The 144,179-nt window shown below is 37.0% G+C and overlaps 6 protein-coding genes and 8 long non-coding RNA genes across 19 annotated transcripts; 7 read left to right on the top strand and 7 right to left on the bottom strand.

The window, feature by feature from the left end:
- Positions 1–48,207: 48,207 nt before the first annotated feature.
- On the top strand, positions 48,208–48,808 carry LOC129741859 (uncharacterized). The gene is made up of 2 exons (XR_008736491.1): positions 48,208–48,440; positions 48,503–48,808. It is a non-coding gene; the product is annotated as an uncharacterized LOC129741859 (long non-coding RNA).
- A 5,748-nt stretch (positions 48,809–54,556) lies between these two features.
- On the bottom strand, positions 54,557–55,457 carry LOC129748122 (uncharacterized). The gene is made up of 4 exons (XR_008737655.1): positions 55,167–55,457; positions 54,960–55,073; positions 54,791–54,866; positions 54,557–54,708 (listed from the first exon to the last, which is right to left on the bottom strand). It is a non-coding gene; the product is annotated as an uncharacterized LOC129748122 (long non-coding RNA).
- An 807-nt stretch (positions 55,458–56,264) lies between these two features.
- Positions 56,265–57,165, bottom strand: LOC129750166 (uncharacterized). Its single transcript, XR_008738318.1, has 3 exons — positions 56,902–57,165; positions 56,705–56,838; positions 56,265–56,646 (listed from the first exon to the last, which is right to left on the bottom strand). It is a non-coding gene; the product is annotated as an uncharacterized LOC129750166 (long non-coding RNA).
- A 177-nt stretch (positions 57,166–57,342) lies between these two features.
- LOC129745964 (NADH dehydrogenase [ubiquinone] 1 alpha subcomplex subunit 10, mitochondrial) lies at positions 57,343–59,004 on the top strand. Its single transcript, XM_055739368.1, has 3 exons — positions 57,343–57,520; positions 57,623–57,882; positions 57,944–59,004. The coding sequence occupies exons 2-3, from the start codon at positions 57,631–57,633 to the stop codon at positions 58,907–58,909; spliced, it is 1,218 nt and encodes a 405-aa protein (XP_055595343.1). The 5' UTR covers positions 57,343–57,520; positions 57,623–57,630; the 3' UTR covers positions 58,910–59,004.
- A 226-nt stretch (positions 59,005–59,230) lies between these two features.
- On the bottom strand, positions 59,231–60,755 carry LOC129746948 (nuclear speckle splicing regulatory protein 1). The gene is made up of 3 exons (XM_055740907.1): positions 60,632–60,755; positions 60,001–60,565; positions 59,231–59,892 (listed from the first exon to the last, which is right to left on the bottom strand). Exons 1-3 carry the CDS (start codon positions 60,640–60,642, stop codon positions 59,323–59,325), a joined length of 1,146 nt encoding a protein of 381 aa, XP_055596882.1. The 5' UTR covers positions 60,643–60,755; the 3' UTR covers positions 59,231–59,322.
- A 3,632-nt stretch (positions 60,756–64,387) lies between these two features.
- On the bottom strand, positions 64,388–67,874 carry LOC129748525 (uncharacterized). The gene is made up of 3 exons (XM_055743172.1): positions 67,423–67,874; positions 65,384–67,351; positions 64,388–65,322 (listed from the first exon to the last, which is right to left on the bottom strand). Exons 1-3 carry the CDS (start codon positions 67,697–67,699, stop codon positions 64,586–64,588), a joined length of 2,982 nt encoding a protein of 993 aa, XP_055599147.1. The 5' UTR covers positions 67,700–67,874; the 3' UTR covers positions 64,388–64,585.
- Positions 67,875–70,549: 2,675 nt separating this feature from the next.
- Positions 70,550–75,782, top strand: LOC129747491 (uncharacterized). Of its 2 annotated transcripts, XR_008737512.1 has the most exons (11): positions 70,550–71,237; positions 71,294–71,859; positions 71,924–72,304; positions 72,363–72,648; positions 73,344–73,640; positions 73,705–73,949; positions 74,114–74,248; positions 74,324–74,590; positions 74,648–74,766; positions 75,315–75,459; positions 75,519–75,782. It is a non-coding gene; the product is annotated as an uncharacterized LOC129747491 (long non-coding RNA). The 2 variants fall into 2 exon arrangements; XR_008737511.1 differs by having other exon boundaries at positions 73,705–74,248.
- Positions 75,783–77,091: 1,309 nt separating this feature from the next.
- Positions 77,092–81,742, bottom strand: LOC129747780 (uncharacterized). Of its 2 annotated transcripts, XR_008737578.1 has the most exons (11): positions 81,055–81,742; positions 80,433–80,998; positions 79,988–80,368; positions 79,644–79,929; positions 79,234–79,530; positions 78,925–79,169; positions 78,626–78,760; positions 78,284–78,550; positions 78,108–78,226; positions 77,415–77,559; positions 77,092–77,355 (listed from the first exon to the last, which is right to left on the bottom strand). It is a non-coding gene; the product is annotated as an uncharacterized LOC129747780 (long non-coding RNA). The 2 variants fall into 2 exon arrangements; XR_008737577.1 differs by having other exon boundaries at positions 78,626–79,169.
- A 2,058-nt stretch (positions 81,743–83,800) lies between these two features.
- On the top strand, positions 83,801–85,953 carry LOC129748409 (uncharacterized). 2 transcript variants are annotated; one of them, XR_008737722.1, is made up of 5 exons: positions 83,801–83,905; positions 83,965–84,228; positions 84,335–84,484; positions 85,668–85,763; positions 85,825–85,953. It is a non-coding gene; the product is annotated as an uncharacterized LOC129748409 (long non-coding RNA). The 2 variants fall into 2 exon arrangements; XR_008737723.1 differs by lacking the exon at positions 84,335–84,484.
- A 3,748-nt stretch (positions 85,954–89,701) lies between these two features.
- Positions 89,702–93,398, top strand: LOC129748303 (synaptosomal-associated protein 29). The gene is made up of 2 exons (XM_055742850.1): positions 89,702–90,768; positions 91,510–93,398. The coding sequence occupies exons 1-2, from the start codon at positions 89,884–89,886 to the stop codon at positions 91,828–91,830; spliced, it is 1,206 nt and encodes a 401-aa protein (XP_055598825.1). The 5' UTR covers positions 89,702–89,883; the 3' UTR covers positions 91,831–93,398.
- A 774-nt stretch (positions 93,399–94,172) lies between these two features.
- On the top strand, positions 94,173–94,849 carry LOC129740919 (uncharacterized). Of its 2 annotated transcripts, none has more exons than XR_008736389.1 (3): positions 94,173–94,261; positions 94,319–94,603; positions 94,670–94,849. It is a non-coding gene; the product is annotated as an uncharacterized LOC129740919 (long non-coding RNA). The 2 variants fall into 2 exon arrangements; XR_008736390.1 differs by having other exon boundaries at positions 94,205–94,261; positions 94,316–94,603.
- Positions 94,850–95,323: 474 nt separating this feature from the next.
- LOC129740968 (uncharacterized) lies at positions 95,324–95,998 on the bottom strand. Of its 2 annotated transcripts, none has more exons than XR_008736400.1 (3): positions 95,910–95,998; positions 95,568–95,852; positions 95,324–95,501 (listed from the first exon to the last, which is right to left on the bottom strand). It is a non-coding gene; the product is annotated as an uncharacterized LOC129740968 (long non-coding RNA). The 2 variants fall into 2 exon arrangements; XR_008736401.1 differs by having other exon boundaries at positions 95,568–95,855; positions 95,910–95,966.
- A 1,893-nt stretch (positions 95,999–97,891) lies between these two features.
- Positions 97,892–104,074, bottom strand: LOC129742541 (uncharacterized). Its single transcript, XM_055734450.1, has one exon. It carries the CDS (start codon positions 104,072–104,074, stop codon positions 97,892–97,894), a length of 6,183 nt encoding a protein of 2,060 aa, XP_055590425.1.
- Positions 104,075–117,917: 13,843 nt separating this feature from the next.
- On the top strand, positions 117,918–139,631 carry LOC129742540 (uncharacterized). Its single transcript, XM_055734448.1, has 9 exons — positions 117,918–118,248; positions 131,998–132,154; positions 132,357–132,464; positions 137,551–137,909; positions 137,972–138,115; positions 138,554–138,710; positions 138,771–138,878; positions 138,936–139,294; positions 139,359–139,631. Exons 1-9 carry the CDS (start codon positions 118,125–118,127, stop codon positions 139,511–139,513), a joined length of 1,671 nt encoding a protein of 556 aa, XP_055590423.1. The 5' UTR covers positions 117,918–118,124; the 3' UTR covers positions 139,514–139,631.
- Positions 139,632–144,179: the final 4,548 nt, after the last annotated feature.

The following is a 144,179-nucleotide window of genomic DNA, read 5'->3' as shown; positions in this document are numbered from 1 at the left end:
TACATGTCCTCGACTTTTTTTTCATTTTTTTGGCCTAATTTAGTACCTACTCTTAACCCATTCGAGACGGAGGCCTTTTCACGACATTCGAACTCATAGTACTTTACTCTTAGATAACTTTTACGTCGTTTGATTTTCATCAAAACCATTTCCTAATACATTTTGCCTAACATTTGCGGATTCCATTGGTATAAGAATTTTATTTTTCCGAACAATAGTTAACTCACAATGAAAGATTGTTCTGACAAAGGCACAAAAATTCCATTGCACACACGGTGTGCAATCGGTCTCGAACGGGTTAAATATATTCAATGTATTAAAAATGCAACTAGCAGTTTTAAAATCTGAAAAAAATATCTCGTTTCTTACACTAGTTAACAATAAAACAATCGAAAAAACAATTTTGTTTTTAGCATTAATTGCTAAGTCTAAAGCTATCCCCCTTGACTAAAAAAATCTCAACGGATTCATGGTTCATGCAGTAGAGGGTAAAATTCAAATTACATAAACAGGTTTGAAGATATTGTTTAAAGTTTAAAAAAAAGCTATTTCTGGAGAGAAAATTCAGGAAAGTCTATTGGTTTCAAAGAATTTTCAATGTTTCTTATGAATTTTTTTAAACATTACTGTAATATTTTGAGCGATAAAAAATATTCCATATTTTTATTTTTAAAAATTTTTCTTTCGTATGTCTACCATTTTGTTTGTTTTCTGCAACAGAATTTAAAATATTACCGCTATTTTGGAAGAGCGTGGTTGTATAAATACAATAATAGTTTCAAGAATTGAAAAAAAATCAAAACAAAAACCTTGTAACTATTGATTGCTTATAACATTCGACGGCTTAAAATGTACAGCACGAGATGTGTTCATTTAATATAAAAATAGTCTGAACTAGGGATACCATACGTACTCTTTAAAGAGTACATGTACTTTTTTTCGATTGAAAAATGGGCGTACTCTTCTTTTTGTGAAATTTCACCAAATGTACTCTTTTTTTGTTGAAAGACATTTTATCTGAAAAACCTATGTATTGCTTCCATTCTATGGGGTTGTTTCACATCTTATGCAAAAACTACGGAAAGAATACTGCTTACAACAAATTACTTTAACATCTTATTATCATTAACATGCATTTTTAGACGTGAGCGCGATAAGCGCCTTTGAGTATGCAAACAGTAATCGGTATGTGTCAGTATGTACACAATGTAGATAATATGCTTGAATGCGCGCACATCTTAAATAATGATTGAAAAGGATATATACGCGACTATAAAAAAGAAAATGGAAATGGATTGTTTTATAATATTTTTTTGTGGTTTCTCAGCATCAGCATCATCCAAATACTGCTATTTATCTCTTCGAAAATTCCAACTTTTGCATATCCTCAACGAATTAACAGTATTTGCTTGAACTGCAATATTTTGGTTTCCATTTACAATAGAATCCCGCTTATTCGAGGTAGCAGGGGCCTCCTCAGATAATACGAAACATGTACATCCATTTACTTCTGTTTTGCATACCATGCGGGCGCAAAGCTCGATAAATGAATGAATCTTGTATCAACCTGATGGCAGAGAGCTTGCAAAATCGGAGTTGTATCGTTCCTCCTGACTTTTTGGGTAAATGATCTCAATGTACTCTTTTTGGTGTTGCGGGATCTGGTAACCCTAGTCTAGACTAAGGTTGCCAGAATTTTTTCAGCACCTATCCGGGCCGGACAATTCGGGGCAATTTTATATAAAAACCGGGCAAAATCCGGGCATTGATTTTAAAATTGACGAACAAAAATCCGGGCGAATTTGGCCAAAACTCAGAAATTTATCAACAAAAATCAAGAAAAAAAAAACTGAAAAAATATTTTTTGTCAAAATCTATCGACAGGTTTTAATTCACATTTAAGGCTTCTAAAAACCGTTTCATAATTATTTTTATAAAACTTGCTCAAAAAATTTCGTTTTGGAGGCATACATAAAAAATTATGACAACACAATTTGTATGAGTATTGCCAAATAAAGTAAATAAATCCGGGCAATATCCGGGCATTTTTTTCTGGCAACCTTAGTCTAGACGCAATTTCCAGGATAGATACCGAACATGTGATTCCAATTCAGGCATACTTTCTAAACTATTTTGAGTTTGGACCAAAACCAAAATAATTTAGGCGATGGCCAGTCAATTTGTCCACTGAAGAGGAGCGAATGCCATAGTAGCTCGAAACGTATGGACAACTGGTAATTTGTTTTGATTATTTTTTAAAACTCACCAAAAAACGTCCATAACTTCGAAGTATAAACAATCGCGGTGATAAAACCAAAAATCCAATTCTTTCCATTCCTAAATATTCTTTCTCAAAGAATATAAACTTTCACCGATATAGCCGATAAAATAATTTCATAAAAACAAATTTACGGTGATTAACTCTTCATTTCGTTAAATTTATTTTTTAAATAAGGCGAATAGCTTTCTAATTAGTGTGTAATCCCACAATTCATTCGCTCATTTCCCTTTAAAATTTCGTCGCGAACAAAAAGGCCAATAGTTGTTTCGAGATAGAAAAAGGGCATTGAAGTTTTTGAAATATGTTTTCCAGGACGAGGAGATGCAAAAATCAGTATTTATTAGATCGTTGAATGTGCTAATGTTTTAATGTGATCATTTGAACCCGCTTTTAAGCCGAATATTGCTTCTTTAATGAGTGATCCAAAAGGCGAACGGTCATTCTGCAATTCAAAAGGGCGCTCCAATTTGGCGAATGAACAAAATGAAAGCACCAGTCTGTGGTAAAAGGGCCCACAGTTATATTTATTAATTTTTTGAAGTAATTAGTACGGAAAAGCTATATTTATCGATCGGGTGATGAAATTAAATCAATTTGAAAGCATTTTAGCGACTTATTTAGTGAAATGATTGTACCGGTGGTTTTCAAAGTGGTCCCTACCGCCCCCTCGGGGGCGTTGAGAGCTTTCAGGGGGGCGGTGAGTTTAATTTTGAAATTTGAGGGGCGTTGGAAGGGCTCAGGGGGGCGGTGAGATCATAATTCAACGTAGATTTGAAATAACGAGTATGTTCGATGCAAAACAATGAAATCACGTTTCAGAACTAAACATCAATTTCAAGACTAAAATTTCTATACCTTAACAGAGCTGCAAGCAAATTTTGTTCCAGTATCTCAAAAAAAAAATTCTTAAAATGTATCTAAAAGATATTTTTAAATTTTCACAGATTTTGTATACGCTCTACATGTTGATCGTGTTTTGTAAGATTATTTTGGGTTATACTAAAAAAAGATTAATTTTAGTTGGAAATGTTTAATAATCTTTAAAATGTACTGTTTCAAAAATCTGCTAAACCGGAGAAATATTCGAAAAAAATCTGTGAAAAAAGGCGTCATCTGTGATTAAGTGATAGATGTTTTGAAAAAAATATAAAAGGTTTTTAGGTAAGAGAATTTTTATGTTAAGTTCTTTTTTGTTCATCTTTATTTCAGTCGATTCAAAAAATCAATTGTGCCATTTGCATTGGATAAACTTTTAATCTATTCGGTTATCACTAACATTGTCGGAATTCAGTCATTAAAATCTAAGTTAAAGTTGCTGCATGATTTTAGAACAGAACTCAAATTCAGATACCAAGAAATAATACTATTTTTTACGTTATTTCATTGGCTATATAGAAATTAGTTTGTATTCAATAATGCAAATTAATGGTGGATATATAAATTTGTTAACCGAAATTTAAGTTATATGATTTTATATCAAAACAAACTAATCAATCAAATTAACCCTTCGTTTCATAAAGTAACATATTTGCAACATTTAATGTATGGAAAAAGTGAAAAATCGTATTTTATTTTAATTTTTTTTCTTAATTTCCTCATCATTTCTGACTGTTTTAAACTATTTTTAAGGAAAATAAAAAAATATCATGAAATGAAGGGTTTAATCATTGTCCAGGAAACTAATTAAGTGTTTACTGGAGGTTTGAAGCAATTTGAAGCACTTGGAGTTAAAAGGATATAAGTGCATAAATGCTAATTTCGAGAAAAACGCTTTTAAGTTGTTGTGTTTGGAAAATGATATATTTTTCGAAAATTTTCATTTTATTTTCGAACAAAATAGTACGTAAATAAAATTCTAAAATTCTGAAAAACCATGAAATATTGTTTAAAATACAAAGAATCGTCTATTATTAAATAAAAATCGAACATTTTTACACTTAAAATTCTCCCTACCTCTTTGGCTCTTAGGGGCTCATATGAATTTAAACGGATTTTGAGTTGAGTCTCACAACTTACTACCAACATAAAGCCAAAAGCCAATGGTTTTTTAACGATCCAGATTATCATTTTTTTAAGATTTTCTAAAGATTTGACCAGGGGGGCGTTGAACTTAAAAATTTTGAAAAAGGGGGCGGTGAGTAGAAAAAGTTTGAAAACCACTGGATTGTACGCAGCTAAATAGGAAATTGATTTTATTTTCTGAAACTTGGAATGCGTTTTTCTCAAAACAAATGTCTTGGCGCATTCGCCGTATTCAAAAATCGATACCGATTTATTCCATGAAGGTGTATGGGAAGTGATGGGTTTAAGAAAGCGCCATTCGAATCTTTCAATTGAAGAAGTGATAAAGAAGGTCATTCTTACTGTCTCATTCGCATAACAAACAAAAAAAAAGATCAAACATCGTGTCTTAATGATAAAAAGCTGTCCACCGATAAAATAAACAAAAAACGATGGTTAATTGTACGCAAAATTGTAGACTCTTTAGCGGGGTCAAATTTTTCAAAATTTCGTAAAGGAAATTAAAACGATCTTTATAGCGGGCACCTGGAGGATCTCTCATCAAAAAATTTTCGTTGAAAGGCTTGTATGAATTTTCTGAAGAAGAACGAGAAGACGAATTCAGAGAAAAATTATATCTAGTACTGAATTTGTATGACGATCTGTGGAAGATGCAAATCGGTAGGTGATACATAATGATTGGCACTATTAACGTTTAAAATAAAAAAATGATATGATCTGATAAACAAAACTTAGATTTTCGATATGAATGCCAACTTCCCAAGGCGGTCCAAAAGTGGTCCGTTATCTTACGAAACAAGCACAAATATAAATCCTCAAGCTTAACAATCCGCATTTAGTTGTTATGAGGATGTTTCAACAAAAAAATTAAATCCTGCAAGGTTCGTGATTATCGAAACATGATTTAAAATTCTGATCGATTCTTTTGACTCTATCAAAAATTTTCAGCTAGATCATTTATTTTTTTTCGGAATGGTTTGCTATATTCATACATATTGCAAAAAATACTCTTAAATCCATTGCGATTATTTTCCAACGCTTGCCATTTTTTAAAAGTTCTTTTCAAATGGTTTCACTCCATTCCATTTTTTGACGTAGCTCACGATTTGGGGAAGGTAGCTCTCACAAATCAGAATATGTGACAATTCAAACCCAAATTGATGCTTGCATTTTACTTTATCGTGACACAACACTGCGTTGTCGAAAAAGACTTGTTCCGGAAATTCACATCCGTTTCTTTCATTCGTGCGTTTTCTGCTGATCCGCTCGATGTTCGCTCAGAGGTAGCAATGGGTTCGAAGGAAATGGAACACCCTTACTCACTTGCTCTCCTACTTTGTGCAGCAGGGGAAGAAGTTTCGGCACCGCTTATAATCGAGCGAGAAAGAAGGAAAAAATACAACTTCCTGGTGAGGCGAAAACGAGGATCCATCCAACCGACCGCTCGACGTCCTATGAAAGCTGATGTGAACGCCTTTTGCATGTACCTTTTCCATCCGGAAGCATTTTATTCAAGAATGTTTTCACAAGTTAACACTTGAACTCCGAAATCCTCGTAATTCAATTCAAAACTGCTTCTGTTCGCTGTTGCAGTCAGCCTCTGATGAGGGTACTTGGTCGTTTTTAGCTTTTTCGGGCTGGGGAAATTAGTGTCCATTCGTCTGGATCCTAATAGGAACCTTCCGGTGGGAATTTATTTCGCCTTCGCCGTACTTACATATCATGAATTCTCGATTGCAAGCTGTAAACAATGAGTTCTACAATAATTGGAATTCCCTACTCTTGAGCTCGCATTAAACACATTTAAAAACTTGTAGTATTTTACAAAAAAGGCTTAAATGAAAAAAGTTCATAGTAACACCACAAACTATTAAAGCAGACTCACCAAATGTTAAATTTGTTTGATTCGACTTAAGAAAGCTTCTTCAAATGTGACCCAATTTTCATTATCGAACAGGTTTAAACTCGTGTTTTTCATAGTCCTTTCTCTTTTTATATGGCATATTAAGATGATCAAAACTCTTGAAAACAAAGGTTTTTTTTTGTTTTTTAAACGTCTTTGCCTCATTTAACGAAACTTCACAGAATCATCATCATATATAGTTCGTTTAGTAGGACAGAAAGTTTTGCACTAGAATGCTTCACTTTTTTTCATGTTACTTGGTTTTGAAACTCAACAATGATGCAAATAGTCATGGTCTCAACTTTGAACGAATGAAATTTTGTTAAATTATTGTACCTTCATTTGAGTAACACAAAACGTCTTTGATTTGCAACTTTAATTTTCTCATCAATATTTTTCTGCCTAATCTAAGGCGGCTAGGTATACGATTTTTGCTCGGTATAATTACTCTCAATGTTAGATATGGTACAGTGACCTGCTTTTCAAATTGGGAGGGGACATGCATTTTTATCTCTCTTTTTTTGGTGATAATGACAAGTAAACTACCTACTCGTGATATTTTTCCTAAGGAGTGTATTCGAAATAATTGCAAAACTTTGATTTATGAATAATTTTTGAATGTATGAATAAAAATTGATGTTATTTTCCGTGAAGACAACTAGTAATGTAATGTGTACCTGTGCAAAATTTATTGACAATATGTCATGTAGTTTTCGAGAGAGCGTCCTATAAAGAAACTTATTGACAAAATTTTTTGGGCAGGATCGAGCAGAAAATTCAAGAAAGTCCCAATGTGAAACCCAAAAATAACTGAAAATCAGCTATTCAACCAAAGTGCATATATTAAATCGTTTAAGGAGTCCTGATGATGATGATTGATTCCATTGAGTTAAGGAATGCGTGATGTTTTGTCAATCGAAATGCGAAAAGAACATTAGGGGAAACGATAAAAAACATAAATTTTTCTGACTGGTTCATCTATCGGTTTAATAAACAGTCCTAATTTCTTTTCTACGAGGTAAGAAAGCTGCCCCCGGATAAAATTAACAAAATACGGTGGTCAAATAGTGTGCAAAATATTAGGACCACTAGGCTAGCGGGGAGATATTTTGAAAAATTCCGTAACGAACAGCAAAACGAGCTCTCTAGCAGACACCTGGCAGGTTTCCAGCCAGTAACTTTCCATTGACAACACTCACCTGGACGTTCCGAATATAAACGAGGATTAAAAAAATTGAAAAAAAATCAGTCAGTGATTCATAACGATTGACACGTTCAATGGCTAAATGTACATACAAAGATGACTGCCTCCAAATGCGACTATAATCCTTGCATAGAACTACAATAGGTCTTAAAAAGTTGATTCTATATTTCGGTTGGATCTTTAATCGTCCTATTACGCGAAAACTGTGGTGGAGTAATAAAAATTCCCGCCGAAGGAGGACAATTTGGCTTAATTTGTCATAACTTCGACCAAATTTTAAATTTTGGGTAATCATGGAGGTCAAATTTTAGAAAATAGAAAACGTTATCGAAAGTAGCCTTGATTCGAAAAAAAATGTGGTTAATTGTATACATTATAGATGGCGTACATTGTGCTCAAAAATTAAAGTCGTAGCGTAGCTTCTTCATTGGACGTTATCTCAAAAACTACTAGGTAAAACGTCACCAATATTTGCACATATGACCAATAAGTTATCAGGCAGCTTCACTGAAAATTTCATCAATTTTCATCCATGAATGCAAAAGTTGTTCAGAAAACAAAGTGTTTTTTTGTGCTTTTTTTTTCAAATACACTCCTTATTTATCATTTTCTTTTAAAGATTGATTTCAACTGAAAAAATCAAGAGTTTTTCCTGCAGAAAAGAAAACATCGAGAAAATGAAATGCACAAAGGCTCGAGAAAATTCAAACGCAAACAAATGTTAAAAATGTTGGCCACCCATGATCTAGAATGTTCCAAACGTCTTTTTCGAAGATTCCAGAATGTCGCCGCTCAGTATATCGTGGTATACAGCTAATTAAACTTCGCATAGAGTTAGTTAGTTATTATAATTAGAACCTCCAGTGATTACAAGTTAAATTTTCATGACTTCAGATTGTAAGTGTCCATAAAATTTATATCCTACCTAAGTGAGAATAAAGAACTTCCAAATAGAAAAAGTGTGTGTTGCAAATCCAAGTAGAGAAAAACTGTACATTATTTCTTTAAGAAAAAGTAAAAAGTAAATAATTTGAAGTAGAATATTGAATTATTGCGACCTCCGAGGCCGCAGGCATCTGGATCAATTTAACAGTATTCAAGATTTTGAAGACTTGCCATTCTTCAATCCCATATATGATAAACACGAAGGAGGGCTTAAATTTACAAACTAAAGCTTGTTTAAAACTTCCTAATTTGAGAATGGTATGTTAATGTAGTTCAAAACAAATTTCCCCCATTTTTTCATTTCCCTTAGTTTGTTTGTACGCACTTGCCACCAAGATGTTCAAATCTCTGTATCTTTTTTTATATAAGAAATATCAACTAAAAATGTTCTGATAAATTTTTTTTATGATTTTTAATACATACACTAACGACTGGTGAAAAAATTGTCTAAAATTTCAATACGTTCTTCACACTTAGGCGTAGTTGTAGTCAAAGTCAGTTTTCACATGGACAAAATGAAGTACGCAATCTTAATTACCTTAACAAATCGCTTTTTCTCTGTTTAGAAAACTGTTCTGTATTTTTATAAGCCGAAACGGATTCAATTTCCTGCAAAAGCCGTCGATACTAAGGGTTTTATTATTTGTTAACAAATTGTTATTTTTGTTAAGGAGTATAGAATAATATAAAATTATAGTTTTTAGATAAATGGCTATCAATCGAGAAACTGTAAAAGAAGCAACTTTGAAACAGTCCATTATGGCACCTTCACTGTTAAGATTCGCCTCTCGAACTGTCTAGTTTTGTGCCTACCAAATACACCCGGCTCAAAAGTTTTCCAGCCGATGCTAATGATGTGGGAGCGTAAGGACCGAGAAATCTCTTGTTTCTGTTGTCGCCCCGTCAACTCCCCCTGTTGAATCGATCCTCACTTTTTTCTAACGACATAAGATTATGCTTAGTTTCAACAGGAATTGATGTGCTATTCACAACTTCCTGGTTTTTGTTCCGAAATCAGTGATAAGTTTTAACACTAAACATACCGACACTTTGTATATACCTATTCATACCGCGAGCGGTCAAATGACGGTTTTCACTGTTTTCGCTAAACCTTTCTTGTTTCTCAACCGATTTCTTTAAAATTTATAGTTTTGAAAAGCTTATAATGTGACTCAAATATGTTTCTCAGTTTTCAGCTACAAGCAATTATTTTAAAGTTATTTTAGGTCCAAAAATTTTTTTACGAAAAAACATGCTTCAGAAAAATTGCTATAAATCAGTTATTTAGAGCTCGAAAAAAATTTCACTTAGTGCCTGAGAAAGCTGAAGTTAGAAGCTATATTCTGTACATACGGCAATTTTTATCAAATTTTTTTTGAGATCATGCCCACAAAAAATGTAAAAAAGTTGTGTAAAACCCGTACTTTTCAATCAATCGACCGCCAAAGCTGTTCCTGTTACAGTAAAAAATTTCAAAAAATGAATTGGAAAGTTGACGTAATTTGTCACATTTTGGCATCTTTAGATTTTGTAACATACGAAATACATAATTTATGCCGAATTTTCAAAGGTAGCTGTTTTTCGAACATTTCATCAATTCGGATTTTTGATACAATTCCTACACCTAAATTCAGCTTTGCACTGGATTTTGAGTATGTTCTCGTAAGGTTTAGGCAAAAAAATTATATGCAAAAGAAAGAAAATTTCATACCGGTTCTAGTGACGTAACTACATTGGCGGTGCGATGCTTGTCAAAAATATAATAAATATATTACTGAAAGTAAAACCAGAAAATTTGACCGAATGTTCGTTTGTTTTTTCGTTTCCTTTCACCCGTCTTCGTGTGCAAAATAGCTTTGAGATATTACCACCCACTGCGCCCGTCTGCCAAGCAAGAATTTGTGCTGACTTCTCAAAATTCAGAAACTAGTTCACTGTTTTATTTATCATATTTTTGCTAAGCATTGCACCGCCATTACACCACTAGAACCGGTATGAAATTAGCTTTCTTTTGCATATTGTTTTATCGTCTAAACCTTACGTAAACATACTCAAAATCCAGTGCAAAGCTGAGCTTAGGTGTAGGAATTGTCTCAGAAAATCCAAATTGATAAAAAGTTCGAAAAACAGCTACCTTTGAAAATTCGTCATAAATTATGTATGTCATATTTCACAAAATCTAAAGATGCCAAAATGTGACAAATTACGTCAACTTTACAATTCATTTTTTGAAATTTTTCTACTGTAACAGGAACAGCTTTGGCGGTTGATTGATTGAAAAGTACGGGTTTTACACAACTTTTTTACATTTTTTGTGGGCATGATCTTAAAAACAATTTGATAAAAATTGCCGTATGTGCAGAATATAGCTTCTAACTTCAGCTTTCTCAGGCACTAAGTGAAATTTTTTTCGAGCACTAAATAACTGATTTATAGCAATTTTCCTGAAGCATGTTTTTTCGTAAAAAAATTTTTGGACCTAAAATAACTTTAAAATAATTGATTGCAGCTGAAAACTGTCTGAGAAACATATTTGAGTCACATTATAAGCTTTTCAAAACTATAAATTTTAAAGAAGTCGGTTGAGAAACAAGAAAGTTTTAGCGAAAACAGTGAAAACCGTCATTTGACCGCTCGCGGTATGAATAGGTATACCACATGCGTTATTCGAAAACCACAACACTCAGAAAAAATTTAAAAACGCAAAAATACTTGCATTTTGAAAATAAAAATAGTCCTGTCGTTAAATTGGCGAAAAAAATATTATATAAGGCGTAATCGTCCTTCAAAGTTTAAAAACCGTCATTTGACCGCCTCCGGTACGTTTAGTGTTAAACTCTTCTGAAAATAGGAAACCCGTTTTATCAAGTACCATCAAACGAGGCAACACTCGATCATAAGAAAAAAACAAAATTATTTCAAGATAAGATATTTTGATAATCAATTTTTTCGTATCAAAATCAGATATAATATAGTACTCGAAGGATGTTAAAATATCGCAAATTATAACAAAAAGTCCATGCAAGCATAACTAAATTGTATCACCCATTGATAGCATTATATCAAGATTATATCACAATCAAATAAGATTTAGACCACCAAAAATGCAAAAACAATGTTTGTTTTATACGCATTCACTTGTATGCAACGTTGGACTACCTCCTGACTTGTACTCAAACTTTCATACATTATTTACAACTTGAACAATTCATGAAAAGTTCGGGTACCGTAGTCCGGAGTAATATTGATCAGTTTTTTTTTCAATATTTTTGATTGATTTTTCTGTTGAGGGGTATGTGGCTCGTTTCATATTTTTAAAACCAGTACTGGACTCCTATGAACGTAAAACATGGTTGCAGAAATTTATTAGACTCCTTTAAATTTGATTTAAAAATCGATTTCGTCTGTGTTTTGAATCTGATGCTTTGGGGTAACATTAATCAGTCTATATTTTCGACGCTTTTAACGAATTTTCTTGATCTTTTATTTCATTTATTTCACACACCGTCTTCGATTCAAATATCCTACAGACTGATCTTAATATCTAAGGTTCTTAATCCTATGTTTAAACATCGTTTTGGACACAGTAAAATCAAACAAATTGTTCACAACATTAAAACACTGAAAACAGCTGGTCAGAGGATTATTCTGCCCGTAAGTAGTGCGGTGCATGCCTAGCGCTAAAAGTTGTCTTCCTCGTAGATGTGTGGATGGTGCAAGAAAGCATACTTCATTAAGTAGAGCTGCACAATCTACGTTGCCGGTAACCAGATCAAACACAAAAAGCCGTTTCAGTTTTACACGTCTGGAAGAGAGGGTTTCTAAATTGATCAACACGCACCGACTCTCATAATCCGGAAGATTGATGGGGTCGTTCCACGGAAGTGACCTGAGAGCGTAACGAATGAATGATCGCTGCACTCTTTCGAGTTGAAGACTCCAAGATGTATGGTAAGGAGCCCACACGCAAGCGGCGTGTTCCAATACACTTCTCAACAAGGAACAGTACACAGCTTCAAGAGTGTATACATCCTGAAAAGATTGTGAATTGCGCCTCACGAATCCAAGAACAGAGAAAGCCTTCGCTGTGATGGCACTGATATGGTCGCTGAACATTAGTTTTTTATCTACGATGACGCCCAGATCGTTCATGGAGCTGACTTGATCGTTGATACTGTACTCGAAGCAGACATTGGACTAACGGCGACTAAAAGTTATGGACTTGCATTTTTTTATGTTCAACTGCATCCCATTTTCCAAGCACCACAGGAGAAGCTCGTCGATGTCAGATTGAAGAGCGTGGCAATCTAGAACCGATGAGATTATTTTGTAGATCTTAAGATCATCAGCATATAGCAGCATACAGGATTTCAGACGGAAAGCCAGATCGTTCACAAAAAGAACAAATATCAAAGGGCCTAGAATACTGCCTTGCGGGACACCTGAGGTCAAATAAAAAATACGCGAACGTGATGTATTGATCTTGACAAACGCTCTTCGATCGGTTAAATACGATTGAAGCCATTCGTTCATCCAAGGGGGAAGACCCATGTGAACCAGCTTTTCAATGGCGAGTCTATGAGGAACTTTGTCGAAAGCCTTACTAAAGTCAAAGTAGACTGCATCCACTTTTTTTTTTTATTGTAGCGGCCCACCACACTCCCCCACACCAAGAGGCTCAATTGAGCCCCCTGGTAATGGACGCTACTGTTCTCAGCACGTCTGGCAGCAAAACAAAGAAATTTCAACGCGAACAAAATTTTAATCATGCTGAGAACACAAAAGTTTATTATTTACTGCGAGGAAATGTATGCTATAATTAAACAATATTACGATAAGGATCTCAATGGAAGAAAATTTCCTTTAAAGAGATCCATTTCTTTTTTTTTTAATAATGTTAACTAATCAAATATTATGCTACATTTACTTAAGTTTACTTATTAATAGTTAAAAGTACGACAAAAGAAAACTACGATGCTACAAAAACAAACAAAATTTGATTTAAAAAAACTGGTTGTTGATCGACTTTTTTAACGATTCAATTTTTCTTTTAATAACTGTACTACTTTGACTTTAAACATGGAACGGTTGTTGATGGTCTTTATTTCAGTAGGTAAAGCGTTGTATATTGTAGGTCCTATAAAAGAAATTCTTTTTTGCCCTAAAGATGTCATGGATCGGCATCGTTGCAAGTAATTATTTTGACGGGTATTGTGGGTTCTTAATCCCGTAGTAAAATTAAGGTTTTGGTTATTGCTACTCGAGTGTATATTATCATGAATACACTGCCGGCCAAAAGTTTGGGATCACCCACTAAAAAACATGCAAATTTTGATCGTTCATATCTCAGCCGTCTTAGGACATATTGAAAATCTTCTGATCTCATTTGAAAGATAATGAGCAATAGCTATCTCGGAGGTATTTTGCCCAAATATAATGTTTTAGTTTTGAACTTAAAACTTAACCTAAAGTTATAACATTTTCAAACAATCGCACTCAATATTCAAAGCCGATCATCTGGGGATAGGGTGGACCAAATCTCAAAATTTGAGTGGCATTAGAATTCCTGTTCTTTACTTCTCAAAACACAATCAAAAAAATTGAAAAAAAATTCAAGAATGTATTTTTAATTAATAAAGTAGACACTCGAGTTATCGTCCAAAAGTTTGGGATCACCTCTTTGTATGGTGAGTTTGGGATCATTCTTATAAAAACATGCAAATTTGTTTTATTCATATCTTTCTCATCTAACATCGTATTGCAGAGCTGAAGGGTTCATTTGGAAGCTTAGGAATTGTTGTTTTTTAATAAATTCATTCAAAAATTATATTTTAAGGTGAGAACTATAAAAAAAATCTGAGAACTTTAAAAAAAACAATTAATTTCAGGTGATTTTTTTATGGTTATCACTTCAAAATATAATTTTTGAATGAATTTACTAAAAACCACAATTCCTAAGCTTCCAAATGAACCCTTCAGCTCTGCAATACGATGTTAGATGAGAAAGATATGAATAAAACAAATTTGCATGTTTTTATAAGAATGATCCCAAACTCACCATACAAAGAGGTGATCCCAAACTTTTGGACGATAACTCAAGTGTCTATTTTATTAATTAAAAATACGTTCTTGAATTTTATCTCAAATTTTTTTGATTGTGTTTTGAGAAGTAAAGAACAGGAATTCTAATGCCACTCAAATTTTGAGATTTGGTCTACCCTATCCCGAGATGATCGGCTTTGAATATTGAGTGCGATTGTTTGAAAATGTTATAACTTTAGGTTAAGTTTTAAGTTCAAAACTAAAACATTATATTTGGGCAAAATACCTCCGAGATAGCTATTGCTCATTATCTTTCAAATGAGATCAGAAGATTTTCAATATGTCCTAAGACGGCTGAGATATGAACGATCAAAATTTGCATGTTTTTTAGTGGGTGATCCCAAACTTTTGGCCGGCAGTGTATATATAACGGTTTGCAAATTACAGAGTTCGGTTATTGGAAGAATGTTGTGCGTTCCCAGAGAGTATAGCTGTTGGGTAGGAAAAAGCAGGGGTAGTCTGAAGATGTTTTTCAAACATCTATTCTGTAGGGTCTGAAGTTTTTGAAGATGTGACAAGGAGGCTCTTCCCCATATCAAAATAAGATAGTTTAGATGAGACTGAATAAATGCATAGTAAAACTTTAAAAGAACATGTTGGGGTACTAAGTTTCTTAATTTCCACAAAACACCGCAAAGAGGAGAAATTTTTTTTACTAGGTTCTCTGTGTGACAACTCCAAGAAAGTGTTTCATCCAAGAAAATTCCTAGGTACTTGAAGTAATGAACTCTCTCAATAACAATTCCATCCATAATTGGGTCATTATTTGACAGTATTTTTTTATGTGAAGAACGAAACAACATATATTTGGTTTTTGTATAGTTTAGAGAAAGCAAGTTGCATTTAAAATATTTTGATAGTAACTTCAAATCATTTTCAATTTGTTGAGTTATAACATTCGTTGATGCAGCTGAATAAAAAATAGCTGTATCATCAGCAAATAATCGAGCTGTGCCTTTCAGTGGTAAATTACAAAGATCGTTTACATACAAAAGAAAAAGTAACGGACCAATGTTGCTTCCTTGGGGTACACCAATATCAATGTTTCTCAAATCGCTTCTAGTATTTTCGATCGCTACGAATTGTTTCCTTTCCGATAAATATCTGCGAAGGATGTTGTTAGCAGCACCTCTTATTCCGTATTCATTCAATTTGGACAATAATATGTCGTGGTTTAGTGTGTCAAAGGCTTTTTTAAGATCCAAGAACAAAGCACCAACGATATTCTTTGAATCAATTTTTGAAATAATAGAATCAACTAACTCTGTGATAGCAATTAGCGTACTCGATCCAGGTCTGAAACCGTACTGCAATTTGTACAGTATATTTTCCTGATTTAAAAAATTTTCAATTCTATTCATTAGAAGTTTTTCAAAAACTTTACTAAAAACACTTAAGGTTGAAATTGGACGGTAATTATTTACGTCATGTGGATCACCTGCCTTAAAAATGGGAATAACTTTTGCAACTTTAAGACAATCCGGATAAACTCCTGTCTCTAACATGTGATTAAAATATTGCATGAGTATACCAGAGAAAATTTCGTTGTTATTTTTTAACGCATCTACAGGAAATCCATCAGGTCCACGACTCTTTTTATTTTTAAGAGATAGAATTACTAGTCGAACCTCGTTGACACTAGCTGGACGTAAAAATATTGTATTTTGTACACTATTAATATGCGACAAAGGATCACTGCCGGGATCAGATGGGATTTCATTAGCTAGTTTTTTCCCAATCGTAGAAAAATGTTTGTTAAATTTTTCACAAATCTCAGAATTGTTTGTTGTTAAGCCTTCTTCATCAGAAAGATTTATTGGAGCGGTGATTTTATTTTTACCAAGGAGTGTATTTATGTTTCTCCAAAGCTTGGAATGTGGAGTGTTGTTTAACAATCGCTCGTAATATTGTTTTTTGCATTCTTGTTTTTTAAAGTTTAACTTTTTGTTTATATGATTCAACATTTCTTTGAGTTGGACATTATCGGGATGTCGTTTACAACGTTTCAAATGGTTATTTTTGATTCTAATCAGTGTCCAAAGGTCTAGAGACATCCATGGACAATAATTGCCTTTTAGTTTTACCTTTTTATTGAGTGTTTTAGTAGACATTGAGAGAAAACGGTTGTAAGTTGTTGTAATGTGCTGTAGGCCATCATTAACATTTTCTGGTAGTTGAATATTATTTAAATAATTTCGAAACAAATCGTTAAGTTTGGAATGATCAATAATTTCTTTCTTCAGAATTGTTTCCCTCTTATCACATAACAATTTTAGGGATGTAACAATTTGTAAATGGTCACTTACATCTGTAAAAATAGTATCGTTTTTAAGTCGGTCGATGTCAATCTGCTTCGAAATAACGTGGTCAAGGATATTTTTTGTTTTTGGTCTTGTTGGAAAAGTATTTGTGCAAGCATAACCGAAAGATTCTAAAATTGACTTATATTTCATCACAGTGTTTAAATTAACTAAATTCACGGGGATATTAAAGTCACCAACAATAAGACTCGAATGGTTAACAGGAACAGATGCTAATAAGGATTCAATTTCATCACAAAACAGGTTAAACGAGAACGCTGGTGGTCTATAAATACCATGAACACTGAAAATTTGACCACTCAGACATATTTCAACACTTATTCTGTGAAAACCCTCAACAACTTTGTTTTCAATTTCTTTAAATTTCAAATTCGTTTTAATATACATCACTAAGCCTCCATATGGTTGATCACGACATGAAAATATTGAGGTGTATCCTGGAATGTTATAAATATTACAATTATCTTTGACGAGCCAAGTTTCACAAATGACAATAACATCAATACAATTATTTAATTGATGAATAGTTTGTAGCACAGAATCAAATTTACATAAACTATTCATACTGCAAATATTCCACTGCAAAATTCTTAAATTACCCAAATCATTAGCACAAGTACTTAAATTAAATTCATCTATATTTTCATAGTATTTATTAATTAAACTATCCATTAAATTATCTTGTCGACGCTTCTCGATTTCGATTGATAGGAAGTTGGTGTAACACATCAAGTTTGACACTGTGGATCGCTGCCTAACGAATCCGTGTTGATAGTCAGAGATCAAGTGACGAGTGGCGTTATAGAGCACCGAGTGAACCATGCTCTCAAAGACTTTGGCTATGCAACACAGGATTGAAATTCCTCGGTAATTTTCCACGGAATTACGACAATCGGATTTATGTATCGGAGTTATCGAGGCGGTCTTCCATATCGTAGGAAACTTCCGTTCGTGAAGAGAACGATTGAAAAGCAGACAGATAGGCAGCTTCAATGATTCTGCGCATTCCCTCAAGAATACTGGTGGTAGTAGATCAGTTCCAGATGATGTTCAGCTTTTCCAGCTCGGATAGGACATCACGTTGCGTAAAGTTAAAGGATGGTAGCGTAATGTCATGCGTAGGAATACCCTGTCTACTAGCATCAGAAAGCTCAGGTGAATTGGGATTGTTCACGCTGCTGAAGAAGTCGGCAAACAGATTGACCGATTCCTTAATTGAATCTGCGGACAGTTCGTGGTACTTCATTTGCTCAGGTATACAGTTGCTTGACTTACGGTTCTTCACAAACGTCCAGAAACTAGATGGGTCGTCCTTCAAGTTTAATTCCATTCGGTCGATGTAGCTACGAAATGATGCGGCTTGGCACTCGTTGTATCGAGTTTCGAGTTGTCTTAGACTTTCTTTATCCTGTTGGGACTTGGAACGTAGAAAACGCTTTCGAGCCTTGCGTACAATATTTCGAAGATGACGAAGTTCAGAAGACCACCACGGAAGTTTGGTTGTGTTGAGACGTCTCCGCTTACGTGGGATGATCCTATTCATGACATCAAAAAGCTTTCCGTAAAACAGCACCGTTGCGTCATCCGTTGATTTGTCACCGAGTAACTCAAGCCAGTTGATCGAAGACAGACTATGATTCAACACAGTATAGTCACACCTTGCAAAGTCGAGCTCTAATTCACCGTAGTTTGTTGGAGAGTGTGCGTCACAGTTATTATTAATGGTAACGCAGAGCACGAAAGGCTTGTGGTGTGCATCTGGTCTCAAAAGACTTGAAGGGGGTTCAATCACTTCAATGTCACAAGTGTCACTAACGAAAGCGAGATCAAGAAAAGGATACAAAACACCTTCAAAATATTAACAAATGCTAGTTATAATTTTTACCTTGCTTTTTAAAGTTTTCTTTTAAGAACATTTATGATCGAAAATATTTTGGTGCATACATTAAGGGGCAAAAATTAAATCAATTGCTAAACAGCTTGAGCTACAAAATACAAATGAAATTTTACCTCCACACATTCCTGTAGGCCCTCCCACTATTTCCATTTTGATTTTTTCTTCAAAGTTAACCATTGGATATAGGGTTCCTATCCATTTGTCCAATACGGGCTTGCTCTTGGAAAATGTCCTTATTTTTTTAATTTAAAAATTTATCGATAAATGACTGTAAAAACAGCAATATAACTATACACATACAAAGAAAAAAATCAGTTCTCTCACTTTCAATAACCCGTTTGCTTCTAAATGCTTTTTGTTATCATCAGGAGAGCTGATTGTTTGGGGGCCTTGGAAAAACTAGATATTTTAGAATTTTGAAATTACATTTTACTAACAGAAAAAAAATTCAAATATAAACAAAATTTTTCCTATTTGATACTTAAAAAACAGGCTTTCAAATGTAGAAAACAGTTTCAAAAATACAAACTATAGACTGAGTTATTGATGATAATGTGCAAAAATTTATTGTTTGTCAAGGTTACCCAGATGATCAAAGTTACCTCGTTTTACGGTACCAGCCAGGAGATTCGAAACTCGACCTGCAGGATTGAGAGGCGCGCTCGCTACCACCGAACCATGCCTGGTTCATTAATTATGGAATGAGACCTTTAAACTTCCAATAAAAGTTGACGAAGTATTTTTTTGCCCGGCAGAAAATACAAATGATTGTATCAAGAGATATATCTACCTAATCATTTTTTTTTTCGAAGCGACCAAAACGAGATTTTGATATTAAGGGGGGAGTAGGGTCTAACGGGTAAAAAAACACCATTTTCACGAATTTTTTTAGAGCTATCGTTCGAACAAATGTATTCAAAATTTTTGCATGATACAAAGACCACTTAGTAATTTTTTCGTAGAAAAATATTGAAAAATAAGCCGGTGACGGAGCACTTCCGATGATGCTTTTTAAAAAAACAGAATTTGCGGTGGACACTGTATCTCAGCACAGAATCATCTGAAGTCAAAATCAGAGCAAAATATTTTTAATAGATGTTGTTCTGGACCCCAACGATTTTATTTAACTTTGTGAAATTTTTGTGGCTGTTTGCAGTAAAAACTACGATTTTTCACGAAAAAATCCGCCATTTTTTATCTGTAAAATCTCCCCAAAGTAAAAAAAAAAAGAAAATCGTTGGGTTTGGTATTTTATATGTAGAAAATATGTTCCAAATTTGAAAAGAATCGGTGAAGTAGTTTTCAAATGACGATGTCCTCTGACTTTAAAAATGTGCTTTCGAGAAAACCCCGTTTGAAGTTTCTGCTCTAGAATTCTTGCAGTATTAGATAAGAGGAGATAAAGGCCTATAATTTCTACAGTTTTGCTTCGATTGCCTTGAAAATTTGACACAACATTTTTGAAATGTTTTACAATAAGAAAATAAAAAAAAAATCAATTTTTTTTAAAGTGTTAGACCCTACTCCCCCCTTAAAGCTACCTGTATATCTGAATAAGTTAGTAATATCTTGTTGAGATGGGTTTGTGTAACAATTTTGATACGCTCTTCTGATCGGGCATGCAACAACAGGGTTAGCGTTAGATGCAACATTTGTATATACCACAGCACTTATTCAATTTGTATTTTTATATAATGTTATCGATTTATCGTTTAATGATAACATAATGATGAAGGTATAGTTCCTCACATTTTAAGCTAGTTTTTTTTATGTTTTTATTCTCATAGTAAATTTAAAAAACTAAAATAATGGATGGACAAATTTTAACATATTAAGATGCCGTTAAAAACTCTACCATGTATGATGGATTGGCTAAATGATATCACCTACAAACTTTATATTGAATTTTTATTCTATACCAACACAGATGGTTTTTACCTGTCTACGGTAAAATGCTAATCAAAGTAGGACCTAATATATCTATATATGCTGGAATTGTTTTACATAACGCGTTTGTTAACATCAAAATTCCATCCATCCAAACATTTTGTTTCATGATTTAATAGGTAGTAGCCTTTTACCCCTAAATGTATGCAGCACATTGTAACAGCTTCATTGACAGAAAAAAAATGTAGGTAAAATTTAGTTGGAACAAAACAAAAAAAAATACTGCACTACAATATAGTGTTATTTTGAGTTACTGCCTTTATGGCATTACAAATTTATCAAAACTCCAAATAATCATTCGTTTTGATTAGATTTTTCATTAGAAACAAAATTTGTTGCAAGTTACCCCTTTTTTAAGTAGGGTAAAAATCGAAAATGTTTTCAGAATAACGACTTTTTTAACTACGTCAATTTGATGTCTCATCAACCTTAAAACTTTTGATACATAATTAATGTTTATCATTGCGGAAAGACATTTCCCTGTTAAACAGCTAACACCTTTTTTGTTTAATAAAATACGAAGTTATGGTCTTCGACAAAGATGTTCAGCAGAAAATTTCCTTTCAAGAATTTATAAATTGGCACAGAAAACCATAAACAGGTTCGGTTTTACAGAAGAAACAAAAGTCATGTTGAATTTTCAGTACAAAATATTAAATTTTCCCATACAATCCTAAAAGTTCAAATTTACTCTTGAAAACGTTACCTAAAAAATCTGCAAAAAATCATAGATGAGTTTTGGACCAAGGCGTTACCCCCGTTGACGGTACTTATTCGGTGCCTAGGAGTGTGCGAAGGCTTCTAGCGTGCTCCAAAACTATCTATTTAAAAATAGAATTTGTTGAAATGTTAAGTTCCAGTGCAACCAAATGGTATTACACTAGGTCAAATCTAACGAGCGGTGCCAGGCGTGTAGAAATAATGTTTAGTTAAAAAAATTTAAAAAATTTTATTTTCATTACATGATTATCGAATATTCGTTAAACATCGGAATAAAATAAATTCCTCGGCCCCGTTTTGCAATAAAGATAACCTTTGATCAATTATCACAAACAACGCAAGCAGATTCAAACAATGCTACTTTATGTTGAATTTAATAGTAATCACAATTGAATCCATTATAATTCGTTGATTGAAGCTTTAAAAGCAAATTATGTATGCGTTCCTGAATGCCGAACATACTACAATCAATATCAAACCCGACCTGATTATCACATAGCATTGCACAGTGGGGATTTTCGAGCCAAAAAGGTACCCAATTCAGGTAAGAATGCCTTGCATGAAAAAACAACCATTCTTTATGTAAAAAAACACGAGGAATCGAATGGTCTACACCGCTTTCTGATAAAATGGCTCTTAACGTCTCATTTTGCCCGATTTCCCCTATTTTTTTTGGGTGTAAAGTTATAATTTCGATTGTAGCCATCTACCTTGCAACGAAAAAGTCATACAAACCATACTTATTTATGTGAAAATGTCAGCTGAATCGATTGGTGTACTCCAATTTTTGTTTTTACTACGACAAGTGGCTCATTTTGCCTCTTTTCCCCTAAATTTTAGAATTTTTTCAAAGAAACGCAGTCAAACAAAGTGTAATCCAACATTTTTTCATCATGAGTGATCATTTTTGGTAGATTTATTCATATTCTAGCTAATCGCGTCACTTTTTTGTACTAGAGTGAATATAAATGGCTAAATATCTCCAACCTCCCCTAGCTTTTTTAAATTTATGCATAAATTTCACTGTAACAATCGAGCGATTCACATACCAAATGCAAAAACCAAGTGATTTAGTGTAAAATTTGTCGCTGAATCGAGTGGTGTACACCGCTTAGGGCTCAGCTTACGAGAATGGCCGCAATCACCCCGATTTCCCCTAAAATCGAGCGATATGTGGAAAAAAATCATTATAACAAATGACAATGTATCATAAAATGCACAAAAATGAGTGAAACAGGTGTAAAACTTATTGCTGAATCGAATGATGTACACCGCTAAGCGGTCAATTGACGAGAAGAGCCTCAATCACCCCGATTTCCCCTAAATTCAATAAATTTCTTTGAAAAATACATTGTTACAAACGAGAATTTAATTTAACAGATACAAAAAACAATGAATCGGGTGTAAAACTTATTGCTGAATCAAATGATGTACACCGCTAAGCGTGAAGTTGACGAGAAGAGTCACAACCACCCCAATTTCCCCTAAATTTATGCAGTTTCTTGGAAAAAAACCTTGTAACAAACGAAAATGCAAATGAACATATGAGAAAAACATTGAATCAGGTGGATAATTTGTCGCTAAATCGAATGAAGAACACCGCTTAGCACTGAGTTGACAAGAAAAGTCTCATTTTCCCCAATTTATCTTAAATTCATTTATAAACTCATACAATATGAACCAAAAAATTGTAGTAACAAATGAGAAAGCATCGAAAAAGGTACAAAAACATTAAATCACATGTGAAACTAACTGTTGAATAAAATAATGGACACCGTTTAAATTCTGTTGATGAATAAAGTCCTTTTTGACTCAATTTCCCCCTAAATACTTGCAATTTAAGAAAAAAAAATTTTGTAACTTTCGAGAATGCATCAGAAAGTGCACAGAAATAACTGAACTATGTGACTAACTAATTGTTGAACAGAAAGATGTACACTGCTGAACGTTAAGATGAAGAAAAAAACCTGGATCACCCCCTTTTCCCCCAAATTTGAAAAATATTTTGTTGAATTGATAATTGATATTGGTTCAAACATGATGAGGCTCTTCTCATCGATTCGACAGTAATACTCAAATTCACTCGTTTGTTACAAATTTTTCTCGAAGAAATTATATGAATTTAGGGTAAATTGGGGTGGTTGTGACTCTTCTCGTCAACTTCACGCTTAGCGGTGTACATCATTTGATTCAGCAATAAGTTTTACACCCGATTCATTGTTTTTTGTATCTGTTAAATTAAATTCTCGTTTGTTACAATGTATTTTTCAAAGAAATTTAATGAATTTAGGGGAAATCAGGGTGATTGAGGCTCTTCTCGTCAACTGAACGCTAAGCGGTGTACATCATTCGATTCAGCAGTAAGTTCTACACTTGTTTCACTCATTTTTGTGCATTTTATGATGCATTGTCATTTGTTATAATGATTTTTTTTCCACATATCGCTCGATTTTAGGGGAAATCGGGGTGATTGCGACCATTCTCGTAAGCTGAGCACTAAGCGGTGTACACCACTCGATTCAGCGACAAATTTTACACTAAATCACTTGGTTTTTGCATTTGGTATGTGAATCGCTCGATTGTTACAGTGAAATTTATGCATAAATTTAAAAAGCTAAGGGAGGTTGGGGATATTTAGCCATTTATATTCATTCTAGTACAAAAAAGTGACGCGATTAGCTAGAATATGAATAAATCTACCAAAAATGATCATTTATGATGAAAAAATGTTGGAATAAACTTTGTTTGACTGCATTTCTTTGAAAAAATTCTTAAATTTAGGGGAAAAGAGTCAAAATGAGCCATTTGTCGTAGTAAAAACAAAAATTGGAGTACACCAATCGATTCAGCTGACATTTTCACATAAATAAGTATGGTTTGTATGACTTTTTGGTTGCAAGGTAGATGGCTACAATCGGAATTATAACTTTGCACCCGAAAAAATAGGGGAAATCGGGAAAAATGAGACATTAAGAGTCATTTTATCAGAAAGCGGCGTAGACCATTCGATTCCTCGTGTTTTTTTGCATAAGAAATGATAGTTTTCCAAAACTTAGAACAGTTTAGGCGATCGTCACAGAAATAGGTACCTTTTTTGATCAAAAATCCCCACTGTGCATTGGTTTGGGGACTATTTCTAAACTCGCTGTGTCGATGTTTTAGTTTCTTCCGCCATTATAACATAATAACGATAAAAATACGAGTAAATGTAATTTCATCCATTCTATATGGTAACGTTATTTCGAAATAATTCAATTGACACCATGTGCACCGGAGCAATTGCAGAAAGTGGAAGTGCAATGCATGGCCAGCAAGCAAGTTGCAATAGAAATTGTGCACGGTTTTCGGAATCGTTTGCCCCGGACCTGGATGCAGTTGAAACTTTTTGCCAATTGCGTCCCTGCTGGCATCTACAAAACACATGATTGTTTGGTGTTTCTATGTTGGACTGTCGATTATAGTGCGAGACAGGAACCGTCCAGAATCAAAAGAATTCGGGAGCACCGTCGTCGTACTTGGCTGTCATACTGGTATTTTCCCGCAGTGGCATTCATGGCTTTCATTTCTAAATAACTTCTCGTATCCCATGTGAGTGATACGCTTTGATTAAATTGTGTTTCTTATTTTCGACCATGTCCCGTACTTGTCCCGATGTTGTTAGACGTTTCCCCTTCATAACTAAGCGAATTCGGGGTGCCGGCAAGCGAGAACAAATGGTGCCCACAGAGCGCTTAGGGCGGTTCCAGGCAGACAGTTGGCTTGGAAGTATGAAACGTGCTGAGTGAAGTTACTGGATCGTTTTGGTAATTTTGCTAATTTTGGTGACGATCTAAAGCATAACTTATTTCACCAAGTCTTGATGAATGGGTCGCTTAGAAGATCTCAACCTATATGAATTAAGGTCAAAATGTGCATCGAGAATAGTGTACAGAATTTTATTCATTCAATATTCTAAATTCCATTAAATTTTAAGTTTCTAACGATCCTTCTATATTATGAGTACTAATTCATGTACCTAATCCTGTAATTTTCAAATTTAAATTTGGATCACATCTGAGGGATTTTGTTTAAAAAGTTTCTGAGCAACTGTTTGCTTTCGAACTCGCCTAACTCTAGCCAAAACTAGTATCAAGTATCTACCTAGGTTACGAAATGAATCCACTAGAGAGCATTGTCACACACAAGTTTTCTTGTGGAACTAATATTTCGTTGGTAGTTCCTTCATAGCTGCATACTATTCTCGAAAATTTGCAAAGCAGGGTTTCTAGTCTTTGTTTAGTCTTGACTAACTACAAGTTAAAATTACCCGTGCATGAATTGGGATCCAAGACTAACTGTTTTGAGAAATGACTTATTTAGCTATTTGAGGACTGCAATAGATGAAATACGATATTGTTTTACGAGATTTATTAATTAGGGGAGATGAGGGCATAATGGGCACCTTAAGGAAAATGCTTATTTAACCATAGAGAACAGCTGTAATATGTGAATTACATCATTGTTTCGTGTTCCGACACTCAAATAGTCTATTGTCTAATTAGATGAAACTTGAAAAAGTAGATATAAACGTTTAAAAATGCATTTTAAAAAATTTTGCCGAAAGCTGAAAACCAGTCACTGTAGAGGCATAATGAGAAACCCCCCGAGGCAGTATGAGCACCATTAATGAAGGCATAATGAGCATTTTCTGCCGGGGAATCTAGCAGCGAATTCGACTCGATGAAGTCAAATGATTAATAGAGCTACAGCTCAACTTGTATCGTCTGACGATTTGGCCTATTGGTTAAATGTCGGAGAGATAATCAGTAGGCTCGAGTTCGATTCCTGGTGGAGGTGATTTTTTTTTTCATTTATCATTTATGATCATGATGGCACTAAACGGTGAGGCGTAGATTCATCAAACAAAGCAATAACAAAATAATCTAGGTCTGTTTGTAGAATTCAAAGAATTAACACATGTTCATACATTATGTTTCTGGTGTTTTGTTTGACGGATGATGCTTTGATGCTATTAGCCGTATAATGTAACAATAAAAAAATCAATCATGAATGGTATGTGCAAAAAAAAAAATCCTCTCGAACAGGAATCGAACTCGAGTCTACTGATTACCTCTCCGACATCTAACCAATAGGCCAAATCGTCAGACGTTACTGTAGCTCTATTATTCAGTTGACTTCATCGAGTTGAATTCGCTGCTAGATTATACGGCAGAAAATGCTCAATATGCCTTCATTGAAAGTGCTCTGTTCGCCTCTTGTGAACAAATTAAAGTAAAAACGCGTTTTAAAATTGATTAAAGTGAAAAAACAAAAATTTTATGATGCTGAAAATTTAGAAACAATGTGTAGATCATGTTGCAGTGCGTACATTTCAGATCAAGATGATTTAAAGGCCATAAAAGCTTATTTGGTGGTGCTCAAAAATTATAATATTTTCGTCACTTGAGAACCTAGGTGGTTATTATTTAATATCTCTGTAAAGATGAAAAGGATATTTCTTTTTTGGTGAAAAATTAATACTATAGGTAGTACGAAACAAGTCCTCATGAAAATTTGTTTAAGAAAATACGTACTTATGTAGAAAAATGGACTGCTCATTATGCCTCGGGTGCTCGTTATGCCCTCATCTCCCCTAAATCCAAATTTTGGGAAGCAGCATAGCACCATCGGTTATCAGAGATTTCTTCAGGAGGTGATTTTTTCTCTGATGTGAGTTAGGGGAGATGAGGGCATAATGGCCACCTTAAGGAAAACGCTTAATTAACCATAGAGAAAAGCTATAATATGTGAATTACATCATTGTTTCGTGTTCAGACACTCAAATAGTCTATGGCCTAATTGGATGAAACTTGAAAAAGTAGATAAAAACGTTTAAAAATGCATTTTAAAATTTTTTGCCGAAAGCTGAAAACCAGTCACTGTAGAGGCATAATGAGAAACCCCCCGAGGCAGTATGAGCACCATTAATGAAGGCATAATGAGCGTTTTCTGCCGGGGAATCTAGCAGCAAATTCGACTTGATGAAGTCAACTGAGTAATAGAGCTACAGCTTAACTTGTATCGTCTGACGATTTGGCCTATTGGTTAGATGTCGGAGAGGTAAACAGTAAGCTCGAGTTCGATTCCTGGTCGAGGTGATTTTTTTTTCATTTAAAGTCTGCTTCATTTAATATTGGAACAAATTCTTTTGCTCATTGTGGCGCTCCTAGTGGACGGATTTGGAAACTTTTTTCACCCACGTGTCGGGAAATTCATTACCTTTCACCATGTATTTATTTCATAACACCAAACGATAGCATTTTGTAAACAACCGCCATGGAAGCCGAACGGAGAGATCAAATTGTGCACAGTTTTCTTGAAAATCCATTGTTGTCGGCATCGAAGCTAGCTAAACAGCTTAGAATGCCCAGAAATGCCGTATGGCGTGTTATCAAGCAGTACAAGGAAACATTGAGGAAACAGTACAAGGAAATCGGACGCTGAAGCAGTACAATGTGGCCAGAATCCGTGCTCGAAAGCTGTACGACCAAGTGCTGACCAAGTTCGACGGATGTATTCTGATGGACAATGAGACCTACGTGAAGGCGTACTTTGGGCAAATCCCAGGTCAAAAATTTTATTTGGCGACGGCTCGGGGGGATGTACCTGCAAAATTTAAGTTCGTGTTTGCGGATAAATTCGCCCGCAAGTACATGATTTGGCAGGGGATATGCAGTTGTGGACAGAAAACCAAAGTCTTTCTCACTGACAAGACAATGACATCAGAAGTCTACAAAAAAGAGTGCCTACAGAAACGGATTCTGCCGTTTATTCGTGCCCACGACCGTCCAGTAATGTTTTGGCCGGACCTCGCAAGCTGCCATTACAGCAAAACGGTTATGGAATGGTACGCAACGAACGGGGTCAGCGTAATACCGAAGGACCTCAACCCCCCAAACTGCCCCCAGTTCCGGCCGATAGAGAAATACTGGACTAGAGAAAGGTGGACGAAAAGGGTGTGCGCCGCCCAATGTGCCGTGTTACGGGAAAAGTACGAGAATTTCTTCGAAACAGCAATGAATATTTTTTTTAAATTTTTTTTTATGAAAGAGTAAAGAAAATGCTACATTTGTATGAAAAACAAATTATGAATTCGTTAATGAATGGCTGAACTACACGCAATTGTTTGTGTTCCAATATTAAATGAAGCAGATTTTATCATTCATGATCATCATTGCACTAAACGGTGAGGCGTACATTCATCAAACAAAGCAATAACAAAATAATCTTGTAGAAATGTAGAATGTAGAATTCAAAGAATGAACACATGCTCATACATTATGTTTCTGGTGTTTTGTTTGACGGATGATGCTTTGATGCTATTAGCCGTATAATGTAACAATAAAAAAAATCAATCATGAATGGTATGTGCAAAAAAAAATCCCCTCGAACTGGAATCGAACTCGAGTCTACTGATTACCTCTCCGACGTCTAACCAATAGGCCAAATCGACAGACGAAACTAGTCAAGCTGTAGCTCTATTATTCAGTTGACTTCATCGAGTTGAATTCGCTGCTAGATTATACGGCAGAAAATGCTCATTATGCCTTCATTGATAGTGCTCTGTTCGCCTCTAGTGAACAAATTAAAGTAAAAAAGCGTTTTAAAATTGATTAAAGTGAAAAATCAAAAACTTAATGATGTTGAAAATTGAGAAACAATGTGTAGATCATGTTGATCAAGATGATTTAAAGGTCATAAAAGCTTATTTGGTGGTGCTCAAAAATTATAATATTTTCGTCACTTGAATACCTATTAATAATTAGTAATTATTTAATATTTCTGTAAATATGAAAAGGATATTTCTGAAATTATTCCCTAAATTAAAATTAAAAATGAACCTTTTTTTTTAATTCTTTCGACAAAATACGTTGGAATTGATGGTGATACGGGAGTGCAACCGATTGTGTATAAGTTCAGTGAAATAAATTACGGGTAGTCTGAGGAAGAGTTGTTCCATCAGATCTCCATCTGATTTGGTTTGGAAAAATGATAAAAGTCAGCGGCTGATGCGCCGCTGCTGTTAAAAAATTGGTGAGCGTGACCCGTTATGTTTGGTCACTTTTTTCGGGACATGTACAGTTGCTGTTTTAAATGGGGTTATTCAAGAATCATTCATAAATTTAAACATTGAGTTCTGGAAAGTAATGTGAAAGTGCGATACAAAGGATATTTCAAAAGTAAAACAAACGTTAGTGCTCAAACCGTGAGAAGAATACCTGATTGGAGTGTTTGTCGGCCGATGCGCATTTTGCTGCTTAAAAATTGGTGAGTTCGTTCCTTACCTACCTACCTAAGGGTCCAGCGCCGATTGACCGACGCATAGGGCTGAGATAAAAGATCTCCACTGCTGGCGATCCGGAGCCAGCGTCTTCACTTGCTGCCAGCCGAGGTTCTCGTCAACTGTGCGGATTTCAGCGGCTAGACTTCGCCGCCACGAGCTTTTGGGCCTGCCTCTTCTTCGATGCCCATCTGGATTCCAGTCAAGCGCCTCTCTGCAAATCTCGTTTTCTTCTCTTCGCAGCGTGTGCCCAATCCATCTCCACTTACGTTCCCGAATCTCGATTTCTAGCGCCTTTTGATGACACCGGCGATGAAGTTCAACGTTTGAGATCCAGTTGCCAGGCCACCAAGCGCGGCTGATGTTCCGCAGGCAGCGATTCACAAAAACTTGCAGTTTTCGCGTCGTCACCGCATATGTGCACCAAGTTTCACACCCGTACAGCAATACGGATTTGACGTTTGAGTTGAAGATTCGGATCTTAGTTCGTAGAGAGATCTGGCGTGACCGCCAGATGTTTCGGAGACTCGCAAACGCAAATCGGGCTTTTCTGATCCGGGTCTCGATGTCCTTCTTGGTCCCACCATCAGGCGTAATCTGGCTACCAAGATACTGGAAGCACTCCACTGTCTCAACCTGTTGTCCAGCTACCACGAAATTGGAACGATTTTCTGTATTGATTTCTATCGACTTGGTCTTTCCGACATTGATTTTGAGACCTGCTGCTTTGGAGCTTTCGGTGAGGTCGTCGAGTTTGCTCTGCATGTCTTGTTGTGTTTGGGCGAGCAAAACAATATCGTCTGCCAGGTCAAGGTCGTTCAGTTGCTCCATGGTTGAAGGATTCCACGGCAATCCTCGGTTTGGTCTACAGTCAATCGATCCAGTCAAGATCTCATCCATTACGATGAGAAAAAGCAGCGGTGACAAAATACATCCTTGTCTCACTCCAGCAGTTACCGGGATTGGTTCGGACAAGACACCGTCGTGCAAGACCTTGCACGAAAATGCCTCGTACTGTGCTTCGATGAGATGGACTAGTTTCTCTGGGACCCCTCGTCGTCTAAGAGCAGCCCAGATGTTTTCGTGGTTAAGTCGGTCAAATGCTTTTTCGAAATCAACGAACACCAGCAGAAGAGAGTCCTGGAATTCGTTGATTTGTTCCAGTATTATTCGTAGCGTTGTGATGTGGTCCACACATGATCGTCCGGATCGGAATCCAGCTTGTTGCCGTCGGAGTGTAGCGTCGATTTTCTCCTGGATCCTGTTCAGGATCACTTTGCAGAGTACTTTGAGGGTTGTACAGATCAAAGTTATGCCACGCCAGTTACCGCACTCTGTTAGGTCTCCTTTCTTTGGGACCTTTACGAGGATACCCTGCATCCAGTCGGCCGGGAATGTTGCAGTATCCCAAATGTCAGCGAATAGACGGTGCAACATTTGTGCTGACAAGGCAGGGTCGGCTTTGAGCATTTCAGCAGGAATGCAATCGATTCCAGGCGCTTTGTTGGATTTCATGTCCTTGATTGCCGCTTCTATTTCAGCCAGCGAGGGCGCTTCCGAGTTGACGCCATTAATGCGACTTACTGTGGGCGCCTCGAGCTGCGGGTTCTGTTGGCCATTGCTATTTGTAACTCGAAAAAGTTGATCAAAATGCTCAGTCCAACGCTTGAGCTGATCTGTTCGATCTGTCAGCAGCTGACCTGCTCGGTTTTTCAGCGTTCGTTCCTTGCACTTTTTTTATTACCATTTGCAATTCCGACTTGATATGAATCTATGTAAAACGCAAATTATGTTGTGATATTTATCATGTTGTATATGAAAGTGACAAAAGAATATATAAAGATTATAATTTGGAAACAAAAGTAAAAAATTAGCGATCGTCGGTTTCAGTAGATTTTTTTCTTTCCCATGCTTTTGCCAGACTGAAATCTGGTAATGCAAAGCTTGCTGCGTCCATATCTGTATGTTGCTTCTCAAATTTTAATCAGTATGGATCCTCGGTAAACCTGATAAGAATATTTCATTTTTTGGCTGTTTAATTTAATTTCAAATGACAAATGAATTGCGATAACATGCTTGACTTTAGTTTGTTTTTTTTTTTTTTAATTTGTATATGGAGGAATTTTCGAGTTCCTTTGAAAACAGGGAGAATGACTAATATGAAATGGAATTGCAGGTGGTAAGAAGATAATATATGAAACAATATTATTAATTTGTTATATAATAAAATAGCTTAACTCCATTATGGGGTTGAGGGGGGGGAATGGACAGGACATTAAACGATCGGAAGACTGATATACAATGGATCGTGGGTTCAAGCCAGCCGGAGTATCTCGGCAAATTTGGAATCACGAATAGACTACTTAGGTATCTTTTCAGGATTCTTTATTTGTTCCGAACAGTTGGAAGGGAGTGAGATGAGTCAAACCTGTCCCAAGTATAACGAATGGGTCGGCTAGCGGGTTCAGCGGCGCTGAAACTCCCCTATATATGCCTCAGGGTCGGCTTAAGCTAAGAGACGATTCGGCTAGCCAAGGAAACACTTTATCTGCTTTGATAACCTCCCACGTTTATTGATGCTAATTTGAATGGTCTTGGGTTTGTGCGCACTAGGGACTACGTCCCACCCCCTTATGCTACCTCCTACCTCGTGACACGTAGTGATTGCACCACCTTGTGTCTCGCCTTCCTGGGTGGACCAGCCTCTCCGCTCCGCAACAGCGATGCTGCTCGGTGATTGATGCAGGTGGCCGACGGTTTGTTCCCAACACGTACAACGTTGGCTTCGGGTTATAGGTCCCCACGATAGCGGCCGGAGTTGAGTGTAGGTCGGCGGCTTCAGGCTTGACGGCTTACCACGGTGGATTGCAAATGCAGGTCCCGGAACTCTCGACACACGGTAGGTTGTGAACCAGCGTTTCTAAGGCTCATGTGAAGCGCAGTTGGGTTTATTAATTATCGCTGGGGTGTGATGGCGGCCTGCAGCGATGGCGGTTTCTAGGCAACACCTTGCCACAACGAGCCGAACCTCGGATCACGGTAAAACCTCGGGGTCCTGGATATCCACTTAAACTTGAACTTCCGGAATTTGATATTTTCACTACAAGTAAGTAATTTGCGCCTTTATGTGCTAGCGTTTTGGCTTATCGTAGCGAAATCGCCGATTTTCGGCAGTTCTTTGACCCCGTAGCCGCGTCAAGTTTGACATCACCGTTCTTTCGCCCCATCCCGATACTTGATTCGCTTCGCCCTTTTCGCCGTATTACTCCACTGCCATCTGGTAGTGAAGTTCCACAACTCCTGTTATTCGGCGTTGACGTGCAGGGTGGTGCTTAGGGGTTCTGGGGCGACTTCGACGCAGGGCGGCTTCTCCACAAATAAAACGTCTTCTTGGCACATTTAACGGTATCGCGAACAAGAGATCAACTACCACTGACACTACTAACCGAGCACTTGTTACACAAGCCAGTGGTAACGGACCCCTTGGTAGTGCTGTAATTATTGTTAATGAGAAGCATGAACAATATTTGAATGTGCGACTGCACTGGTGGGTTCTCATGTATACATACATACATACATAAATATGAAAAGGATATTTCTTTTTTGGTGAAAAATTGATACTATAGGTAGAACGAAACAAGTCCTTATAAAAATTTGTTTAAGAAAATTCGTACTTATGTAGAAAAAAGGAGTGCTCGTTATGCCTGCTTCACAAAAGAAGAAAATTACTTTTTGTTCCCAATGATTCACTTTACTTATACGAAAATTTATATGTTTCAGTTGAAATCTAAGTAAACCATAATTTGATTCTGCTTGCAGGCAACCTTCAGCACGTCAGTATTTTTATTTGAGGAAAATTTTGAAAACTTGTCAAGTTATTGAACAACAAATGACGACTTGATTTAAATTCGAAAGAAAATATCATTGCACAAAACCTATAAATCAAGTAACTTTTTATCGGAAAACTCAATAAAATCAAAAATTCAAAGGGTGAACTCCCATCTTCCACAATTTGTTTTTTGGTCTTGTAATCTTTCGGATATTTAAAGTTTTTCCTCGAAATTGACATAGAATACTTCAAACTAAATTATATTCCCTCTTCGTTCTGTTTACTATTATGAAACTTTGCTTGATGTTAATAAACAAATAGTCTCTAAAGAGTTGATACACTTAGAAAACCATATTCTCATCATAAGATTTGTGCCAAACATAGTAATTTTCGAAATTTTGAAAGAGTCCGTTTTACTCGTTGTGTCCGCGCTACCCGACTTTCCCCTTCTACCAGGTATGGGAAGGAAAGGGTTGAATACAGCAAAGCTGTCAGAAATTATAAATAATTTAAAAAATTAATTTGTTTATAGACTTGTTTTATTCGGATCCAACTACTGGTAACCTGGTTAAATAAATCTACTTATTTTTGAAATATTTAGAAACTTGAATAAATTATTTTCATAATGAATCTCTAACGTCATCAAAATAGGTTAACATTTGCGACCACGGGAACGCTAACAAACTACAGATCAATTTTCCCGAAACGGATATTTTGAAAACAGCTTTGGAGGGTTAAGCATCTTGCAAAGAACGCACTGTAGGGGGGAGGGTTCCTAAATGCGCATATTGGGTAATTTGCGCATGCAGCCGATTGACGAAATGGCTGATACATCAACATATCTAATCAGTGCAGTTTGAGAGTAATCCGCTTTTGATACATGGCATGGATTTTTTTTTGTTATATCAAGTCAAAAATATTTAAAAATTCAAACAAGATCTTTAACAGTTTTGTTAAAATATATTGAACTTTAAAACTCGTGCATACAGAAACTGTAAACAAAAATATTAGGGACGCTGAAATTATCCTTGGCCGTGAAAAACAGGTTGCCGGGGAGCTGTTTGAAGTCGGCCTTCACATATGTTTCGTCGTCTATGATGCAGCATTCAACTTCCGCCAGCATGTTGAGGTACAACTTTCTAGCACGGGTTTTGGCGGACTTGTTCTGCTTGACTTTTACCTTGAACATTCGAAGCCCAGCCATAGTTTTGGCCTTCTGGACAAAACTTCGCCTTAGGTGCAGCTTCTTAGCCACATCCCGAACGAAGGCGTTCGGGTTTTGGTTGAAGATACGCGGTTGTGATTTTTGGTGTTGTACGAAATACTTTTTCCTTAGAGCATTGGGCTACCTCACCAGCAAGGGATCGTGGAAAGAGGGCGGGTCCGTCTCCCCACCCAGTGGAGCGCTTAGCTTTATAACGGCTCGAATCAAACGCTATATAATTTTACTATGTTCTTTCGGTGGAGACAATTTTATCCTATCCCTGCTTAGAAATGCAAGTGCCTCTGCTTACATTTCTTATCCCTTGAAATAGTTCACTCAAAGGCATTTGGATTTATAAAGTTGATGAATCTTGATCATGTTATAAAGCAAAAGTTGCTGGCTGTGCCTTGCTAGCTGGGTGGTAGTAATACATACATACATACATGTACGAAATACTTTTTCCTTAACTTCTGGGCTTCCGATCGGTGGTCAATCGTTCCTCGAAAAGCTTAATCACTCGCGACACCGTGGAATTCGCGATTCCCAACGTTTTAGCGATGGAACGATGCGAAAGATCCTTGTCTATTTTTTTGTCAAAATGACGGCTATGTTACGTTTTATTGCTACGGTTTTAATCGTGCCATGTGTATGAATTTCAATATATTCTTCATTTCTTCGATGTTGAGTTCTTCTCCATTTTTCAAGAGGACTTGGATATTTTGAGCATCACAATAAAAGTGGTTTCTAATATGTGTATACTTGACACATTTGAGTAGAACATGTTCTGTGGTGTTATTTTCACAACAAAGCTCGCAACTTCCAAAATTGGATAAGTTCATTTTGGCCAACCAAAACTCGGAGTAATCGTGACCGGATATTATTCTGTTGAGCGTGCGGATTTCATCTCCATCGAGTGTCGAATCCCAGTACCATGGCTTACGTGGAAAGTGATTGAAGAGGTGGAAGAACTTAAGACCTTTTGCTGATTCCAGAGCTAATTTACGATACCATGTATCGGTTGTTTCGTGGTTTTGTCGCTTGTAGTTTCTGGTGGCATCGCATAACATCAATCTATTCACCAGCACTGCGTTGCTAATAACTCCCAGCTTAGCTAGCTGATCGGCTTTCTCATTTCCGTGAAGACCTACGTGTCAGTTCTCGTGATGAATGCGCAAGATTTTATCACGCACGAGCTGTTCTTTCGACTCAATTCCGCGAGTTTTGATAACAAGACTTTAAAACTTGCAGGATGTAAACAATGCACTATGAACTAAACCCACCCAAATTTTCATTAAATTCTACCCAACGGTTAAAAAGTTAGAGCAATTTCATCGTGGACACCCTTTAATCGAAACCAAAAAAATCACCCAACTCACATCCAACAAACATTATGGGCCAAGATGTTGTTTTTTAAGTTAATTACAAAACTGAATGCAACTAAAAATATTCAATTTGTTATAATATTTTTCAAGCTTTTGTTTTTTACCAAGCTCCTTTTAATTGTGGGACAGAATTAGACTTGAACTAGAATATTTATTTTTCAACTTATATCATTCTCGTGTTCAAAACAAAATGCACTTATAATCTAAATAGAGATAGCTAACAGCAATGCAAAAAAACCTTATACCAGTTGGCTCAACAATGAAACCTGCATACGAGAACACTACTGTGGAAATTTGTTCACCCGAAACTGTGTTCACTAGCCTGCTAGAGTGGTTTAGTTGCGGAAGTTATTTTTATTCAACATTAATTAATGATTCAAATAAAAATCTAATTCAATTTCTAAGTGTGAACTTTTTTTCTATATGGAAGTGAACAAATTATAGCAATGAAGAGTTATTGTTACAAAGTTTAGAAAAATCGAACAATTGATTTCCAAAATTGTATATCGTTTAAGTTAGTTACTGCCGATTTATTTAATAATTATGGGGATAGAAATAATATATTATTAATATCCTACATTTTGAACACTCAAATTCAAAGCACGCTTATAATACTTACGCAGCTCAACTGAACCCGGGTGAAACTGAACCATGGGAAAATCGGGGCGAACATTTGTAGCATCCAGTGTTCTTCCAAATCCCCCAGTATGTACGTTTGATATTGGAAAATGCATCGGTTTCATTTCCACTTTGGCACACATCAAACATCAGGATTGGAGAACGTGTCTTTTGGGATTGGTTGTGGTTCGTTTGAGATGTGTACCGACGAACGAGAGCATGCATGGTGCAGTTACGCCAGATCCCATTTATGTCCGTTCCCTCCTTGCCTTCCTTCTCCTCTCAACGAGTTGGGGTTGCGTTCGGTTGACTCAGTCTAGACCACACACCGGTAGCATTCAGTAATTTACAAAGTGACTCGAATTTATAGACAAACGTTTTTATGGCTAACGTTATGTACCTTCTGAGTTCTCGGGATTTCTTCGGTTGGGTTCCGCCATTTCCGCTGTTGTACTAGAATACCACATGATAAACATGACTACGCGGAACGTTTTTAACGAGGGTGCACCAAATCATATCTTCATACAAATACCTTATCATAGAACATGCTAACTATAGTTAGATGGAAAATTACGGATATTCACTGAAGAATAATTTTTAAATTTCAGGAAATTAAACATTTCAACGGTTTAAATGTATTTAACTGATCTCGTGTCAAAATTATAAATTGTTATTTTCATTTTCGATAGGAAATTAAATGTAAAGTTTCTATTGAAAGCAGGAGCAGTCTTGTAGTTGGATGTCCAAGGCCAGGAACATGATATTTTCAATACGGTCGATTCCCCGGAAGAATCTTCATAGAAAAATGGAAGCACACTGCTAATTTTTCTCCAATTTTCAATTTATTCCTAGAAGTTAATAATTCATAAGTTGAAATCAGAAAATCGACACAAACATTATCGGATTACGGTACAGAAATTTTTTTTAAAAGGATAAGTGATCAACTTTCACGTCGTTTGATAGGTAATAACGTTATCATTAAGTTTCATACTGAGCGATTACCATTTTATTTGTGTGATATTTATTGTTTCTATGATTGACTCCATCTCCAAATAATTATTAATTTAAATAAAATAGTGTTTATGTCAGTTTTTGAACGAAATGATTGCATATCAACGTTTATATGTATTTAAAAAAAAATAAAAATTGGTCAAAACATGAATTTTGCTTGAATTACAATCTTTGCAAGATCATGATTGCAGTGAATGCCCAATTTTTCCACCCTCATGTTTGAAGGTTTGAAGGTCACAAAGTTTAGTGAGCGGTAAAATATTGTGTGAACTGTTGGAATAAATTAAATTGGTTGAATAAAGCAAAGGGAGATTGAAAATAGAAAACGGTTCTGTAAGGATTGTAAGCGTGATAAAAGGGACAATGATGCCCTTCCCCATATAGCAATTAGGTAATATAGATGAGAATGTATGAAGGCAAAATAGAACTTGAGCAAGACATGACGTGGAACAAATGCTATGACGCTGCATAGAATTCCGCTATAAGATATCTTTTTTTGCAAATGATGTATATGATTGCTCCATGATAAAGTTTTATCAAGAATTATTCCCAAACATTTAAAGTTGGTTACCTTTTCGATTGCAATACCCGAGAGTTTTGGATCATCGATTTTTTCGATTTTTTTACGAAAAGAGTGGAAAATCATGTACTTTGTTTTAGTAAGGTTAAGTGTCAAAAGATTTGAGGAAAAGTATTTATGCAAAACTTTCAAATCTTCTTCCATATGCGTAATCGCGTTGTTTGGACATACGCCGGGATAAAAAAGGGCTGTGTCATCAGCAAAAAGACGTGATATGCCGTGCAGTGGAGTGGAAGTCGACTAACATCATTTATGTACAGTAAGAAAAGGAGAGGCCCTATATTGCTGCCCTGCGGAACACCGACGTCCAATTTTTTGAGAGAGCTCGTTGCATCTCCTAAACAAACAATTTTTTTTATTTGTTAAATAGCTTCGTATCAATGTATTAGCAATACCTCTTACTCCATAACACTCTAGTTTGTTCAGTAAAATTTCGTGATCAAGTGTGTCGAAGGCTTTTTTCAAATCAAGGAAAAGACCACCTACAATATTCCTTGAATCTATTTTTTCTATCACGAAGTCCGATAACTCACAGACAGCTGTCAGTGTACTGGAACCAGATTTGAAACCGTATTGCAGATTGTAAAGTACGTTATTGCGATCCAGAAAAGTATTGATTCTATTTATCAGTAGTTTTTCAAAAATCTTACTGAAGACACTGAGTGTTGAGATTGAGCGGTAAATACTAACTTCAAGACGGTCGCCGGATTTTAAAATTGGTATAACTTTTGCGGTTTTCAAACATTCAGGATATATACCTGATATTAAAATCTTAATAAACCATTCCGAAAGGATTTGCGAATGCGGTGTATTGTTCAAAATATTTCCATAATAAGTTTTTTTGCATTTCCTTTTAGTAAATTCAACTTTTTTCGTTATATGGCTGAGCATTTCTCTTAAGTGAGCATCTTCAGGGTTTCTTTTAACTCTTTTGATGTAGTTGTTTATTATTCTCATTAATTTCCACAAATCAAGAGTCATCCATGGGCAGTAATCGCCCTTAAGTTTCACAGATTTATTTAGTTACTTTTTTCGAACAAGCAGTAAGCAATGAGCTGTAGGTTGAAATAATATTTTGTATGCACAGACCAGCATCATCAACTTCATTAATTCCCCTAAGAAAACTCCCAAATCTTTCATGTTATTCAGAATGTCGTATTTTTTTTTTTTTTTTGTTTCGATTATAGTCGTTTTACCATCTTTATGGCATTCGCGACTTTATCAACGTTACAGTTGGCGGATCGTTATTGAAAAACTTATCCGGTACAACTGTGTTCGATGTTTGCTCTTGGGCTCGAACTCGCGGACATCTGCTCAGGAGACAACAGACTTGCCAACTGAGCTATATCACAAGCCCATGTCGTATTATAGTTTTGCTTAATTTGAGGTGTTGTTTGTTTGAGCTAAGATTGAAGGTGGTAACAATTTGGAGATGATCACTCATATTAGTAAAAATAGTGTCGTTTTTCAATTTTGATGCATTGGTATGCTTACATAATACGTGATCTAAAATATTTGAGCTTAGCCAAACAAAAGAGCCCACCCTCACTAGAATTCCCGTGGCTTGACCAGGAATTCGAGGGCAATTGTAGCTGACCCTTATGGCCAGCTAAGTAATAACACGTAACAACTACTAGGACGTGGCTGGTGCCGTTATTGATGTTCAAAAAGAGAGCATTTTGAGGCATTAGGCATTGTGAATGTGCTGTAAATCCCAGACACCATTCTTTTGACCTTTGAACAAAATTTATGGCCTCGGTCAACCACGGAATTGCAACTATTGGCGATGTGGAACATATTCTACTGAGCCACACCTGCGATCGTGGAATTCGAAAGTGTAATTTGATATTATGAGGAACAGTTTTGTTGTGAACTGGGGTAGCACGGATACAAAGAATAAATAAGACGTAGTTACTAAACACTACATATTAAAAGGACGATTTATTTACGAGATAAAATACGTCGCGACTATACGTTTACAGAACAAAACATAAAGTGATTGGTTGTTGTTGTTGTATTCTACCCGCTGGTTGGCGCGTCGATCGGCTGACAGATAGGCTGCCAGCAGTGAGCCCAGCGGTATTGTTTGTAGGGTGTTTCACGCCCTAACAAGTTTAACCTGTTCTTTTCATATTGCCTATCCGAAGGCGTTTAATTGTCAATTTTGTTTGAGATGGTCTTCGTCTGGTTTTACATTTGTTTGACTCAAGCCACAATTGAAACAGAGATTGTGCGGACTCAGCTTTACGCACACAACGCGTGTAGGATCCTCTGTAAATGGGAGAATAACCGGAACTGCCAATTGGGAGACAACAACTGCTCAGAATGCACTCCTGATAACTGAGACGTTAAATGTGGTGGACGCGATAAGATTCAAACTTTTTCTGTAGGTTGTGAGAAGAACCGGATTCTAGACACCAATCAACTACCGATCTCACGGGTTGGGCACTATCAGACCATCAACTAAATATAGGGAATACATCATAGAGGAGGCTCTTTTACATAGTTAACAGGAATTATTCTTTATTTAAATTTCAATTATGCTATGTGTTACCGCTTCAATTTAGTTTTCGAAGTCGGCAACAAACCTACGGATAACTCAAATATCTTTTTTTCTTTATTTGTTCGCGTTTAATTTAGTTTTCTTTTGTTATTATGGCTCGTTTAGATGTTAACGTTTAAATTTAAATTTAGCTATAATTAACTTGTCCAATGTTGTCCTATTCGGGTTGGTTGTCAACTGACAGTTCACCTATTTGAAAGTCTCTACTCACCGGATCTTCTAGTTTTAGCGAGAGAGAGAACTGGGGTCAACGAGAGAGAGACTACCGGAGATGATACGACGGGGGTCTTGGGCGAATGGAACCCAGAACCTCGTTGACTTAATTCGAGACCAGGAAAGCAACCACAAGAAAAATTAACCTGAAAAACCCTCACCGCCAAGAAGTTCGGATTTCTGTGCGTAGTGTGGCCCACGTGCCTTATTTTCCGGAAGTGTACGGGTGTGTTGAGTGTGTCCGGTATCCGGTACAATACTTCCGGGCTTGCGAGCCGAAATCAGTGAGGTGCTGTCGTCACCTCCGTTACATTGGTGCGTCAGTTAGCGCCCGTACCTTCCCAACCGTTCCGAGGAGCGTCCCGTCGCTTTCCAACGCTTCGTCGGATTCATAGGTCTCGAGCGCACCCGCTAAGCAGACAAGGTAGCGGATCCGAACGACACCACTGGTGTAACCCACGTGCTGTAATCCGTCTGAAGACCATCATCATCCACCGGGAGCGGCCAGCATCCCCTTTTCCGAACCGGTTGGTGTTGGTAAACAAAACCCCGACGGTCGGTCGGCCGTAGCTCCGTGCGGACCCCAGACCCATCTAGTCCCAGGGAGCCCAGGACGTTCCTCAAAATCCGGTGTCCGAAGCAGCAGAAGGCCCTCCCATCTAAGCCTGGTGATCACCCACTTGACCTACAACCTGAAGAAAGGCAACAAAACGGCAAGTCCAATAAAAGCATGAATTCGTAACTTAATTTCTTAGCTTTGTAACTTATTGTTTGTCGAGCCATATATATGTTTGTCTTGTCCGCCAGAGTTTGTTCCACCTTGAATTACGATTGGTTGTTCCCATTCTCCCTAGGACGTCGTAGCGACCCTGAGAAAGCGTAAGTATCGTCTGAGCTAGCTGGGAGTATTGGCCAAGGCCTTTACTTTCATATGGTACTGATATGTTCAATGACTTGCACACCGTACGGAAGACAAATAACTCCAAAAACTTATTTTGCAATCTGAGACTTGAAGCTTTGAAGCTTCTTTATTAGGTTGGGGAAAAAGTTCAGAGCGTTTCTACATTTGTTGTGTTTACAACGAATGATTCATTTTTTGTGCAAAGCGAAAACATCGACAGATATTAATCATCTCTACAAAACTATGCTAGTTGGATTTTGAAGATAGTCAATTTTAGATAAGTTTGAACACAACGGCATCGAATTTTGAATACGGCGAATGCGTCAACATTACTGTCTCGAAAAAACTCGCTCAAGGTTTGACAAATATGAAAAAAACTTGTCTCTTTTCATACTACGTCTAAATTATTCGTATTCAAACATTCTCTCTTATAGAAGATTGTTCCGAAAAAGTTGTATGGGAACCCTCTCATCTTTCCCCTTCCCATCTCCCTCTACTTGAAGGAGTAAGGCGTTTCTTATAGTCATACCCATTTTCGTACATAAAAACTCTCTCATATCAAATTTGGACCCATTAATAGATAAATTGATAATTGTGATAAGTAAAATGGAAAAATTAAAAAATTAAAAAAAAATTAATAATCACAATTTCTCGTATCGCATGTTCTCCCATGCTAAATTTCCCCTTTCCTACCGTCAACTGGGGCATCATGCAACACTATTCAACTTCAATGGCTTCTAAAAATTTAGTGTCCACAGATAATCAAACCGTTTGCACATCATAAGTTTTAGGGTTGATGGGACATCAAATTGACGTAGTCAGAAAAATTCTTGGTTTTACCAATTATTGTTAAATTTACAAAAACATGCGATTTTCACCCTAATAAGAAAAGGGGTAAGTTGCAATATTTTTTTGTTTTCAATAAAAAATCAAATGAAAACGTTTGAAATTTTAATTTTTTTTTATGTATTTGTGATGTCATAACGCATAAAGCATCAATAGCAGTAAATTTTGGTAATGTTCCAATAAAATTTTACATTTTACATTTTTGCTGCATACATTTAGGGGTAAAAAAATGCTACATAAAAATTCTTCTAACTGAAATCATAACAACTAATGTTTGGATGAATGAAATTTTGAAATTAGAAAACGCGTGATTCAAAACAATTTTATTCCAGTAAATGGAAACGAAATTCAAAAGATGAATCTTTTATTTGCATTTAGAGGTTTTTTAGCCCAGACTGACTACTGGATGTATTTTTAAATATGAATAGGGTAGAAGCTCTAGTTATTGAACAGGTACCAGATATTGAACACTAGTAAATCACTTACCATTTAAAACAATAATATACAGTAGAAAAAATGAATTAAAAATCGTTGTGCCATTGTTGAAGCATTTGCTACCTCTGTTCAAATTTTTTTCAAGAATTTCGGGCTCTTAAAGCCACAATCCCCGATACTAGAATATGTGTTCAAATTTTGGCTTGGTTTTTCAACTGGATGAAGAAAACAGGCTTTTTTTGATTGTGAGAAAAATTAAATTAAAGGCAAATAAACGCCTGAGATAATAATATGAGTGTTTTCAACTAAGTCTTTTTAGATGATTTCTGGAAGAGTGGCAGCCTTTATTATCCGTATTTTCTTAAAATTTAACAAATTAAAGTGTTCAATCATTGGATCACAGAAAACGCCAATGTTTCAATTATTGAACGTCCAATCTTGCAGTACTCGTTTCGTAAAGAAATACATGTACCAGTTATTGAACAAACATCGGTTGGTGTTTGGAAATATAAACAAACTGTTTCTTGGTTGCTAGCTCAACCAAAATCGCCCCTGCAAGGCATACTATCAAGCGAAATACCCCTAAATATATGCAATGATATTCAATGTTTACGTGTTTAATAATTAGAAAATTGCCTGTTCAATATTTGAATCATTGTGTTCAATCATAGGGACAAAAGTAATTTTGAATAAAAAGGCCTAAATGATAATTTGAAAACATATTCCCGCGCAATAAAATATATCGATTGGAAGCTGAGAAACAAGTTTAAGCTACACTATCAAAATTTTATCCGAAAAACGTTACTTTTTAATAGCCACAAATGCGTTGAAACCCAAAGATGGTGTTCAATATATAGTGTTCTTACCCTATACCTATGTATTTTTAAAAAAATTGGTGATTGCCCGAAAAATATTTTTAAAACCAACCATTGAGGCCGAATTCTACAAAATTCAGGGCCGTTCGGTATGCGAGTAGAAGTAAAAAAGTAAAGTGAAAGAGTCAGCTGTTGCCGATTTATATACCTATAGGGGAGATGGGGGCATAATGGCCACCTTAAGGAAAACGGTTATTTAACCATAGAAAATAGCTATAATATGGAGGTTACATTATTTTTCGTGTTCAGACACTTGAAAAGTCTATTCCCTAACAGGTTGAAACGTGAAAAACTAGATGAAAACGTTAAAAAATGCATTTTAAAATTTTTTGCCAAAAGCTGAAAACCAGATACTGTAGGGGCATAATGAGAACCCCCCCTGAGGCAGTATGAGCACCATTAATCAGGGCAAGATGTGCGTTTTCTGCCGGGGAATCTAGCAGCAAATTCAATTCGATGAAGTCAGGTGAGTCGCGTAGATTCATCAAACAAAGCAATAACAAAATAATCTAGGTCTGTTTGTTGAATACAAACAATTCACGCACGCTCATACATTATGTGCTTTGTTTGGAGGATGATGCTACTAGCCGTATAATGTAACAATAAAAAAATCGATCATGAATTGTAAATGGAAAAAAATCACCTCGAACAGAAATCTAACTCTAGTCTTTTGATTACCTCTCCGACACCTTACCAATAGGCTAAATCATCGGATGAAAACTAGTCAAGGTGTGGCGCTATAAATCAATTTTAATTCGCTGCTAGATTCTACGGCAGAAAATGCTCATTATGCCTCGATAATATGGTGCTCTATATGCCCCTAGTCAACAAATTTAAGTAAAAACGTGTTTTAAAATTGATAAAAAGGAAAATTCAAAAATTTTATGATGGTAAAAATTGAGAAACAATGTGTACATCATGCTGCAGTGCGTACATTATAGATCAAGGTTATTTTAAGATCATAAGAGCTTATTTCGTGGTGCTCAAAAATTATAATATTTTCGTAATTTGAGAACCAAGCTAGTTTTTTTTAAATATCTCTGTAAAGATGATAAGGAGATTCCTTTTTTTGTGAAAAATTAATACTATAGGAAGTACGAAACAGATCCTCATGAAAATTTATTTAAAAAAATACGTACTTTCGTAGAAAAGAGTAGTGCTCATTATGCCCTGGGTGCCCGTTATGACCTCATCTCCCCTACGGGCGTATTTATTCGAGGAAGTAGCTGCAAACTGCAAGTCAAGCAAAGTTGCAAAACGACAGATTGCAACTTTATTATGTCGTCTTGTCGGCTTTGATCCTGCGCCACCCCCGGTCTCTCCACACCTTCCGAACTCATCAACATACCAGAACAGTAACACGATGACGACAGTGCCACCTGCTCATCCATACGCTACCTTCAATCAGCCATTCACCGCACCTCTAGTTGCACCGTGCTGTCACCACGACCCATCGGCATTATATTTCAACCCGGTAATGTATAACAACCCATATTTTCTGCCGAACCGACGCGTGCCTATGTAAGCACTAGCTCCTCTATATTTATGAACCAAGCGGATCATGTTACCATTCGTTCGTGCGATCACCCAGTTATCAATAATAAAGAAATTGTGGCATATTGCCAAAACTTTAACAGAATGCGAAGCGCATCTAAACTAAACACAATTCATAAAAATTTAGTAGCAAGTAATTATACTATCATTTTAGGAACCGAAACAAGCTGGGATGATAGTATAAAAAGCGAGGAAATTTTTGGATCGCGTTACAATGTCTACAGAGATGACCGAAATTTCAATTTGTCCGACAAGAAATCAGGCGGAGGCGTTGTAGTAGCAATAAGCTCTGCTTTCGATTCTGAGCTCATTGAAATAACTAAGCACAAAGAATTTGAGCAGGTGTGGGCAAAAGCTCAAATCTTCAAGGAAACTCATATTTTTGGATCGATCTACTTTCCTCCAGAATATGCCAGTAAAGATTATTTCCAAAAGTTTCTACTGAGCATAACAGAACTATTCAAAAGCTTCCAACCCGAATTCAAAATTCACCTGTATGGCGATTTTAATCAATCGAATCTACAATTTTTACCCGATGAAGATAATGAAGCAATCCTTTTACCGATTTTTGGAGATAATGAAACATTACAATTCCTTTTCGACAATCTTGCTACCTTATGTCTTAATCAAATAAATCATGTGAAAAATGCCTGCAATCGCTATCTCGATTTACTGTTTTCAAACTTGACTGATGACTTTTGTATTTTGGAAGCTACTAATCCAATTTGGAAAAATGAGATATTTCATACAGCTATCGAATTTTCAATTATATGTTCTGACAACAAAGGAATACCAGAATACGAATATGAGGAGACCCTTGACTTTTTCCATGCAAATTACACAATGATTAAAACTAAATTACAATCAGTTAATTGGCAATCATCATTTCAAAGCGAAAACCAAACTGTCAATCAGGTAGCTATTTTTTATAACATTCTTGGTAATATCTTGAGTAAATATGTCCCAATAAAAATAAAGCGACGAACGAATAATAACAGAAATCCGCCATGGTTTTCAAAAGAGCTAAAGCATCTTAGAAATAAAAAGCAGAAAGCGCATAAAAACTGGAAAAAGACACCATCGCTAGCTAATAGTTTAGAATATCAAGAAGCATGCAACAAACTAGCCATATGCCTTAATACCTCCTTCGAAGAATATAATAGGAAAACAGAGGAAAACATTAAATCTAACCCAAGAAGCTTCTTCAAGTATGTAAGTTCCAAATTGAAAAGTAATAATTTTCCATCTCGTATGCACTTGGACAGCGCTAACGGTAATAATTCCCATGAAATATGTAATTTGTTTGCCAATTTCTTCCAAAGCGTTTACACCAGTTTTTCGGAAGCCGATCGCGACACTGCGTTTTTCGATTATTTTTCCGACTCAGCATCATTGACTGTGGTAGATTCAATCACCCTTGAGGAAATACACAAATCAATTTGCTCCCTGGATAGCTCCAAAGGGCCCGGGCCTGATGGAATTCCTCCATTACTTTTAAAAAATCTTGTAAATGAACTAAGTGTGCCCTTGTTTCTATTGTTCAACTCATCGTTGAAATCCGGTGTTTTTCCTCAAGTATGGAAAGAATCTTTTCTTGTACCTATTTTCAAGTCGGGGAAAAAGTCCGACATTAAAAATTACCGGGGTATAGCAATCTTACCCAAGTAACAATTTAAGTTTTATAAAAAACTGGAAGAACACTTCTAAACTTCGTTATAAAACAACGTTTAGCTATATAAACTCCATTAAAACATCTATAAAACGCGTATAAGTGTAAAAAGGCCTACCTACAGGAGGTTCTGAAGTGCTCATCCTAAGTACCTTATACAACCCTATGGACTCAAAAGGGTTTTGCTAACAGCTTGTTCTAGATAATCAACTCTTTTTGCACTGAACAAAAAGTTCGTGAAATTTTCTCTTTCAAAAAAATGGTTTGGAAAAAGAATTTATTAAAACAAAATAATCCCAATTAAAATCTAATGAAAAGATTTTCTTTTTCCACTAACACTTCAAAATAACCTATTAGATTTATTTGAAATATCACAATCGTTTTTTTTTCGGTTACTTTATGAATAAATATGTTGCGCTTTAAATTTTATCGATTATTTTTTGAAAAAAAATGATAAATAATCCACGCGCTCAAGTAATTTTTCGAAATAAAACATTTTATGAAATTTTTATCGGAATAATTTGTAATGAAAGTTTATTTAGCTAAGTCAGTCTTGTTCGCTTTGTCAATATTTGATAGAATATACAATTGAAATAGCTAAACTAGTTGCAAATAACACTTTTCATTATTAGATTCTAAGAAACCTTGATTTAAATTTTCATAATTGCATTCAAAAATGGCGATTCATTGAAAACAACTCTTTGCCTTGAAGAAATCAGATATGAATCATATTGTTCTGGAAAAATGTTATTTTAGGAACAACTTGTCTTATACGAACATCAGTTTTAACCCTTATAAAACTAAAAGTCATTTCCACAGATCATCATAAATGTTTTTACTTCAGTGCAACCAAAACAAACAAAAACAAAGATAATTTAATTGTGATTCCGTTCGTTTTCCTTGTTCTGTTTTTGCTCGAAGACGACCGGCAGGATTGACAAAAACAGTAGGAAATCCTTTGAATCCCGTACCTGACTAGCAGATTAATCACTCGAGTCAATTTTCGGTGCTTTTCAGCGGCTCACGGACAGATTTTTCAACCACAAATTGTTGACTGGAACCAGAACAAAATGTGTCTCATCGCTTTTCAATTTAAAGGTAAATGTGATTGAATGATGTATATTAAATAACCAACAACATACGTAATTTATTTATTTCAGAATTTGGCTGCCAGAAAGTGAACTACCATAAACTGGCCGGAAGTACATTGTGGGAAAATTCATTTTCGGAAGTCGCCCAAAAACATTGCATTAGCAGGTTCTGTGAAATGCATTTTGCTGCAGTAACGGTTATCAAACCCTGGATCACGAGACCAATTAAAAGCCGAGCATGGCCCGGGAGCTGAATCAAGCGATGTTTCTACGCTTTCCGAATCAGAGCCGGATAGTAGATTAAAACGAGAGAGTGATAGAGGGATGCCGGACGAAAAAAATATTTAAAAAATATATTTGTCGTTTTGGATTTCATTTATATTTTGAAACTTGTAGATTGTAAAATGATTTAAATAACTAAATAACGAAGAGTAAAACTTCTAAATTGTTGTGTTGTATGAATTCTCTGCTACCGAACCATTACATAAAAAAAATGGGGCTACTACGGGAAACGGCTACTACCCATGTCGTCACAAATATTCTACCCTCATCTGTCTCGGGCCCACTTCTTGCTGTATTCTAACTGGACACATTCATTGTTCTGTCCGGTTGTGATCGGATGTGCTTAGGATCACATTCCGGCTAATCTGCTTTCCAGGAATGACACTTTCTCCAAAACGATGATGATGGTGCAGGAATCTTGCAAGCAATGCATATCTAGCAGCTCAGTATTATCAAGCTCGAGGGATCCCGTTCGATAGCCTACATCCGCCCATGAATGTGCAAAATATTTAACTATAAAATGATATGATTTTTAAAATGAAATGATTACTTTTCCAATAAAAAGCTTACTTTTAATTTTTTCCACCAGAAAGAAGAATCTTAATTAAATTTGTTTATAAATGAGTCAAGTTTTCTTTTCTTTTTTTCACGTGCTTTATGACATTCGAGTAGTTTTTTTTGCTTGGGAAAACTCGATCTCAATTGTCTCCCGAAACAGCTTCTTCCTTCATCGGGGGGAAAATATTTAGTCAAATACTCCATTTGGTGGTAAACATTTGAGACGATGCCACACATACACATTTTGTTGTTGTTGTTGTTGTTGGGTTTTGTTCATACACATTTTGACATTTCGATCGGATTTGGACTGTCATTCTTTGTTGGTTTTCTAGAGAGGTTTTATAATTGCTTTGTAGTGCTCTACTAAACCAAAAAAATTAAAGGTTATAAAACATTCTTTGTTGTTGTTTTCTTCAAGGTTGGTTTTCTAGAGAGGTTTAATAATTGCTTTTTAGCGCTCTTCTGAACCAAAAAAATTAATGGTTATAAAACCAACACAAAATTTGACAGGAGTTCTATAAAAAGATTCTATAGTGGTTTTTAAGCTATCTTAAAGGGCAATCATATAGAGTTCCCTATAAATTACGTTACAAAGCAAACAATACTTTATAAATCCCTTATACAACAACTAATTTTTTTTTATAAAACCATTCAGAGTTTAAAATGTTGCTTGGGTTATCGTGCATACCGAAACTTTTTGAAGCAATAGTGAATCAAAAAATATATAATCAAATAAAAACACTCATAACTGAAAAGCAACATGGATTTGTTAAAGGACGATCTACAGCGACTAATTTACTTGAATTCGTTTCTTATAATATCCACTCTATGGATCAAGGAAATTCCGTTCAGGCTCTATACACGGACTTCAGTAAAGCTTTTGATAGAATCGACATCCATTTGTTAATTTTTAAACTACATAAAAACGGATTCAGTACACAACTGCTGAAATGGATTGAGTCGTATTTGACAAACCGTACACAAATTGTTAGATTCAATGGTTCACTTTCGAAAAGCATCTCCGTTACATCTGGTGTGCCTCAAGGCTCCCATCTCGGTCCCTTATTATTTATCTTATACGTCAATGACATTACTTATTTACTGAACCAGCTAAACGTGCTTATATACGCAGACGATATGAAGCTTTATATGATAGTCAACAACGAAGAAGATTTCAGGGTGTTTCAAAATGAAATAAATATTTTTTACAAATGGTGCAGTAAAAGTCTTCTTGAACTAAACGTGAAAAAATGTTCACATATTGTATTTACAAGGAAAAAATATCCGTCATATGAAATTGTCACATTAGGAAATGAGCCTGTGGAGAGAATCAATAAGATAAGAGATCTAGGTATTATATTGGACTCAAAACTTACTTTTGTAGATCACTATAACTCAGTAATTCAAAAATCAAATAGTATGCTTGGCTTTATAAAACGTTTTAGTTATAATTTTCAAGACCCATATACATTAAAAACATTGTACACAGCTTATGTCCGATCCATACTTGAATACTGCAGCGTTGTGTGGTCCCCCTTTCAAATTTCTCATAAAAACCGTTTAGAATCCATTCAGAAACAATTTGTTCTATTTGCTTTACGAAATCTAGGATGGTCACAGAGCCAAATACCAAGCTACGAATCACGCTGTTTACTAATAAATATTGAACCATTAAGTGTTAGAAGAGAATTTGCTGCAATCTCCTTTGTAAACGACATAATTAATCAGCGTGTTCAATCTACTTATCTACTAAATAAGTTAAACTTTTATTGTCCGAGTCGCCAGTTGAGAACCAGAAATCTGTTTATTTTAACCTCTGCTCGAACTGATTATGGTAAAAATAGTCCAATCAATTGTCTTATGCAAAATTATAATAAAAACTACCAGAACATAGATTTTACTATGTCTAAACAGCAGCTAAAAAGTGCTTTTTACGGCGACAGGCACTTAAGAACCTAATATTGTAGTATTTGAAGTAATATTAAGATTGTACTTCTAGTTTTAAGAATATATATGTAGCCTACGATGTTTGGTGAAATAAATAAATAGCACCTTCGGCATCAAAACTAAGGCGAAGGATAGATTTGGAATGGTTTTCCTTCTCCAGTGACCACAAGGTGTGTGGTATGTATGTAGGATTGTATGTAGGTGTTTCCTCATTTACAAACCATATTCGTGTGTTATAGGTCTAACTTTTCTAAATCGATATGAAGACACTTGTTTGTTCTGCTCATATATGTACATACATACGTTGCCATTTGTATACAAAACTTAAATAGAATGAACGAATACTCAAGAAGCTGTGACCTTTAATAGCTGAATTTTAGAGAAGGTACAATAGTGTACAGCCACTTTGATCGCAATGACATCGTTGAGACTAAAATAAGGCTCATTCAAGCGCTATACTTTTTAGAAATATTTTTAAGTTCATGGTTACCACATGTGACGGTTACTTGTGCTGTTTCTTGAAACATTCGCTATGCAACCTAAGAATTGCTTTGTTCGGAATTACTTATTTTCAATGAGCACAGATCAATGACTTATTCTTCATTTAGCTCTGTGCCGATCGGCTGTATGACGATTTAATTGATTCGCTTTATGGTGCACAAGCCTTTGTGCAGAAAATTGTCTCCTGGAGGGCTTCTGTTTTGGAAAATAGAAACAAGTTTTATTTGTCTTAGTCCACTCTTAAGATTGAAGATATAAATCAAACGCCATCGGGAACACGAATCAAACGAATCAAGACAAAAAAGCGGAAAAACTGTTGTGATCCTAATTTCACACAGATGAGAAAGTAAGTGATTGTGATTTGGAAAATAATAATTTGTTGCATATGGAACCCATACTTAATTTTTCCTTGATCATTTAAAGCAGTGGTTTTCACATTTTTTTCCGTCACCGCCCCCTTTTGCTAAGTTTTCGAGCACAACTCCCCCCTGAGAGAATTTATGAAAAATCTTTAGAAGAATGCTTATTTGCATTGTTACAAAACCATAAGCTTTTGACTTTTTTTGTAGTATAATTTGAAACGTTCAATGAAGCACATTTAAAATTGACTTGAGAAGTCCGAAAAGCCAACACATCGCCATCAATTGTTGCAAGACGAATCTTCAACTTATCAAAATCAAAATCAAATTGCTTCTAACCCCAAAGACTGAAATTTAAAAATAATATAAATTTTCCAGGACAAATACTAAAACTTTAAAACAAAACCTATCTTAGAATAAACCGCCTATCTAAATTTTGGTAAACAGAATTCTCTACTTATTAAATATGCCTTTTATCATTCGAAAAATATGTTTGTTAATTCGATGAAAAGCATAAAAAGTATAATACTTTGTATTATTTCTTGATAACCAAATTTCAAACTTTTATTTATGAAAATTAAAGACTAAATATGAATACTGTTTGTTCCACGGGTCTAAAAATTTAACAACGGTTCTAACAAATTAATTTCAACAATTTAGTGAAAAACCTGGTGGGGAGCCCATCCAGAAGATCTTTTAAAATTGTATCGAACAACTATTCTCTCAGTGATGGAATATGGTAGCTTCTTTTTCCAGTCAGCTGCCAAAACTCACCTCATCAAACTCTAGCGTATCCAATACCGTTGTCTCCGCATCGCTTTGGTCTGTATGCCCTCAACGCATAACATGAGTCTTGAAGTTTTGGCAGGAATACTGCCTCTGAAAGATCGATTCAATTTACTATCACTCCGGTTCCTCATCAGGTGTGAGGTCATGAACCCATTGGTGATTGTGATTTTCGAAAGGCTACTTGAGCAAACTCTTCAAACTAGATTTATGTCTATATACTATGTCCTCATGTCAATGCAGGTAAACACTTCTTCGTATTCTCCAATTCGAGTTTGTAGCCCAGACTACGATCATTCTTCTGTCCAGTTTGATTTGTCTATGCAGCAGGTAATTCGTGTAATCCCGGGCTCGCATCGTCCTCATCTGATTCCAAGAATTTTCGAAGCTAAATATAGACACGTCGATGCTGATAAAATGTACTTTCCCGATGGATCACTGGGGGTCGGTGACTCCACTCGATTATCCCAAAGGTTTTAATAGATTGGACCTGAGTCAGGATTTTATTCGTATATTTTTCCGTCTAATGTCCAATCATTATTCCTTAGACGCGGTACTCTCGAGCATATTGTCTGGTCGTGCGAGGTCCATCTTGTCGCTAGAACGAATTTCATAGACTCCCTTCGGGCCCGAGGAAAACCACCCTATGTTCCAGTGAGAGATGTGCTGGCTGTGATAGACTTGGACTACACGAAATATACCTTTTCCTAAAAGCTATTGACTTTCGTCTATGATTCTTTTCATTTTCATATTTCCCTATATATTTTCTTTTCTATTCTAATAAAAAGTGATGAACTAAATTTAAGCACACAATTGTTAACAAACAAAACGAGTTTGGCTCCTTAAAGCCTAGAGGTATAAGCCGTTTCAAATAAAGAAGTTCCAAAAAAAAATTCCTTCCTCAAACTTGTTGGGGGATTAATTACCATCCCAAATCATCAGCAGCCCATAAGCGAAATTACCAGACGCGTATCGGGAAGGATAGACCGAATATCCCACCATCCCATGCTCTCTTCGGACATCGTGTTTTGCGGTACGATGCCTGAGGAGCGTTTCTTCCGCTTTCGGAGCTTTCAGATGAATCACAAGGCACTCACTCGAAGGTCGCGTTAACTCCATAGCGATTTACGCGACAATTTTGTTTCAACTCCAGTTTCGCAGTTGCGCTTCGGATTTATTTTGCTGCGAAGCGGAAAATGAACTCGAAGTCACTGGGAAGCGGAAAATGAGCTCAAAAAATCACTGGGGATCCGGATAAATTAAAGAAAAAAATTTTGAGTAAAACCATACACGGTAACCAAAGTTACTCTCATCTGTATAAAAATCCATACAGATTCGAGAAAAGTGTCTCCACTTAGTTTTATGTTTGGGCGTTTTATGCAGAGCGTGTCTAAGGAGCTTTTATACATTTGCAAGCTTTCCCTTCGTTACACCCAAAATAATCTGCACGTAGCGGCTACGTGAAAAACTACATAATTTTTATCCAATTGATTTTCACGTAAATTCTACGGATAAAATAAGTAAACGCTCCCCTAATTAGAATTGGTGTATAATGAACATCAGCTACAACATACGTGAATTATTAGTGAGTTCAACGCCATTTCAACGATGGAAGTTATTGTTAGTTTACTTGAATCTTAATGGTTTTGGAATAAATTTGAAATGATTGCCTAATAAAAATAATTCGATGTTTGGTTGATTTTATCGTTTCTTTCATTTTTCTTTTATTATACCAAATAAACCACTTTTCACTAACCACTATTTTAACTCCAAAACATGCAAACAATGGATTCCATGAATCATCCGACGGCCGTTGTTAAGCGCAAATTGGTTTTCGAAATTCTGTAGGGATCGAAAAAATAGGAATTAATAAGCATCCTATAGAAGCATAAAATATTTTAATGAGGAGTGATATGGTGTTTACCTGATCTACATCTACAGAGAACTTGTTTCCTGGAGTACTGATGTTGAGCTTGACGTTGAACATATTACATGGTTGCCTGAAGTTGAAAATGTAGATTCAATAAAATTTCTTTAAAAGCAAATTTGTTGAAGTTTTCGTGTTTAATTAGAAATCGAGATCCTGAACTTACTTCATTTATAAAACAATTTTGGCTACCTTCAGGATCCTCACTACTAGTGCCACTTCGCTCGGCTGGGAATCCGGATGCCCCATCAGCAGCACCATCAGGCAGCTTCCCGTTTGCCTAAAGTGGTATGAATTATGAATAACAATTTGTTAACCATTATCGTTACATTCTGAGTTTCATATTTATTCGAATGTGTGAAAAAAAACCTACCCTTTGTACTGACGGTGCGTACTTGGATGCCGTTCAGTTTTTAACTTTTTTTTAACTTGATTCTGCTGGTTCCGAGGGAAACAAGAAAACACTTTGTTTTAATTCCGGTGCCGCGCCGCTGATTCAGTCTCACACCCAAGTACGTGGAAGCGGCTGGTAAATCCACGAAACGGAACCGAAAATGACCACCGATACCGAAAAAATAGGGACGTAAATTTGTGGACCGGGACGGGAAGCTATCAGCTCCTGACTGATTTCCTGAGAAATTTTCTTATTAGAATTTAAAACGTAAACAAAAACACGCTCATGAAAAGTTAATTACAAAAGGAGTTTTGGTCATCCACATACATTTTACGTGAAATTTTTGAGTCATTTATGTGGAATTAAAGTAACTACTACAAGACGCACGCAGAATCGATGGGATGGAAGAAAAGCTTAATTTACGTGAAAAATCCCGTAGAATTAATTTCTTTAATTTTTTGGGTGTAGTCAATTCTGTGTATTTCGACATGGGGATGCCCATGCATTTTCAAGAATTCTAAAAAAAATGAAAATTCATGAAATTTCTCAAAAAAAAAACTACAAAAATGACTTTTTTGCGTAGAAATTAATATTTATTCTCTATTTAATGTCAAACCGGTCATCTTTGTGCTGGAATATTGTTTTTTTTTTTATATTTAACAGCAAACTCAAAACCTAACACGGCTCAACTTCCAACAAGCGGTACTGATTCACGTCTTCACGTCAATGTTTCCCAATCCAAATGCCAAAAGGGGAAGAAGAATCTGTAAAAAGAATTCAATTTTAATATTTTGTTATAACACAATTATCAGTTTGTACTATAAAAAATTCATTATACAAAAAATTTGATTTTTGAGATTACTGTTAGTATTCTGAATCAAAACTGTTTCAGTGCTAAGTCTCAATTGGAATTTCAACAAAAATTTAAAATCTTATCTAAACCTTGTCATATTGGAATCTTGAGCTTTGTCGCACTAAAAATGAAAATTGTTCACTAAAGTTTTGAGATACATTTTTAAACAATGCCAATAAGTTAACCCGAATGACATGGGAAGTTGTAGGATGTTTTACCGTAAGTTTTACCGCAAGCGTAATTCAAAAAATTAAGGAAAAACTGGGATGAATAAATCAGATAGCATTTCAGTTTCATTTTAAGGTCCATCTCACATCTTATAACCATACATGAGACTCTCTCTCGACTTCTCGTTTCGCTTTGGACCATTATCTAGAATCCAACACCGTTGAAGTTGCTTGAAGCCCAGATTCAGGCTTTCGCTGTAACCGAATTCGGAAGCTGTTTTCTGCTGCCGTTCTTGTGCACGATTTTTCTAATCATACTCGTCGTCCCAGTAGAAATAGTAGAAATACCGGAAGAATCTTTGTCATCCTTTTTTTCGTCAACCCCAAAGGATTTACTTTTTGCCTTCTTCATGATTGGGTATTCTTTTCCGTAGCGACACTAAAAATGTAACAGAATCATCATTTAATTATTGTTGAATTGATTTCATAATTCTTACCAGTGTACGTAAGCAGACGGCATATTGCGGCAACCCAAGTAGAACGGGGTAACCAAAACTTATATCCCTTCGATAGTTTGCTGATGCACATCCAATAGCTCCATCCAGGGATATTTTTCATCCGCCAAATCAATCTGAAATTAAATGAAAACAACAATTTGAAGTTTGAAGTTAATCAATTTTTTAGATCTACTCACCACTTTACGAAGTTCAAATGATAAGAAGCGATACATTCGTCTTGAAGAAAAGTAAAAATGAGGATTTTTCATCGATTTACATTCTTTTTTATTCTAAAAAAACAGCTTGAATATTCCTCACCACCATCAAAATGTTGATTTTTTTTTCTTTTTTTCGATCCGACATCCCCATCCAAAGCTTTCCAACAAAAGCAAACTTTTTATACAGAGTTGAATAATCGAGTTTTAGTTCACTTCTGTATATTGTCAACCCAAAATTACTCAGAAATGAATGAAGCAAATACAAATTTTGAACAACAACAGCTAAGTTATTTTGTACGTGTAATTGAAACACATTTTATAATTAACTCAATTTTTCCGTGTAGTTAATCTATTTCGCGTTAACGAAAGGGTCTGCTATAATTTATTAGCGGAGAAATGTAACATTCTTTTCTCAATTTTTTTTTAACGTGCTAACAACAACACGAATCTGTCAAAGCAAATTTCCATCGGAATCATAGCTCTGCACTCTGCAGCTAAATTTTCTTTCGAATTTTTCAGAACTCGAATGCTGTAGTAGTTGACGATTCCTTCGAGTGCTTATTTGATTCGGTTGTTCTTGTCAGAGTAGCATCAATTTGTAAGTAGGAATCCTATTTAATACCATATAATACGGTAACAAAGTGCAATAACATCTTACGTAATTTTACTCCATCGTTTAACAATAACAATCTGCTTTTAGGAACAAAAATGTCCGGTGTACTCCGTGTAGGGATACGGTTCCTCAACCGTTCTAGCTCAATCAAGTCAACGGTTTTCGAGGGAAAAATTTGCGCACCGTTGGTAATTTCCTCTTGCAGCATTTCCGGGAAAACAATGCGGGGCTCTAAACTTGTTAAGCCGACTCCTTTTCCCTACCTCGAAAAGGAATATACGGCACTGCAAGCTTGCAAAGACGTTCTTTTCAAAACGACCACCAATAGGTTCGATGAAAATACCAAGGTATTATTTTTGAGCATAAATTAGTATAAATGCTGATGTTGGAAACGCAAATTTATTACAGGTTGTCGTCGTTGAAGGGCCCATTGCTGCCGGAAAGTCAGCCTTCGCCAAGGAACTTGCTTCCGAATTGGATATGAAGTATTTTCCAGAAGCAAATCTCGATAGCTATTACATTAACTCGTATGGCTACGATCTGCGTCAGCTGGACCCTCAGATGCCTGCCAATATGCAGAGCTTTGATGTGAACAAGTTTCTGCAGAACCCCAATCATCGTAATGTAGCCACGTTTCAAATACGAACGCTGATGCAACGCTACTCGCAATACATCGATGCTCTGGCTCATTTATTTTCGACTGGCGAAGGTGTTGTACTGGATCGATGCGTGTACTCCGATTTTGTCTTCGTTGAGGCCATGTTCAAGAGCGGTTACATCTCGAAAGGCGCCCGTTCGGTTTATTACGACATCGTGCAAAACACCATGTCAGAATTATTGAAGCCGCATCTGGTAATCTACCTGGATGTTCCAGTAAATGTCGTAAAAAGCCGCATTCAAAAGCGAGCTCATCCAGCTGAAACCAATGCGAAGGCCCTTACTGACCGCTATCTACAGGACATGGAGAACATTTACAAACAACAATATTTGAAAGACATCAGCACGCATGCCGAATTGCTGGTCTACGATTGGTCCGATTATGGTGAAACCGAGGTTGTAGTAGAGGATATCGAACGTATAGATTTTGATCGATTCGACAAAGATGACACCCATATGCGCGATTGGCGTTTCGAGAACGAAGAAGAGTACACCGAATTTCGTGCCCGCTACATGAACAAACCGGACTTAATTAACTACTTCAATGTACCGCGGTACGACGTTCCAGAGTTACTCGTTTCGCCAGAGGAATTTAAAGCCTGGTACGATATCTGGTCGGAGGCTCCGGGTCAGAAGTATAGGAAAGGATATAATGCTGAATGCGGAGACGCGGGAATTCTTACCAAAACTAAGTTGGATTTCCGCAATTCTTTGTAAATGAAGCGTGTTTTGTTATTCCAAACACTGGTGTATTTCACTGCTAAGAAAGTTAAATAAAAACTACTACACAAATTTCGGTTACTGGATAAGAAGTCGCGATCAACAACACAATTCAGGGTATTGAAAGAAATTAAGAGAATTCCAAACTGGGTGAGATTCTAAACTGCCTTTCTGTCAAAGCGGTTCTTTAAAAAAGCTTAATTTTTTTTTTTCAAGTTACAGTTTGCAAATTAAATTTTTTTTTCTCGGTACATAAAGTTGGGAAATATTTAATTTCTATTTACCACCAAATTTTGGCTTCATTCCTAAACATACATATTAATAGTTTTCAATGGTTTCATGTTTTTATTGTAATATTTATTAGAATACAATACATGATAATGCATTTGTTTGGTGAATTGGAACCAAGTTTAACCAGTTTCTCTGGCTGCCTTACGCTCAAAATATCTTTGTAACGCTGCGTCAAACAAATCTCCGACAGTTCGTTTCTTCCAAATATCGATTTTAGGTGCCTTAATCACTTGTACCTCTTCTTCGGATTTTACCATTTCTTTTCCGTTAAGGTCCTCTTTGGGAGGTTTCTTTTCTTCTCTAGGTACGATTGTCGAACTTAAATCAGTTGCCTGATCTAATTTCAATGCTTCAGGTGGACTTTTAGGCAAAATTTTTACTGCATTTTTGTCTTTTTTATCCGACTTTTCGTCCTCTTCTGATTCACTCATCTCATTACTTGAGCTGTTGGAATCTATGCTGAAATCAGAATCCGCATCCAAATTAGACTGCAAATGAATCTTTTTATTGGAATCATTCTTTTCATCGCCCTCATGTTCATCGTTGTCATCCGAAGCACGTTTGCGATACCGCCTAACTTTTGCGGAGCTCTCCTTGTTACATGGAGCGTTATTGTCGCTAGGTTGTTCTTCATCTTCGGAATCGGGCTGTTCTTGCTTAATGTCTATCGTTTCATCTTTGGGTGTTTCCTAAAATAAGGCAATTATATTTTTTTACTTTCAGTTTTTACTAATGTTAGGACAATAACTTGTTACGTTTCCATTCGTGATTTTCCATACATTATACTCAATGCTTACCTCATTCGATTTTTCGCCCATCTTCTGTGAGTAAATATGCCTGTAGAAACCACCTAGATCGCCTTGCTTGGTGACGTCTCCTATGCGCTCCAAGTATTCTTCCCGCTTTTCCTCCTCTTCAGCTTTCTTCATCTCTTCTAGCTTAGCCCGGTAAGCGGATGTTACGAAAGATTCCTTATCTTTGTACATCTCCCCTTCAGCTTCGCGTTCTTTTTGTATTTGACGTTCTATGCGCCGTTCTTGTTCCTTTTTTCGTTTGTCTGCAGTTTCTAACAACTTCGTAATATATTTAGGCTTTCGTTCTTCCTGCGATTTGCCAGCTTTAGCCTCTTTACGTTTCTGATCCATATCATCATACAGTTCATCATATTGATAGATAGTGGGGTCTTCCTCTAGTGCTTTCTGTTGGGCTGCCCTTGCTTGTCGTTTTTGGCTTTCGCCAAGACATAGATTCACCGAGGGCTTTTTAGTAGGACAAGAGTCCGAATCTGAATCACTCGCAAACGCAGCATGTTTAGTAACACCGAGTTTGGATTTATTTGCTTTTGGATCAATCAATCCATACCTAGAAATATTTTTGCGATTTTGTAAGGAAGAAGATATTGAATGTTTTTTTTTTTAAATTACTTACTGTTTAGACATATTGCAATCAATTAATTTTAACTAATATGATAAAAAACCGTTGTTTTTATTATAATCAAATTTTGATTGTTTATTATTGTGATGGATGCTATCGCTGCACGCTCCTTTTTTTAAATTCAAGACTAAGTTGTTTTTGTTCAAAACAGCACTTCCGTTGCAGCCCTCAACTTTGAGTTCGACTGGGCATCCGCTAAAACTAAGTCTGACAAGCATATTCAAACCTAAATTCGACAGCCGAACTGCCTTCATTGAACTTTCTTCATGTTGAACTTTATTCATAGCTACTCAGAATGCAGTTCCGCAGCCGAACTCGCTAAGTGCTTTCAGTTCAAAATACACGCAGAGGGTTCAATTTTTAATTCATGAAATCGATCTCAGTTTTGCTACTTCGCCGAAGAAAAACAAAAATGGGATTAGTTTTAGTGCGCAGTTCGAACTCCGTTTTGAACCATTGCAAGGAGGGAAAAGGGAACTTAAGTTCATAGAATCGAACTATGTTTTGAACCTCGGTGAAACTGAATTTTGACTTAAAAAAAAGGAGCGTGTGCTATAAAATAATTACACGCTAAAACATCAGACCATCATACGCATAAAATAATTACACGCTAACAATAGTTACATCTAGTGAACCTGTATATAAGAGAAGTGACATCTGAAACACAAAATTACAATCGAGCAAAAGAACTGTCAAAATCGATTCCAATAAGGCATTTCCCCACTTGTCAGACGAACAGCTGATTTCTCATGTTTACATTTTCTCGGCATATCGTGGTAGGGTAAACATAACAACAACATTACGTATGTTCAATGACCAGATAGTAACGATATGAAATTGACAATGTAATTGTAGTGATTTTGCAAGCGCAACTTGTTGAGGAGCAAATAAATTCTTTATTTAATGATTTGTAAATTCATAACAAGTTAAGAAATGAAGGTTTGTTGATGCTTTTAATTAAAGAAGTTTTTAAAAGAATGCATTGAACAGCGCTTATCATCAAAGATCAAAATGGCGACAAGTTGGTATGGGCGATGGGCGCGCTCGCAGTCCCGGTATACGATTTCTCGTGTGGATAAACCGAGAGAGAAATAGCCTTCACTCCGATTTCACTCCGATTAGCTGTCATTCTTATGGAAATCTGTGTAAGAGTGAAGAGCAGGCTTTATTCTTTTTAGCAGGCCCAATCCCAATTTACATTTTTCAAAACAAAAACAAAAAGCTACCCTACCACAATCTGTCTCAGGAAATACTCTATCGATCCGAGCATTTTGTCGCAGAGCTTTTACCTTTCTTATTGAATACTCAACCAAGGAAGGTATTGCGATTGTTGTTATACACACTACCAAAAAAATCTGTGAAATTACATCACATATGATGTAAATAAAAAGAAGCATCATATATGACGGAATTTTCAGTGCAAGTTGGATATTACACGCCTGTAAAATTTGCCGACGTGTAATTTAAAAGTGATGTAATGTTTACACTTCCAATTGGATTTTTTTGTTTACTTTTTATTAATATGATTCAAAGAAGATCTCTCACTAAAAAAACAATCTTTTTGTACACACTAGATTACATTTATTTTAAACCACTTTTGCCACTTTTTTTGATCTGCCACTTTTGCCAACCATGGCTACGATCGTCACCATTTCCATCTGGCGGAGCCTTTCCCGGAACGTACTTTGCGAATCTGTTAGAATTAAAACAAATTGTTTGAAGCATATTTAGCTTTATCTAACCACTTATTCTAAAAACTTACCATTCGACAATGAACGCACAATCAAACAACACGGCAGCGCAAACACCCGACAGGTCAAAAAAACTTACGACTTGCTTTCGTGTTTGTTTTTTTTTTCATTTTCAGTGCTGTCAAGGATTCAATCATATCTAATTTACAATAGAAAATCGTGTTCCGTGTCATGTAAGATTCAATTCTTCAATCTTCAGAGTTGTTAAGGATTCAGTTTTTGCAATTTTCTGTGACATGTAATTTTCTGTGTTCGCACTACGAAACAATCTTTAAAATTACATCACATATGATGTAAATAAAAAGAAGCATCATAAGTGACGGAAATTTACAGTATGAAATCGCGTTCTATGTCATGTAATATTAAGGGTCTCCAATTTCAGTGCTTTTAAGGATTCAGATTTTTTTTCTGTGTATATAACAAACCAAACACTGTTTCTTATCATGCCGATCTAATTAAAAAAAAGTTTAAATGAATGATTGGTGATAAACCAATGCATATAAGTGAGATTTCTAGTATAATCTGGCACTTAAGGATCATATCCAATACATGAATATTGATTTCATCACTCAATTTTCAAAGTCTAAAATCTGGGCACTCTGAGCAAAAAATCTGTCTGACCAATATCTGGATGAAGGGTCAAAAGTCTGTGCTTTACAGACAAATCAGGGCACCTGGCGACCCAGCTCACGACCACCTTTATATATACGAATTCAAACGATTCTAAGTGCTTTAAAAATTCAATTAGCCTTTATAAACCTTAAAAAAATGGAAATATTTAAACAATAAAACCATAGAACATGGTATTTGTTTTTTTTTGCATTAATTATTGCTCACTTAAGGCCCAGTTACACTTCACGTGAACGTGAATGTTAAAAAATTATTTCGTCAATAACTAAACAACGCGACGAAGCTAGGTTTTGTAACATATCAAGTCGATGGGAAATGGCAGAAAGGTGATATTCCAGCCGGACTCGATCCTTAAAACCCGCTAGAACTGTTTTTATTCCGATTACTCCGCCATGGTTAAGTGTCCGTTGTGAGAACTGCGGGAATTGAAATTAAAACTGTTCTAGGTTTTAAGGAACAAGTCCGGCTGTAATTTCATCTTTCAATGATTCCTCATCGATTCCACCGTGATACACATGCTAGTTGTGTCGCGTTTTTGAGTTATTGATAAAATAAGATTTGTTAACGGTCATTCTCACTTGAACTGCAATCCAAGCTTAAGAGATCAATTAAGTTATTTCCGTTGACGATTTTTTTTCTCGATGCATTCAGTAGAGGGTTAAGGTGACAGGCCAAAAGGGTATATGTCACAGATCTTGGGTGAAAAGTTAAATTTGAACGATGTTTTTGAAAATGCTATGAAAAAAATAAAATCTTCGTGGAACGTGGAATAAAAAAAAAATCGTACTGAAAATTCGAAAAAACTATTTGACTTTTCTGTTTTATAAATGATTTATCCTTATACATATTCCAAAATAAGAGGGAATATATAGCGCCGATGTGGTCTAGTGGATAGGCTGGCGCGAGTCTGGTATTGGTACGCCAGGCGTACTGGGTTCGATTCCCGGTATCGGCAAGAAAAACTTTTGGGTTCGAATCCCATAAGCGGGCCGATAGGTAAGATGTGTTTCATTATATAACTGACTATATAATTGGAATGTTCAATCAGTTGCCAGCTGGCCAGGTATATACACGGATGCCGGAATATTGATTCGCTCTTCCAAAATATACCTACATCAACACACGCAATACATTAACCACATAACAGTTCATACGAAGCCATGGGGTCCGGGTATGGTGGCGCGCTGCATTGGAGATTTGTCGAACCTAATAATCTAAGGAATGTATGTGAACCCATACTTAGGCAGAAACTGCGGTGAATCCGTGCACCCATGGTGGATTACCAACATACATACATACATATTCCAAAATAAGAGGGAATATGGATAGATATATCACAATAAATTTATAGTTGAAAGTGTATATAGGTACTTTATTGTAATTTGTTAAAAAATATTGATTGTAAAATTGTATATTTGTAAAATATGTTTCACGCTTCTGTTTAGTTGGCACGTTTTATTTTTTAAATGCACTTGCTATATAGTGGATATTTATGGGTAGTTAGTATATATTATAGCACCAGGTGCTTTTTCATAAGGATGCAGTAGTGAACGAAATTACGATTTTTTCATGCAATGACACTTCTTAGACATTGCGGGCTACAGAATGGCATTTCATTCTTCACACAAAATCGACCGCCAATAAGAGATTTACCGCAATCAACGCCACTACACAGAAAGCATGATCCATGCCAATGAATATTTCCCCAAGCAACACCCTGCTCAGCAGGTCCAATGCTTCCACGGCATCGATGGCACGTTTTGGCAAAGTAAGTGTCATAGCAATTCAAACAAAGTGGCATATTGCTCTTCTCATCAGGAACATACTGCTGGCCGGCCAAAGGTGCGTCACAATGATAACAACAGAAATGTTTAATGTGAAACGTCGCTCCCTCAGCTGCTGTGTATTCCTTGGTGAAAATCAACTCATCGCAAGCTGAACATCGTGGAATCTTCAAAATTTCAGCCAAATCTCTGGCACAATAGACATTTCCGCCATGATAGAAATAAACCAAATCGGCCAACAGCTCTTCGCATTTGTGGCACTTGAAACATTGTGGATGCCAAGCACTTTTGCCGGCACGTTCAGCTTTTACGGCCACTTCCCCACACATAATGGATTTCTGACAACCGCCACAGTTAATGAATTCTGGAGTCTTTAACAGCGATTTTGGATGGACGGCCTTGGCAGTTGATGGCAATGCAACACTATCGTTGGATGAAAGTTGACCAATGGAACCTTTACTTGGACGCACTTCAGGGTACATATTCATATCTTGGATAGCAGGGATCGAAACAAGCTTGCCTAAAAAGTTAACATTTAACTGTTACATACAACATTGCATTTTAGTATATTTTGTAATTACCTTCATGTGCGGTCAGTTGTGCACGATTAATATCGTAGCCTGTTTCTTCGTTTGTAGAACTCAGTAATCCGGGGTAGGTCGAGTAGTTCGGTGTGGGAGGTACAGAACCAAAACCCGAATCAGCGCTTTGGGAAACATGTAATCCCGATAGTTTTCCGCTAAGTTGTTGAAGCTGTTCGATCTGAGCATCGCTCATTGCTCCAGTGGGAAGCTCTTCGGTCGCTATCAAATTTTGAAAAAGACATGGTTCTGGGTGTGCAATATAACGAGCGAGCTCTTTACGGAATCCATCGTCGCCCAAATATTCGTTCCTAAATTGAGCGATTGGACCAACAACAGAGTCGAAAGCATAGTTGATCCGATTTTTGTTTAACTGATGCAAAATTTTATCATAAGCTGGACCACACACAACAGCACTTTCGATAGCAGAGCTGTTGAGATTAATGGACGCTAATTTTTCCAGTACAGGCTTAGATAGTTTCTCTGGATATTGCAAATCAAGATGCATTGGTTCGTTAAAAACTTGCAGTACGTGGCCTGGTTGGACTCCAAATTTAAGAGCATTTTGAACCGTCGGAATTGACGTGATTTGGTTGAGAAGGGCATTAGTGCGTTGTGCGTCCCTCCGATTTTCTGCCACTTCTGGAATCTGGTCTGGAGTTACATCAAACTGTGATAGATCGGAATTTTTGACGAAATCTATTATTTCCTTCTGGAAGTCACTGTCGCTATCATAGCTCAAAAATTCGTCACGAAATTCATCGATTGGTTGAAGGATTGAATCTTGTGCGTAATTTATGCTAGATTTATCCAATTTTGTGAGAAGCTCGTCGTAAAAGGGACCATTTAATACAGCACTTTGGATTGTCTGTGTGTTAATTTTCATTCGCTCCAGTCTGGTTTTTGTCGCTGGTGAAAGGAATGGACTGCTTATAAAATCTGGGAAAAGTGGTTTACGAGAGATTATTAACGTTTTTCCGTACACCGGGCCTTGCAATACTGCCTTGAGTGGTTCGGAATTCATTATGTCTGCCAACACTTTGTCCTGTTTCAAGGCATTTCGGCATTGGCTTGACAGTGGAATGTTAGGTTTATCTTCAAAGTTAAGTTTACGTGCCGGCGTTTCCTGGTGTTGTAATTGATCCTGGCGGGAAAGGTTTCGCAGCGGAAGTGGAGAGTTAAAAGAATGGTCTTGATTGTGTTCTTTAGTGGAGCTGCTATCTTGCGTTGGCAACGTTGAAATAAAGTTATCGATTTCTGTTTGAAATTTAGGATTATTTTTATATTCTTGACGGAACTTTTCTAGTGGACCAAGAAGTCCGCAATTTTCCTGGAAAGGAATAGCTTTTTCGTTTATCCCAGCTATAATTCGATCGATTTCGGGACCATTTAAAACGGCACTCTGCATGGCTTCGGAATCAATTTTCATGAGTTTCAATTTGTACTTGGTTTTATCCGACATCAGAGGGCTTTCTATAAAATCTGCTTTCAAAGTCTCTTTACTAATGCAAAGTGGCCTTCCCAGAGGAACTGAGTTTCCAGATATGATGTTTTGAATTGTTTCAGAACCGAGCAATTGGCTAAGCACTTTATCTTTTTGTATAGAAGTATTAGTAGCATGTGGGAGCCCTGCGTGTCCTCGTCCAGATGGCGGAAGGTAATTCACACCGTCACCTATTCGAACCACACTACCCTGACCAACGCAGTTTTTCTTGATTTTTTCCACATATTGAACCAACTGAGCTTCCTCGTTTTCTGAAAGATTATGACACAAACTGGCATCCAGATCATGGGGAGGAACTTGATATTCTAGCTGCTGTTTTCGTTTTTCCGCTGCTTCACTACCAGCTATGGGTATATTCTGTTTACCCAGCTGAGTCATATAATCCGAGGCCAGCTCCGGAGTCACATTAGGTGGAATCCAGTCCAGCTGGACGGGCTTATCAGTGAGCTCGGAAATTTTTATGTCTGAAACATGAAAAAGAAAAAACAGATTAGATGTCCACGGAACTATCAAGTGCTATCAGCATAAAACCTACACGCAGGTTTGGATCGAATGGCCCCTAGTATTTCAAATTGAGCCCAGCCAGTAACGTCGTCGTCTTTGCAATCATGTTGTTCCTTCCTGCATTTGCAATTCCGACAAACTTTTCGCCAAAAATGAAGATCTAAACCAGGACATTTGGTTCCACATGCTACGCAAGGTGCTCCGTTTCCACTCTCATGACCGAGTTTAGCTTTGATTTGTTCTCTTCGGCTTTCTAACTTGACAAGCCACTCAGGGGCCGCGGCCGTTTCAATCCCGGATTCAGCCATCGAAAATTCGGAAGGATTAGATGGATGACAACAATAATGATTATAAATTATGAATCAATTATCCAATCAATCGAATCAACAAATCAGCAATTGCACAGATAATTTCTTAAACTTGGCAGTCAATTTTGTTGATTGTGCTGAATGCGTTGAACAAAAAATATGTAAACAAACGAAAAAAGAATAAGTCTGTTCAATGAAATCTCGTCGAAATAGGTCGAAACCTGGGGGAGGAAGACTGAAATTTCCTGCATCGCCCGCATAATTAAAAACAGTTGGGGATATAGTACTAACTATTAACTTAATATATTGGTAGCAGTACCAGTATGAAATATCTTCCAAGTATCATTTCATTATACATGTTCAAAATTTTATTACCTCAATAAATTATGACAGGATCGTATCAGTGACAGTGACAATATGATATATGATTTAGTAAGTATAGTATAATAAGAGAATAAAAATTTGCAACCTTTGAATATTGTCTCTGGACCTTATCCAGGACTCTAACAGTGTACGACAAAGTTTCCTTATATTTTCTTAGCATTAGACATTAAATTAAAAAAAAAACAACATTGACAACATTGTATGAGTTAGACAAGTCGTTATCATTTCTTGCGTAACATTTCATAAGGGCGAAACTTCCAAATGTAAACAAATCGAGTTATCTATTGATTTCAATAGACGGTAATACTATTAATATTCTAAAAATAAATTTGGTAAAGATTAAAAAAAACTAGCCTATACAAATTATATGTTAAAAAGGCGAAACTACCTTTTGAGATTTTACTACCACTTGTCGAGTTACGCCGGGCGAAACTATTGTTGTGTTTTGAAAAACGGCGGAACTTGTTTGAATTTTCGAAGCGTACGATTTTAAAGACATTTTCACGAAAATTTTTGTTTTTACCATGAAATTCACGAACTTTCAACTATTGTTGGGTAAATATAGTAACATATTTCAAAAAATGATTTAATTTTCAAAATATCACATAACTTTCAGATGCAGCAGCACTTGTGTTGTCTAGCTCGGAAACTGTTTCATTGGACCATAATCAATCAGTAAACGCTTTTGAGGAAACATCACGAACGGAATGTATTCCGTCCGAAACGAATGAGTTATCTTTTGCTGATATTTCGGCATCTACCCCCAAAAAGCAAAGGATTCATAACTCATCTGCTCTAGACCTTAGAACAAACCCTGCACACCGGGAACCACAGGTTGTTTCATTAGTGGCACTTTCAAACCCTTCAATAAATAAAACTCCAGTATTCGGTAATCCCAGGGCAGATATAGAACAACTGGAACAAATCAAAAAGTTATGCTAGATACAGATAAGTTTGTAAATAGTTTTGATTGTGCTTGTAAAATATATTATTCCTTTCAAATTCTATTAAAACTTGTTTTTTTCTTCATATATGATAAAACTTTTATTTCACTTGAATTTTAGTCACTACAAAAAAATCCAGGAATATCATGATTGAACTGGAATAACATTCTCCCTGTTATTCTAAATCCCTTGCAAAACTCTACTGGGGGCTATCATTTACTATCTCAGACAATATAATAACAAAGCAAAAGCAAAAAAAAACGCACAATTCTGACTAACAAAACTACATAACTAAACACTTAAAATTCAACCGTCTGTCCATGTCGGCTCCTGTTGCAATCAACCTTAATCTGCTCCTAGGGAATCCAAATCCATTCTTTTCGACAATAACTTTTAGAAACAGTTTATAGGTATAGTGGAAAAGCGTTGGGTTCAAAAACTATCCTGAAAGTAGTTTAAAAATATGAGCATTTGAAAATAGAAACTAAAACATTTTACTCACCGGTCAAAGTATTTCTTCACCCGTTGTTTTGTTTGCAAAATCCCACTGAAATCCGCACACTTCTAATCAAGCCTGTTTTTTTTTGTTATGTAGCACATGCCACTGCAATATTTTAAGGCGATATTGAACTTCCGACGAAGCTTTACAAGTTTTAAAACCTTTTTGTAAGATTTGGAATCGTAGGGCGTAACTTCAAACGTAAATAAAAACAGTCTTATCTTGCAGGCGAAACTAGTTTGTCAAAACTCATTGGTCCGTATTGGTGAGAGGCGTAACTCACAAAGCAATTTCAAAAGGGCGGAACACATTAAAAGTGGAATTTCTTGAAAACGGAAAACAATTTTGAAAAAATGAGTATCAGGAACTGTAAACCTTCACATTTTTTTGATTCTTACGCAAAAAGATTGATATTTGGTTATTTCATTACTAAATAGGATTTAAATTTGTGTTCCAAAATTTCGAACGCGTTTTTCTCGTTTCGAGGTAACTGCAAGTTTCGCCCTTATGAAATGTTACGCTTGATTTCACCTCTTGCGGATACCCTGTCAGGAAGGTTTGCTCAATCGGGCCGATTGCAAAACAGAGATGGCGGCACTCGAATTCTAGCGGTTAGAATTCGGTCCGTTTTCGGCTCGATTTCCATCTGCCTGCTCGATTGCTCGAAAACAGACGATATTTTTTCGCAGTGCTGCGACGCGAACAAAACGAAACACGAGCAGTTTTCAATCGCAGCAATCCGGGTGCGTGTTTGTTTGCTGTACGAAAACGAACCAACGAGAAAACCGTCATTTCAGTCTGGTTTCGTCGCAATGCGAATCATTTTACTGAAAATAAATGGCAATTAGAGTTTTCTTTATCGGTTTTGTAATTGAGTTTATAGTTCGTAAGCCAATATTCAAATTGGTAAGTCGAAGCGCCATTTGCGTTTTTCATTATTTTGAATTAAAATCGAGTATTTGAATATTTAAATATTGACATTGCTCCTTCTCACATTCCGCGTTAAGGTTCGATTGGTCATCATTCGTTGGAACGGCTCGACAAGCAACTAACGTTCCACCGATAACCGGTAGCAAATCCACTCCGTTATCAAACAACAGCAACAGGCATCCAAACAGCAAAACCAGCCGGAAGTTCCGATTAGCCTAGCATTGGGCCAACGAATATCCAAAAATGTCTTCAACTATCCCAAAAAAAAAGTCGGAAGAACTGGAAATGCAGATGGACCAAACAATACATCTAATCCGAATCGAATTCCGCCGCACCCTCATGCATTATCTCCCGGGTAATTTTGTCCGAATCGGATGAAGAAAAATTTGAGACATCGGAATCCGAGCAGTACAGATGTTGTCAGACTGGGATTATTTTTTGTTTAGGAAGATACAAATGATTTTTAAGTTTAATGTCTTCCTGCTTCTCGGAGGTCAGTTATCAAAAACTCAAGGGGTTTCCGGTTTTTCTAAAAGTGGAAGTAGTAGTATCGCAAATTGCTGACAGTGTTGAATAGAAGGAAGTTTTTGACGCTTTGTCCATCTGCTGAAAGGAAAAGTGCTTCTGAACTTGTGACCTCTAAGATGCAAGAAACACTCAAATTACATGAGGAGTTGGAGAAAGTAAATCACTGCGCTTGTGGCCAATTTGCACGATAGGCAAAATGTTATCATGCTAATCTTCATCCTGTGAAAGCATTCTAGAACCCGATCCTCGGAAGGTATGATTACACAAGCAATCATTTGTTTTTTAATTAAAAGTAAACATTCTTTCTAGGTTTGATGGAAATATTAGTCAATGACGCTTAGATTGTTCCCATATAAGCCAAAATGCGCTAACTGATAAAAAATTCAACTCCGAGAGCGACTGTTGTTTTCGGTAAAGTTTTGCAAACGGTTTTGCTTCGATTCCAATGATCAGCGAAAAAGTTAAACATCATCCGACATTTGAACATTCCGTAAAGACATCCAGTTAAGGAGGAGAACTAAAAAAAGTAGCTAACAGTTTAAAATAAGACCAGTAAAGCGACAAACCGGGATCAGCAGAGAAAGGAATGCTCCAATACGATGATGCCGCAGAGTGAGAAACAAATTAGCCAGAAGGTTGTCACCACATAGTGCTTGCCCTAGCTGTTCCTAGCCTAAAAGTGTGATGTCGCGGGCGGAGAAATCTGACTGGAGCATACCAACAATGTGACCAGGCAGTTGGGTTTTGGAGCAAGCAGGGTTCGTTCTGGTGTTGTCAGACCGGAAGCTTCCAGCATAGATGTGTCGAATGTTGCTCAAATTCAAAGTGTAACCGATAGCAACATTTGGAACACAGCGGAAGATTTGATCAATCAGGTAATCTTTGCAAGCTTTTTTTTTTAAAATAAAAATAATTGAACTTTATTTTTTCATTTACTAGGTCCGCCAAATTTTCCGACACAAATTGGGAGAAACAAATATATCGAGCTCTGTAAAGCAACAGCGGAGATCAGCTAAAAAGCCAACAGTCACCACAATTACAACAGGCTCCAGTGGTTTCGGTTTCAGATCTGGCGGGTTCACATTTGGCTCAACCCCAGCCAAACCAGTAGCTATGCCGTCCCGTCAGTTAAATCAAATCCATTTCCAAGCTTGGAATCGTTTTAATTTGGACATAAGCGATTCCCAGAAGTCCTACGGGGAAATGTTACCATCAGCAGCCTTAGCACCGGATCGTTAGCCATATTTGGTTCAGGAACGGCAACTGATGGAAAAATTTGCAGAATCAATCCAAATATTTAAGGATCCATCGCAGCGCCAGGTTAATTGTCTTATTAAAAGATTTTCAAATTTTAATTATTGTAAATATTCATCTACAGACATTCTTCAAGCTCGTTCCAGACCAGTTGTTGTAAAAAACTCCATGCATTGGATTTTGATCGGAGCTGACGAAAATTATTTACCACCTCATAAAAACAAGAAATTCCAAAACAATAATGGACTGGCTCGACCAATTGGGAAGCAATTGCCTTCGACGGAAGTGAATTCATGTTCCCATAAGCTTACTGAGACGAGCGATCGCAAACTACCAGCCAGTAGGTAACAAGGCACAGTTAGCAAGTTAGTCGGTTATCCACTCAGGCCATTCCCCCAAATATTATTGCGGTAAGTTGAATATTCTTTTTGTTGATATGCACACTCATCTGGCGCAACCCCTTATAGTGTAGTTTTGACCCGTTATCGGAAAAGACTGGGTTAACTCCTTTTTCATGTAAAGTCCTTGTACCCCTCATAGTGTACACAGCATGTACGTCAAAGCAGAGGTGAAAATTAGTAATGTAAGCATGTAAAATTTACACATTATTTTGGAAGCCCGCTCTGCGATGTCAGCCCTTTGATGTTAGCCCTTAAAGTGTCAGAAGGATGGAAAGAAAATAATAAAAACAAATCAGTTTGTTTTGAATTTCTGTATTCGGCAAGGTATAATTTTCATGCTCCTGTTACAGAGTAGGAAAATATTCTATCAACTCAATCAACTGAACTGATCTTTCAGCATTAACCGATTCATTGAATCGTCGAACGAGATCGGTTACGGCAGAAAGAGTTCTATATTCTGAATGACAAGTTAAAAAACTACCCTTTATTTAGTAAGCCAGCTTTTCTAAATAATGTGTAGAATTGACTCGAGGAAACGACACTTTTTTTGACAGATCTCGGCTGTTCGCAATAATGGGTCAATTTTACAAGTTTAAGGTGTTGCGCCAAATGAGTGTGTGCTAATAATATGACCCTAGCGGCCCCAAAACAGGGACAACTTCAAAGAAAAAAGTTAATAATGTTGTGTAATTTGGTTTTAAAAGGGCTCTGCTGGAGTTGGTAAAAACGATCCTTTGCATGGTTCGCATTCTGCTGGCTGAAAATTTTCGGGAAGTCGCAATCGTGCTGAATGCTTCTAGCGTACGTAGAATTGATGTGGTCCAGGACAAGATTGAAATGTTCGCTCAACAGAAGGTTACTCCCATAGGGTCGGCACAAGTTTGTCATTTTGAACGAAGCCGATAGCATGGCCGAGGATGCTCAGCAAGCGGGATGGCGATTTGATTGCGGATCATTTCTTGAGCTGCGGATTAATAAGAACTAAAAGTTGCTGCCAAGATGTGAGGTGTTTTAAATCCTTTTGATTTGTTTTGTTGACACTATAATCACTTGATTCTATTCTAGGTTCATTGGCGTTTTCAACATTATAGGTAACACCGTCAACACAGAATCCCAAAGCAGTCTTATACCGTATTTGTTTACGCCGAGTGTTGCTCTAGTGTTGCACTGGTGCACCACTAGGTGCTGTCAAACTGTTTGTTTATTCGGACGGTGTTGCACTGGTTTTGACCTGGTGTTACACTGACATCGGGCGATAGTGCCCCGAAAATTTTATATAATATGATAATGAAATATCTGCAAAGGATTGTGTAAGTAGAAATAACACAGAGAAATACTAAGTCTATCGAATCATCGATTGTGTCATTTTGATTGTTGCAACGAATCACATGAAACCTCTGGGGCTCATAACTGTAACCAAAGTGACGCAACGTCTTATATGAACTATGATTTATGATAAAGATGTTCCCCACAGAATTTTCGAGAACGAAAAAAATGGGTCACGCAAGACTCTTTCTACCAGCTACGATTAAGGTTCTGCAACCGCAGACTCATTGAATATTAGAAATTACGATGATGGTTTTGATCATGGGTCAGGTATCACAGTCTGGTAAGCTCTATATATGTCTTCATAAAACTGAGATGTTGAAAAAATTATCACTCAAAATACTTTTTATTTTTCTAGATTTTCTAGAACAGAGATTCAAGCTTAACGGTTTGCCTGAGCAGTATAGTTTCAAAGAATTTGACAGTGTACGCAGAAGCTGCTTGATATGAGTGAAGCACCAACAAAAAACCAAAAGTCAACCCAATTGAGAGCTGGAGAGAAGAATCTCAGCATCATGGCTTATTTAAAAATATTTTACGATCTGAAGCGGCCGAAAACATATAAAGTTTTAAAATCGTTGAATATCTGGATTCTCAGGTGGCCTCTTGTTCATAAGAAATTCAGGTATAAATAGTGTACTTTACATTTACAGTTGTAAGATTCTTTTATAACTTTTTTTAGAATTGAATTGGATCGAAAGGGAGGGAGCTTAATCAGTTTGTGAAGTCGGTTACCAATTCCTACATCAAATAATAAACCGCTGATGATCGATCTTATGACAACCTTTTCGGATCAGCACGGTTAGTCTGTTACATCTAAGTCAAATTAAAAGCATCCCAGAACATTTTGAGATTTGAACTTATATGGGTATAAGTGCTACTAAGACTCTGGTTATAGTTTCCAGTTGTCATAAGATACATAATTATTCGTATATAATTCAAGTTGTCAGTTCATGTTATGTACACCTGTATTACTCAAAAAATGAACTCAGAAATGTATCCTATGCTTCAATTTTAATTTTATAATTACTGGGTGAATGATCATATGAAATAAAATTAAGTTTGAAAAATACTAAGAGTAGGTGCCAATTTTTCGAATTTTTCGTTGGAAATTTGTTTATTATTCATTGTCTTATTAGATACACATAATTTTTTTTTAAGTTAAGCTCCTAATTCCAAGCACCAATAAATTCAATTAAACCTGCTGGAGTAAAATAGGACTTGAACTATATAAGTAGTTGTTACATTATGTGATATTAAAAATTGAACTTCAAATCATTTTAAATCAAATATTCAAAACAGGCTTAACAGTTTTATTAAAATTTTACAATATTATTTCATATTTCCAGGCCTGAGTACCTTAACTTTCTTACTCCTAAGTTTTTCCCAGCCAAGCTACCGTTGCTGACAACGTCGATTTTAATATTCCAGAATTTCGTGCCATCACCACCGTTCGGCTTAAAATTGTTTAAAACACAACACCAGCTCCATAACGTATGATAAATTTGTAACACAACAATTACTATATACATTAATGTTTTTTTTATTTACAGAGCTCAACGGTGCAAAGAAAAGATGTATGAGGCCAAATTTTGCTCCCTACTTTTGTCGGTGGATGAATCCCTCGAGCAAACGTGCGATCTCCGGATGGGAGTTTGTTTTTTTGGCATCAGCAACGCGATTCCCATCCGCAGAATGATTCCAGTATTATGACTTCTTATAGCCATATTGCTTTTAACAAAAAGCGTCAAAGTTTGGAATTCTATTGGATGAGCGGCTCGAGGAAAATGCATTTCGAAAAATGCAATGATAATTGTTTGTTGTAGTAATTACTTTTTATTTGATTTGGATTATTTTGATAAAATTGTACCAAAAAAAAACATTGAAAAATAAAAATTTAGATTTTTAAAAACTGAATGATTGGCAACCCTGGAAACGGCTCGGAAATCCGTTCGTATTCGGTCCGAAATCGGTTCTTTTTTTTGAAATGGACTCTATAACAATCGGCCCAGAAACGGTTCGAAAAATTGTTCGGATTCGGTCCGAAATCGGTCCTTTTTTTCGGATGGATGCTATGGCAATCGACCCAGAATCGGTTCGAAAAATCGTTCAGTTTCGGTCCGATATCGGTCCTTTTTTTCGGATGGACACTATGGCAATCGGTCCAGAAACGGTTCGAAAACCCGTTTGGTTTCGGTCCGAAATCGGTTCTTTATTTCGGAGGGATGATGGCAATCGGCCCAGAAACAGTTCGAAAACCGTTCAGATTCGGTTGGAAATCGGTTCGCTTGTTTTGACATTTGATCTGCTCGAACTGGTTGAAAAAACTTATCGTCGTCCGAAAAAGTGTTTCATTTTCGCGCGATTTTGTACTAAACTCGGCCCGATTTCTTATACGATTTCGGGCCGATCGAGCAGATGAACGAACAAAAATCGGGCCGATTTCGGGCGATTTTTCCTGTCTGGGTAGTTATTACCCAGACAGGAAAAATCGCCCGAAATCGGCCCGATTTTTGTTCGTTCATCTGCTCGATCGGCCCGAAATCGTATAAGAAATCGGGCCGAGTTTAGTACAAAATCGCGCGAAAATGAAACACTTTTTCGGACGACGATAAGTTTTTTCAACCAGTTCGAGCAGATCAAATGTCAAAACAAGCGAACCGATTTCCAACCGAATCTGAACGGTTTTCGAACTGTTTCTGGGCCGATTGCCATCATCCCTCCGAAATAAAGAACCGATTTCGGACCGAAACCAAACGGGTTTTCGAACCGTTTCTGGACCGATTGCCATAGTGTCCATCCGAAAAAAAGGACCGATATCGGACCGAAACTGAACGATTTTTCGAACCGATTCTGGGTCGATTGCCATAGCATCCATCCGAAAAAAAGGACCGATTTCGGACCGAATCCGAACAATTTTTCGAACCGTTTCTGGGCCGATTGTTATAGAGTCCATTTCAAAAAAAAGAACCGATTTCGGACCGAATACGAACGGATTTCCGAGCCGTTTCCAGGGTTGCCAATCATTCAGTTTTTAAAAATCTAAATTTTTATTTTTCAATGTTTTTTTTTGGTACAATTTTATCAAAATAATCCAAATCAAATAAAAAGTAATTACTACAACAAACAATTATCATTGCATTTTTCGAAATGCATTTTCCTCGAGCCGCTCATCCAATAGAATTCCAAACTTTGACGCTTTTTGTTAAAAGCAATATGGCTATAAGAAGTCATAATACTGGAATCATTCTGCGGATGGGAATCGCGTTGCTGATGCCAAAAAAACAAACTCCCATCCGGAGATCGCACGTTTGCTCGAGGGATTCATCCACCGACAAAAGTAGGGAGCAAAATTTGGCCTCATACATCTTTTCTTTGCACCGTTGAGCTCTGTAAATAAAAAAAACATTAATGTATATAGTAATTGTTGTGTTACAAATTTATCATACGTTATGGAGCTGGTGTTGTGTTTTAAACAATTTTAAGCCGAACGGTGGTGATGGCACGAAATTCTGGAATATTAAAATCGACGTTGTCAGCAACGGTAGCTTGGCTGGGAAAAACTTAGGAGTAAGAAAGTTAAGGTACTCAGGCCTGGAAATATGAAATAATATTGTAAAATTTTAATAAAACTGTTAAGCCTGTTTTGAATATTTGATTTAAAATGATTTGAAGTTCAATTTTTAATATCACATAATGTAACAACTACTTATATAGTTCAAGTCTTATTTTACTCCAGCAGGTTTAATTGAATTTATTGGTGCTTGGAATTAGGAGCTTAACTTAAAAAAAAATTATGTGTATCTAATAAGACAATGAATAATAAACAAATTTCCAACGAAAAATTCGAAAAATTGGCACCTACTCTTAGTATTTTTCAAACTTAATTTTATTTCATATGATCATTCACCCAGTAATTATAAAATTAAAATTGAAGCATAGGATACATTTCTGAGTTCATTTTTTGAGTAATACAGGTGTACATAACATGAACTGACAACTTGAATTATATACGAATAATTATGTATCTTATGACAACTGGAAACTATAACCAGAGTCTTAGTAGCACTTATACCCATATAAGTTCAAATCTCAAAATGTTCTGGGATGCTTTTAATTTGACTTAGATGTAACAGACTAACCGTGCTGATCCGAAAAGGTTGTCATAAGATAGATCATCAGCGGTTTATTATTTGATGTAGGAATTGGTAACCGACTTCACAAACTGATTAAGCTCCCTCCCTTTCGATCCAATTCAATTCTAAAAAAAGTTATAAAAGAATCTTACAACTGTAAATGTAAAGTACACTATTTATACCTGAATTTCTTATGAACAAGAGGCCACCTGAGAATCCAGATATTCAACGATTTTAAAACTTTATATGTTTTCGGCCGCTTCAGATCGTAAAATATTTTTAAATAAGCCATGATGCTGAGATTCTTCTCTCCAGCTCTCAATTGGGTTGACTTTTGGTTTTTTGTTGGTGCTTCACTCATATCAAGCAGCTTCTGCGTACACTGTCAAATTCTTTGAAACTATACTGCTCAGGCAAACCGTTAAGCTTGAATCTCTGTTCTAGAAAATCTAGAAAAATAAAAAGTATTTTGAGTGATAATTTTTTCAACATCTCAGTTTTATGAAGACATATATAGAGCTTACCAGACTGTGATACCTGACCCATGATCAAAACCATCATCGTAATTTCTAATATTCAATGAGTCTGCGGTTGCAGAACCTTAATCGTAGCTGGTAGAAAGAGTCTTGCGTGACCCATTTTTTTCGTTCTCGAAAATTCTGTGGGGAACATCTTTATCATAAATCATAGTTCATATAAGACGTTGCGTCACTTTGGTTACAGTTATGAGCCCCAGAGGTTTCATGTGATTCGTTGCAACAATCAAAATGACACAATCGATGATTCGATAGACTTAGTATTTCTCTGTGTTATTTCTACTTACACAATCCTTTGCAGATATTTCATTATCATATTATATAAAATTTTCGGGGCACTATCGCCCGATGTCAGTGTAACACCAGGTCAAAACCAGTGCAACACCGTCCGAATAAACAAACAGTTTGACAGCACCTAGTGGTGCACCAGTGCAACACTAGAGCAACACTCGGCGTAAACAAATACGGTATAAGACTGCTTTGGGATTCTGTGTTGACGGTGTTACCTATAATGTTGAAAACGCCAATGAACCTAGAATAGAATCAAGTGATTATAGTGTCAACAAAACAAATCAAAAGGATTTAAAACACCTCACATCTTGGCAGCAACTTTTAGTTCTTATTAATCCGCAGCTCAAGAAATGATCCGCAATCAAATCGCCATCCCGCTTGCTGAGCATCCTCGGCCATGCTATCGGCTTCGTTCAAAATGACAAACTTGTGCCGACCCTATGGGAGTAACCTTCTGTTGAGCGAACATTTCAATCTTGTCCTGGACCACATCAATTCTACGTACGCTAGAAGCATTCAGCACGATTGCGACTTCCCGAAAATTTTCAGCCAGCAGAATGCGAACCATGCAAAGGATCGTTTTTACCAACTCCAGCAGAGCCCTTTTAAAACCAAATTACACAACATTATTAACTTTTTTCTTTGAAGTTGTCCCTGTTTTGGGGCCGCTAGGGTCATATTATTAGCATATCAACAAAAAGAATATTCAACTTACCGCAATAATATTTGGGGGAATGGCCTGAGTGGATAACCGACTAACTTGCTAACTGTGCCTTGTTACCTACTGGCTGGTAGTTTGCGATCGCTCGTCTCAGTAAGCTTATGGGAACATGAATTCACTTCCGTCGAAGGCAATTGCTTCCCAATTGGTCGAGCCAGTCCATTATTGTTTTGGAATTTCTTGTTTTTATGAGGTGGTAAATAATTTTCGTCAGCTCCGATCAAAATCCAATGCATGGAGTTTTTTACAACAACTGGTCTGGAACGAGCTTGAAGAATGTCTGTAGATGAATATTTACAATAATTAAAATTTGAAAATCTTTTAATAAGACAATTAACCTGGCGCTGCGATGGATCCTTAAATATTTGGATTGATTCTGCAAATTTTTCCATCAGTTGCCGTTCCTGAACCAAATATGGCTAACGATCCGGTGCTAAGGCTGCTGATGGTAACATTTCCCCGTAGGACTTCTGGGAATCGCTTATGTCCAAATTAAAACGATTCCAAGCTTGGAAATGGATTTGATTTAACTGACGGGACGGCATAGCTACTGGTTTGGCTGGGGTTGAGCCAAATGTGAACCCGCCAGATCTGAAACCGAAACCACTGGAGCCTGTTGTAATTGTGGTGACTGTTGGCTTTTTAGCTGATCTCCGCTGTTGCTTTACAGAGCTCGATATATTTGTTTCTCCCAATTTGTGTCGGAAAATTTGGCGGACCTAGTAAATGAAAAAATAAAGTTCAATTATTTTTATTTTAAAAAAAAAAGCTTGCAAAGATTACCTGATTGATCAAATCTTCCGCTGTGTTCCAAATGTTGCTATCGGTTACACTTTGAATTTGAGCAACATTCGACACATCTATGCTGGAAGCTTCCGGTCTGACAACACCAGAACGAACCCTGCTTGCTCCAAAACCCAACTGCCTGGTCACATTGTTGGTATGCTCCAGTCAGATTTCTCCGCCCGCGACATCACACTTTTAGGCTAGGAACAGCTAGGGCAAGCACTATGTGGTGACAACCTTCTGGCTAATTTGTTTCTCACTCTGCGGCATCATCGTATTGGAGCATTCCTTTCTCTGCTGATCCCGGTTTGTCGCTTTACTGGTCTTATTTTAAACTGTTAGCTACTTTTTTTAGTTCTCCTCCTTAACTGGATGTCTTTACGGAATGTTCAAATGTCGGATGATGTTTAACTTTTTCGCTGATCATTGGAATCGAAGCAAAACCGTTTGCAAAACTTTACCGAAAACAACAGTCGCTCTCGGAGTTGAATTTTTTATCAGTTAGCGCATTTTGGCTTATATGGGAACAATCTAAGCGTCATTGACTAATATTTCCATCAAACCTAGAAAGAATGTTTACTTTTAATTAAAAAACAAATGATTGCTTGTGTAATCATACCTTCCGAGGATCGGGTTCTAGAATGCTTTCACAGGATGAAGATTAGCATGATAACATTTTGCCTATCGTGCAAATTGGCCACAAGCGCAGTGATTTACTTTCTCCAACTCCTCATGTAATTTGAGTGTTTCTTGCATCTTAGAGGTCACAAGTTCAGAAGCACTTTTCCTTTCAGCAGATGGACAAAGCGTCAAAAACTTCCTTCTATTCAACACTGTCAGCAATTTGCGATACTACTACTTCCACTTTTAGAAAAACCGGAAACCCCTTGAGTTTTTGATAACTGACCTCCGAGAAGCAGGAAGACATTAAACTTAAAAATCATTTGTATCTTCCTAAACAAAAAATAATCCCAGTCTGACAACATCTGTACTGCTCGGATTCCGATGTCTCAAATTTTTCTTCATCCGATTCGGACAAAATTACCCGGGAGATAATGCATGAGGGTGCGGCGGAATTCGATTCGGATTAGATGTATTGTTTGGTCCATCTGCATTTCCAGTTCTTCCGACTTTTTTTTTGGGATAGTTGAAGACATTTTTGGATATTCGTTGGCCCAATGCTAGGCTAATCGGAACTTCCGGCTGGTTTTGCTGTTTGGATGCCTGTTGCTGTTGTTTGATAACGGAGTGGATTTGCTACCGGTTATCGGTGGAACGTTAGTTGCTTGTCGAGCCGTTCCAACGAATGATGACCAATCGAACCTTAACGCGGAATGTGAGAAGGAGCAATGTCAATATTTAAATATTCAAATACTCGATTTTAATTCAAAATAATGAAAAACGCAAATGGCGCTTCGACTTACCAATTTGAATATTGGCTTACGAACTATAAACTCAATTACAAAACCGATAAAGAAAACTCTAATTGCCATTTATTTTCAGTAAAATGATTCGCATTGCGACGAAACCAGACTGAAATGACGGTTTTCTCGTTGGTTCGTTTTCGTACAGCAAACAAACACGCACCCGGATTGCTGCGATTGAAAACTGCTCGTGTTTCGTTTTGTTCGCGTCGCAGCACTGCGAAAAAATATCGTCTGTTTTCGAGCAATCGAGCAGGCAGATGGAAATCGAGCCGAAAACGGACCGAATTCTAACCGCTAGAATTCGAGTGCCGCCATCTCTGTTTTGCAATCGGCCCGATTGAGCAAACCTTCCTGACAGGGTAATATTGTTATTTTAAGATGTAGTTGTGAGCTTATGCATTTTTTCGCTCTTGGGTTCAGCATCTGCTAATTTTCACTTCACTTCGTTAAAATTTGTGTCGGCAACCCCACGCCAGGTTCGGAACTGAAAACTGTGTTCAAAATGGCTCCGAAAAAAAAGAATCACGCTGAGAAAAACACACAGAACGCGAAAAGTAAGTAAAACTATATTATATTATCGATAAAAACTAGTGAGATTAAATAAAACTAATGAAATTACAGAAACAAAGATCTCTGCTGAGCGGAGAGCGGAAAAAAAATCTACTGAAAGGCTGAACAATGCAGATCTGCACAAATAGGTAAGATTGTATAATCCATGTATAATATCAGAAATAAAAAATAAAAATCTCAACATTTAAATTTTTTAATTTTATTTTATTTTTTGTGGGAAAGAATTGGAACTATATTGGTTATGGTACAGGGAAGCTCTTTTTAAAAATATTTTACAATATGCGGAACGTATGATTGAGCGTTATTTTTACTACAAACTACTATAAGCAAACTATATCCATTGAAGTTGATGAAATCTATGATTTTGTATTCCAACGTAGCTAGAACATTCAGGTAGATTGTTTTGCTCGCCAAAAGTGGATGATATTTTAACCGTATCCAATAATGTAGCATGAAATATTTGTTCGAAAAAATCGCTCTTTTTGAATGGTAAACATGCTTAACAGCCCTTTCCCCATATGGTACTTTAACAGATAATCATAATACAGATTGTTAATATGGTCTGTGTTATTGTACATATACTGTTCACTTTACAATAAACGATAACGTTTAGAGACAATATAGAATATTCTCTATATATTGTAATTGATTATGCGGGCGTTTTCTGCATCGTTTTTTCACTGTTCGGGAAAAAACCAGCAATTGTTGAAAAGATTTGTAATCGTTCAAATTTTAACTTTAGATGATCAGTTTCGTGTAGTGAGTCATGTAACTCAGTTGTTTAAGTGCTAAATTTAGATTTAGCTATATTTTTAGAACAATCATTAATCAAGCCATTTTTATTTATCAGCTCCAAAACTTTGACGAAATTTGAGCGACATAATACGCCTGATCATGCAGGAATTTGCCAGAGCAAAACAAAACCTAATTAAATCATTGTTTTATGCAAAACAAGTGCTTTTCAGCATGAAAAAAGTTTTATTAAAAATTACTAAATAAGAAAGTAAAATTTTGAACCTTCGCACTGGTCGGTAGATTAATGAGAGAAATTTGACGTTTGAATTTTTTTTTGCTTTTTTTATTCAGTCTTCCTCCCCCAGGTCGAAACAAGTAGATTGACAGTGGATCACCCGCATACACACAAAACTTTCGAGGCTCCACTTAGCAAAAATATACCATTACTTCCAGTTAGCAAAAAAAAATTTTTACTGCTGAATTAGCTCTTTCAGAAATTGTCGTGATTTTAACTGAATTTGAGTAAAAAAATCTCTTTGCTATTTGTTTGAGTTCATTACCGTAGCATAGACGCGAACCACTGTCCTAATTTGCTCAATTTCAGCAGTGTCAGATAAGTTTGATCCGTTTGCCCTAAGATGTCGCCCTGAGTTTATAGTTGTGTTTCGTTTGTTTTCGCTCCCCGCAAAATTTAAACAGAGTGCAAAAATGGCATAAATATTCTGTGAATTTAGCTCGGTAAGTACATATTCAAGAAAAATGAATTTAAATTTGAAACAAAACTATTCATTTTTCAGCCAGATGCTTAAAAATTCGCCCCGCTTGATGGCCAGAGACACAAAACAGGTAGTGGCACCGAGCCTGCACCCATCTGAAGCAAATTGCAGGGACATGGTGCTGTGCTGCGGGTGGACATGTGTAGGCCTTCTTCCGGAGGGGAGTCCATTCCGAAGAAACAGGCAGCAGAGACCTGGGGTCCCTTCTAACCGACTGCCAAGTGGTATCCACCCAGTAGTACCGTTATCTTGATAAAAAAAGGCTACTACCCTCGATATTAGTTGGTAAGTATACTTTGTATAAAAATGAGCCCATTGGAGCTGGAGAGGGCTAAGTACATTCATGATTTGGAAATAGAAATCCACTATATTCCACCACCAATTCCAACAGATTCGTAACATCTACCATACGGGAAATGTAAGCTTTGCAACTATGGGTAACCTGGCGCATGGAAGGATTGCCTTGATAGCTTCCACTTGAGATGAAATGGATTAAATCAGGGAAGTTAAAATGGGGTTAGAGTTACTAGGACAATATCAGGTTTGAAATTTTTAATGTCTGTAGTGCGAGACTCAATGGCCGCGCATTTAAGGAATGATGCACTGACATCAAATGCGAAAATTTACATTCTCCGGCAATCGTAAATGAATACTGTAGGAATCAAAATGTACAATATTAAATACCTAGTTATTATTTTGCGAAGAAAAAAACGATTGAAGTAGAAAATGTGCGACCATTGGGTCTCGCACGGTATTATCTGTTTGATAAGCATATTACTCATGTCCATCCATTTACTTATGGAAAGTCAAATGCATGTTTTGAATCGATTCTTGTATTGAATACATGTTAACTTATCTTTCATTGTTTTTTTGTAATATGGATAATTTTTTTTTATTTTGTTTGATAGGACACCTAAGCCCATTGTTTTTCCAAATTATATTTCATTTTTATTTATTGAAAAATAAATCAGAGAATTTTTCGTTCAAAATTAACTTTTTTACGGTTTTTAATCAATTAGGTTTTAAAAGAGAAAAGTAGCATGACTATAGTAAGCTAGATTCCAATTAGAATATTTTAGTTGAACATCACATCACCAACCTTTGCAGTACTGGTGGTATTATTATACCTTTGTTTGTAAGTTCCGTTGATCGAAGATTTGACCTTCCGAAAGTAATACGTCTTCTATACGGTCAAGAAGTTGTTTGAAATCAATAAGTATCAATAAATATAACTGTGGCTTGTGATATAGCTCAGTTGGCAAGTCTGTTGCTTCCTGAGCAGATGTCCGCGAGTTCGAGCCCAAGAGTAAACATCGAACACAGTTGTACCGGATAAGTTTTTCAATAACGATCCGCCAACTGTAACGTTGATAGAGTCGCGAATGCCATAATGATGGTAAAACGACTATAATCGAAACAAAAAAAAAAAAAATAAATATAACGTTAGGAAACAATTGTGCACCGAATTTCAATTTACTTTTTTTTCAAAAAAAAAAAATTTGAAATTTGGTGACCAATTGTTTTCTAACGTTCTATTTATTGATATTGTACTCCCAACGAGAATTCAAATTTGCAATGTTAGTTCGATTCCATTTATGTGTTCGGTTCCGTTTGTTTCGTGCAGCATTATAATCTCTAGAGCTGCAATAAGTTTCAGCTATTATGCTAATATTTGCGATATAAGATATATTATTCATATCTGTTTTATTTATTGTTTTATCTAGATTTCAAAAAGTGTCCCGATGTAACCAGCCGAAACCGGCGACGATTCATGCCTGCAGAACGTGGAGTCTAACACGTTTCCAAGTTGGAATCTGGTGGTAAATGATTATTTTCTATGCAGATGTGAGAAACAAAACTGAAATTCTATTTTTCCTCCAGGTCATACGGGTTCCAAACCTAAAGCGTGATCAATATAACTCGATGGAAGCGGAAAAGAGCGTCTAACCAAACTGTCCCAGGCCGACAACAGGAAACAGAAGCCAGCAAAGAAAACCACAACATCATCGAATAGATGGGTGGAAATAGTGGTTTTATAATTGTACAAAATCAGAAATATAAAATGGTGAACCAATATAAATATTATTATTTTTCATTCCATACAGGAAAAACAGATAAGTTGAAAATTATATTTTACTGAAATTTTAGTAATCGGACAAATTTTGAATTGCTAGAGATTTAGCAAACAACTTTTTTTTTTGCTATCAAATTAGTAAACATTTAGTCAGGACACTTTTAGCTATTCTGCTAAAATATTAGTAATTTTTTTTTGCTAAATTGATTGCTAAGTTTCTAGCTGGTCAAATTTGAGCAAAATTTTGCTAAATTCCGGCCTCGAAAATTTTGTGTGTAGATCAGTATTATACAATGACTATTCCCATTATCTTCTTCCGAAGACACCCAAAAGATTACTTCTATAGTTTTGGATTATTAATGTAAGATAAGGCTTATCATTTTTTCATGAAAAGGAATCGTTTGGACGCACTTTACGATACAGGGAACGGGTCGTTAAGTAGAGTAACCATTCAATTTTTTTGCTTTTTTCTACTCGTTTTGAAGCGAGTTGGATCATATGTGGAATCTTTACTAAATGATTGTCTCATTAGGAAAAAACGATACAGCATTTCGTGTAGTTTTGATTAAAAGATAACAATTACGAAACAAAATTGCATTTATTTATTAATAAATTATTTTACACCTTCCGATAATTTTCATTTTATGAAAAAAAAAAACACTCCATACGCGAAGATAGCGTGTGCTGCTGCGCCTAATTATTCTTCGGTGACGGAGAGGTACATCAACCGGGAAACTGGCTGGTGGTGCTGTTGGTTACACATCGTATCTTTTTCCGGCCACCATTATTAGAGCGCTACCCGCATACTAAAAAACTATATCTCAAACGGTCTATACGATTCCTCAACAGCTTCAGAAAAAGTGATTCTCTCTGTAAACGTAGCTGTTCTATTAAACTTTACTTCGATGACAGATTTAAATGATAAAAACGAAACATGAACCTTCATGTGAAAAAGTGATGGTATCTGGAAAGGCGATACAATGGTACGAACGATTTCCTTCAATATTTCTGTAATCGTAAAACCGATCTCGAACCGTTAACCAAACCGTCCATGACTTCTGTCAAAAATGAGCGAAACGCCGGTCAGAGATGCCAGACAGTTTTGCAAAAAAACAGTATGAACTTATAAAAATATCTCTTAAATAATTTTTATATTCTGATAAGTGATATGACTCTGTAGCGTTTCGAAAACAATAATGGAATCCAGTTGGAAATAGAGCTTGGAGTTCCGATGGTGTTTGTGGTTTTCGTTGATGATTTTACCATCAGCAATAGTTTTTTTAAAAAGATTTTCTTGTAAACTATGATTGTTTTATATACGTGCGAGCTACTTAGACGCAAACCAATTTCATATAAACATCGAATTTACTTTTACATGGTGTATTTCAATCTCGATCCAAAACATTGATTTGAATTAAACGGAATTCCTCATTTGAATCAATACTCATTAATATTTCTAAAACATTCTTAGTTCTCTACCCATATTCATCCTGATCATTTAAAATATTTAACTAAAAATTTCGCATCTCCATATCTATAAACATATTGATAAAACATTCAACCTGGCACCACTGACGCAAACGTTTCATTTTTGTTTTGCTGCGCCGGGAGGATTTTGTTTTAGGGCGGCACGGAAAATTGAATTTTTACTAAACCTGCGAGAGCTAGAGTACTGAAATCTGAAAGAAATTGAAAGGACCATGACATTGTGTGTTTCAGGTAAGTGGAAATAAAAATCTTTTAAAACAAATCCGATAATCGCATTTTTTATGTTTCAGGTTACGCTACTGGGATCCCCAAAGTTCGAATCCGTCCAATGGATTGCTTTGTGCCGGAACCCAGGGACGTTCTACAGGACATGCTTATTGAAATATTCACCAGAAGGAAGCACAACAAAAATGCACTGAATCAAATTGGGCGGCAATATTAAAATTTAATAAAATGATAAAATAAGAAAAGATCGGTCATTTTTATCCGAAAATCTCCCATATAGATATACATTAGACAAATTGCGTTTGTGTACGTGCTCTTTTCACGAACGATCCCTTAAACGGTTTGAATAACGTTGGAATAAAGTAAAGTCAAATCGTTAGAGAACTATTTGTGTAAATGTTTAGGCATGAGAGCTCCTCGAAATAACTATAACGATTACAATCCGATGATCAAAATACATTTTCCACAATCGAGTTTTCAACCTTAACTGGACTGCATGTAGAACAGTTCTTCCATACAACTGATTTAACAGTTTTTAACAATTACATAACCTAACGACATATTAGAAATACTGTGAATTTGGAGTTCACGGTTCAACTAATGTATTTCACAGCTCGAATAATCGTTTGCTAAAGGTTTTTTTACGCTTCATGAAATCGTCGTTTGACTATTTAAGAAATCGTTTGGTTACAATCCTCATCTATGCGGGTATCGTCTTCCTCCGCTGAGATTTTGCCGGTTTAGTCTCGTGCCCACGTGTAGCCGTGCTTCCATTGGCCGTGCCTGAATCTTCCGGATGTTCAAGAACCGTTGCACCTTCTGGATGTTCGATTTTGCAGTGGTTTTGAAAATTTTCTGGTATCCACATGTCCTTGGAATCTATCGGTGCGCAAAAATAAAATCAAATAATTAACACTTTCTTCTAAGTAAAGAGGTTTTCACTTACCTTCATCAGCACCTGTCGTCTGGTCGCCATCCCCGAATGCTTCCGCGTAGTCTTCGGAGGGTCCAAAAGCTACCTCCCACAATTCCGGAACACAAAACCGCCACGTTTATTGACGTGACAGCAGAAAATTCGATGCGCGTTGCAAAAATAATCTTTTTATTCCCGAGATGATTAATCTAATCTTTCCAAAATAATTTTTAATAATTTCGGCGTGTTGCAATAATAATCCATTTATTCAAAGAAGTATTAATCGTATCTTTCAATAATGATATTTTATCCGTTCTAGCGGAGGCACATTTAGCCAAAACGCAATGTGAAACGTTACTATTAATGTAATCAGAACCGAATAATACTGAAGATTCAGCATATCGTATTTGACTATGCGGGCTGTCTTTTTCTGATGGACTTCGATCGATTTCTACCAGCTGGTCGCTGAAGAGCTGGATCGGTTTTGACCGTTTTGACTATTTTCGATCGATTTCAACTTGCTTCATTGAACAACGAACTGACTAGTTTCGACCTAAACATCGGCGCATGGAACAACTATCAGGTGACAGAAACCCATTTCTACCTACGATTGAACGAAGCTAATGTTGATGCAGAGTGATTCATCGTTTCCATATACAATAAAAGAAAACAAAATTATAAACGAAAACAAAAATTGCCGTTTTGTCGATCATAAATTACGCCATACTTCTGAGGAAATTTCACCGCAATTATTGATTCGCATTCGCGCATTAACTTTTTGCTTATTGTGAATTAATTAATTAATTAATTAGAAAAACTTTTCTTTGAAACGAACAATAAAAAACGTCGCAAACACTTGTTTGAGACCGTTCGGGAAAAAGTATAATCCCTTAAAAATATCGCATACACGCTTATCAAAAATATTCTTATCTATAGGAGTAACATCTGAGAATCCCCGTCCGAACTCAAAATTGTTTATTTTTTTGATTGTAAGTTTGGCTATAGGACCGTGTAGCTCGCATTCGGTGAAATGATCCGAACCCCAAGTGCAACTCATGAGATTTTCCAACAGGAAAACGTCAGAAATAAATAAGAAAAGTAAGTCATCCATGATTAATCAGCGTAGCTCGATAGTGCTACAAAAAAATCCTTTTTCTGAACAAATTTCACGTATTAAAGCTTTCAGTTTTTACCATTAAAACGATTTCTGCCCGTGAAAAGTTAGACTGAGTGCATTATCATGTCGGGTCATCAATATGTTCCAAATCCGTCGAATTTGTTCGCTGATGAAGACGAAATCGACGATGAAATGTTCCTGCGCAATTCTGTCAGAAGAGGACCTTCAGGAACGGGTGGAGGACCAGGAAGTAGTAGCGCTAGCCCTCCAACGACAGACCAACATCACCTCGGGTACAATCAATACGATCAGTTCCAGAAAAACTTTATGTCGCAGAATTATGAAGGAGAGGAGGTGGAAAACTATGGACCTGGTGGTGTTGTGGGGACAAATCTTACAAGGCCAGACGTTCTCGGGCCTGAACCTTACCACCAGCAAGCAGGAGGTTTTGTGGCTTATGGTGGCCAATTAGGACCTGGTTATGGCGTTGATCCTTATTCAGCGAACGGTTCGGTGGCCACATCGCCTTATGGTGGTTCCAAAGTATATCATCGACCCGTTCCTGTACCTGGTGCTGTGGGGCCAGGTGTTTACGGATCCGATTCGGATGTTGACGATGAAATAGTTAGACAACGGCAAACTTTTGAACAACGCCGGAGGGAACTTGAAGAAAGTACACTCCTTACCTCTCAACGTTGCCTCGGAGTTCTCAGGGAAACTGAACAGGTTGGAATTGCTACAGCCGAAGAGCTGCATCGTCAAAGGGAACAACTCGAAAAAACCAAAAAGCAGTTAGACGAAATAAACAATTCGCTTCGGTTCAGCCAGAAACATCTTAATAGCTTGAAAAGCGTTTTCGGAGGTTTGAAAAACTATCTATCTGGTCGAATGGGACCCGAATCACAATCTCATCCGCCACCTCCACAAAGCGGAAGTGGAACAACAGGAATACCTCGAAATCCTAACATATCGCCATCACCATCGGAGGAAGTTTATCCTAACCCACAGGTATGAATATGCTTATCACATTTAAGCATGTATCATTTTGATGAATCCTAATTCTGAATATTCAAAGACATTCCTTTATTTTAAGTAACTACAGTTTATTTAAAGCACACATAAACATTGAACACTTAGGCATTGTTAATTGCTGATATCTTTCTGGGATTGAGTTTTTTTTTCACTCAAGCCTAGTCCACACTAGGCAACTTGAACTGCAATTTATGTTTGAGACGAACTTTGTTGTTGTTGGAATCCTGAGAAGGTATCAGTTTCTCCCGAATAAAATGGGGTACGGTCTCCTAGTTTGGACTAGGCTTCAAGTCTTCCCACAAGTATGGGAAACTTTCAGCAACCAAAATGTAAACATAAACAAATCTCAGCAGCTGAAATCGGAGTTCAAGTTGCCGAGTGTGAATGAGGCTTCAGAGCACCGCCACCTTATTCGACGCTGAAATAAAGATTATGAAGGAGAGGAGGTGGAAAACTATGGACCTGGTGGTGTTGTGGGTGGTCTTTATTCGACGCTGAAATAAAGATGTTAAAATGAGAAAATTTGGATATGCGCTAAATAAGGGTTGGTCACAATACACAACTTTTCGTTACCGAATTACCTAATGAATAAAAAATGTGTTTAGAATGGATCTGTAATAGAAATGGGCTTGACCTTTCAAACAGAAATCAGTCATTTTTAATTTATGAATCTATAGGCATACTTTACTAAAATATTTCGCCCTAACTATTCAACAGGATTTCCGAATCCCGGATAACTACTGGCCGGATGCAGCTTCTCGTATGAGAGGCGATTATCCCCATCAAGGACAGGAAATGATACATGCCAATGGTTCGGCAGCAATGGTTGGATCTGGGCCAGGTTTCAGTCATCAACTGGATCAAAACCTAGATGATATGCGTGGTAATTTATCTCGGCTAAAAAACCTTGCCCTAGATTTGAATCAGGAAATCGATAGCCAAAACGATCTGATTGATGATATTTCGAACCGCGTTGATGATGTAGATGTCAAGATAGGCAAACAAAACAAAGACATGAATCGGCTACTAAGGAAGTGAAATTTTTAAATTCCATTTACTTGTCATTGATACTTCCTTAGTAAAGCCCTACCCCTAAATCAGAAAAATATGTTGTCTTTAGAATCCAATCGAAATAGTGAGAACTCAGTGAAAAAACGAGAACACTAAAACTCACAAAACACGGTATGATAAAAGCAAAGCTATAAGTATATCGATATTCTACCTTGTAAAAATGTTAGTTTCTAAGAACTGTATGATTTAATGTACATTCTCTATTGTTTAACCTAAGATCGCATTCTATCATTGCCCATTATACATGCAAGTTAAAATTATAAACAAAAACTACGAGGGAAAAAATGGTTTTATATTTTTGCATGAGTTATAGATAAGTACCATCTTCGATTTTGCTCAGTTATACATTTAAAACGAGAATCATACGGAATAAACCTATACTTAAAATTGTTCGAACCGTTATCATCTGATAGCTAACCATAATGCAGGATTTTCGAAACTAGAATGTAAATATTAGCCTTATTCAGAAGATGGTATCACTGGTCAACAGCTTGTTGAAACATTTCAAAACCATTCCATAGATTTCTAAATTCTTCAACCTGTTGAAAATGTACCGGAATAATCTTCAGCTAACAGTAAAACTTTAAACTCAAGTAATCTGGATCAGATCAGTGTTGACCAGTGTTATCTTATGCAATATAAAAACCGTCGTCTAAAACTATCAAAATAATAAGAAAACTGTGGAGATTTGCTGGTCGAAGAATGTTGGGCAGAGCAAACCTTCTAAATCATACCTAGAAAAGAAATCCCCTTGAACTTAAGATTTGAGTGTCTGATTGTAATTTGTCTCCTCCAGTATTTGTCGATTCATACCAATGAATGTGATGCAAAAAATTGCAAATGTACGATAATGCCTACATAGTGAAATGAATCCGCAGCAAAACTAGTCGAAGCATTCAAGATATTTCCTCTCTATTTCTCAAGTATCAAATATTCGCAAACAACAACAAAAAACAACGCCAGTACACAACCTTTAAACACATTTCAATCTAACATAAAATAAATCTTCGCCGATGCAATCTTAATTGCAAAGCATCCACACATAGGAAACACAAATCCCTAGTAGTACATAAATTGTTATCCAAGTAAAGCAAATACAGAGGATTGATTGTTTATGTTTGTCTCACCCTAGATTCGTCAGAGGAAAGGAAATCAACAAAGAAAGGAAGTTTGATAAATCATTATAAAAACGAACGGAAAACTATATATATTATATATTGGGGTAAAAAACTTATTGGATTATTAAATAAAATTAAGCAAGATACATCACAAAACACAAGGTATATAGTAATAAAAACAAATAAAAAATAAAATAAAGAGAAACGAAGCAAGTTTATGGTAATCTATTCATAGTTGATAATTTCGAGATATTCGTAATAAGGTAAAAAGTGGTTATAAATAAAAGATACGATAATCTGCAGTAAAATCTATCTATAGCTCATTTATACTGATCTTTATTGGTCGATGGATAGTTGATATCAGAAATCAGTTTGGAAAATCCGAATCGCGAGCGAAAACAAATTCTACCATTTTGACAGATGTAGTCATTCAGTCTGATTAATGGCGTATTTTTTTTTGATTCCGGATTTGGCTCTGGAACCGTCAGAATAAAAAAGCAAGTTTCGGGTTTCGAGTTATTCCATACGTAGGTGTGCGTGAGAACGAGCGCAATGTTTACATGCAGCTGTCATTTTGTCCTCCCTTCTGGATTCCTTCATTCGGTTCTTCACATCCGGATTGCCGTTTTTCGTGTCCGGATTGCCGTTTTTCGTGTCCGGATTGCACTGGACTGCAGATAGTAAGATTTTGCTTGGCTGAGAGGTTGAAAATCGCGGCAATAATCATTTGCCCGTTCATTATTTCAACTGTTTTGTTTTCAGCCAAAAACAGCTGTTTAATGTTTTGACAACAACGTTGAGAGTATTGGTGAACTTCTCGCAAAACTGACTTTTTTCTCAGGGCGACTCCGTCCCTTTTTCGAGCGAACCTAGGTTGCCTCTCGAGCAATAAATGAGCACGATGACAGCAGTTAGAGCGAACCTAGGTTGCCTCTAGTTTGCCTCCAGGTGAAAAAAAATACGGTATAAGGCTGATGATCCCCCAGGCCATTTTAAAACCTTGAGCGAGCAATTTCGCGCGTAGGGTTGCGTTCAAAGCCGTAAATTGGGGTTTTAATTCTAAACGTACATCTGTCAAGTCAGCTGATTGTACCGATTACACACATACGAATTCAATCCAGAGCAAACTTTACACAAAAAAATCTTCCATTTGTATGTATATATCATTTCAACGACTTTTTTCTTGTGTGTTTTAGTAACACAGGCGAAAAAATCTTGACAACCATGTCAGTTATTTTTCTCAACGGTCGGACAAACACGCGTCGAAGATTGTGCTTTCGGTAAATTTTAGTAGTTTTAAGCCTTTATATTTAGTAATTTTACTTTGAATTCAGCAGGAAACAGAAGAGGATCGAGAGGTTCGTGAATTAAAACGAGTAGCAGTACGAGCGGCTTCAAATTGCTAAAAAGCGGTCTCCGGAAATTCGACTCTACTGGTGTGGTGAAAATGGCGCTGCATGACAAAAAATGCAATAATTACCCAAAACGGAAACCCCAATTATGCTGCCGGCTGCCGAACACAGTGCAGCGCTTCCCGAGGCCTTCTAAACTGTCATCCGAAGCCAAAACACCAGCAGCAATCTGCTGTTTCTGGGGGAGCAGTTAGGCGAGTTTGTGATAAGGTAAAGTATTTTTACTTTAATCAGTGGAACTATTTAATCTGATTGTGTATAATCTTTTCTTTACAGAAAAACTATTGTCGAGACTACCGAATTCGTAGCTACGCATGTACGCTCCAACAACTGCACACAGTTTCCATCGTAATGAATCGCTGAAAAACTTTAGGAAGTGACCCGAATGGATCTAAATTTGATTGTTAAATTATGGTTTCGATTGTTATAAGTTGAAGGAACTTTGAATAAAATTTCAAAAAAAATTTACCCAATTCAATTTTTTCACCCCATTTTGAAAATAATGATTGAATGCAGGATTTACACGCACACATACGCACTAAAATTTTTGAACTCACCCACACAAAAGCACGTACCCATCTCACCAATACTATTGAACCATGACAGATGTCAACCAGGGCTGTCATTTTGAACCGGGAAAACCATTTCAAGTAGAATCGGTTGGGCCATTTAATGCTTGAATTCAATGGGAGGAATGCTTGAAGAATGCTTGGAATCCAAGCATTCTTTCAAGCATTCCAAGCATTTATTTTGTTAAGCGGGCAGCCCTGGTTGACATCTGTCATGGTTCAATAGTATTGGTGAGATGGGTACGTGCTTTTGTGTGGGTGAGTTCAAAAATTTTAGTGCGTATGTGTGCGTGTAAATCCTGCATTCAATCATTATTTTCAAAATGGGGTGAAAAAATTGAATTGGGTAAATTTTTTTTGAAATTTTATTCAAAGTTCCTTCAACTTATAACAATCGAAACCATAATTTAACAATCAAATTTAGATCCATTCGGGTCACTTCCTAAAGTTTTTCAGCGATTCATTACGATGGAAACTGTGTGCAGTTGTTGGAGCGTACATGCGTAGCTACGAATTCGGTAGTCTCGACAATAGTTTTTCTGTAAAGAAAAGATTATACACAATCAGATTAAATAGTTCCACTGATTAAAGTAAAAATACTTTACCTTATCACAAACTCGCCTAACTGCTCCCCCAGAAACAGCAGATTGCTGCTGGTGTTTTGGCTTCGGATGACAGTTTAGAAGGCCTCGGGAAGCGCTGCACTGTGTTCGGCAGCCGGCAGCATAATTGGGGTTTCCGTTTTGGGTAATTATTGCATTTTTTGTCATGCAGCGCCATTTTCACCACACCAGTAGAGTCGAATTTCCGGAGACCGCTTTTTAGCAATTTGAAGCCGCTCGTACTGCTACTCGTTTTAATTCACGAACCTCTCGATCCTCTTCTGTTTCCTGCTGAATTCAAAGTAAAATTACTAAATATAAAGGCTTAAAACTACTAAAATTTACCGAAAGCACAATCTTCGACGCGTGTTTGTCCGACCGTTGAGAAAAATAACTGACATGGTTGTCAAGATTTTTTCGCCTGTGTTACTAAAACACACAAGAAAAAAGTCGTTGAAATGATATATACATACAAATGGAAGATTTTTTTGTGTAAAGTTTGCTCTGGATTGAATTCGTATGTGTGTAATCGGTACAATCAGCTGACTTGACAGATGTACGTTTAGAATTAAAACCCCAATTTACGGCTTTGAACGCAACCCTACGCGCGAAATTGCTCGCTCAAGGTTTTAAAATGGCCTGGGGGTGTCATTTTGAACCGGGAAAACCATTTCAAGTAGAATCGGTTGGGCCATTTAATGCTTGAATTCAATGGGAGGAATGCTTGAAGAATGCTTGGAATCCAAGCATTCTTTCAAGCATTCCAAGCATTTATTTTGTTAAGCGGGATGTCATGCTGATTCGACAAGTAGCGCAACACGTTCACGCGACATACCTGCTCTCATTTACACCCTTATTCTCGTTTTCGATCGAATGACATTCGTTCGAAAGTTTCCCCAATTCGTATTCTTGTTTTCGTTCGAACGTTTTAGAGTAGTTCGATTTTTCGAACATCGTTCGCCGGGTTCGTTCGATTGAATTTTCGCATTCTCGTTTTCGATCGAACGTATTTTTCCTTCCGCCTGACAAACGCAAGTCTCAGGCTGCGAACGGCAGGCGTTTAAAGCAAAAGAGCCCTTTTACCAGAAAACTCAGGACAAGAAATCGTAACATTGGAGGAAATAAGACAGCCAAAAAAGTATCACACAAAAAACAAAGCATTTTGGTTCCAAATTGTTCTTATGAAAAATGTTGCTGAAAACTTTATTGATGGAATTTAATTCGGCTGATCTTATTTCTACTATGGGTTTACAAACCGAAGTCTGATACTGTGAACAATTTTTTTTTCAGGGATTTTCATCCTGTTGGATGATTCATCTCATAAATGCTGCGAACAAAGGGCATTAGTGAAGTTAAAAACGGTTGTGATACAAAGAAAGGTTTTCTAGACTCTAATAAACCATTTTTATTTCAGAATTTTAATGTGTTTTTTTTCCAAATTTTTATATCGGAGTTCGGCGTCTGGAACTTCATTCTCCTCCGTCGGGAAAGCTTTAAGAAGCAGCAGCAATTGCATTCCCATTTTCGACTAGTATCGGCTCCGGATCTTTGAACGCAATCGAAACAGTTCAAATCTTCAACGGTTGCGGCTGCTGCTGCTGCTGTTAAAACAATTTTTTACCATGCCAATTCCGTGCGTTGTCCTCGTTTTTCCGATCCTTTATAGCCCTCCAGGAGGTTGTTCGTTTCCGGCCAACTTCAGATGAAAAGGGATGATGTTGGATTTCTTGCTGTCAAGTGCGGCGTTTCCGGCCAACTCCAGCCCTTTGTCCGCGGACATATATATCGGGGCACCTGCTTCGGCTCGTCCGGCATAATTGTTTTTTTCTCAGGAGCTGTTGAATTCGACGGGAGTTCACAAAAATACACCATTGTTTACATTCAATTGCTGTTATTTTGACATTTCTCTGTTCTTCGAAATTTCTGACTTGATCTGGTAACACCAAAATCGAAAGTATCGCATTCGAACGAAAACAAGAATACTGTTGAGGTGAAGTTTCGGAGGTTCTTTTGAGCAATCCGGAAATTTGTAGCACTGCTAAAAGCTATTATATTTATCATTAATCATGGGCAAAACTTGTTGTATAATGTTCACTTACATTAGCTAACCTCAATGCTTTCGGTCCTCAACAATCTTGATATATGTATATTGCAAATCTTATGGTCGTACGAAAGATAATATCTGTGTAAATAATGTATGGATGTTAAATCAAGTAAATAATAATAATAGTTTTCCTACTCACTATCGTAAATAAATCAATAAACTGGAATATGAAAGATGATTCGATAAGGGGATAAATTACACTTTCGTACAAATATCTCGCTGCTTAACAATTCACATGGTCTTGTTTCCTAGCACAAATGTCATCCTCGTTGACGTCTTTCGTCATCTGCTCGCTGTCACAACCGCTAACGTCAGTGTTCAACCGACCAGGATTCTGGTGTTGCTGTAGGGGGGCGGTCAAAGTAGCGGTAACATCCTCCCCCTCGTAAGACAGATGATCTTCTGATGTCTTACCGACATCCAAAACCGCTAACTTAGCTACAGGCCTGATGATGAGTCCTTTAGAAGTTTGCACTGTTGCTCGTCGTACTCGTCCATCAGCTCCTTTCACAACATCCAAAACACGTCCGCGGGTCCAGCCGTTTCGGATAGATTCATCGATTATAACCACCAGCGTTCCTGGTTCCAGAGGTTTCGTTTCTTCGAACCATTTAGTTCGCCTCGCGATGATGGGCAAATACTCCTTCACCCAGCGATGCCAGAAGATATCCACCAAGTGCCTGTTGTGATTCCAGTCGTCTCTAAGGGCCAGTCTAGATTCGACGAACTTCATATGCGGCTGACCGATGCCTGTAGAACTCAGAAGCAGGAAATGATTTGGGGTCAAAGCTTCCTGTGAGTCATTTTCCAAGGAGATGAAAGTTAGGGGCCTAGAGTTGACAACTGCTTCAGCTTCGACGAGAACGGTGGAGAAGGTTTCTTCGTTCGGAGTTCTAGATGTGGTAATCGCAAAGAACGCTGTTTTCACAGACCTAACAAGGCGCTCCCACGCACCTCCCATGTGCGGCGCAGAAGGCGGGTTGAAGTACCACTTGGTTACAGTGTTTGTAAATGTCGTTGCCAGTTCGGTGTTGATGGTTTTGCATTCTTCTACGAGATCGTTCTTGGCGCCAAGGAAATTGGTCCCGTTATCGGAATATATTTCAACCGGTGATCCTCGACGTGCCACGAATCGTCGCATAGCCATCTTGCATGATGTTGTGGTCAGGGAATGGACTACCTCCAGGTGGACAGCTCGGATGGTTAAACAGGTGAATAACGCCACCCACCTCTTCACCGTGCTACGTCCTACTCTCACTTGCATTGGCCCAAAATAATCAAGTCCCACGAAAGAAAATGGCCTATAGAAAGCTCTCAGGCGAGCGGCAGGTAGAGGGCTCATGCGAGGCACATTTGGGGAAGCTTTATACACTCGGCAATGCGTACATTGCTTTTCGACGATTCGAACCAAGGTTTTAATTCGGGATACGTGGAACCTCTGCCTTATCTCGTTCACGACGGTGTTCGTATTGCAATGCAGATATTTTTTGTGATACCACAAAACAATCAACTTGGTAGCGTAGTGCTCTCTAGGCAGAATGATCGGATTTCTGGTATCGTACGACACAAAAGCAGCAGCACTTATTCTCGATTCCACGCGTAGAATTCCATCTTCATCAATGAAAGGAGAAAGCTTCGATAGAGGACTCGTACGCTTCAGCCTTCGTTGCTCGGTTGGAGAATCAATTTGTTGCAGTTTTCTAATTTCTTCGGCATATGCCTCACTTTGCATGGTTCGGAAAAGTAATTTTTCTGCTGACTCCAGTTCGGCTTGCTGCAGGTTTCCATTTCGGCGAGCGAGATTTTTCCAGGTGTTAACGCGGTTATGCGAATAACGATACACGTAACCAATGGAGTGAATCAAACGATTCCACTGGGAAAAATTCTCCCATTTAATCAGCAGTGGAGCTCGGTCGATGGCGCGATGCACATTCAATACGTTGCATTTTACTTGTCTTAATTCCTCTCCCGTTTCGAAGCATTCATTTTGATGGAATGGCCAACGATCTTCTGGCTCGTATAAGAAAGAAGGTCCGTTGAACCATCGACCCTCGGATGATAGATCGGGCCCAGTCGACCACTTGGTGGCCTCATCTGCGACATTAAGTTTGCTCGGAACCCATTTCCACTCGAAAGCCTCGGTACTTTCAAGTATCTCTCCAATTCTACAGGAAACAAATTGGTTGTATTTTCGCGAATCGGAGTTAATCCACGCCAGAACAGTACGTGAGTCCGTCCATATGACCCTTCGTGAAATTTTTAAAGAGTGCGTTTCAAGCAAGTTTTTCGATTGACGACTTCCGATTATTGCTGCCTGTAGCTCAAGACGAGGAATCGATAGAGTCTTAAGTGGAGCAACTTTAGATTTTGCGGATATTAAAATACATTTTACTACTCCGCCAACTTCAGCTCTTAAATAGGATGCACAAGCGTACGCCAACTCACTCGCATCCACGAAAACGTGTAGTTGTATCGATCCAAGTTCATCTATCGCACTTTTACCAAAATATGGTCTTGGAATTCTAACATCTTTCAGCTTTGGGAAGAGAGAAATCCATTGAGCCCATCGGATTTGTAAATTCTCAGAAATAGGCTCGTCCCAAGATTTATGATTCCGCCAAATATCCTGGACCAGGATCTTGCCGTGGATGATAAAATGAGCAAGTAAGCCCAAAGGATCGTACAAGCTCATTACGATGCTTAACACTTCTCGCTTCGTCGGATTTTCAGGAATGTGTTTAAAGTCTGAAGAGTAAGTGAACGCATCTTCTTCTCGCAACCACAACATTCCCAGAACTCGTTTGGCTTCGCTTGAGGAAGCTTTTCGATCTTCCACGTCAAAGGATTTAACAGTTGACGGATCCGTTTCCCCTACGGCCTGCAGCACAAGATCCGAGTTCGATGACCAAGAGTGGAACTCAAACCCGGCTTGCGAATGGATAAATTTCACTTCTAACGATCTTTTTATTGCTTCGGCTTCGTCATCAAAACTTTGAAGGTAATCATCCATATAGTGGTGATGTAAAATGGATTCGACTGCCTCGGGAAATTCCGTAGCAAACTCTCTCGCGTTGATGTTTTTTACATGCTGTACAGAGCACGGCGAGCTAGTTGACCCAAAGGTGGCTACAGTCATGAAGAATGTTTTTGGTTGTTCAGACGGTTCATTTCGCCAAAGGATCCGTTGCGCCTGTACGTCAGCTTCGCGGATCAACACCCGGTGAAACATTTCACGTATATCGGCGGAAACAGCCACTTTCCGCTCCCGGAATCCAGTCAAAATCTTTGGTAACGACATCAATTGGTCAGGACCTTTGATCAGCATAGAATTCAAGCACACTCCGTCAACTTTGGCCGCCGCATCGCAGAAAATCCGAATTTTGCCAGGTTTCTTGGGATTAATTACGACTCCCAAGGGCAGGTACCAGATCCGACGGGGGTCGGTATGCTGTAGTTCCACTTCCGTTGCTTCTCTCAAATATCCTTTTTCCAAATATTCTGAAATCTGACGTCTAACGCTGCCTCCAACCACAGCATCAGCTGACATGCGTTTCTCCAAACAAATTAAGCGTTTGAACGCCATGGCGTAACTGTCGGGGAATTCGAATACGTCGTACCGCCACAGAAGACCCGTCTCGAATCTGCGACCTACTCGCTTCGTTGTTGCTTCGAGGATTACGCGGGCTCGTTGATTTTCGATAGATTCGGGTCCATCTCGAATAGAAACGCCTAAATTTTCTACAGCGAACGATCGTTTGATTATATCATGCAATTCTTCCAGTTTCGAAGAACATTGGCAGATGTGCATGCTGAACGCGGAGCCCATAATCGTGTTCTCAGAAATCGGACCGTGGATTGACCATCCGAGTCGTGTTTTTGTAGCGATAGGATCATTTGTTTTACCTTCTCTTCTACGGAGCGCTACAGCCAAGTGCGCGTTGTCGTTTCCTATTAGGATATGCGGAGTCACATCATTATAATCGCTCACCGGAAGTCCTGAAAGGTGAGGGTATCTGGCAGCTAACCGTTGGTAGTGTAGAGATTGAGATGGAAGAGAGAGATTCTGCACTGTCCGAACGTTAGAAAGCGAATACTTTTGCGATCGTCCTTCTCCGGCTATGTCGAAATTTACCCATTTGGAACCGACCTCGTCTCGAGTAACATCCGCCGTCCAAGTCAAGCATAACACTCCGCTTTCGCCTTCTAACCCCAACTGATTTGCAATCTTTTCTTCTAACAGAGTCAGAGAGGACCCATCGTCGTAGAAGGCATAGACTTTCACCGAACGACCTCTGCTGGATAATGTCACGGGAAGAATGCGGAATAACGAAGATTGGCTTCCGTGGCGATGATTGTTCACCATGCCGGATGAACTTCCCGATGATTGATTAGCTTTCGGTCCATGTAGAAGTGGATGGTGTTTATAGCTGCACCCCTCTACTCCGCAAGCTTTCTTAAGCTTACACGGTCTTCGCCCGTGCTGGAACAAGCAGGTTCGGCAAAGCGAAATACAGTGTACGACTGTCCATCGCTCCTCTAAATTCTTTTTCAGAAATTCTGAACAGTCTTGAACCCTGTGTTCGGACTTGAAGCAAATCTTGCACCATTTCGTACTATCAGAGCTCGACTCGTTCCGGTGCCACTCATTAGAGTGATGATTTACTTCGTCAGTAGTGTGCGTATGTAAAAAACCTCTGTCTTTTTGCTTATCGAGTTTCGAATTACGGTTATCAGGTTTTTCTCCCACGTTTATTGTGACTGCCGTTGCCGCCTTGACCAAAACTGACATGAACGTCGCGAAAACTCGCAAATCATCTTCCAAAAATTGTTCCTTATACAATGCCCAATCGAGCTTCATTTGGTCCGGCAATTTATCTACAAGCTTGTGGATTAAAGTCGGGTTGTTCATATGTGCAAAGTGCTGCCCAACCGCAAGATGGTCCACTAAATTTTGCACGGTCATTCCGAAAGTAATAAGCGTATCAAGTCTCCCTGGTTTCGGGCCTGGAGTATTTTTCACTTTGTTTATCAATGCGAAGATCAGGATTTCGGGTCGGCCATATAATATTTTCAAGGTCTCCATGACCAATGGAACAGAATTCGGGAGCAGCAATTTACTTCTAACAGCCTCTAGAGCGGGACCTCGTAGACAACGTTGCAACCGAGTTAAGTTATCAGCATCCGAATAACCGCAGGCTTGCGTCGTATTAAAGAACATTCTCGAAAACAGCGGCCAATCTTCGGGGTCCCCGGAAAACATCGGTAGATCTTTGGCCATAAGCTGACGTGCGGCTATCTGACTGTGGCTCGGAGTGGTGTAATTCTCATACGGATTCAACATCGGGTTGGGTAGTGTCGCACCTGGCGCGAGCATCGCGGAAACCGGGACACTGTCAGCGAACGTATGCTGAGTTTGGAAATTATTGGCAGTACTCATTGTTGCCGGATGGGGTACTGACGGAATATACACGGGGTACGCAGAAGTAGCTACAACAGGAGGCACTGAGCCTGAGCTAACCATAAATGAAGGGAGTGTCGCGGGGGTCACGATAGGTTGCGTCATTGAGGGCAAACCGATCGGCCCAGTTAGTGAATGCGGCGGCCCTTGACCCGTGGTAGTTATCGGATTAGTTTTAGGAATAGCGCCAGTCGACATCAATGAAACTCTAAGAGAGTTACTCGCATAAGTGTTTACAACATCCATTGATGAACTCATCTGGCGGCTAGTAGAGTAAGGAAGTTGCGTACCTGGTAGTTGTTGAGCACTCTCAAAAACAGGCGCAGTTACCAAGGTGCTCGATTGCTTCGAGACGGCAGGTTCAGCATTGTTTGAAGCACCAACCGGTAAATCGTCACATACGTTATTGGTCCTTACCGGGGCGACTTTTTCTTGGGCTTGCGGGACCATAGTTGAGTTCACAGCGCTGCCCAGAAGTCGGTTCACCTTCCACTGGATGATCCGACTAGAATTACTTTGATTCGATTTTCGGCTCTGTCTATCTTCGTCGTCGTCTGCTTCTTCTTCAAGAACGCGGTATTTTTCTTGGATGAATTTCTTCTCCAAATCAAGCTTTCGCTGTTCGAGATCAAGCTGCTTTTCTTGGAGGGCTTTCATCTCCTCTAATTTTTGAAGTCGTAGCCTCATCAATGTTCCGGCTGACTTAATCGAGTTTTTCGCGCTGCTAATGGATTTCGGTGAAGGCACTATTGTGTTTTGTTTTTCCTGGGGCGTCGCCGTGCATCGAGGACATATAAAGTCTTTCTCAGAGATACTATCTCCTACGCCCACGCACTCGTAGTGCCACCACGAGTCGCATTTGTCGCACGCTACCATACGGTTGTTATCCGGAAGATTGCAGCCGGCTCCGCAGCTGTGACCGGGTTCCTTTTGAATATCTGTCGACATTGCAATGTAGCCTAATCTTTTAGATTTGTTGAGGTGAAGTTTCGGAGGTTCTTTTGAGCAATCCGGAAATTTGTAGCACTGCTAAAAGCTATTATATTTATCATTAATCATGGGCAAAACTTGTTGTATAATGTTCACTTACATTAGCTAACCTCAATGCTTTCGGTCCTCAACAATCTTGATATATGTATATTGCAAATCTTATGGTCGTACGAAAGATAATATCTGTGTAAATAATGTATGGATGTTAAATCAAGTAAATAATAATAATAGTTTTCCTACTCACTATCGTAAATAAATCAATAAACTGGAATATGAAAGATGATTCGATAAGGGGATAAATTACACTTTCGTACAAATATCTCGCTGCTTAACAATTCACATGGTCTTGTTTCCTAGCACAAATGTCATCCTCGTTGACGTCTTTCGTCATCTGCTCGCTGTCACAACCGCTAACGTCAGTGTTCAACCGACCAGGATTCTGGTGTTGCTGTAGGGGGGCGGTCAAAGTAGCGGTAACAAATACCTTTTTCGAATTCGATCGAAAGTATTCGTTCGAACGAACGACAGATACGTCGTAAACAAGAATAAGGGTGTTAATCTCTATGGAAAAAGCGCAGACCTGTCATGCTATAGGTCATGCTGAGCGCTTTGGAAAGCACGACAAAGCTGATTCCAGGGTGTTTTGTAGCGCGACAAGTAGGAAATCCAATGGGGATATTGTTTTTTCCAAGGGACTGAAGAAAACAAAAATTCCCGTACCTGTTGGTTTGGCAACAGACTTTCCAACCACTCGCACCGATCTCAAACAATTGAGTGGCTGTCAGTAATTTTCCACAGCCACTAGCCTACTAGGTACAGATCGTGCACGCATACATGCACACGTACCTACTTTGATGTACATATGTATATAGTTTTTTTCTCGATCATTCTTTCTTGAGCACTCGCTGCGTTAACATCGTTTAATAAAGTTCTTCTGTGTAAATAATTAAAATCGTTTATTTCAATTTCACTGTCCGCCAAGAGGTTATGGGCCCAGTGTGACGCGGAAATAAACAATTATTAAAAGACTTTTTCGTTCGTGAAAGTGAAGTGATCTCGTTTTTTATTCCTCCCGAAAATTGAAACCACGTGTGCAAACAAAATGGCGGATCCAAAAGTTTCGATGGAGAAGCTCAACGAGAACAATTATGCCGTGTGGAAGTTTAAAATGGAACTTCTGCTGCTGAAGGAGGATCTGATGGACGTCGTGGAAGGTCCGAAGCCGGAAGACGCCAGGGAGATAGCGGGATGGACGCTAAAAGATGGCAAGGCTCGCGCTCTGATCGGTCTGGCCGTGGAGGACAACCAGTTGGTCCACATAATCCGGATGAAAACGGCAAGTGAGATGTGGGACGCCTTGAAGCAGATTCATCAGGAGTCGTCACTCTCGAGCACACTTCATGTTTTGCGAAAGTTGTGTTCTCTTCGACTGTCGGAGGACGGGATTCTTCCGGACCATCTGAACGAGATGACGGCGTTGCACAACCGGCTCGATGTGATGGGTGAAGGGCTGAAGGATCGTGTGTTCATTGCTCTCATGCTGTCGAGTTTGCCCCCATCCTATGGTAGTTTGATTAATGTGATCGAGAACCGGCCGGATGAGGAAATCACAGTGCAGTTTGTGCAAAGCAAATTACGTGATGAGTGGCGACGTCGTTTGGAGTGCGATGGTGAACATTCTGGAAAAGAAAAAGTGTTTCAAGTCGAAAAGAAGAGATATAAGAAAAAGAAAGAAATTTTGAAGTGCCATGAGTGTGGTGAGCCAGGTCATATTCGTCGGAATTGTCCGTTGCTGACAAAAAGAACGGACAAATATGCAGGCCCATCCAAGGCAAAACTGGCAAAGGATGTTCCGGATGGATTGGAAGTATGTTTGATGGCAGCAAACTCAAGTGAGGCGGGTTACTGGTATTTTGATTCCGGTGCCACGTCGCACATGACCAGCAAAGTGAAGCTACTTCGGAATCTGGATCGGTCCATGAAATCGGAGATCAGTTTGGCAGATGGCACTAGTATCAAGTCGGCTGGTATCGGCACTGGAAAATTGGTGTCGACTAATAGCAGCGGAGTGCGGGTGACTGTCAACATAAGTGATGTGTACCACGTTCCTTCTCTGTCGGGAAACTTGCTTTCTGTGGGCAGAATTTGTGATTTGGGCTACAAGGTAGAGTTCGAAAAATCTGGATGCAAAGTTCTGCGGGAAGAAGAAGTTGTTTTAGTTGGGGAAAGAAGTGGTGGTTTGTACCGTCTGAAGAGGTACACGGATCGGGCATTAGTGTCAAAAGAAGAGCACTCGGATCAATGTGTGCATCTGTGGCACCGAAGACTTGGGCATCGCGATTTTGAAGCCGTCAAGAAGATCGCAAATGATGAGTTGGGTTTCGGTTTGAAAATCAAACAGTGCACCGTCGATGAGTTGTGTGGGCCTTGTTGTTTGGGAAAAATGAGCCGATTATCTTTTCCAAAATCATCTCAAAGCAAGTCAAGTGCAGTGGGTGACTTAGTCCATTCCGATGTGGGGGGCCCATGGAAGTGTGCACTCCGAGCGGTAATCGTTTTTATGTGGCTATGGTGGACGACTTCAGTGGTTACACCGTTGTGTATTTGCTGAAAGCTAAGTCGGAAGTTGAAACAAAAGTGCGGGAGTACTGTGCCATGATGAAAAACCAATTCGGTCGGTCTCCCAAGGTTCTTCGCACGGACGGTGGTGGTGAATTTTCCAGCAAGGCACTGAAGATGTTCCTGGCTCAAAGTGGAATTGAGTTACAGCAGACGGCTCCGTATTCCCCACAGCAGAATGGGAAGGCGGAACGGAAGAATCGATACTTGATCGAGATGGTCAGGTGCATGCTGGCTGAGTGGGGCCTCGAGAAGAAGTACTGGGGTGAGGCACTCAGCACGGCGTGTTATCTGCAGAACAGGTCGCCGACATCAACACGGCCGAAGACGCCGTATGAGTTGTGGTACGGCAAGAAGCCGTCGTATAGACACTTGAGGGTTTTTGGTTCGGACGCTTTTGTTCACATTCCGAAAGAAAAGCGCCGGAAGTTGGATCAAAAGGCGATGAAAATGGTGTTTGTGGGGTATTCTGAGGGACGGAAAGCGTACCGTTTCTTGGTGCCAGAAACCGACAAAATTTGTGTGAGTCGGGATGCCAAATTTGATGAACCTGGAATAAAGAAGGGTCGGGTTGAACATGAGCTGCCACAAATTGAAAAAGTTGAACCTGAAAGTGTTGAAAAGTGTGACGAAGAAATGGTTATACCATTAAGTGTGTCGACGCCTTTCGAAAGTGAAGATTACAGTGAAAGTGGTGAAGCTGATTCCGACGATCTTGAAGAATCCTTCTATGGGGATGCGACTGACGGGGAAACATCGTTCAGGGGTTTTCCGTTGGATGACATCGCTCGACGATCGCAAAGGTCAACGAAAGGAGTCCCGCCGGAGCGGTTGATTGAACAAATCTTCGCGGTCGGAGTTCCTTTCGAGGAGGAGATGGAACCCACCAGTCTTGCAGAAGCCTTGAAGTGCGAAAACAGTGGTGACTGGAAGAAAGCGATGCACGACGAGCTCAAGTCGCACGCCACCAACGGAACATGGGATTTGGTGGAACTGCCTGTGGGACGGAAGCCGGTCGGATGCCGCTGGGTTTACAAAGTCAAGCGTAACGCTGCTGGGGAGCCAGTCAAATATAAGGCTCGCCTGGTGGCGCAAGGTTTTACCCAGAAGTTCGGACAGGACTACGACGAGGTGTTTGCTCCTGTTATTCGACAAACCACTTTGCGGACGCTGCTGGCTATAGGAAGTAAGTACAAGTTGCAGTTGAAACATTTTGACGTCAAAACTGCATACTTGTACGGAGTCTTGGACGAGGAGCTCTACATGCGGCAGCCCCCTGGTTACGTGAAGAAAGGCAGCGAACAGCTGGTATGCAGATTGAGGAGGAGCATATACGGGCTCAAACAGTCTGCGCGTTGCTGGAACCAACGGCTGCACAATGTCCTGGTGAAAATGGATTTCAAGCAGGGAACAGCGGATCCTTGTTTGTACACCAAAGTGGCCAATGGGAAAAGAGTGTACCTTCTCATCTACGTCGACGATATTTTGGTGGGAAGCGAGGATGGAGCCGAGATAGAGAAGATCTATCAGTCACTAAGGAAGGAGTTCGAACTGACGGATCTTGGTGATGCGAGCTATTTCTTGGGATTGGAAATTACGAAATCTCAGAACGTGTACAGCATTTCCTTGGAGAGCTACATCGATCGAATAGTGCAACGGTTTGGCCTTTCCGATGCAAAGGCTGCCAAAACGCCGATGGAAGAAGGTTTCGTTAAAATGGAATCCGAAAGCCCACCCCTGGATGGTTCGACGCCCTATAGGAGCCTCGTAGGGGCACTTTTGTACGTAGCGGTGTGTGCGAGACCCGACATTGCGGTGAGCGTTTCGATCCTGGGGCGCAGAGTGTGTTCGCCGACGAAGGCGGATTGGGTCGCAGCGAAGCGGATTTTGAGCTTTTTGAAAGGAACCAAATCTTGGCGGCTCAAATATGGTGATTCTTCTGGAAAGCTTCTCGGGTACTCTGATGCTGATTGGGCTGGCGATTTGAAGACCCGACGATCGACTGCTGGATACGTTTTTCTATATTCGGGTGGTGCGATTTCTTGGGCGAGTAGACTCCAGAATAGTGTTACGCTGTCATCCATGGAGTCTGAATACGTGGCTCTCAGCGAGGCAAGCCAGGAAGCTGTTTGGCTACGAAATTTGTTGGCCGATTTCGGAGAAACTGTGGTTGGACCTGTGGAGATGTTTGAGGATAACCAAAGTTGCATTAAGTTTGTGGCCTCCGAACGAATGACAAAACGCTCCAAGCATATTGAAGCCAGGCGGTGTTTTGTGAAGGAGCTGTGTGACCGGAAGACGCTTTTGCTATCCTACTGCCCTACAGAAGACATGGCTGCAGATCTACTCACCAAACCGGTAGGGGCCACAAAACTCCGGAAGTATTCTTCGATGGTTGGATTAATAGCTTCAGGTCTTGGAAACTGTTGAGGAGGAGTGTTGGTTTGGCAACAGACTTTCCAACCACTCGCACCGATCTCAAACAATTGAGTGGCTGTCAGTAATTTTCCACAGCCACTAGCCTACTAGGTACAGATCGTGCACGCATACATGCACACGTACCTACTTTGATGTACATATGTATATAGTTTTTTTCTCGATCATTCTTTCTTGAGCACTCGCTGCGTTAACATCGTTTAATAAAGTTCTTCTGTGTAAATAATTAAAATCGTTTATTTCAATTTCACTGTCCGCCAAGAGTACCAAGTTTTCAGTCAAGAAACCCGCAGGAAGAAGAAAAATTAAACGGGTGAAACACGTATAGGGGCGACATGGCGTCCTCATTGCAAAAATTTCAACCAAAGGCAATTTTTTAATAATCCTTAAAATTGTATCTGCGGCTCGGGAATGTCAATCAAAGGGATCTTTGGTAACATTAATAAATTATGGTTGGGCACAAAATGCTGAGTTTTCAGCATAATCCTTGTTAAAATTGATTCTAAATCTGCAGTATGACTACAGCAGATGCGTTTGGCAACCAAAATTTTACCCTATTTCGAGACTGTTATGAGGTGAAGTGTTTAATAGACCGCTGCAAAAACTGACTTTTTACTCCCATGTGTTTTTTCGATTCCATTTTGCTCTCCAATCATCTCTGTTAAATATAAAATGATTTGGTTCATCCCTGAATTAGCGCAACGGGTTTTAAATTTGTATGGAAATTAGTATGGGGAAAGTTTTTTTTTCAGATTAAAATCGCTAGGGAAGCGATTTTGGGTTTTATGCAAAAAATAACTTCTTCAATGGGTTACTGTATTCTTAAACTTCAATTTTTACTAAGGTTACTTTCAGCTAGATGCCACCAGAAAAAAGTTAAAGCAATCTGTAAAAAAAAATCATTCATAGTAGATCAACAGTCAAAACTGTCAGCAGCACTGGAAACCTGAACTTGCATGCAATATTTCTAGATGAATTCTTGAATACAAGCTAATGCGTGGCATACACAAAGGCGTTTTTAATCGGGTAACGCAGATAGAAAAAAACTGCAGCACTATGTAGAAAGTAAGATACAAACTTTTTGAGATTTTTGGAGATACACGGTGATAGATGTGGTGAAACGATCCCGAAATTCACAACCAAGTTGAAAAATAAGATTAAGTTACGCATGCGGTATACCTTTGCATACCGCGAGCGGTCAAATGACGGCAAACACTTTCCCCTAAAACTCTCTTGTTTCTCGACCGATTTCTACAAAGTTTATAGTTTTGGAAAACTCGTAATGTGACTCAAATACGATTTTCAAACAAAATTTAGCTACAATTATTTTTCTCAAAGTTATTCAAAATCAAAGAAAAAAAAATCGAAAAACAGGCTTCGGAAAAAGGCTATAAATCAGTTATTAAGTACTCGGAAAGAATTTCACTTAGTGCCTGAGAACGCTGCGCTCCAGTGCAAAGCCAAATCTAGGTGCTAGAGTAGTCTCAGAAAAGGCAGATTGATAAAAAGCAAAAAAAGAAACAGCTACCTTTGAAAAGTCGTCAAAAATTCTGTGTTTAAGAAATCTAAAGATGCCGAAATGTCAATTACGTCAAATTTCCAGTTCACTTTACAAGAATTTTCTACTGTAACGAGAACAGCTTTGGTGGTTGATTTAATAAAAATTACGATTTTGACACCACTTTTTTACATTTTTATTGGCCATGATCTTAAGAAATTTTCAAAAAATATTTCCATATGTGTAACATATAGCTTCTAACTTCAGCGTTCTCAGACACTAAGTGAATTTTTTTTTCGAGTAGTTAATAACTGATTTATAGCCTTTTTCCCGAAGGCTGTTTTTTCGATTTTTTTTTCTTTAACTTTGAATAACCGTATTTGAGTCACATTACGAGCTTTCCAAAACTATAAACTTTGTAGAAATCGGTAAAGAAACAAGAGAGTTTTAGCGGAAAAAATATGACTACTCGCGGTATGAATAGGTATATAAAAAATGTCGGTATGTTTAGTGTTAAATTTGCAATTGATCATCTGAACTTCATTTTTGGGTAAATTTAACACAATACACACAGTATTTGTGAATTAATGATAGAAAACACGATAAATAACGCATTTTTTTAGAAAAAATCAACTTTAGTTATGGTTTTGGACCTGATTTTAACATTTGAAAAAAAAAATCATTTCCTGTGGATTCTGTGAATCAGTGAAAACAAATGATTCAAGAGGTTTTTTACCGAAATCGATTGAAAATTATGTAAGTTATGATTTTTTTCAGTGTAATAATGGTGCTTTTTCTCTAAATAATACCACCATAGTGTAAAGTAAAGTTACTAAACTAGTTAATGAAGAATTCAACATTATAAATCTTCACATGTTAAACGGACTGACTTTGGACTAATTTCTGACCGATTTCGGGCCGATTCGGGACCGTTTCTTCGATCTGGGAAGGAATAATTTGCATGCAAGTTTTCAGCCAGCGATGCCATGAGTGAAGTAAACTCGTCTGAGTTTTTAATAAATATTTTCTAAATTCCAAATATCTTGGTTGTGTTACAACTAAGCATCATAGTACCTTCACATCATTTGTAGAGATTAATTCGAGGAATAGTATTCAGCCTCTTCTTTATTTTTCCGAAGTTTCTGTAAATCTGTAGCGATTTTTGAATTAAAAAAAATTGATTCCCCATGTAATTCTCCATACAAAATTAAAACTCGTTGCGCTAAATCAGGACTCAATGTATCGCTTCCAAACTTTACGGAGATTTTTGTGTGTGAAAATCCCGTCAAAAAATGGTATGGGAGTTGTAATAACTTATAAATTTCAGATTTCCTATACAAAGCCTGCAGCGGTCTAGTGTTTAATCTCGGGAACCACACTGACGTCGTTCTGGTACCAAAAATTTGGTACGGTGCATTTGTATGCGATTTGACAGTTGGTTCAGTCCTCTGGTTTTTTCTCCGTTTAAAGCAGTGATTTCGGGTTTGAGCCACAATAGTTCGAAGATCCGTCCAAATTTGTGATAATAAACTGAATCGACGAGAAAATTTTCATAAATTCTTAGTTCCCGCAAAAAAACAAAGAATTTCTTTGCAATCTTTTATGACATCAAAAATTTATCAAAAACTATACATTTACATACGTTTTCATTAGATTTATCATTAAAATCAAAGTTTGTAGCAAGTTACCCCTTTTTCTAAATATAGTGAAAATCGCATGATTTTTTTAAATTAGAAAATAACTGAAGAAACAAATAATTTTTCTGACTACGTTAGTTTGATGTCCCACTAACATTAATACTTTTGATGCATAAAGAGTATGATTATCTAAAGGGTGAATTTTGCATTTAAAAAACCTGAACACCCCTCATTTTGAAGGTGTGTGTGTAGAATGTTGCTCCTATTTTGATTTTGGAATTCACTCTTCAGTTGTCAAAATGCCGTCCAAGGCAAGGAAGAAGAGCAGCGTATCAAAATTTTGCTCGCGCATCGCGAAAATCCGAGCTACTCGCACGCAAAGCTGGCAAAATCGCTAAAAGTTGCCAAATCAACCGTTTCAAATGTAATTAAAGTGTTTGGGGAACGTTTGTCGACAGCCAGGGAGTTTGGATCGGGGGGAAATCGAAATCCGGAAGCCGCTGAGACGACAAAGAGAGTTGCCGGTAGTTTCAAGCGAAACCCTAACCTCTCTCTCCGAGATGCCGCAAATAAGGTGGGTGTATCGTCTACAACCGTGCATCGAGCCAAAAAACGAGCCGGACTATCGACTTACAAGAAGGTAGTGACTCCAAATCGCGATGATAAACTAAATACGACAGCCAGAGCGCGATCCCGGAGGCTGTACACGACGATGCTGACGAAGTTTGACTGCGTGGTAATGGACGACGAAACCTACGTCAAAGCCGACTACAAGCAGCTTCCGGGACACGAGTTTTATACGGCAAAAGGAAGGGGAAAGGTAGCAGATATTTTCAAGCACATGAAACTGTCAAAGTTCGCGATGAAATATCTAGTTTGGCAAGCCATCTGTACCTGTGGCTTGAAAAGCAGCATTTTCATAGCTTCCGGGACTGTCAACCAAGAAATTTACGTGAAAGAGTGTTTGAATAAACGTCTGCTGCCTTCCCTGAAGAAACACGGTTGTTCCGTACTGTTTTGGCCGGATTTGGCATCTTGCCATTACGGTAAAAAGCCCATGGAGTGGTACGCCGCCAACAACGTGCAGGTGGTTCCCAAGGACAAGAACCCCCAATTGAGAAATACTGGGCTATTGTCCAGCGGAACCTAAAGAAAACCAAAAAAACTGCTAAGGACGAGCAGCAGTTCAAGGCAAACTGGCTTTCTGCGGCGAAGAGGGTGGACAAGGTGGCTGTACAAAATCTGATGGCAAGGGTTAAGCGTAAGGCCCGGCAATTCGGATTTGGAAAAGCGGAACCTAACTGAATATTTTTCCTGGATTTTATACTAATTAAACTTGAAAAAGAAATTTAATTTGATTTTTTAAATACACGATTTTACCGATTTAAATATACGCGTTTTTTCTAGACCAAATTTTGACCGTATCACCCTTTATCAGTTCGACTTTGAATACGCTGTAATGGGTCACTGCGACGGCGTGCATTACTGTGTTTATAGAACTTGACGGTTTGGTAACATATTCTAAACTAACAAAAACCTGAAAGGGCGGTTACACGAAGCCTTATTCGATATGAGATCATAAAAAATAAATTAAAAGGTGGTTCAATATCGTATACTTTTTCTTTGATGATCCATGTTGATAAGGTGAATGGGAGTTGAAACACTTACCCTCCCTTCCGTAGAACAACAACAGCATTGTGCAGTGGAAATATCACAATTAGACGTTTAAAGGTTAATATTTCCACTTTTCCACCATGCGCAAGTTAGATTAGAATAGACAGTATTGTAAATTAATTGTACAAGAATTAGTTGGATGAGGATGTTAACAATTGGCACATGGTTAGGTATTCAATGTTCAATGTGCTACTAGGCAAGGTAAAGTAATAGTATCCTTCTTCTCAATGCTCTAGTAAGTGTGCATTTGCGGTTTATGAATTTCGAAGGTTTATTCTTAAATCAAGCATTTTACAAGAACTAGTCGATCGCAGCAAGCCGTGCTCGAGCATGGACGTGTTTTTTTCGCCGTCGCGTTTTTCCCGTTTTTTTTTTCTCGCGAAATTAAATATACTGTGAATTTAAACTATTTCAAGATTTCTGTTGCGATCAGTATATTTTAAAATTGATTGAAATCCATCAAAATAACTAGCAGAGAAATGCAACTGGTGTTTTGTTGTGCTGGACAAATCCTGTGGGATTTCGTTTTTATGGCTCGTGATTTTTTCCAGAAAGTTGGATTATACAAGTGAAATTGAAGTGTTTTATCCATAAGTTTTATCGTTTTATGATCTTCTCGATTGTATCCTCGGCGAGCATTAATTGTCCCCATTGAAGACCAACGGGAAGAGTGTGGAGTTGTGGTTCTTCATAGTAACAAGCATTCAGAAATCGAATTAAGTTAGGATTGAAGTGTACACTGGGTGGTGATCCATAACAGATTCGTTGCTCAAAACAGGCAAGCGCCTTTGAATTCGCAATCGAGGAAGTAGTGATTAAGAAATCTAACAAAAATTTATTTGGAAAAGTGATTTTAAAGTGGCATTAAACAGTGTTTTTTTTTGTTTCTTCATAAGTAACATGATATGAGATTTTCACACACATGTTTTCGGTTAGAAACGACAGCAGTTTGCTACGACTTTTTCTTTGGTTGAGTCGTCGAGATTTATTGAGTTCCTAGAAAATGTTTAATGAAATCGAGTTGCGCGAAGTTTATCTTAAGTTTATTGTGCCTTGGTGTCGTTGGGGCAGGAGTTGTTTGTAAGGTGCTGTTGAGGAAAGGAGTGGATGGCGGCAGATGTTCCGTTTACTCCATGGAAAACGGACGAAGATTTATTTTCACTATCGGTCAAGCTGCGACGGACAATGAAGAATTTCCCGATTGCTGCGATCTTTTTGAATAATCCAAAAAGGAGCAGTGCTGCTGCCCACTTACGAAAATGGAGTTGTAAAATTTTCCATTAATTATCTTCAGCGGGGGTAATCAAAAGCTAAGTATATTTTTAATTCAATTCTTTGTTTTTTGTATGATGATTTTGAATTATTAACTTTCTCTTCTACAATGAATTGTTATTGAAATCCCATTTTAATACTGAAAATTAACATCGGTTGTAGTATGGCATCCAATGGTAAATCAATAAAGCCATTCGAGTTATTAACAGAACTCCAAAAATTTTGTTTTCCTTCTAATATTTTTCTCTGTTCTTTTTTGAAGTTTTGCTGGGGGAAGGGGATTTGGGAACACTAATTATGTTTTTTTTTATCTGCTAAAGTTTCTTTTCAAGAGCGAGCAAAGGCGCTATATCCAAGGTCAATGACCAGAAATGATAGTGCATCGAAATCCAAAACTCTAAATTACAGTTTACGATAATACAATACTTGAATCATAATTTTAAAGTCAAAGAAGTTAAAGAATAAAATTAAGAAAATTTGGAAGGAAATATTGAAGATTTGGATTTCTGTGCAGAAAAACGTCATTTCCATCCACAGAAGGACGAATGCATACGGGCCATCATCTAGTAGCACACAAAAATTTAGCATATGTGCTTCCAACGTTAAAATCTTAGTAATAAGTAGCCATGGAAACGTATGGTACTGTTGTCCACGTTTCTTCTTCCCTGTGTTCCAGTTGTCTCTGCGTCCAATACTGCACAGTGGGCCCGGCCTAGTTAAGATGAGTAGTAAATGTATTTTTACTACTCACCGGGATGCTGACAAGATCTGGCTGTGTATGTATCATAAGCATAAGCATAAGCATAAGCAAATCAAGCATTTTACAAGAACTAGAGGCTAATTGGATCAAGATGCTGTTTAGACAGTTTCCTGTCAAGAATAATTCCTTTTCGTTTCAATACTTTTTGATAGATTTGTATATTTTTTGGTTAGGTGTGAAATTCAAATAATGAAGTAAAAGATAGATAATAGTCCAGGTAAATAATATTGAAGGTTTATAAATAGGAGTGTAATTTATTTCATCCGAAACAGGTTGAGGAAAGTTGTTCTGAGAAGTTGTTAAGAGTTCAAGATTTTAGAAGAACATAATTGTCATTAGAAGTATGGTCCGGAAACATCTTTAATTACTCAATCCATCTGGTTCTAGTTCTTTCTCGTTTTAATAGAATTTTTTGTAGTTCGATCTATACTGCCGCTCATAGCAAGTCCGTCCCATTTGCGTTTTAGTTGAAGTGAGAAAAATGGCATTGAAAAATCGTAAAAAGTCCAACGCTAATTCGGCACTTGTATGCGTTTTTTATCAAAGTAATCAACAGAATCTGTCACTGCTACGGCCAATGAAAGATTTTCGCTTTATAAGGATTATTTTTTTGTTTTGATTCTGTTGAAAATTATTTGCTGGGCCCTTATGGCTGTGGGACCGACTTGCGATGATTTATGCCATATGGGACCGACTTGCGATCATTTGTTCAATGGGACAAAATTTCTTGAGCTTTTTTTCGATGTTCATCAGAACAAAGTACTAAAAAAAAAGTTTTCTCTTGAAACTACAGATGAAACTAAAGTGTTTCCAGCGATAAACTGAAAAATGATGAAAACGCAAATGGGACGGACTTGCTATGAGCGGCAGTATAGCTCGATTAGGTTTGAAATTCAAATAAGGATGTTATTTTGATAAGTCAATGATAGATGCAATTCATAATTGTATCTCTATTTTATTTTTTTTATTTTTCAAAAAATTTTGTACAGTTATTATTTGTGTTTAGCGAAATTCTTTTAATTACTGCATTGAGAGATAGCTTCTTATTTAGATGTTCTGTTCTGAATTCGGGAAATATGTTTTATTAGTCAATCTATGTTAATTTCGAATAAAATCGATCATAAATTCAAAGTTATTGAATCGAGTAAGGGGTAACTCAACTACGGTAAGATAGTGAATCCTTCTGACAATGACATCGAGGCGTTAGCATATGATAACTTTTGCTACCATACTGTTACTGCTCGGTTGAATTGGAGGTTGGTTTAACTCGAAGCTCAAGTAGGGCCCAATTGTCCCAGTCCGTCGAGCACTATCTTAACGCTTCTCTCAACTGGTGCTTCAGAGCCCTCGGGCTCTGTTGCCGCTATCCTATATCTATAAGCTATTGTACTCTCATGTAAATTTTCCTCTTCTGTCCCCCGATCTGTTTTTCCTTTCCGGGTCAGCCAGGTAGCTCATAAACCCATATTAAAAAATTATACTAATTAAACTTGAAAAAGAAATTTTATGGATGTGACTTTTTAGAAGCCATTGAAGTTGAAAAATGTTGCATGTTGCACCAGTTGACGGTAATATTTTCGGGTTGGTGTTCTGTTTTTAAACATTATTTCTAGAAAGCTGTACATTTGGATGTAGGTTTCCTGACCCTCTAGCAAGTTTCCATTGCTTAACTTAAATCTTTTCACATAAAACAGAAATTTGCTGGGTCCAGCGGTTGAATCTTTCGATACGGAATAGATGTGCCCTACTACAACGACGTTTATCAACATCATTGGCAGCATCATCATTACCAGGCAGAATAACGACGGCGACGCCAGTGACACGTGAAAAGCTGAGGCTTACGTTACGCACGACGCTTCCGAACAAAATCTTGGGGGCAATAATGAGCTGAGCGCTGCGCTGTTAGAATGTTGTTAGTCAGCGCAGCTCTGCCTGCAGTGCTAGCTTAGCCTTCGTCGCGTTTAGTTTGAAAAATTGCCTTGCTCTCGGATACCTGGAAACGAAGGTTCGTCTCGATAGCTGATTTGTGCCTTGCTGTGATAAGCTTGCAAATTTTACAAAACAATCAGTTTGTGCAATTTTCCGGTTCGTTTCTCATTCCGCTAACTGAAAATGGGAAAATTAATACCTGCGGATGTTGAGAATGAGTACAAAAAATTCCCGGAACTGAAACGAGAAGATGTGCAAAAATTACGAGAGTGGATGGTAAAACAGCCCCATTTACCGAAAATCACGGGTATGTTACGAACTGCTTATTGTGAATTTTATGTGTAGGTTGTGGGTTTATTTATGTTTGTAACTATAAAGTGAAGGGATGAACAAAAATGTTTGGTGATTCAATTAAGAAAAGTTTATGGGTACAGGTGTCGCGATACGTGTTATATGCACACTTGAATACTGATACTTATGAATAATTTCACACTCACTACATTACCGAAGCTACTCGATATTTATTTTATTGTTATTATTTGTTTATTGATGCACTTACCTAGTTATAAAATTAAAAGTCAGAATCGTCATTCGAAACTCCAACATAAATGAAAGAATAGGGATTGGAAACAAGTTTCTAAAGACTAATATGGAATGAAAAATTTAAAATCGTTGATTATAATAAGAATTCTGAACAAATTTAGCATTTACAATCAAAATCAGATGTTGATAAAAATATTCGTATAACCTTCAAACATCATTTTTGATTTATATTCAGTTTGAATCATAAAAATAGTAATCTCATGAAACCTTCACCAGAAAAAGAGTTCAATAGTCTCAACAAACATAATTCATTAATCTTTTCAATCACATTAATATCAGACTTAAAATGAAGATTTCGATCTCGTAGCAAACAATTTAGGGCAGATCAAGAACCTACAGCGATTAGAATTGAACCGTGGGAATGTTGTCTTATTGTGAGCAAAAATTGTGCACAACTATATGATTATACTGTTAGCTGTTGTTATCTGGAGATTCATTTTACTGGCAAGCTCAGAATTTTAAAACTGATGAACGCTTTACATTGCAAAGTCAATGTTCAATGTTATCGGGTTATCGCTCTTTAGCCTCGGTAAGTGTGGATTTTAATAAAACGACGAATCTCGGGTCTAGTTCAAGCGCCTTCTATTACCGGTTGTCGACTAGTCGAGAATATGATATATTATTATAACTCATTTCGGACGGAATCTACTACAAGTTGTGGTAATTTTCACCGATCGCTAGAACAAGCTCCTTTTAATTGTACCTTACGTGACTGAGTCGTTGGGAGTACACGAGAAACTTGAAATCAATCTTGCCGCTATAGGCCTGCCTTCGTGTTTCGATCTAAAGTGAATCACATTGAAATCAAGTGATGCCTGAGAAAAAAAAAGCGCTTCCGATATACAATACCTACTACCTACTAGCGTAACACAAACAGGAAAAACATAGCGCTACGAGAAACTTTCATGTCAAAAAGTGCAACTAGACACATTCGTCGAGAACGCTGCTGGGTAGCATTTGATATGTGGCTTAAACGAAGTGACTTAAACGTTGGCGTGTGCGGCCTAGGAAGATTTTAACGACCTTGAAAGGAAACAAATAGGAACTATAACTAGAGTTCAGAATTCAAATTTAAAATTAAATAATCATCTGTAATTAGAATTAAGAATCGGAAATCAGATCTGTCTACATTATAATTATATGGAAAAATCTGAATTCAGAATCAATCGAAATACCAAGAAATCATAATCAGAATTCAGAATTCTGATATTGAATTAACAATCGAGAATCATTTTTAGTTTGAATGCTTATATCAGATTCTTCATGTATTTACTCAGAATCTGACAACTAAATTAATTCGTTTTTTTAAATGATGAAACAAGGTTTTTTTTTTAAATTCAGATTGAGATTTGTAATCTCCTTTTCGAAGTTTTTTGAGTATGCATATACATACTCAAGAATTTTAAAAAGATTTCTGTCTTTTTAACCTATACCAATCTATACGGGAAATTGGGTATACTTGATCCCTTTTTCTTATTTTTATTATATCTTTTCGGATAAATTGAGCAACTCGCCGCCTTTTGCATTTTCTAACAGCGTGTAATTTGAAGTTCCTTTCACTAATCACTAATCACTAATCGTACTTCCATAGCCAGAACTTATGTCTGAGTCTCAAAGAATAATAAAAGTGTTTAATTATTCTTCTTGTCTTTGTTCATGTCTTTAATTATTTTAACATACAAACATTAAAATGATCAAAAACACAAAGTGGTTGGGCCTACCATGGAGCAGAGAACGCAGAGACATCTGGAACACAGGAACAGGAAGAAAAGTGGACCACCAGTACCATACGTTTCAAATGGGGGTTATCGTTGGAAGCATGCTAAGAAAAATGCTCCTTGATGAAGTAACCGTGCGTGAGGTAAAGAAATTCTGCCAATCACTAGGACCATTCTAGAAGGGCTGGAAATGATTTATTTTGTACACAGAAATCCTAAACCTCAGAATAAAAGAATTTTGAAGAATCTGATGTTTTAATAAAAGGATTCCTAAGTATAAAGTTTTATTTTCATCGTTAAACTGTTAAGGATTTCAGTGTTCAATCATTTCTGGTCATCGACCAAGGATAAAGCGCCTTTACTCGCTCTTGAAAATAAAAAAAGAGAAACGGAAAATATCAGACCATGAAACCTTTCTAAGTCTGTTTAGAACTCGAAAGGTTTTTTTCATAAAAATTGCTCCCCCCTCACATTCATTTGGAAGAGAAATGCACAAAAAAAAATTGATAAAAATCCTGGAAATGTACTCACCAAGCCTTATAAATATCGGAAATATAAACATTTTAATGCAATCGTCTTGGAAATAAAGTAGGTATAAATAGAACGGGCTCACCAATTATGTCGACAGGGACAGGAATCACATCAGGTGTGAAAATATAGGAACGTGGGTTACGCACTCTGCAATCAATTTTTCTGTCACTGATTTTAGGGACCCTTACCAGTTCTTTCTATACCTCGTGCACTTAGAAATGTTATCAGTTTTACACCCAAAATCCAGGCTTAATCAGCCGGAAAAAACCAGTACAAAAAGGCACCATGCAGGAAACCATGTTCACTTTTTTTTTTTGATATTTTTACGCAATCAAGATAAAAACAAATCCATGAGATGTCCTTAGAATAATTACTCGGTTATCTTTCCAATACTAAACATTTTTTAACAGCCCAATAATCTGCCAGAACATCACTTGTTTCAAAGCATGTGTGCACATTTTCTCCCATTAAAAACCACCTACACTTTCTGATATGTTGTTCATCTTTGGCCACGTACGTTCACACATATTTGAAAAAATGGAACTGAAAAAATTTCTGGAAATTCCATCCATTCAATAATTTATTCCCAATACGTTCACTATTTTTCTTCATTTTGATGACTGCATCCACCCGTTTATTTCACATTGCGCACAATCAAAATTTTCTTATTTTTGAAGATCCCGAATGTACTGCAAACTATGTTCCACTAATCTGCTTGATAGAATGCGATGTATCTTTCACGTAATTATCCGTATACTAAACCAGCCAAGAGAGAAAACAAATTTCCTTCCCAAACCATCAACAATATTTTCATAATGTGTGATAGCCCATCACTTCCCTCAACCAGGCAATAGCATTCTAAAGTACACCATAAACCACTTCGGCAACTTCCGTCAGTCACTTATAAAAATATTTTCCACTATGCTGCTCTTTTACTCCTAGTTAATTTTAATTTTATTGAAAATTTTGCTGGAAGAAAATAAAAACGCGTGCGTTGCCAAAAAGTCATGGCTTACTTCTCTCCAGCGTGTAATTTGAAGTTCCTTTGCTCCAAAAGTTAGAACGATACATTAACCCATAGATGAACTAAATAGAAACATTTTCGCGAGAATAAGAAAATGTGATAGGGGTATGATCATTTAAAATCCGGACAGTTACAAACGTCTGTATTTTAAAAACTATTCATTTGATCCAAAAATTTGCTATGAAGGAAATGAAGGTATTAATATGATATTGAATAAAAAAATATATGAAAAATAATTTATCGTTGATTACAAAAATACCCTTGCTATATCATAAAATCTCTTTATTTTATCTTTGCACCCTTTTTCCAGTCATGTATTGCTCTATCGTTTTTACCACAGAAGAATGATATTTTACTCAAATTCACCCGGAAAAACCAATTGGAATTTGGTTGGAACCTTTTCATGAGCAGACATATCGAAGAATTGGATCTCTTAAATTCGAATTTAACATAAATTTGTTTGTCCATCAGAACACATTCTTCACATTGCGTAAAAACCGGTTGCACACATTGCGATTCATGGAACTGCTCACTATTAGTTATTTGCTGGGTGTCTACTAGTCAGGCAACACTTTTTGCCTGCCGGAGACGAATTTACTGCATAGTTTAGGGGTCTGCAATCAGTTATTGGCAATAACCATAAAGCATGGATCACTACAAATCTGGACGCGTTAAAACGGGTCTATCTCGGAGCTATGTAAACGAAAAAAAAAGTTTTATAATCAAAATATAGGGTTTTTATTGCACTTCAAAGGAAAAATAAGAAAAAAAATATTTCGATGTTTTTTTGATCAAATTTTGAACCTTTCGTCTAGAACCACTTATCAAAGTTTGGACACCTTATTCACTGACCTCAGCGGCCATTTTGTTCCACAATCTCTTCATCTCTATTGCTTCCCGAGTCGTCCTACCATTCTTCTTCATCTTCTGCTTGACAATTGCCCAACATTTTTCGATAGGATGGAATTGAGGGCAGCTGAGTGGGTTGATGTCCTTTTCAACAAAATCCACCCGTTGGCCGAATACCACTGTAGTACCTCCTAGCTGTAGTGGCAGCATGCCAAATCTGGCGAAAACTTTACTGGTCTTATGTGAGATCTATTGTACGAAAAAAAACATTTTTTAAGGCACTCCTCCTTGTACATTTCGGAGTCCATGGTCTTGTTTGTCACAAAAAGCGGGGTTTTTCGTCCGCAGCTGCAAATACCTTGCCAGATCAAACACTTTCTTGCCAACTTATCGGCAAAAACGAATTTGAACTTGGCGGGGACATCACCTCGACCAGTGCAGTGCACCACTGCAGTGGCTTTATAAATTTTTTGGCTAGGAAGCTGCCCAAAATCCATCTTCACGTACGTTTCGTCATCCATGAGGATGCATCCGTCGAACTTCGTTGGAATCTTGTTGTATAACTTCCGGGCACGTCTTTTGGCTACTAAATTCTGCTTCAATGTCCGGTTTGGTTGCTTACTAGCCCGATAAGATCGTATTCCTTCGCGGAGACTAATCCTTCTGACGGTGTACCGGTCGACGTTGAATTTCTTGGCAATGTCGTAGTTCGACTACCCTGTGTTTGCCTTGATCGTCCTCAACACCTTCAAATGCAGTTTCTGATTCTTAGGTCCACTATAACGCTTGGTATGAACCTGCCGATCGATAGTATGCATCTCACGGAAACGTTTGAGAACGCTGCACACGGTTGATTTGAGCATTTTTAACGATTTCGCGATGTTTTAAACCCGACCACGTCGGTTTTTAACGTGAGTGTCCAAAATTTATTTTCGTCTCGCGGCTTCCATCACGTGTAACTTTTTGGAACAAAACGAATCGTAATGAAATTTTCAGCACTGATAGAGGAAACATTTCCGAACAAAGTACGGTCAAAACATTCCAGATCCAACAACTAGGAGCGCAATGGTATAATAAACAGTGCGTCCAGATTCATGGTGATCCATGCTTTAGTATTCTTACCCATATTTGAGATTAAGGTTCTCGCTCCGATGCTTGGTTTGAACTTCGAAAGCATCCTAGAGTGGCTCCCTCTACTTATTAATCATTTGGGCAAAAAAAAAAAATCAGAAGAAATCATCAGATCATGAATTGAAGAATTTCTAAGGTGATTGTGCAAAATTATTTTTACCATGTTTTTTTTGCATGGTAAATATCTCAAACACACGTTAACCTCAAAATCTTTAAAAAAAATATGTAGCTATCACCGAAATGATGTGCCCGGATCCTAAATGATCATAGCCTTGTTTTTAAAGTTGAAGGAGACTGCATCCTTCACTGAAGGAGACTTGATCCTTTATTCAAGGAGCCCTTACCCTTGGCAAAAATCAAGCACAATTCAAAGATAAAAGGTCCGTTCACTATTTTTGACCATTCGTTCTCATTTCACAGTTTGTAAGTGTCAGACAAAGAGAATTCTAAAAGTTTGTCTTCTTCCCTATGGCCATTGCATACTTAAAGGCGCAATTTTCTAAGTTTAAGATAAAACAGTTTTTTGAGTCCTTTTTATCAGGTAATTACTGGATGAATGTTAGTTATTGGACAAATATTAGTAATGATCACGATCCATTCAGAAGAAAAATATATCATTTTAAACTCTAGAGATCAATTGAACCCATATCATACATTTTGAGAAAGTGAAAAAATAAGGAGTTGTCTTCAGACATTCCGTTCCCTATAGACTCGAAAGCTACTGAACCGATCAATGTGAAATTTGGCATGCAAGAGTTTTTGGGTATAGATACAGTTTCCAAAATATAATTAGATCTTGTATTGATCAATTAAGACAATGATTTAAATTATTGATACAATTTGTAAACAAACAATCGTTTTTCTTCATATAGTCACAAAGGGTCAATTTTCAATTAAGGACGAATGAGGTAAGTAAAATCTTAGAAACACTCGCTTAAAATATTCTGCAATACTAAACTATCATTCTTTATCAACGCTGGTAACTCTCTAAAACTAGTAATTTCAATACAAAATAGTATAAATTTTTAACGATTTTCACCAACGCCATTTAAGAACTGTGAACTGTATGTTATGAATTTCTAGACTAAAAATTAAGATGAGGATTGTAATGAGGATTACGATGATGAGTGAACTTTTTGTTATATGCAACTTAAGGAGGATGATGAAAACTGTTAACTTAATTGTTTGGATATTAAAAACTGTCAAAATCCGGCAGAATATTGATTGAGTTTAAACTTCGATATGTTCCAATATGTTGAATTATGGAATTCATTATGGATAATTTAAAATTCAAAGCTAAATCATCATTGTATCCAACATCATATAACTGTTCGATTAAAGATACAAATTCACAGTTTCTTTTATGTCCCGGAGGTTTCAAATTGGTAATTCAATAAAATACTTAGCTTGTGTATTTTTCGCTGCGGAATCAAGGATCCTCTGCCGGAATCAGCAAATAGATCAGATTTGTCTTAGAGTTGAAAGAATCTGGACCCTATTTTTCCATAAATGACCATTCACTTGATACACATACACTTGATTTTTTAAATACTCCATCTTCCTTTCTCTTGTTGATATGTCCACAAACTCGAAAGCTCCGAAATATTTAATTGTTGGTTTTCAATATTCTTGAAAACTTTTGGAACATTAAAGAAAACATTCAAAAAAAATTAGGAGTTTGAAAATGTAACGTCAGTTGTTCTCACCGACTACTTTGATCGTCTCATACATATCATTAATAAAACTAATGTTTTAGTGATTTCATAAAGTTTGGCAAATTTTTTGATTATGTATAAAAGGTGCGTTTTTTTAAATAAATGGTTTATTTACTAAATTAAAGATCTCTCTTATTTTTTTTAAAGAGTGGTTCCTTCAACCTTCAAACTTTATAGTTACGTTTGGACTCAAGACAACCTAGAATCTTGGATACCATAAACAATAGTTCGCTTTTAAATAATATCGAAATTATATTTAAAATGAAATTTAATTTAATTATAATAATTTGTACGAACCGAATTTTTATCATGGAAGGGCAAGGAAGCAAAAGAGATCTTTAAGTCACATTTTGATAAATTTTTTAAACAAAATTTAATAATTCAAAAATCAAATTTTTGATAACTTATTGAAATAACAGCATGGTTGTTTTGTTCTATTCAGTACATTTATTTAGAACATTTGATCTTCGTAAGACATTCCGGTTCCGAGATAGAGCGAAGGAATCAAGTATCCCCAGGGATCGAGTATCGTCATTCTCCCCTACCTAAATTGTGTTTCATCGTCATAAGAAAGGGATATTAACTTTTTCAGTTTATTTTGCCCTTATAATGATGATAACGAATTATCGAACAGCACAAAAACAATTCCCGTTAATGTTTGCATTTTCTTCGATAGTATTCTGCAAATCAGAGTCATTGTCAGAGTCATCAAGATGAGTCGTGGCGAATAGCTTGACATAGGTATAGGGTAGGGGAGGAGCGGGCTATATGCGCCTATTAAGCAGAACACTGATTTAATCAAATATCAAATCGAAGATGTGTACATAAACTATATACACGTGTGCAGGCATCTGTTTTCTATACATTGGAGTAATTTTTATGTTAAAATTTTCTTCTGTTTCCAAGAAAATGATTTAATTATAAGTGTTGTCTAAAATGCCAAACCTCAAACCGTGCGGGCGAAATGCGCCTAATTATGTTTTGAACAAAATTTCTGTTTTTTGGGCAATTTTTCCGTATAATTTCAAAGAAACTGCTAGAAAGTAATAATTTCCGAACGACAAAGCTGAAGTTTCATAAAAATCTATTTATATTGAAATTTTATCGAATAAAACAAAAGTTAGGGTTTCCATACTATGGAGGCAGTTCATCCATGAGAAAAGCATTATCAAATCTATTTTTTAGATCGTCAATTCTCTCTTAAGATGTTATTCAGAGCTTAGATTTGAAGTTTCAATGATAAAAATCATTTATTCTATTTAACCTGTTATTTAAGGATGGAGGCATTTTACAAACATGATGGGGGCATACAAAAACACTCTATTATTGCACTATATAATCATTATTAAACCTCCACAAAAGCTGAAATATGTTTAATTTCTTAAGTTCATTTGAGTAAGAAACAAATACCATCATAGTTTTTGTTTTAAGCTTCTTTACGTATAATTTTTAAAAGTCAATATATTACATCAAAAGGTATCTAAACCTTGTATGAATTTTTAAATTTTTTTGAGTTGGTTTATTGATAAAATTCTTTCTTGCCTTATGTTTAAAGCGTATTACCCTCAAAATGTATTGATTAGATATGTTGCCTTGTTTGCCATTTCGTCAAACGGCCGTAGGGTCATTTAACCCGATAGGCCCATTTAGGAAACCTTTCCCCTACTGCTGTACCGATAGAGCTATTTAGCGTTTGTTTCAACTGACATAGCTGAGGTTAACGGCCGAACGCACGGGCACTCAATGACTCCATGAGTAATTACTTTGTGTGGCATAATTACATAGTTACCTGCCGATAGTTATTCCACTACTGTACACTACTGGCCGAATCGAATGGTTTGTTTTTTTCCTGGTCTCGGCCGTGACCTTAATTCACGTTCACTTTAATTTAAAACTATTAGCGAGGTATACATACCTACATATAAAGTCGCACGGAAAACATTTCATATCCTTATTTTGAATGAGTATGAAATACGATGTTCTTTCCAAGAATTTCCGGGCTTAGCTTGTCTTCCAATCAAGCAGCTATAAACAGAGAACGACCAATTAATGGTCATCTGTTTCGAGTCGAAAAGATTTACTGAGATGGGGTTCAGGTGATTTTAAATTAAACCAACAATAACCGCTAGAATTATCTAATGGACAATCTTTTTTTATTGTCCATAACGTTCAGAAGTTAAGTTTAGTACTTATGTAGAATCCTTTGAATATGCTGTTTTTATAAGAAGCAATTCTTCGATGAAGAAGATGAAGGTGTGATCATATTTAGATGGTCTGTGTATCGAACCATCGTATTCGTGCCGTAGTAATACATATGTGTAATGATCGTTGCATGACGATACAATAAACTGGGCATTTTTATTTCAGTCTTGCGTGCTTCCAGAACAGTTCACGGAACAGGTTTACTAACACGTATCGCGTCATCTTTTTTGTGATAAACAAAACAAACAAAAGGTCTCACAGTTCATTGAGTGAGACTTTTGAAAAACTAATCTTCCATCACAAATAAAAATGTGAAATGAAATTTGATAGTTTCATAAAAGCATACGTACCGTGAATTTCTATAAATCTTCAGATGATGCCTTTTGTGGATCCAAACAACCCCTAAGCAAAGTATTAACGCATTCTTACAGACAATTTTTTGTCAGCCCCGAATGGGATGAAACGGATAATGGCTGATTGATTGTTTTTTACGGGATGCTTATTGATTGAGAAATTTGTTGATTTGTGTATAAATACAGGGGCAAATATTTATTTCCGTTTTTTGTTTTGTTTCGATTATAGTCGTTTTGACATCTTTATGTCACTCGCGACTTATATCAACGATGCAGTTGTTGGACAGTCTTTGAAAAACTTTAAACTCGAACTTACGGACATCGGCTCAGAAAGCAATTGACTTGTCAACTGAGCTACATCACAAGCCCGTTTTTTCGGCATGCCGGCGAACGCATTGACATTTATTTCCAAAATCCTCAATGAATTATGAATTCACGGGGATATGAAATTTAAAAGTCTGATTTTGTCCTGCAGTTTGATAAAAATCTTAAAATGGGTCAATTTTCGTTAAAAGTTGATCATATGAATATTGAAATTAATTTTGGTTTAAATCTATGAAATATATCTATTAGCCTGGAGTTTTAAGTGCTTTTAATAAGATACTATGAAACCACGTTCATAAATGTATTACCGTAAAGAAGGGTGAGTCGGGACAATTTTTGGACCATTCCCGTAATATTTCTATCATACGCAGCTCACAAAGCACGATTTGGTTAAAATTATGGATTTTGTGGACCAAACTGCATACCAAACAATTATTTTTCCAATCGTTATAAAACTCTGCCTGATTTGCAGCTTCCACAAATCGTCAGACTCTTCAAGTCCTAGACATAAAAATTTGCAATTTTTCTCCTTGATTATCTCCGGAACATCAAGGCGAGACTCGTCAACGAAAACTTTCTTGTTGGAAACCTGCCAGGTCCCTTCCAGAGTTCGATTAGCTTACCGTTATGATTTTTTTTCTCTAAATAACTCCCGCTAGCTGTCCGAATATTTTGTGTTTGATTTGTCTACAGTAGGTATTTTGTTTACTTAACCGGTGGGAAGTTTTTTTTTAACCTTGAAAAAATAAAGTCCGGTGAGACGAACTAGTAAACAAATTACACTACTCTGTACACTGTACTCTGTTTTGTTATTTCCGATTTACCATATGGACTTTGGTACATCATAAGCTTGCTTCCCTGAAAATTTCATCAATTTCCATTCATGCATTAAAAAGTTATTCACAAAACAAAGTGTTGAATGTTGAGTTTTTTCCGAATAAACTTCTTACAATTATATGCAAAGAAATGTTTCTGATGGTGCCTAACTCCAGGGGCAAAAATATTCAAAGAAATTTTTGATATTTATTTCTAGATTTCCAGCGAACGCCTACCTGCCAGCCTACCTGAACGAAAACCTTCAAATAGAATTTTTTTCCTAAATTTTGAAACAAATTAACACTGATCTCTAGCTATGTATTTTATGTAGTATTTGTTAAAATTGGCCCACAAATAACTGATATATTTTCAACTTGAAGCCTTTCCAGACTTAGATTGCATTATGGGAAAAGCGATGTAAAAAACTAGTTGATCGATCCTTTTAAAATTTTCAGACAATGAAATATAACACATCAGTGAGCTTTGGGCATATTTACTTCATTCAAATTCATTAAATTTTGTACACAGTTAGTTAGTAGCTTTTTCTGTACAGAAATCTACATTTTCTTTCCTCATGATTGAACTTCTCAAGATATTTTCAAAGTGTTTACTTCAAAATATCCCAGTATTTTTCGATGGGTCTATAGTTTAGGTGCATTGAGAGGATTCATGCGCTTGGATACAAAAGTGACCAAGCTGGGTCCAGATCAAGGCTGCCGAAAAAATCAGTATTTTTGAGAAAAAAATCTGACTTTCTGTTATTATACCTAAAAATTTTGTGATCGCTTTCTGTTACGCAATTTCCTTAAGTTTCGTGGAAAATTCATGAAAAACTGGGTGTTTTTACATTTCACTTGAGAAAAATAAATTAACCTTACTAATTTTATGATATTTTTCAAATCTAAACTTTGAAATCCGAAATTTATATTGACATATAACATAAAAATTTCGGAAACATGTTCAGATTTTTTTTTAATTTGTGTAATCTGTGGATATTCCCAAAATTCTATGTTCTGTGACACAGATTCTGTGATGAAAATTTGCTAAAAATTCTGTGAAATTAGAGATTTTTCAGTGATTTCGGCGACCTTTGAGGCATCATTTGAAAAGTGGAACGATCGAGAATAGGTCGAAATGGAGCAGAAGTCTGCTCTATAGCATATTTGGGCATTTTAATTTTAACTGATCAACAAATGCAGATCCGGATGAGTAAAGCTTTAGCAGAAAAATTTCAGGCTATATTCAGAGCAACGATTTTCATCGACAAAAGTTTGTATTTTTTCTCAATTTTTTTCGACGCCATTAAAATTAAACAAATTTTTCAAAAAAACGTATTAAGAAGGTTAACAATTTTATTAAATCAGTTCAGTAGATTTGCAGCTAGAGCCAAAACTGTAAACAAGTTATTGGGAAATTGATATCTTGTTCCAGACAAAAGATTAAACCACAGTTAAATCCTAGTTGCAATTACTACAAGTTAGAAAAATCACATTTAAATTTTATTTATAAAATAAATGAAATATTAAAAAATAAAAAAAAGTATGGAAAAACATTTTTGGTTTCTATTTTGTACAGAATGACCCTGATCGAAGAATAGAAATCTTTCTTAAAACTATCACCACATGCTTTTGTTCATGATCACTTATTCAACATCCATTTTGACTGTATTTATCTTTTATTTCAATACTAGTGTTCCAAATCATGTTTGATAACAAAACTCGGCATGTTTTCAAGTTGACTTGCAACGTTCTGAAAAAAAGTTGAGGATTTTTCCGAATTTTGAAAAATAAAAGAAAAAATACAACAACAAGAACAAAAATTTAAAAAAATAATAAAGTACCCAGAAGTGAAAAATAGATGAAAATTTCATAAATATAAAAAACAAACACAAACAAAAGACCAAAAACCATAAATGAAAAATATATGAAAAAGAAATAACAAACATCATAAACAAAACAAGAAAAGGGCTAAATGCATCAAAAACATGATAAAAAATTTACTGAAAATGGTCGGAAATAGACTAAAAATAACGTTAACTGAAATAACAAAAGTTATTGTAATAATAAGTGAAAAAAAAAGTTGAGAAAAAAACCGTTCGATTTTGGCAACACAAAATGTACGCGCGTGTTGCTAATAAAACAATTCGTGTCAATTCGTCTTCTGGGTAAAAATCTGAAAGTCTAATAAGAAGTTGACACCACTGCTTGCGGTAATAGAAATTATGCGGTACTCAGATTTGTTTCAGGATGCTGTTTTTTTTGCATGTGAGGATAATGGGATTGATGGTTTTGAAATAAAAAAAAATGTGGTTCTTTGCTTGTACTGGATAGTACACTACAACCCATTTTGCTGAAGGTTGCCTTAATGCAGGAATTCTCGTTCAAACGTGCGTAATCACAATTTCTCTGTGCAATGATGTTTTTGCAGAATCGATCAACCTTCTTTTCCTTTGACAACTTTCCAACAAAAAATCATCTCGAGAAAATGTTTCATAAGCGTTTTTCCATAACAATTGTCATCCCTTTCGAAACTTATCGTAGAGAAATTAGCTTATTTCGTTGTTACGTACAGCGCATAGATTGAGGAGAGGACTCAAAATGGTCATAGACTCTATATACCTAGTTGATGTTGACATTTCCTGTAGCTTTTATTTGTTGTTTCTGGTTGATTTTGTTGTCGAACTGGTGTAGCATTTAGTTGTATTTGTTGTTGTAAGTATGTTGATGTTCAAAAAGGAATCCCCTTTGATATATGATTAGGATTAAACGAATGAATATGCCTTTTTCACAGAATTGGAGTTGATCCTTTTCCTGCACTCTAACTACCATCGAATGGAAGCCACCAAAAATACGCTTGATGCCAACTACACTTGTCGCACTCATGTTCCCGAACTGTTCGCCAACTGGGACATCATTGGGACGGAACTTAAAAATACAATGGATTTGGTGTAAGTAGAAGTTGGGATCAGCAACTAAAGTTGGTGAAGAAACATCATAGGCACAATAGAAAGAAGTTTGTTGTTGCGAATAATCGTAAAATCGCCCAATTTTCTTTAAAGTAACGATTTTGTAGGAGCTCCATCGTATCTGTACAGTTGTGATAGTGAAATTATAGTTAATATGAACGTCGCATCTTTTCTTTCCCTTCAGAACGATAATGCCTCTTCCAAAGCCGACTAACGACGGATATACCGTGGTTTTGGGAAAGCTCATTGATAGCGATACGTCGCAGTATACTTTTGAATCCTGCTTGAAGTTGTAAGTATTTTTTATCAATAAAGATCGTCATGAACAAAGCACTCTTCATCAATCCATATTTCGTTTCATTCATTTTGGTGGGAAATTTCTGAAAGTAAAGGTAACTACTTATAATTTTCTCAACTTTTTATTGCAACTATGATAAAGAGCGACCACGAAATTATTGAGACACCGAAAATGTCATGCCAATTTTCTTATAATATTTAGAATCAAACCAAAATTTCAGGGTAGTTTCTGTGCAGACCGGTCCGGAGCTCCTAAGTTTGAAGTAGTGCCGGTTTGCCACCAGATCACAAACTGCCGGAGGAATCACACACTGCTTGACTGGCCCGCTGCTCGCCGACCGACGGACTCGCTGACTGACGTGCACGCTCGTGGCGAAAGACCAAGTGCGTGTTTAATCCATTCACACATCCCCTTCCTATCCCGAAAAAAAAACAATAGTACAATTTCAAAGAATCTATTATTGTAGCTATTTGGAATAAAATATCCTTGATATTACTCGTTTGTAAAGATTATCCCCAAGTGAAAGATAAATTAACATATTCAGATAAAAAAGTTACACTATATAGACAAGTTAGATCGTAGTGGTTTTAAGCCTAGTCGTTTGTTTGTGTTTTGTTTACTCACCACAAATTCAATACACGGCTAACATAATCTATGAAACGGTCTTGTAATTCAACCATTACTGATTCGTTTTGAGAAAACCAATATTTGAAACGATAAAAGCAATAATAATACAATATTTTATCTTCCGCATGTGGTTCATTTTGATCCCAACTTATCCACTCACATTATGCTTGTTTGTTCCATTTTTGGAGGAATTCAAACTCGTGGACAGGAAACAATATTTTATTAGTTATCTGGATCGTTTTTAATTAGAATAACCTCTCGTTCGATCGGTTCGATAACACCGAAAAGAAGGCTGGCCAGGAAGCCAATACCTACAGTAGCTAATAACACCACGTTACAGGAAGCCACCCTGATCCCTAGCGGAAAGATACCATCGAGATTGAACCATTACACAATCCTCTTCATTTTCTCAAAAATATAATAAACTCTAACAGTTTAGTCGTCGCGACGATTACGGCTTCCCTGCTTCGTAATACAACAAATGTGGAATAAATACCGGCACAAAAAATGATCGTTACTGGAATTGTCAAATCAGTTATCACTGACATATCTATCGTTATTGTTCATGCAAAAGATAGACAAGCTATCACTATCACTCAGTGTTCGGCATTAAAGCGCTAATCGCTAATTTGTCTATTCCGTTTTTGTTAAATAATTATCGTTTTAATTCAGTTTTTGACCAAACGTTTAAACTAACAGATAGACAAACTCCACCACAAGAAATCAGTCAAGAAAGAATTCTGATATATGGGTTTTTCTTGTGTCTGGCATTAAATCGCTAATCGCTAATTAGTCCGCTACTTTTTTGCTGGCAAATTTATTTTATTACGAGATTTCTGTTGAAATAACGGATAAACAAACTCCACTAGGTGCCATTTTTCAAGCCGGAATGCTGATAAATGTTATTTTCTGCAAGGTGATGGAGTTTTTTCAGCCGTAGTTTTTTTAAAAATAAAGTTATTGAATAAATATATAAACAAAAATGTAGCGGACTAACTAGCGAATAGCGTTTTAATGCCGACCTCTGCTATCACTAGTGATCGAATGGATTCTTTGGTTGCAAAAGAATAAATTCAAAAAGTTGCAAACCATCACGGAATCGAACTTTAATGCAAGATTGAATCTCGATCTCATCCACACTCAGTCATTTGTTTTTTTTTAATCTCATTGATTATCAACGAACCAAATAATTATGTTTTCACGCATTTTTTTCTATCATACTTCTCTTGATCATGCATTTTTAAGCTGGCTTTTCAATAGATCAAAAATTTCAAAAATAAATGTTCTCGATTTTTCTCATTTTATTTCATGGTCAATCTCACTTATATTTCAAACTGTTAGCCATCATCTCGTTTCTATTTGAATTTCAAAGGTGTTTTTTGAATCTTTATGATTATCGCTATTTAATCCTCTTAAACTGCAAGATTTTTTTTATCAAAGTTTTTAAATTTTTTTTAAAGCTGTCCTTTAAATTTTGAATTAAAAATAATTCATCCAAGCAGTTCCTCGTCTTGCATCACTGTTCACTTTATTTTTTCAATTTGTCAATTTCACAACGCACTTGAAATTGAAAACAATTTGTTAAAGCTGTCTTGTCATGCGTAATTGCTCTCTTCTATCCAAAGATGCCTCTTCAAATCGTTTTATGATGAATTTGATCAGATACCAAGGCTGTCTTCTAAACACATTGTCAAGTAGTCCACTCACTTGCAATTGAAACAATTCATTCGAGCTGCCCACATCATGTTTCGTTCTTAACTTAAACAGATCTTTCAATCTACATGATTCCTCATTCTATTCTTCACTCTTGCTCAATGGGAAAACAGTCCTTTCCAATTTTCGATTTTTTCACAATCCTTAGTTTTTTTCATAGCTCGCATTAAGTTTGAACCATTATTTGAGCCGTCCTTTCGACACGCTTCAAAGTTCAGTCTAATTTCACCCTGTCCTTTTAACGCGCTTGAATTTCAACTGATAATATATTTTACTTGTCCTCTCGACTCGTTTTTCTCTCATTAAAGCTGTCCTCTCGACTCGCTTTTCCGAATTCCAAGCTGTCCTTTCAACACGCTTGATTTTCAATTGGGATAAATTAGTTGTTCTCTCGACCCGCTTTTTTCCATATTCAAAGCTGTCCTCTTGACTCGCTTTTTCGAATTTCAAGCTGTCCTCTCGACTCACTTCATAGTTAAATCTTATCTCAAGCTGTCCTCTCAACTCGCTTGATTCTCAATTGATAAGATATTTAAGCTGTCCTCTCGACCCGCTTTTTCCATATTTCAAGCTGTCCTCTCAACTCGCTTCATAGTTAAATCTTATTTCAAGCTGTCCTCTCAACTCGCTTGATTCTTAATTGATAAGATATTTAAGCTGTCCTCTTGACCCGCTTTTTTCAATATTTTAAGCTGTCCTCTCGACTCGCTTCATAGTTAAATCTTATCTCAAGCTGTCCTCTCTCCTCTGACAAATCTCTGTTTTGATATAATTACCTAATACCACAACCTTTTTACGTTTTCCTTCGATGTTGTATTAAAACTTAATCCAAAGATTTATCGACCTGCCTTGCTTCTCGCACCAATTAACTTTACTCACAATTTGAAAATTACTCATTTACTAGCACCCAATGGGTAAATCTATTTAAATTTTAATACTTGTTTGGTACTTTTTTCTCATCGTGTAAGTTGCCGTAGGTTGCGTTTTTCCTCCTTTCGGTTCCTTATTTTTTTGCATTTTCGATCTTTAAGGATCATGATGATACAAATACCTGCCACGGTCGCCAAATGTGAAGACCGGTCCGGAGCTCCTAAGCTTGAAGTAGTGCCGGTTTGCCACCAGATCACAAACTGCCGGAGGAATCACACACTGCTTGTCTGGCCCGCTGCTCGCCGACCGACGGACTCGCTGACTGACGTGCACGCTCGTGGCGAAAGACCAAGTGCGTGTTTAATCCATTCACACAGTTTCAAACATATATTTACTTCAAAAATCAAAAGAAAAGTTAATCGATGGAGCCTTGAGTGTAAAATTTAACACATTTTCGCTTGATACCCTCCATCAAAGTCTTAACAGTGTCATCCGATACCTACCAGTTTCTCAGTTTTTTTTTTTCATTTTCTTAACATGTCCTTCTCGCCTTTGACTTTTTTCTTGCTCTTCCGATGTTCCCGCTTCATTATTGCCCAGTACTGCTTCACCGGGCGCAGCTACGGACAGTTTGGCGAGTTCATGTCATTTGGAGTAAAATGGACAGATTTGCCCTTATACCACTCTAGGACACTTTTAGAATAATGGCATGATGCCAAATCTGGCCAAAATAGCGGATCTCGATTCGCGTTCACCCCCATTTTCGTTGAATCGAAAAACGCAACTTCGAGTTTGACATCATGTAAACAACACACATCAATGAGAAAGTGTGCAAAATTTGGTTGATTTTTACCCAATGGTTAAAAAGTTGTTTTCAAATTGCTGACTTTCCAGAGAAATTGAAATTCATATTGCTGGAAAAATCAGCAAACATAAATGCAGATTGCTGGAAACCAGCTATTTCTTTCAAAACATTCGGCTGTATTTTGTATCAAATTTACATTTCAATTCAAAATTAAACATTAAATACTGGCTGTGCATATAATAAGCAATAAAAACCAATTATTTTCCCACATTTTTCAACAGGGGATGTATTCATTGGAAAAAGATTGTTTTTTTATATTCCAACACCGGCTCTGAGGCAGCTTTGTGCCAAAGTTTTGATCATCCTCCACCTGAAAAAAGATTTTTGATCAGTATCTTTCATGGAAATCCTACCTGTCCAATTAAAACTCACCCTTTACTTGATGTCTGGTTGCTAGAATATAGAGGAAAATAAAAATAATTGTATTAATCTAACCCAAATTTTTGAAATAGAGTCTCACCTTGCTTCAGCGTACGAAAACAAACAGACTCCAATTTGACAACTCAAATTCTGATTTTCCAGCAAACTAGACCAGCAATTTGAAAACTGATAGCTGATTTTTCAGCAAAAATTCCAAGAACCAATTTAGCAATTAGAAAACTGATTGCTGGTTTCCAGCTAAAATTTGGTTTGCTGAATGTTTCCAGCAATTTTTTCTGCTGGAAATCGAGGCAAAAAGGTTCAATTACTCATAATAAAACAAGAAGATTACGATTTTATTCTTTTAGTTCATGATATTTGACATGATGACTTAAGTATTTTCTGTAAAATAACCTAAGTATGTATTTAATGAGGGTCTCTCAGCAGTTTTGGCAATGTTTCCCTTATTGGGCATTCAGGTCACATGCTTAGCCCACTGCAGTCTACCACATTTTATTAGCTTCAGTTTCTCAGCATATTTGTATTTCATTCGTTTATTAGCCATATTCACATTGTATTACGCTCATTGGTTTACATTTGGTCGGAAAGTCTTTTGTTCAGTCGTTAATCGATATTATTCCACAGCCTACTGATGATCGCCGATGTTGTTCAACGAGAATCGGGAGCTGTACCTGGATACGTGTTCGTACTAGATATGCGGGGCGTAACGCTTGGACACGTGGCTAAGCTGTCCATTGGAACGGTCAAAAAGTTTATGCACTACCTCCAGGAAGGGATGCCGATTCGGCTGAAGGGAATTCACCTTACGCACGTGGTCCCGTTTATCGATAAGATTTTGATGATTATTAAGCCTTTCATGCACAAGGATCTGCTCGATTTGCTTCATCTGCACACATCGCTGGATACATTGGACCCATTCGTGCCGCGGGAATGTCTCACTGAAGAGCTCGGTGGCAAGGCCGGCGCCATGATGGATCTCAGAGGTGTGAAACTCGACATTCGAAACGGTGATTTATAGTGCTTTGATATATTTAATTTTTTTTAGACAATTTTAACCTACACATGATCGCTTGCCGCGACTTCCTTCTGCAAGAGGAGAAAAAGAAAGCTGTTGAGGATCGGAGACCGGGCAAACCAAAAGATTCCGGTGCAGTGTTTGGGATGGAAGGAAATTTCAAGAAACTTGATATTGATTGAGATGGCAACATGCCAACATCGAATTTAGTGTGATATGTTTAAAATATTTAATGCACACAGGGATTTTGCTACTGTATTTAAAAATTTTTTTTTGGGGACACAGTCATGACAGTTTATTATAAGAGTATTATTTACAAACGACGAGAGACAGCTTATTAAAACTTGCCAGTTAACTTATGCTTAGGTCAATAAATACATTTTAAATGCCGATGCTTTTTAATTTTTAAAATAATTATGTCTTAAAACAGCATTTTGTTGGTTGTAGTAACATTAATTAACATTCCAGATGAACAATTTAAACAAACACTCGTATAACAGTGATTGACATGTGCTCACAAATACTAATTACAATTCAACAAGCCAGGTACTAACGAATTATTGATTCTTCATTAGTTATCAAAAACTCAACATGAATTTGTACTATTTTCAGAACTTGAACTGTCTCGCTTTTTGCACTCAAACTATTTTAAAATGGAGGCGACCAAACAAACTATCGACAACTACTATACGTACAGAACCCACATTCCAATGTTCTTCGCTAACCGGGATATCTTGAATGAGGGAACCAGAACTGTAATGGATATATTGTAAGTTGAGACAAATGCCAAGTTTTTACCTTGTAATAATGTGTTCCTTTATTATTCCAGGTACGGGATGTCATTTCCGAAACAAACCCACGAAGGCTACGAGGTGTTTTACGGATGTCTTAAAGTTCCCGATACATCGCGGTTCGATATTGGAGAGATATTCAAAATGTAATGAGTGGAAGCGAAGTTTTAGTATTGGTGCTAAATAAGATTTTATAATTGCAGGATGATTGCTCTCATAGAAGTGCACTTTTTGGAGAAGGGATCAGCCGATGGCTATCGTATTATTATTGACATGCAGAATGTCACTTTCGGTCATGTGGCACGACTAGGAGTGATGCCGCTGAAAAACTTCTTAACCTACCTTCAGGAAGCTATGCCGATCCGGTTGAAGGGTCTTCATTTCGCCAACGTAGTGCCTTTTATGGACGCCATTTTGGCGTTGATCAAGCCATTCATGAAAAAAGAACTGATGGAGGTCCTCTATTTGCATCAGACAAACGAGCAAATGCATCAATACATCGGAAAGGAGTGTCTACCAGAGGACTGCGGAGGAGAGTGCGAAAGTCGAGAAGTTTTATCACGTAGGATTTTTTTCATTCATGAGAAAAAGCATGTTCCGAGTGTTTTTTTTAAATCTAATTCCAGGTCGATGGTACGATAGGTTGATTGAGCTGCGAGAGTTCTTTTTGGAAGAGGAACGAACCCAACGCGTTGACGAGTCAAAGAGGCCTGGAAAATCAAATGCAGCCGGAAGAGCTTTTGGAATAGAAGGAAACTTCCGGAAGCTGGATATTGATTGATGGATTGATGGTCCAGAGACAATATAACTTATTTTTTTGCTACCGAACTCTCAGAACTTGTTTACTAAATTATTTAATTTTAGAATTTTGAGAGGTGTTTGTGTTTATTTCATTTTTAATAAATTATTTTAAAAATATAACCGTGACATTGCTCAACAAACATCACCAAAATATTTTGAATTCAAACCTTTGAATATATTTGTGTTTAGCTTGTATCTTGGCTCGACAAAAATTTTTAGAATGAACGAATGGAACCATACTTTCCAGTTTAAATCTAACTATAATCATCCAGACTGTAAACGCTAACTAAGCTAATACAAAACAGTTCGATTGATTTTGAATTTACATATGAGGCTCTTGGAGCCAAAGGGGTTTTAGTGCATGAAAGCTTATTTCGAGAAAACACGCTTTAAAGTTGTTGTGTTTGGTCATTTTCCATATTTTTTTCGAAAAATGGTATTTTGCTCTCGAACGTAAACGTATTGAAACAAAATTGGAAAAATCTGAAAAAAATCACAAACAAAGTATGAAGATTCGTTTGGCATCATTAACTCAAAATCGATCATTTTGTCACCTATACCCCTTTGGATCTGAGGGCCTCATATGATTTAGAGAAGAAACTGCTTTTTGAAGTTCAGTAGACTACGAAAGAATCAATTAACGATATTGTGTGTAGCGCTATTAGTGTTGAAAATTAGCGCAAAACTCAGAGACGCTATAAAACACGATTTTGAAAACGTTTTAAATATGCCTACATAAATTTTTGAGAAAAACTGCAGTTGAAAATTCTATATATAATTATTCTTTTTTTTTTTTAAATAGAATAATTTCCTGAGTTCTGACTGTTTTAGGAAAAGGATTTTTTTTCGGATTTTGAAAAATCGTGGGGAAAATTCACCATATCTTAATTGACTAGATAACGTGCAAAGTTAATGAGTTGACCTTATACTGAAATTTCATAATTCATTTAGTTATTTTAAAGCAATTTCAGATGAAGAAATAAAAAAGAGAGTAGTGTATCATCAAATAGTTTCCTCGCGAACGTTTCGGCAAAATTCCTTATATAGGATTTATGTTCGTCTCTATCGCATTTGAAAAAAATGACAAAATATTTTTCACAACTCTTTATTTAGCATAAGAAATCTTTGCAGGTATGAAAAACGTATTTTATGTTTTGAATGTGTTTAAAAACACCAAAATATAGGTGGCCCAAGATACCCCACAAATGTGGCCCACGACCCAATTATTGATGTTTCATCAAAAAATCCATTTCTACGTGAAAGAACATGACAAAACTAAGATCATAAGCGTATGAGCATATTTTTGTTATGTACATTAGCCCGCTGCAAAAAAAGACTTTTTGCTCCCATATGTTTTTTCGATGCCTTTTGGGTCACCAAGCATCAGTGTAAAATTTGAGATGATTTGGTTGATTCCTGAGTAAGCGCAATGCGTTTCAATTTTGTATGGAAATTTGTATGGAAGAAGAAATTTTTGAACATTAAATCATCAGAAAATTCAAATAAGCTTGAAATGAAGTAGTTCTTTGATATTTGGTTTTGACTATTCTTAAGCTTTATTTTTTGCTAGCATGACAAGCAGCTGAGAGTTTCATGAAAAAGTTATTACCATTTCAAAATAAAAAATCTTAATCCAATGAAAAGTATTTAAAAATAACAGAATTTGCTTACTAGAGCTATAAATAATTTCATTACATGTTTTCGCAAATGTTATACAAATCAATAAATTTCTTGGCTATGCAAAGCAGTTTTTTGAGATTTTTAATTCTCATCCTACAGTTTCACAGCTTTCAAACATGCAGTCAAAAACGCTCGAAAAAAAAAATTGAAAACAAAAATATTGTATAACATGGAATATCTTTCCTGGGAGAATAGTTAGGGTTCACATGAATTGTACTGCAAGAATCAAGGATTATTTTTCATTCAAAGCTGTATTTTTTGGAACTTTCAGTACAGCTCTAGCGATTTTTGAATGAAAAGTTTTGATTTCCCATCCAAATTTCCATACAAAATAAAAACTCGTTGCGCTAATTCAGGACTGGATGGATCGCTTCCAAAATTTTTATTGCCTATTTTTGGCAGCAAAAACAAACAAAAAAAGTTATGGGAGGTGTGAAAATTTTAAAATTTGAAATTTTTATACAAAGCTTGCAGCGGTCTAAATTGTACATACTTCAGATCTCCTACGGATGCAATTTTGCGGGAACCGTAAAACGGGGTAACATTGATCACCGGGGTAGCTTTGATCAATATGAAATTGTGCCAAATAATCATCAATAACTAAGTCTAAAGTTTGAATTTTTGAAAACTGTTTTCTACGTTTGAAAGCCTATTAATTGAGTATCAAATAGGCAAAATTTAGTTTGTATTTGAAATTTGTTTTCTGCTAGTAAAAATGTTATTTCAAAATCTTAAAATGTCTATTTTTTCCAAGGCTCGCAAACAAACAGCTCTCCTGATGATATCAAAAAGCATTTAGAAGCAAACGAGTTGTTGAATGTAAAAGAACAACTTTTTTTCTTTGTATTTGTGTAGTTGTAGTGCTATTTTTATAGCCATTTAGTGATAAACTTTTTATATTTAAAAATAAAGGACGTTTTCCAAGAGTAAGCCCGTATTGGAAAAATGGCTATGAACCCTATCAAATGGTTAACTTTGAAGAAAAAATGAAAATGGTAATAGTGGGTGAACCTAGAAGAACGTGTGAAGGTAAAATTTCATTTGTATTTTGAAGCTAAAACTATTTAGCAATTGTTATAACTTTTGCCCCTAAATGTATGCAGCATCAGTGTTCTTTTTTCGATTATAAATGTTTTTAAAAGAAAACGTTAAAAACTAGGTCAAATTGATGAACAAGCATTTAAAATTTTATTTTTATGGTTTTTTGTTTTCTTTATGATCAAGAAAACTCGATAAAACCGTCAAATAGAGACTGATCAATGTTACCCCAAAGCATCAAATACTGAACAGAGACTAAATCGATTTTTAAATCAAATTTAAAGAAGTCTAATAAATTTCTGCAACCATGTTTTACGTTCATAGGAGCCCAGTACTGGTTTTAAAAATATTAAACATGCAACATTCCCCTTAACAGAAAAAATAATCGAAAAATATTGAAAAAAGTGATCAATCTTACCCCGGATTACGGTACTTGTTTAATTATGTAAGTACATTTTTCTTGGCTAGTTAAATAAAAGAAGCATATGATGCGTAAAGAAGTCAACAACATATATAAAACATGCTTACGCAAAGCGACGACGATGACAGTTGGATTGAGATTTTTATCTCAACACACAGCTAAGATATTTAGAGAGGCCTCTCCCTTAGTATTTATTAAGGGTCCAGATCCAAAAATCCGATGCAAAAAATAGTTTCCGATGCGTCAGAAGTTTTATTTATTTATTCCTCTAATACACTCGGTCCATGGCAATCGTTCTCCAACTTCTCGGGCATCCCACATATGCCAGATCACGATCCACTTGGTCTAACCACCTCGCTCGTTGCGTCCCTGCTGGTCTCGTTCCTACCGGTTTTGCAGGACAATCGTCCTGCATTCTTGCAGCATGCGCCCAAAGAATTAATCTTCAATTTCAAAGGAATAAAATGGCTAACGTAGGAAAAATGAATATTTTTATTCTATATATTTTATTTTTATCTTATTTTCCATGTACAATGCATACATCCCTGGTTCGGAAAAGCTTTCGAAACGGCACTGAGCTTTTTGCTCTAAAGCTTTTAACTTGTATGACATTATCGCATTAAATGTTTCGTACAACATTCTGAAGCATGCAAGGAAATGCAACCGTTTGGCGGGATATTTCGTTCTTTTCCGATGTGAGTCACGCCATGTGTCATGATTAGGATTGTTCGATCTTCCGGAAAAAATCATTCAGATAAACAGTCGTAGAATCGATTCACCTTAAAAATCGGAGCGGAAATAACAGTACACAAGGTACACAACGTTTCGAAGATGTATTACCCTTCTACCTTAAGGTTTTATCTGAAAACCTGGCAAAACGCGGGCATTTGCTGCAAATCGGCAAAGTCAGTTGGCGCATAACAGTGGACTATTGTAAGGTTTCTAACCCGTGTTCTGAATCTGGCTACGATTATTCTTTCGTTTATCGGTTTCCATCTAATGATGGCCGCATGGGCCTGCGGGCTTAACAGGAAACCAACTCCTCGTTCCGGAGTAGTATGTTCTCCTCGTATGCCAGAGTATAGCACGACTTGCCCGGACTGTGTATTATGTTCTCCAGTGTTAGGCCAACCCGATCAGGAGAGCATATCAAAATAATAACTCAAACGTATCTCACCAAGATATTTGCATCTGATTCAGTTATAATTAAGTACCCCAAATTTTCGATTTTAAGTTTCTCCAATCTGAATTATATCTTATTCTGATTGACAAACTTGAATGGGGTTGAGCTCATATTCAATGATCAAGATTTTTCTCGGATTGTCCTAAAATAAAATGATTATATCTTATTTTGATATACGTGCAACTTTTTCTGAAACACGGACATCGAAGTCAACGGCTCAAACCTTACATTAACGAGTTTCGCTCAACAGATTCATAAAATTGAATCAAATCTTTGGGAAATCAAAAATGGGGCATGGTTTTATCAAATAATGTGGTTTATTGA

The sequence above is a fragment of the Uranotaenia lowii genome, chromosome 2, assembly GCF_029784155.1.
Source record: "Uranotaenia lowii strain MFRU-FL chromosome 2, ASM2978415v1, whole genome shotgun sequence".
NCBI lineage: Eukaryota > Metazoa > Arthropoda > Insecta > Diptera > Culicidae > Uranotaenia > Uranotaenia lowii.
This window is presented reverse-complemented; position numbering and strand designations above follow the sequence as displayed.

What these genes read in the sequence shown, in the direction of transcription:
- LOC129745964 (XM_055739368.1), top strand. Translation starts at nt 57,631, where the DNA reads ATGTCCGGTGTACTCCGTGTAGGGATACGGTTCCTCAACCGTTCTAGC. An exon ending in GGTTCGATGAAAATACCAAG is followed by an intron (nt 57,883 to 57,943) that starts GTATTATTTTTG and finishes AATTTATTACAG; the next exon opens with GTTGTCGTCGTTGAAGGGCC.
- LOC129746948 (XM_055740907.1), bottom strand. An exon ending in TGGGCGAAAAATCGAATGAG is followed by an intron (nt 59,893 to 60,000) that starts GTAAGCATTGAG and finishes GCCTTATTTTAG; the next exon opens with GAAACACCCAAAGATGAAAC.
- LOC129748525 (XM_055743172.1), bottom strand. Translation starts at nt 67,699, where the DNA reads ATGGCTGAATCCGGGATTGAAACGGCCGCGGCCCCTGAGTGGCTTGTC. An exon ending in CATTCGATCCAAACCTGCGT is followed by an intron (nt 67,352 to 67,422) that starts GTAGGTTTTATG and finishes TTCATGTTTCAG; the next exon opens with ACATAAAAATTTCCGAGCTC. An exon ending in ACAACTGACCGCACATGAAG is followed by an intron (nt 65,323 to 65,383) that starts GTAATTACAAAA and finishes TTAACTTTTTAG; the next exon opens with GCAAGCTTGTTTCGATCCCT.
- LOC129748303 (XM_055742850.1), top strand. Translation starts at nt 89,884, where the DNA reads ATGTCGGGTCATCAATATGTTCCAAATCCGTCGAATTTGTTCGCTGAT. An exon ending in AAGTTTATCCTAACCCACAG is followed by an intron (nt 90,769 to 91,509) that starts GTATGAATATGC and finishes ACTATTCAACAG; the next exon opens with GATTTCCGAATCCCGGATAA.
- LOC129742541 (XM_055734450.1), bottom strand. Translation starts at nt 104,074, where the DNA reads ATGTCGACAGATATTCAAAAGGAACCCGGTCACAGCTGCGGAGCCGGC.
- LOC129742540 (XM_055734448.1), top strand. Translation starts at nt 118,125, where the DNA reads ATGGGAAAATTAATACCTGCGGATGTTGAGAATGAGTACAAAAAATTC. An exon ending in AAAAATACAATGGATTTGGT is followed by an intron (nt 132,155 to 132,356) that starts GTAAGTAGAAGT and finishes CTTTCCCTTCAG; the next exon opens with AACGATAATGCCTCTTCCAA. An exon ending in AAATTTCAAGAAACTTGATA is followed by an intron (nt 138,116 to 138,553) that starts TTGATTGAGATG and finishes TACTATTTTCAG; the next exon opens with AACTTGAACTGTCTCGCTTT.